We start from the raw sequence: 135312 nt of genomic DNA on the forward strand, positions 1-135312 counted from the left end.
ACCACAACTTGCCTTAATATCACACGCATCCATGATCTTTTGTGTGACTTGTCCGATTGAAATCCGCAATCTAATTTGTTAGGACTAAAATGGCAAAACGTCCTATTGGAACTCGCATGACAAGGGGATCCTCATTGCTTCTATGATTTCATATGGTTACAACGATAGACAATGTCACTTGCAGCCGGCCATTTGACTTTGAAAAGACAAGACAGAAAGCCATAAATGTAGTCCGGCTTGAAATCATTTAGGATAAATGGCTAAAATAACCTTTTAACTTTGACCCAATATATAGTATTGTACTTGAATTTTTAATTTATTTAGTGTGGTAATTGAATTTTAGCCCGACGTGCAATGTCGTCCTTAAACTTTTAATATATTCAATGTTGTCATTGGACTTTTGGTACATGTAAAATTTAATCTATGAACGTATTCAATGTTGTTCCCAAACTTTTGGTGCATTTAAATGAAGAATGTACAACAATTTTTTGAACGTTGATATTCACGGAAAAATTACTTTTTTGCGCTTTTAAAAGATATTAACATAGTTCAACAAAACCGTTTACGCATTTCAATAAATACAATAGATAGAGATAGGCAGGAAATCAATGCTTTGAAATTCCACCATCAAATGCATGCCAAAATGTGGCAAAAGTACACTTTTAGTGCCAAAAATTGTGTATGAAGATTATTTTGGTGCCAAAAAGTTTCATTCGGATCACTTAAGTGTCAAATTTTTTAAAAAGCGATCATTCCAATTTGGTCCTTTGGAATTACGAGGTGGCATTATTTTATAAATATTTGACCCTAAGTTGGCTCCCGCGAGGTCCAATCAGCAATTAAAAAGGTAAAAATTTAAAATACAAATACTAATACTAACTTAATTAGTTAAAAAAATAAATGAAATATAAAATTTGGAAAAAAAATATAAATTTGATCTAAAATAAACTAAAAATTCAGTTAAAAATTAACAAAATAAAGTAAAAACTAAAAAAAAAGAAGGTCTCAAAACTAGAGAGGGTCGGCCGCCAATGGTGGCCCTCGGCTCACCTGCGGCTGGTGGGGTTCGCCGGCCCCTACCTGGGGCTCGGGGACCCCCACCGGCCATGCCCCACCGCCGCTGGCCATTGTTAGTGCTGTGGGGGCAGCGGTGGCGAGGGCTTGTGAAAGCCCTCGCCGCATGGTAAACTATAAACTTCTTCTTTTTTATTTAATTTAATTTTTTTCGTTAAATCTTAAACTGTTTTTAATTTTATTTTAAATAAAATCTGTATTTTAAAAGAATTTATTTTTAGCTAATTTTTAAATTTGAATTTAATGTTTTAAATTTATTTTAAAGTGTAAAAGTCCATGTGGCAGCCCACGTGGACTTCTTCTTTTTTTTAAATGTCATTTTTCATTAAAAAATAATTATTAATGACACGTGCCAATTTTGACCAGAAATTATCATCGGAGGCATCAAAGTGATCCTTTTTGTTTTCGACTTGGCACTAAAATGATCTAATTGAAATTTTTGGCACCAAAGTGATCTCCGTACACAACTTTTGGCACTAAAAGTGTACTTTTGCCTCTAAACTTATTCTAGAGGTGGATTCGCAAGCTGCTATTTCATTGCTCCGGAAATCTACACCATCTCTCAACTTTGGTGACACGCTCATTGCTCATATTCAAAAGCTTTTATTATATTTCTAGCAAATTTTTGCATAATTTTATGAAAGGAAACTCATGTGCTGATTGGTTAGCAAATTGGATCATTCACTCTTGTGATGTGAATGACATCTTAGTTTGAAATAGGCCACCGAGAGATTTGATTTCTTCATTGTTACGAGATCGGGTTGGATCAAGTTTCGTTAGCCGAGTTCTGGCATAACTTTTGAATTTCGCCCCTTTCATTATCAAGAAAAAAAAAAGAAAACGAACCAGAGTCGTGCGTCGTCAAATGGAATGATTTAGAAAGAAAACGAAGTGCCACCCGAACCACTTGTGGTGACTAATGGAGGAGTTTCCACCGCTTACCTCTTTCAACGCATTATAATTTGCACAAGCATTCAAATTGAACAAGCATGGTGCCCTGCCCATGGTCTGTGCCAGTGTTGTTATCCATTCCGAAAAATGAATTAGGTATTTTGCGATGTTGAACTTTGAGAAAGGCTAAAGGTTGGGGCAATCGCGGGATGACCGCTTTCGAATCGCGATGGTCGCCTATTTGTTGTTCGATCATATGTAGAACCGTAACTGTTGATGGTTCGTTCCTAAAACAAATAAGGTGATGCCTTCTTTCTTGTTCCACTTAGGAAAGACGGGAGAGCGGAGCTTAATATATTAGTGAAAGACTTTTCTAGCCTTTCAAACGAATTCTTCCCATTCTATCATTAAATTTCTCGGTGGCAACTCGTATTGATATCACACGCATCAATGACCTTTCACGTAACTTGGCCGATAAAAATGTGATATCGAAATTCGAACTCGCTCAAACAAAAATGGCAAGACGTCGAATTCAAACTCCCACCGATAAAGAGGATCGCGGTATCTTACCCTAAGTTCATACACGCTATCTCATCTTCAAAAAGACTTGTCAACATCAATATAGATTCGGAGCATCTAAGTGATTACAATCTCTCTCTCCATAGATATGACAAGATTGAATTGAATTGCACCTACCATAATTGGAAGAGCTCGAGTCTCTCTCGCAGTTTATAAGTGAAATCACGCCCATCTCCAATAATTTCATCGTGTCTTGATCGAGTTGCTTGCGTTAATAAGGTGGTCACTACAATCACTGCTTGCATCGAAAGAAGAAAGAAAGAAAAAGATGGCGTGATCGTGCTTGCCCACAACGAAGAAGGTAGACAAATAAAATCCTGTGATCACGACTTTCTTCGCGGACAATAAACGATTTGGACATTTTTCTAAAAATAATGACTTGTGTCGCTTATAAAAATAAATTAATAAAAATATATTGTCATTCTCGAAAATGTTTAAACATAAATTCTTTTTGCTAATGAAAATATTTTTAATTGACTAATTAAAATTCAAGGAGAAAATAAAAAAAAAAATTCTAAACTTATTGTGTCAACTAAGTCCCGAACATTTTGCATTTGTATCAATTTGGTCCATTCGATAAATTTTGACTCGAAATTGCTGACGTGGATGCCGACCTATGTGGTATCATCGGTAGCGACGTAGATAATTTTTGTGTTTCTTTTTTGCTTTGTTGTATTTTTCTTTCTCTCTCTCTTTTTTTTTCCCTTCTTCCTCCCTAGTTGTCGGCCTCCTTGATGGTCGGCAGCCTACATTAGGGAAGGCCCGGCGAGGGTCGACCTTGCTGACTTGGCCTGGCTAAAAGACCCCGAAGCAAGTCGGGCACTCATACCTGTTGTTCTTCTTTGTACTTGGTTTTTTCTCCCTTCGAGTTTCGGTTTCCACCGATGCCAAACTTCGTGGTCTTTCAATCGAGCCAAGCCGGCAAGGTGCGACCTTGCCGGATCTTTGTTGCCGATCGCCGGCCATCGAGGAGGCCGATGATCAAGGAGGAAGAAGGACAAAAAAAATAGAGAAAGAAAAAAAAAGTAAAAATGTGCTTAAAAAATTTAAAAAAGTCGTCAATGTATATAAATTTACGCCAGCGATGATGATGCCATGTAGGCCGGTCGGCGTCCAAGTCGTCTATTTTTTTTGTCAAAATTGGCCGAAATGATTGGATTTGCACAAATGCAAAATGTTTAGGACTGAATTGGCACAATTGTAATATGTTTAGAACTTTTTTGGTAATTTTTTCAAAATTCAAGTGATATAAGTAATACTTTTAGGAAAAGAATTTTTTGAATGATTCATTTTCCACGAAACATATGGAGCCTAAATATTGCAAAAGGAATATTAATACTATCGAGATGTTGAGTTGTAAAAGGAAAGCGTGATAAGCGATTTAATTAATTAAGGTATAATATACTCTCGTGTCAAGAAATTAGAAGAAGTACAGGTCATAAACTCTTGTTTTATAATGAATTGGATCGCTTGTCAATCGCACGAGATCCACAAGGACTTATTACCATTTATCGTGAATATAGCTGTACGCTTTGATCGCTAAATCTGAATTTTCTCGATGAATGAATTTCTCGCTGTGATTTCTCATAATGACTAGTGTATTTTTCCGAAAATCCCCATGTGGGAAGCACACCGATCATAATAAGCCCTTCAATAACCACTTAAAAATAGATCGCGAGATTAATTAGAGATGGCAATCTCTAATTTCATTACATTACATTTTCGTGAACAGAATACTTGGCCTAATGTGTGAAGAAACATCCTCCCACTTACGTAGGAGAAGTCGAAAAATCCCTCGAAATTATTAAATTCTGAATGCATATTGTTCGAGGATACTTCTCCTATCGAGATGTGGAATGGACAAGTTCAAGGTAAAATCTAATATGATTTACACACTCGCAAAATATCAAATATATATATGGCAACATCCTAGAAAGTTCCGAACTTTTTTTTTTTTTTATCAAGTGGTTCCGAACCTTGAGCATCACACATATTCGCCATTTATTCACCACAAAGCACCCACTATCACTTGCCACTACAGCGCGTGCATTCCAAATTGGACCATCACTTATGATTCCCACCATTTTATTTCCCACTCCGATTACCACGCACCGCAGGCCACGTTAAAGATTGCAAACCCCGATTGACCGTTCCACTTAGGTAACTAATTTTTTTGTGTCCCCATAAGGCGGGACCACCTTCTATTTCGTTCGATGTGATCTCTCTCTCTCATTTTACTCTCGAGAGAAATTAGGTTCCCGACTCGTCCAGCTTCCCTCCCATCTCAATGCCATTAGGTAGGGGCGAGTGAAAAATGGGTTGCATCGCTATATCGAGCCATTTTTGGCAATTTGGTCCAGTTCATAGAGTGCTTTTCAGCGACGATGATGCTACGTTGGTCGGTCGGCGTCCAAATCGTTTATTTTCAGTCAAAATTGGCCGGAATAATTGAATGTGCACAAATACAAAAGGTTTAGGACTAAATTGGCACAATTGCAGTATATTTATGGCTTTTTTGGTAATTTTTCCAAAATTCAAGTGATATAACTAATATTGTTAGGAAAGAAATTTTTTGAATGATTCATTTTCCGCAAAACATACGGAACCTAAATATCGCAAAAGGAATATTACTAGTATTGAGATGTTGAGTTGTAAAAAGAAAGCGTGATAAGTGAGTTAATTAGTTAAGGTGTAATATACTCTCGTGTCAAGAAATTAGAAGAAGTACAGGTCATAAACCCTTGTTTTATAATGAAATGGATCGCTTCTCAATCCCATGAGATCCATGAGGACTTATTGCCATTTATCGTGAATATCGATGTACGCTTCGAGATGCACTGTGATCGCTAAATCTGAATTTTCTCGATGAATGAAGTTCTCGCTATGATTTCTCCTAATGACTAGTGTATTTTTCTTAAAATCGCCGTGTGGGAAGCATGTTGATCATAATAAGCCCTTCGGTAACCACTTAAAAATAGATCATGAGATTAATTAGAGATGGCAATCTCTAATTTCATTACATTACATTTTTGTGAACAGAATAATTGGCCTAATGTGTGAAGAAACATCCTCCGACTTACGTAGGAGAAGCCGAAAAATCCCTCGAAATTAAAAATTCTGAATGCATATTGTTCATGGATAATTCTCCTATCGAGATGTGGAATGGACAAGTACGAGGTAAAATCTAATATGATTTACACACTTGCAAAAATATATATATATATATATATATATATATATATATATATATTTATAGGGAACATCCTAGAAAGTCCCGAACCTTTTTTTTTTTTTTTTTTTGGTCGAAGGAAGTCCCGAATTTTTTTTTTAATCGAGTAGTTCCGAACCTCGTGCATCACACATATTCGTCATTTATTCACCACAAACCACCCACTATCACTTGCCACTACAGCGCGTGCAATCCAAATTGGACCACCACTTATGATTCCCACCATTTTATTTCCCACTCCGATTACCACGCACCGCAGGCCACAATAAAGATTGCGACCCCGATTGAATGTTCCACTTAGGTAACTAATTTTTTGTGTCCCCATAGGGCGGGACCATGTTCGATTTCGTTTGATGCGATCTCTCTCTCTCTCCTTTTACTCTCGAGGGAAGTTGGGTTCTCGACTCGTCCAGTGTCCCGCCCATCTCAATGCCGCCAGGTAGGGGGCGAGTGAAAAACGGGTTGCATCCCTATATCAAGTTGTTTTTGGCAGTCTGATCCGGTTTAAAGAGTGCTTTTCGTAAGGGGAAAAACATGGTTGACACAAGGAACAAATCCAACGAAAAGAATCGTGAATCTTATACTATAACCTATTAAATTTATTTTATTTGAATTTAACATTTCATATGTGGAGCGGCCTAATTCTCTTTAAATGTCATTAGGTTTGATTTTTATTTTGCGTAAATTAATGAATTGTTGTGAGAATAGCCTTTGGTTCTTTACGTGTGGGATAAGGACACTACGAGTGGCATAACTTTCTTGCGGCGCTTACTTGAGTGCCATGATTTTTTTTCGATCACTTGAGTGCATAATTTACGTAAGGTGTTCACTTAAATGTAATAACTTTCTTTTTCTCACTTAAGTGCCATATAACTTTTCAATCTATCACTTGAGTGCCATAAAATTTTAAAAATGTTCACCACGAGTACTATGCCACGTTGGATTTATGACACTTGGGTGAATATTTTTTTTAAAAGTATCAGCACTTAAGTGATTGACTAAAAATTGTGACACTCGAGTGAATACTTTTTTCGGAGTTATGATACTTAAGTGGTTAGAAAAATATTATGGCACTCAAGTGAACATCGTACGAAAGTTATGACACTTATATTGTATTTATCTCTTTATGTGTTATATTTTGGCGGTTTGCCCATAATGGTGTGTGTTTGGGAGACCAAGAGGTGCATATAAATGTACCGTCTTCTTATAAATAGAGGGCGTAATTAATTTCATGATAACTATTCATTCATGAGAAAAATGAACATATAGAAAGAGCATACATTCTCCTCTCCTTCGTAAAAATACACAGAAGGTTTTCATCTTTACTTTGAGAAAGTAATCGGCATTTACGCTATGGAACGATAATACTTTTCTTGGGATTGTATATGGACCGTTGTGGATATGAGATTCGCCCTTTGCTCGTCAGTGAATCAACGACAACTCTCTTGTCTGCATCAAAAGGTTAGTCAATTTCTCGATGAACTCTTCCAAAATTGCGATTTTCCTAAATACCTGCTAATTTCGCATTGGAATCGGCTAAAATTCTTTCCAAGTTAGAATATACAATTGGGGTACTTTCTAAGCTAAAACAAAAACTAGAGGATAATAATCTCACAAAGCCTTACAAAGGGTTGAAAAGAATGTTTATAAATTAGAAATTCATATCTAAAGTATGATACGCAATCATAAACCAATCCCTAAAGACCAACAAGCATATTTTGGGTTTGTAAGGAAATGAGATCCCCAGTATTAAGATACAAGAGATTCATATGAGAAAATATAAGTAAATGAGCCTCCGCTTAAGCCTCCAAAGATAAAGGTACACAAATAGCCATCTGATCCCCATCAAAGTTTGCATTGAATCCCTCATGAACTAATGGATGTAAACAAATATCATGCCCTTCCACTAAAATGGATTGAAATACACACTGAAAAGGTCAATTATCTTTAACTTCTCAGCTAAATAAAAAGGAAAAGATTATTCTTATTCCGAAAGACATGCTTCCATTTAGACGGTTTCGGACCTTTAGGGCTATATTTAGGATGGGTTTCGTTCAACATTTGAAATGGGCTTTGGGGAAATGCAAATGCCTTCAACCTAAAAGGGTTTGAGAAAATGATAATTGTGTTTTGTGAAAACTCATTTGCAAATGGGCTTTGGGTTAAATGGTATTTCGTAAAAATAATTTTGCAAAAGGGCTTTGAATGTAATCTTCTATTTTTTATTCAAAGAATTTAAACCCTTTGCTAGACCGGTGAAGATTTCGGGCCGTCGGCAAGTCAAATTTGGTGCCGGCGGGTGTTGCTTGACGTCGCCCAACCTTAGGCCGCCCCCGCCGAGGGTCACGTGACCCAAGCGAGGGTCGCTCGAGGTCGGGCGACCTCAAGCAACGCCCGGGTTCGCGCGAACCAGGAGCCGTCACTTGGGTTCGTTCGGCCTTGGGCGGTCGGCCCTCGCCTAGGTGACCGATCCCTTGCCGTTCCTCGGCCGGCCCTCACCTAGAACACTAGATCTGTCCTCCTCAACGAAGAAGATGAACAGTAACATACATGAACAAAGTCGAAAAAATAGGAAATTAGTGAGGATAGTTTTGGAACGATTTTTTTTTTTTTATAGCATTTGACCAAATGTTGCCCTAAGGTTGAACCAAACGCTTCAACATCTCTCAAGGAGCTTTGAGAGCTGAAAGCTTCTTGAAAAAGCTGGACCAAGCCCACCCTTACTCCTAACATTCCGAGACAAAATGGTTTTCTTGTACTTCAGGGGTGTCGTGGATTTGGATTATGATATTTTGCTTTGTATTATTGTCAACGTTGTTCAAGCTTTCATCGCGCCAAATTGTTTGGACCTTGGTTCAAGAAATCAAGCGTCCCATTGTCCCCCCCAAAAAAAAAAAAAATCATATACCACTTTGTAATTTGAATATTTTGATGAAACACTTCGATAACAGGTCGATGCGAAAGAGATTCACCTAAAGTATTCGTACCTAACCCTATTGCGATGTGTTAGAGGGTCGAATTTCTGCACGCACAGGTATGAAATAGCTGGTTGCTACTTGCTAGTGATTTTGGTTCACCTGTCATCTTAATTTGTGGGGGTACTATCTAAACTACACGCGAGAATGGAATACAAGAAGAAGCTACTTGCATGCCAAGCTCCGAATATATGGCACAGAACCAAGCTTTTGCATAGAGGTCAACATAAGGCCCAATAATATAAATGTCCCCTCCCTTTTCTCGGTGAAAAATGCGAATTATCTTGCATGTAATTTATTGTAGAAGTCTAGCTCCGAATTACATTTACACATTTAATATAGAAACTGTTGCGATCTTTAAAAGATTGTGAAAGATTTTCCTATGACCATAATTGAAATAACTAAAGTATTGGGTTTAATTCCAATTATTTTCCAATCTTCTTCTAAGTCCGAATCAAACCTTTCGTTGTTTCAACAAGACAACGAGAAAAGAAAAAAAGAAAATTAAACCTTCCGTCGTCACCCAAGAAGAAAAGAATGTCTGAAATACATTATTTACCGTGTCGTTTTATTTATCTTCCCACATTTTTATATTTAGGTCAATATAAATACGTCACGACATTTTAATAATTGATCGCGATGAAGTACGGTAACATTATTAGGTCACGACGTCTCGCAAAAGTGGAATCTGTTTTTTTTCATACCCTTCCCGTTATTTTTGTTTTGTTCTTCCTCAGCTCGTGAATTTCAGTTTTGCTGGGCTCTACGCGAGGTACCAATCCGGTGCGTTTTTGCTACGGACGGCGACGTTTTGTCTTCCTTCGTATCGCGCAAAATTTGATTGGAGCAGGGCCCTACAGGTATGTCTCGACCGGTGGACTGTGTACTTCCAGACGTCGAAAGGGGCAAACCTCACACTGGCTCCCTTTCTTGGAGTGGGACCCAGTCTTCCAAAGGAAGGGAGGGGCCTCGGGATCCTGACACGTGGCCCGACAACAGAGACCGCGAGAGAGAGCGCGCCTCGTATCGCACGACCGTTCGGACACTCCCTCCCACTCCCCCCGGTTAGCTCAGCGGTCACGGCCGCAACCGACAACCTGACGGAGGCTAACGGCGATTGGCCAGTTGTCCTCCCTTTTTTTTGTCTCGTCTCGTCTCGCCAATCCGATAATTCGTCCCCTCGAGATCGAGCCCCGTCTCGCTCGTGGCTGGACTTGGCATCGCATCGCTACATTCTGCACTTGCACAGTTGCACTGGCCTTCGCCTGCAGAAGATGCGCGGGTTTTAACCTTACCTCGTAATTATTATTTTTTTACTTTCTTCCCCAAATCAAGAAGCTACGTATTTATATAAATTTTACATATTTAAATCAAAATGTCATTTCATCTCTATTCTTGTATGTGTTAATAATGCCCCTAGCCCTTTCTCACAACAGTAGAAGTTTAGAGACGTTATTATCAATTTTACATCCCTACTTTTAATAATTGTCAATTTTCGTGTAATTTCCATTTCCGTCTACACGTGACGATTCTCCATCATATCACTGCGGCAATTATAATAAATAAGCAAAATAAATGAGATCATAATTTTCTCCCAGGATGTCTTGCGGTTATACTATTCATCTCGAAGAATCAAAACTCACGTCATTGATATATAACAACAATAACTTTTGTTGTTTTCATTTAAGTTGTATGGCCATTATCTTTGATTTAGGATCCTTCTTTCGGTCGTTTTTTTCCTTTTCTTTTAGTAGTAATACTGGTTAATTAACTAAAGCAAATCAATTATGCAGTACTTAGATATGGTTAAAGTCCTTCACTTAGGGTGTGTTTGTTTCAGTAAAAGTGTTTTATGGACTTTCACCAGTTTGGTTTTTCTAAAATGACTTAGTCAATAGAAAACACTTTCTGATTTATGGAAAATTTATGCATAAAATTAGAAAACCGAATTCCTAAATCTAAAAGATGAAAACACTTTCTAAATCTGTCCATCTAAATTTTTTAAAATATTTTAGTATTATTTATTTTAACTTTATATTTTACGTTGTTTTTTTCTTCTTCCTCCTTTGGTTGCGGGGCCTCTATGATGGCTGGTGGTTGGCTACAGACATGGGTCGGTGAGCTCGAAGCTCGTTTGATCCCGACAAGCTTGAGCTCCCCCGTGGCCTCGCCGGCGTATCGCAATGGAGGGAGAAAGAAAAAGAAAAAAGAAAAGAAAATTTAAAATTTGATTTTTTTAGCACCATGTAAAGTTATGAGATTGAAATCATTTTTTAAATGAGATCCAAACACAAGAAAATTTTTTTGATTACATGTAGCAAAATATAGGAAAACTGACTATTTTACTAAAAAATAATTTTACTAAAAAATAATTTTCCCTTTTTTCATAGAGCTTTTTCTTGATCAAACGCGCCTTTAAAGTAGCATTTTTGCGCAAAACTTTGCCATACATATCACGATCCGAACGCAATATAACATACTATCAATATTTACCAATCCAATCAAGCTTTCGCATGTTAAACAATGCATCGCATTACATTCACACAGTTTCGTCCCCAATGAATCAATGGAATCTCAACTTTTTGTTACTACAGTTTCACGTAAATCAACCGTTTTGAAATTTTCATGTCTTATATTTACCGATCCAATTAAAGGCAATTTTCCCTTGTAAATTTCCGTCCTTTTTTCATAAACCGGTGAACAATCCTGAAAGTATCGCGATATATTGTCGGCGCATCTCCAACTACTCCCAAATGCCCGAGATCTAACGACGAGTACCCCCACTCGTACGGGAACTCCTGCGCTCAACCACCGCGATCTCTCCACGTTTCCCCCCTCGACGTCCCGATCACCGCCACGTGGACCGCGGTTAACTCTTCCGGGACCCACCCACACCCCCCCGTTTAGATTTGCTCGCATTTATTGGCCATATCCCACACCCACACATTAAAGTGCTAACCACACCAGCAGAGAAAACTAACCGCGGTCAAAAGGACCGCCAACCATGGTTCGCGAGCACTCGAGATTGTACGGCCTCTCTCTCTCTCTCTTCTCTCTCTCTCTCTCCTCTTTTTCTCTGTGTTCACGCGTTTTAGTTCACACAGAACATCCTCTCACTCTCTTGCTATATATAAATCCGACGCTTTCACGTGCTCGTATTCGCACTTTGGCGCATTCGCCGGCGATCATCTCCGGCGACACGTGACGGCGGAATTCTCTGGGAATTCGATCTGTCCGTGTTCGCGGAGGCGAGAGAGATCGCGTGACTTGTTGCGGTTTCGAGGCTCCGGCGGATGGGGAACAGGCTTCCCCAGTTCGGCAGATTTTTTATTTTTCGGGCAATGTGATTAGAGCCTTGCCTTGTCTACGAAATACCATGGAGGAATCGTTTGATTTGGGGCGAGGTTCGAGCCCTTTATGGTAAAATTCGTTCGTTTTTTTGGTACAATTGGAGCGGATTTTGTTTTTCAGTTTGTTTCGTTGGAAGTTTTGGATCTCGGATGATCGTGAGGGGATCAGCGGCAAGTGTCCAAATCGAGCAAGTCATTGAGTGGAATGCGTTGTTGCACTTAGTGGATCAGCAATTAGGCAGGCTTTGTTGCCGTTTCTGGATCCTACATTGAGGTATATCGAGCAAGCGGAGCGTTTTCGTCAGCTACGAGCTGTTTGGAGAGGGAGAGAGATTTGAGACGCCGGCGATTTGCGCGCGTGAAACAGAAGGTTGAATGTTGATCCGATATGTGCAGAGTGGATAGGAGCGACGTCAAGAGCAATCTGAGAGAGCCGAATAAGAGAGGGAGCCTGGAGATGGGGTTGAAGGCCTTCGGGGAGAGCAAGGTGGAGAAGCTGAGGAACACTATGTTGCCGCACTCTTCCCGGTCGCGGATGAAGGTGTGGATGATACGCGCCACCACCACGGTATTGTTGTGGACGTGCGTGGTGCAATTGACGGCCTTGGGAGAGACATGGGGGCCTAGGGTGTTGTTGGGCTTACCTTCTTGCCTGTCTCAAGAATCTGCGGTTCTAGATGATAAGGTTTCTGCGGTTCCTGCCAGGGTATTGCCGCCCAAGCGTGAGTTTTTCTCTGCCTTGCTTTAATAATTGCGCTGGAAATTTGTTCTTGAGTTGAACGATTTGATTAATGGATAAGCGCTTTCAGAGCCTCTTTGGCATCTCCAACTAGGCTCGGCACAATTCAGTTGAAAATTGTCAAGCAGTCCTCGTCCCTTCTAGTGATGCGGTCGTTTAGATGTCTGGAATTTCTTTCCTGCAGACATAATTTAATGCTAGCCTGTAGATTGCTTGATCGGCTTCAACTCTCATATTTTATCATAGAAGGAGTAAACTGTGCAGACTTTCTCTCTATTGGACCTTATTGCCATCTCATCTTATTTATACGTTTATTGCAGATCGTAACTCTTGTTTTGATAGTTCTTCCAGATAAATTCTGGTCAGTTGGAATTTGACCAGCTTATCAGAAAAAATTGGGTTTTTCTTCAGTTTCGTCGCAAGTTTTCTGTTACTGAATTTTCGATTTTCCGTCATTATCAATTGCAAAGCAGTTTTAAATTGTTCAATCATTGATTAAATGGTGGTTCTGAATGGGATTTTGATTATTCTTTTCTTTCAGGGGTTTACAAGAATAATGGTTACCTAATGATATCATGCAACGGAGGACTTAATCAAATGAGAGCAGCGGTAAGTTGTGTTGGCTTTGTCCTATGCATCTGCTTGGAGGAGAGATGGAGGCTCCCTGTCTCTTATTTTGGTGGTGAACTGAGGAGGTTTATGTAGGAACCTTATGGTCTGCTAATTCAGTTTCTCTCACAATATGGCTTTCAGATTTGTGACATGGTCGCCATTGCAAGGCATTTGAATGTTACACTTATAGTGCCTGAGCTGGATAAGACATCTTTCTGGGCTGATCCCAGGTACGGCGACCGAGTTTTTTTCTCACGGCGATACTTTGCAATCTCTATAGATGTACCTATTTTCATTAATCCTGAATTTGTGTTGACAGTGACTTCCATGACATATTTGATGTCGATCATTTTATTACTTCTTTGAGAGATGAGGTTCGGATTTTGAAAGAGTTGCCTCCCAGGCTCAAGATGAGAGTGGATCAAGGGTTGACCTTTCAAATGCCACCAATTAGTTGGTCAGATATTTCCTACTATCAGCACCAGGTTAGTATAGTATTGTTGAAATCACTGTTGTGGATAGGAAATTCAATTCTTCAACCAGTGGTCTCATTTGCTTTTCAGAGAGATTATTAATCACGTGCATGCATCTATAATGTCCTCCTTCGGATCCCTTGACAGCTTTCTTCGTGGTCGGTGCATGCAGGTTCTTCCATTGATACAGAAATACAAAGTTGTTAAGTTGAACAGAACTGATGCTCGACTTGCTAACAACGGCCAGCCGTTAGACCTTCAGAAGCTACGATGCAGAGTGAATTTCAGTGCCCTCAGATTCACCTCTCAGATTGAAGAGTTGGGGAGAAGGGTTATCCAACTTCTTAGGAAAAATGGTCCTTTCCTAGTACTGCATCTCAGATATGAGATGGACATGTTGGCATTTTCGGGCTGTACGCAAGGTTGCAGTGATGCGGAAACAGACGAACTGGCAAGGATGAGGTGTGATGTTGTATTGTCTCTGAGATTTTTTTACCCTCGTGTGGTATATTTTAGTCTATTCTCTACGTTTGACCTTCCTCAAATTTATTTTCTTTGGCAGATATGCTTATCCCTGGTGGAAAGAAAAAATAATAGATTCTGTCCAGAAAAGGAAAGATGGTTTATGTCCATTAACTCCTGAAGAAACGGCTCTCACTTTGAGGGCCCTGGGAATTGACCGCAATATCCAAATCTATATCGCAGCTGGTGAAATATATGGTGGCGAAAGAAGAATGGCAAGTCTCACTGAGGCTTACCCTAGATTGGTCGGTAATCTGAGCAGAAGATCATTTTGGGCCTTAGAAGTTAGTTATAGTTTGCTTTTCTTGCCTAATATGTTGCTGTTCGGCGTCTTGAAACAGGTCAGAAAAGAGACACTGCTGGAACCCTCGGATTTAAGATTTTTTCAAAATCATTCTTCTCAAATGGCCGCCCTAGATTATTTGGTCTCATTGGAGAGTGATATTTTTGTTCCTACCTATGACGGAAACATGGCTAAGGTTGTAGAAGGACATCGCAGGTAGTGTTTTGTTCTGAAGCTATATCTTTGATGTCTATTCAAAGTTGGATTTCTGGCATTTTCCCACTGAGAATTCTTATCTTGGCGTGTACTACCACCAAATGCCGCGCTCTTTTGTCCTAAAGAGGTATCTTAAGGAGCGGTTCTTCTGCTCGGTAAACCAACTTTGTGCTTGAAAACAGTCGAATGCCCTCCCCGAGAGATTGCTTCACCCTGTCTGTGGAAAGACAACGATGCCTTTTAATTAGAATTTCTTAGTATCCATTGTTTATATTCCTGCCGTCACTTCAATCTTAAAAGTCGTTTCTGCAAGGCTAATTTTCTTTGCGGTCATAATTTATATGTTATACATATCTTGACCTCTGTATATGTCAAAGTATGTTAGCTGATTGATGTGTTCTGTTTCAGATATGTTGGGTTCAAGAAGACAATTCTGTTGGACAGAAGGCTTTTGGTGGAGTTGATAGACCAGTATAACACTGGGGCACTGAGCTGGGATGAGTTTTCATCTACAGTTAAGGAAGTTCATGCAAATCGAATGGGGAATCCGTTGAAGCGGTTGGTCATTCCAGACAGGCCGAAGGAAGAGGATTATTTCTATTCAAACCCTTACGAATGTTTGCAGCCATCAGACGATCCCTTGAGCAGCACGTGAGCGGTTAGCAACTGCGATGCTGCCTATTCCTTATCGTGCTTCTGCGATGCTGTCAATTCTTGGACATATCTTGGATAGTGCCACGGTGCTTGCGAAGCGTGCCACTCTGAGGAGATGTTGTAAAGATCTAGATAGGGTCTGGAGTTCGAAAGAGGCCTGAGATGTTTTTGTGGAAGCAGCTGGAGGACGATTCCATCCTTTATAAGCGAAATAATTCAGATGTATAGAAGCTGCCCCATGATCACGGGGTGAAATTGCGTACGACCGGTCCCTTGTACAAGGAAGTTGCAAATATAGATTTGTCGGGAGTGAAGGGAAAAAAAAAAAAAAAACTGAAAGGTAAATCACACGTCCTCTCCTCCTGCTCTGTACTGTCTTCTTTAGTTCTTTTGTCCCAGCTTGGGGATCCTCTACATATAAAATACTTTCAAAAGTTGATTCATTCATATACTCCATTTGTAGCTTCTGTGATTCCTCTTTTTGCCCTCCCAAAATGATGTGTAACTAATGTAGTGAGGACAAGGAATGGTGGGTGGAATTTGCATGCTTGCTTAGAAGCTAAATAATGGTCAACAAGTAGAGTCCAAGCGATTGGCCTCTCATTTTCTAAACGACAAAAACCGGGTCGAAGCCGAAAGCCGAATTCATTGGTCGGTTTGGTCTTTTGGAGTAAAAGTGACGTGGTGATGAGGACGCTCTAACCGACCCTAGTCCCAGTCAACAAAGCAAAGGTGGCTTAGCGAAAGCTTCTGATTTGGATGGGAGCGACACGGATCCTTTTGTCCGACGCCATTCGGGGAATAAGAATCGAAGCCCGACCCAGTTGGACTCGGTCTCGCTTAATCATTTCCTTGGAATGATTGGGGGTCCTCCTAATACGTCTTAAAACCTTTCACGTGGGCTTTGCCAATAATGATGCAGGCTGCTTTCTTTGATTTGGAATGATGTTGGGATCGGGATGATTCGATTATTTTGTATTCGGCGCTCTCCGGCGGATTAGCTGGCGCGTAAGAGCGAGATAGCGAATGCCCAACATTTAATCTGATTGATTGGGAGCTCAAGGGACAGCGACAGGGCGTTTAGGACCAGTAGATCCAGGTGAAGCGGTTTCGGGATTGTCAAAACGTAGCGGAATATATGTATAAATCGAAATCCTAGATAGGATCCGTGCATATATTGAAATCAATAGGATTTCAAGACATACCTTTTGCGGATCAAAGATAAATTGACAATCGGTTGTTTTTGGATTAGCGCCCCAAGTGTTGCGCCTCTACCGGTGTCCACACACACGCATCGAAATCTCCAACGCTCTAAGTGCTAACTTATAGATCTTGGAGCTCCTCTTGCTTGATTGCTTTTGATCTTTGAGGCTCTCTCAAAGATCTAAGACCACATAACGACTCTCTGTCTTTTTTCTCCTTCGAAATATGACCCTTGGAATACTACGAGGCGTCTCTAGGGGTTTTTTTTTCTTTTTCACTGTCTCAAGGGGCTATAATTGGCTATATTTAGCCTCAATATTTACGCATAATAAAAGAAGAGGGGCCAAGTGATTCGGGCCTTCCAAATCGTCTATTCCAATCGTGCGTTTAATCATTCTCTCATAACATGCACAATCGCATAAATATTTAGAACATGAGAACAAATTAAAATCTACTTCTTTAGTAGATCAAGGCGCAAAGAAAATATGAACTCAATTCGCTATTGTGTGCGATCCCGTAGGTTCACTAAATATTAGCGGTGTATTCAAAACTCTTTTTAGTCCATAAATCATAAGCGGTCTCTAGCAACATATTATGACTACTTAAGTATAGTGAATGTCGTTTTTCGACACAACCTAATTCACAACTAATATTAGGGTATCAATCTTGATTAGTTTCTAGGGTAGACTACTAATACTAGTGGCTCTCCACGGGGCTTAATTTAACAGAAGATGCGAGTGATGAACGACATGAACTTAACGTAACCACTTGTCTTTTGTCTTAAGAAGGTAATGTCTTGGTTCTTTTTCGGAGCTGCGCAGGAATTAAAAACCGTAGAAAGTCTTGTCTCCATCGATTGGCCCATTTGGCGTAGTGTCTTTTAATGCGCTTCGGTGTGTTTAGTGCCCGAACTTGACTGAAAGTCAACGGGCTCTTTGATGTGTTCATAACTTCTTTCTCCCTTGAAGGACGACCTCTTGACCCAAAATCACACTCATGAGAAATAAAAATTGGAAAAAAGTTGTGGAAACTGTAATGCGCTCATTATACATAATCGATGCTTTTACAATCGAAAACTTTTTTTCTTGTTAAACACCCTTAATTGAAGTCCCGTGGTGGACCCTCGTTACAAGGTTTATTCAAAGGGAAAATTATCAAAAAGTCCTAAATTTGCTACATTTTTGCTAATTCAGTCATAAACATTTTAATTTTACTAATTCAACCCTAAATCTTTTGCATTTATGCTAATTTAATCCTAAACCTTTTGAATTTGTGTCAATTTAATCCATTTGACCGATCGACACCGACATGGAATTGGCAGACACCGATGAGACAATTTTTATTAATATTCTACTATTTTTTTAAAATTTTTTTCCTTTTGTTTCTTTTTCTTTTCTTTTTTCCTTCATCTTCTTCCTCTAGCCAATTATCCGATCCGCATTCGGTTGGAGGCAAGGGCCGGTGAGGCTCGACTTTCTGGGCCACTAGGGTTGCCGCCACTAAGCGAGGTTGGGGGCTGTCGCCGGACAAGGTTAGCCTCACCGGATTTGGGCGAGGCCAACCATGGCATTCTTTGGCGCGGGTGAGCTCGATCTCGCCAGATCTTGTGTCCGTGCTCTATAGGATCACATGTTTAGAGGAGTCACCGGCGATCCTGGGTTGTCTCTCTGCGGAAGCGAGGTTTTCGTGAGCCACTTATGGAGAGGCTTGACCTCGCCTAAGGAGAGACCAGAGAGGGGTGGATGGTGGGTCAACTTCTGGAGCACCCATTCCTTGAGAATCACAAATTGGGCTCAAGCCGATCTGAAAAAATCTAAACGAAGTCTCTGACGAGTGTTCTTGATCAAGAATTATGGAACGCGATGGACCAGACGAAGTCAGAAGCTGGCACGACAGGAGATGGGGTCGATTTGGCCCTCCGTAAGGTGAGGACGTTGTTGTTTCCGGAGGGACAGCCCAATTGGCCGTGCTGAGAATGCGACGAGGGGTTGGATCGTCGTCAGATTGGGGGGAGAGAGAAAGGTGAGATCGTGGAGGAATTCGGGAAGTTGGTGGGTCGGACATGGATTGTTCTTCTTCATCTTCTGGGTATCCTTCTCCATGGGTCGGCGACGAGATGGACGCCCCCATGGCTGCGCAAGGCCGAGTGACGGCGGCACCGAACCTCGCCCGGTGGAGGTGGCACCTCTCTTCTCTAGCCGGTCACCGATCCGGCAACCAATTGGAGGACGAAGATGAATTAAAAATAAATAAAAAAAAGTTAAAAAAAAACTATACTATTAAAAATTGCCCCTTCAAAAGTGGCTGGCTCCACGTCGGCGTCTACCTGCCAAAGTTGGTTGGATGGACCGAATTAGCATAAATACAAAAAGTTTAGGGCTAATTGGGCAAAATTAAAAGGTTTATGACTGAATTGGCATAAACGTAAAAGTTTTAGGATTGAATTGGCAAAAATACAATAGGTTTATGATTTTTTTTTGACAATTTTCCCTTTATTCAAAAGATGGTCGATGGAGAGAAGATTGCATGGTTCATATAGTCAATGTGTATCGAACAAAATTGTAAATAATCCCCTATAAATCTGTAAATGTAATACGAGTTAGCCTAATAAAAATTTTCGCTTCATAATACCTTCGAGCGGGTTTACGCCCAATATGGTACCAATTCGATATGTCATGGAGACAATGCCTCTTCAAATACGTATTGTATAGAGAAAGAAGGAAACGCATAATAAAGGGAAAAAATCACTAAAAACCTTGAATTATGTCAACTGTGATACATTTACCCCAAACTTTTTCTTGTAACATCGAAAACCCTAAACTTATACATGTTGACATATTTACCCCAATTTTTTTTTGTGATATAAAAAATCTTAAACTTATATCCGTGTTACACATTTACCTCAAAATTTAGGATAAATGTGTCATATGCCTATAAGTTTAGAGTTTTTAGTGTCACAACAAAAAATTTGGGGTAAATGTGTCATACGAGCAGGAGTTTGAGATAAATGTGTCACATGCGTATATGTTTAGGGGTTTTTGTGTCACAAAAAAAGGTTTGAGATAAATATGTCTCAGAAGGCATAGTTTAGGATTTTTGGTGGCTTTTTCCTAATAATAATAAAATAAAGTTCGATTGTTTTCCTAGAATACGGAGTAAGGTGCAACACAATCAGAAAGGCGTAATTACGGTTATATCCTTCTTTGTGCTCTTTTATTTCAAATTTTTTGCGCCTTGGCTATTTGACTTGGACAGGGTCATTTACGTCCTCCAAATATGGGCCCCTCCAACGACTGTTACCCGCGAAACCCAAAACTCCTCAATTTTCCCGCCATATTTCCCCCTAAAAATTTTCAGATCTAAGCCCTCCCATTTCGCCGAAGCCCTCAGAACCTCATACCAGAGAATCGAAACACACGAAGACAATCAAGCAACTCTTCACGAATCCGCCATGAAAATCCGTTCGCTGAAGCTCAGGGAAGCCCACAAGCCCGCCGGCGTCGACCGCCCGTCCTGCTGCTCCGTGCTGTGGGACCAACGGGCTCACCACCTCGTCACCGCCTCTTCCTCGGACCCCGCTATCTCGATTCACGATGCCCTGCTTCCTTCGAGCCCTCCGAGGATCCTTCGCCACCACAGGGACGGCGTCACGGCCTTGGCGATTAGCCCCAACTCCACTTGCCTCGCGTCCGGATCGATTGATCACTCGGTCAAGCTGTACAAATTTCCAGGTGAAAAGCATTGGCTTGGCTTTTCCGTTTTCGCCTCTTATTTTCTCTTCTTTTGAAGAGCGCATTGATTTGCTATCAAATTTGATCTTTAAAGTGATGTGAAGCTTTTCGCCGAGTTTCCATCTGTAAAATTCTTATTTTTTCGGTGGTTATTCAGGTCTTTTTCTTTCTTGCTAACGTGTAAGTGTGGGTATGCTGCGTCTTACTTTTGGCGTTAGGGCTACATTGGGTTGGTTAGTCTTTGCAGTGTATGGACAGGTGGGTAAATTTTTGGAATAATTCGATAATATACGCGCTTCAGTTTGATGTTTATGGAACCAGGATTTTTCATTAGAACATTGTTCTCTTTTACAGTTGAAGTGTTTGTGATGTTGGTAGCATGAGCCGCTTGTCTGCAAGACTTTGTAATGGGGGATGATGTAAAGTTTCGTGACATAGGAAGTTCATGACATTTTTACAAGATCGGAGTACTTATTGCCCGGTCAACCGATATGCCACTTATTACCATACGATTCGATCCTTTCCTAACTCTCAAAACCCATGTAAGTCTGAAGCAAAAAGGTCACATTAGAAACCGCAAAACAAGAGCTTCAAGATCATAATCTTTGATGCCTTCAACTAGAATTTCCAGTCTCATCAGCATACACAACAAAAGCAGATAGATAAGAAAAAGGATGGAGGAATTTACAAATGTGTACTCTAATCTGCTTATGTAACTACAATTTTCAATGAAGAGTAGCCAGGTGATACGTGAATCCTGAAAAGTTCACAACAGTTAGATGGGCACGGGGTCTGCTTATCATGCTTCAAGAACTAAATAGAAACCATTATAAAAATGATGCAAACAGCCTTATTGTTAGCTCATGGACATTTCTGCATAGAACTCTTCACTACATCAGGTTATTGTTCATACTGGGAAGCCTTTCTTCTCACTAGGAATAGTTCTAGCATCGATCAGCCACTTTAGAACATTTTGCCATGTATTTCTCTGCCAAAACTTTACCTTCAGTTTTCTTCCTAGACCTACCTTTTTAAGCTTATCGTCTTATTTGTATCTTTCAGGTGGTGATTTTCAAACCAATGTTACTAGATTTACTCTACCAATTCGTGCCCTTGCATTCAACAAGTCAGGGAGCATGTTGGCCGCAGCTGGTGATGATGAGGGACTCAAACTAATTAACACAATTGATGGTTCTATAGCCAGGGTTCTGAAAGGACATAAAGGGTCGGTTACTGGTTTGGCTTTTGATCCCAACGGTGAATACTTGGCATCTATGGACTCGATGGGGACAGTCATATACTGGGAACTTCATTCTGGAGCCACTTTGCATACGCTTAAAGGCATTGCTCCTAACTGTGGTTCAGACTTTTCTGTCATCAATGTGCTTAGCTGGAGTCCAGATGGAGAAACTTTAGCCGTCCCTGGTCTGAAGAATGACGTGGTAATGTACGACAGAGACACAGCAGAAAAACTGTTTTCTTTGAGAGGCGATCATTTGCAATCTGTATGTTACTTGTCATGGTCACCTAATGGTAAATACATGGCAACATCTGGGTTGGACAGGCAGGTTTTAATTTGGGATGTTGATAAGAAGCAGGACATTGACAGGCAGAAATTTGACGAGAGGATATGTTGCATGTCGTGGAAGCCAATTGGCAATGCCTTGGCTGTCATTGATACAGCAGGCAAATATGGGGTGTGGGAATCTGTTATTCCTTCATCAATGAAATCACCAGCTGAAGGAATTCCAAATTCACGATCAAACAACAGTAACGGGTTGCTTTTGTTTGATGAGGAGGAGGAGGAGTACGAAGAACCTAGTGCTGCTGGCAGTATAAGTGATCCTGGTGAAGATAGTTTTGGTGAATCTGGACCACCTTGCAGAAAGAGGTTAAGAAAGCAGTCCACATATGATGAACTGTGGGAGGAAGACGACAATGACAAATTAAGCTCCCCACCAAAGCCCAAATCTCGAAAAGAATGTCACGATAAAAAGAAGGCATCAGACAATGTTCATGACGGTCTAGGAAGCATAATGTTACCTGCTAGATCGAAAATGCAGGATGCTTTCCAGCCTGGTAGCACTCCTGCGCAGCCAGGGAAAAGGCGGTTCTTATGCTATAATATGATAGGAAGTATAACTACAATCGAGCAAGAGGGCTACTCCCACATAGAGGTGATGCTCCCCTTACTTAATGTGCACTCTTATTTCTCCCCATGATGGATGTGTAATTATAAATACATCTGGGATATTTCATGTTGCACTGACATTTTAACCTGTTTTGGCTGCAGATAGATTTTCATGACACTGGAAAAGGTCCACGAGTTCCATCGATGACAGATCACTTTGGTTTCACTATGGCATCAATAAACGAGAATGGGAGTGTCTTTGCGAATCCCTGTAAAGGCGAGAAAAACTTGAGCACCCTCATGTATCGCCCGTTCTGTAGCTGGGCAAGTAACAGCGAGGTCTGAAAATTTTCACTCTTATGCACTAACATCATGATATTGAAACCTCTAAATTCGTCTAAGCAAGGTAATACTGCCATCTGCACTGTGTACTTGTCTATATGCTGATACGTACTCATATCAATATTTCAGTGGTCTATGCGATTTGAGGGAGAAGAAGTGAAGGCAGTGGCGCTTGGCACTGGTTGGGTGGCTGCAATTACGAGTCTCAATTTGCTCCGCATATTCACTGAGGGTGGCTTGCAGGTTTGTCACACAGAGATAGAGATGAAAATTCTGCATTCTGCCATGGGAACAGTCATCCTATATGATTCATAGCAGCTTTCTCTTAGTACTATCCATGCTTATCTTTGACTCTTATGTCAACTTATGCTCATCAACACGAACATAGAAGTATTTCTCTTTTCCATTTTATGGGTCGTAATGTCTTCTGTTTCACCATAATGAGTGGGGCCACTCAATAATGAAGAAATATTGAAATAGGAAGTCACATATCTAGTTACTGGGGAAGGGTTAGCAGTGGTAGATAGATGTATTCAGTAACAGAACGTGCAGAAGGTGCAGTAAGAGCAATTCTTTCTTCCATTTTCCTATGTGCATGTTCATGGTAGTCGAGCCAATCCATTCAATATTTGCACTCATCTCTGGCTTTGTGCCCTGTACTGTAGAAACATGTGGTGTCACTTGAGGGACCTGTTGTCACTGCATCAGGCTTCAAGGATGAGCTCGCAGTTGTCACACATTCTTCTGATTGTCTTTCTTCTGGTGATCAGGTACTGAACTCTCCTGTTTGTGCCTCAGTGAATTCACCCTTTCTTTGTTTATTTGACTCAATGGTGCTTTGATCACTGATTATTCACGACCAAGTTTTAAACTGTTTCAATTCTCAGCGAGTTGTGGAAAGCAGCTAGAAATAAAAACTGACTTTTCACCCTGTTATACTCGGGATTTCCTTAAATTGGGCAGGTGGTTGAGTTTACAGTATTCAACATCTCCAAAAGCACAAAGGCAATGCAAGGACGTTTGCCACTGACTCCTGGATCACAGTTAATGTGGTTTGGCTTCAGCGAAGAAGGCCTGTTGAGTTCCTATGACTCAAAGGTATAGTCTGAAGTCTTTAGCCATGTTTTCGTTGTTTTTCCTGCTTCTGCAAACTAGGAAAAAAAATGAGTGAAGTTGACTGAAAGTTGAGTGCTTTTCTAGATTAGTGAAAGAGCATAAAAACTTGGTTTAAAAAATAAAAGGTGAGGTTACCATTTTCCCCATTTTTCTTGTTTCTTTGTTGGATGTTTGTCTGCTTCTACAAATTTGATCTTCAGCTGAAACTCAAGTATGTTGCAGGGTCTTCTGAAAATATTTGCAAGCCAATATGGTGGCAGTTGGGTGCCGCTTTTCAGGTTTTGACCGTCTTTCTTTAAAATGTGGATGATCCTCTCTCTGTTGTTTTTTTAATATAAGTTTGAAATGCAAATGATCTTTTATGTAGTGCCAGCAAAGTAAAAAGATCGGATGAAAGCTACTGGGTAGTTGGATTGAACATGACCAATTTATTTTGCGTCATTTGCAAAAGTCCAGATTTGTTCCCACAGGTAGGATACATACTCTGCCGTTATTGTTTTTGATTATTTGTAAAAGTTTCCTCAGACGATTGCCTTTCTTGTGGTACAGGTTGCACCTAAACCAGTTCTGTCCCTTGTAAACTTTTCGATTCCTCTTGCATCCTCTGATATTGGAGCAGAAACACTTGAAAATGAGTTTATCTTGAACTACACGCATCTCTCACAGGTTTGTCAAATGTTTGATTAACTTATGTTGATGCCTCCAAATTTAATTCTTGAGAAAGTAGTAACGGGCAAAGTGATGCTATGTAACATGTTGACAGTATTTAAATGCTTGTCACACTTCAGAGCTACGTTTGTGGATAGTTTGGTTTACTGATTGCCAAGAAATGTGTCTTCTTGTGCTGTTTACTTGCTGCAGATTCACCACAAAATCGAAGCAGCTGCTCAAGCTGGAATGGATGTGAGCTCACTTGAAGATGACGTTTTCAATGTAGAAGCAGCTCAAGATAAATGCATTTTAAGGCTAATTGCATCCTGCTGCAACAGTAAGCATCTGTTTTGAACTTTTTTCTAGCTCCAGTCGAGCAGTGCAGCTGGAAGTGATTCATCATAGCATGCAACATCATGTAGAATGTTGATCTTAGGAAGAGTACCATGACTGCTATATCTTTTAGCTATTGCTTTCATCAATGTCTGTGAAATAGAGTAAGCATGCTTATGGTGCTTATTCAGGTGACAAGCTTGCAAGGGCAACTGAACTTGTGAAACTTTTGTCACTCGAGAAATCTGTGAGAGGCGCAATCAAACTGGTCACTGCTCTAAAGCTTCCAAATCTGGCAGAGCGTTTCAACAGCATATTGGAAGTAAGTCTCGGTTCTTGGATATCTGTAAGCAATTAGATCCTGAATATGTAACCTCATGCAAGATAATGTGTTTTTATAGGTGAGGTTGCTTGCTGAGAAAGGACCTAAAGATGCGTCAGCTTTGAATGTACAAGACAGTGCCTCTACTAGTATTACGGCAGCTGCCGTGTCTGAAAAGAAAACTGATGCCATTATGACATTAACCACACCAAAGTTATCTGCTCCTTTGTTTATAAAGAAAGTGAAATCACAGGAAGGAACTAGGGTTGGCGGTAGCGACCAAATCGATCAGGATGTAAATCCATCTATTCCGAATGATGGGGCAACAAAGTTCAAGGATCAGAAGATTGCCCTGCAGACTAATGTTGGTGGGGAGATAAAGAAGCCGGGAAATGTGCATGAGTTGCAGTCTGAACGCCCTAGTTCTGGCTTTCCAAAGTCCACAGACAATTTGGAGAAGATCAAGAATGCAGGGCAAGCGCATCGCCAACCGCCTCAACGCCCATCCAACCCGTTTTTGAAGTCAGCCGTTAAGTGACAACGTCTCCTTCCGAGAAGGGAATAGCTAGGATTTTAAACTGACTCAACAGACAGAAAGTGCACCATCTGGAAATTTGGACTCTGATCCAGATGCTTCAGGCAGAAATGGCAGTACTCATTGTGTTAGGATGAATTGGAATTCACAGCAGATCACTGAGGTTCGGCCGGGGGTTGAGGGGGGGGAGGTGGTGTTGCAGGGATGATCCGGGTTGATCACATATTTATCAGAATTCTTTCTGTATGTACCAGTCCTATCCATCTGCTTCTAGTAAAGCAAGCAGACAATGAAATAGAATCGGGGCGTGACGTGAATACTACCGAGTTTCTTGAAGTGCACGACCATCAAGTAATCAGCACTCCGTCCGGCGTCCATCGTCTTCCTTGAGAGGGCCGCTTGTTTCTCTTCATTCATGTCCGGGCCACCCCTATCGATTTTTGACACATTGCCTTCGTAATTGGAGACCACTCCTTACAAATTTTAGACTATGAACTACCATGAATCGATTCAGACTTCTACTGGTAACTATACTGAGACTTCTACTGGTAACCTATATTGATGACATGGAATCTTGGATACTATTGGTTTTGTTTAGTTTGTTTTGCGAAAATTAACTTTCAGAAAAATATTTGTCAATGTTTGGTTTAGAGAAAATAAGCTAGTTAAGAAAAACATTTTTCACTCATGAAAAAATAATTGCAAAAGTGAAAAAAATAAAAAAAAAAACATTTTTCCCCATCTTTCTTCGCTTCACTTTTTCATAATTATTTTCTTTTTAACTATTTTTAGAAAAAGTCCGAAATCCGAAATTTTCTAATAGTTTTTCTTTTTATTCCTTCTACTTTTGGCGGTCGCAAGGCTCCGTGGCCAATCTGGCCGGAAAAAAAAAATAGAAAAATAGAGAATAAAAAATGTAAAAAGAATTACAAAATTCAAAAAATAAAAAATTACTAAAACATTTGGATTTTTTTAAATAACAAAATTTATTCATGTTACTGCTAACCGTGTCATGCAAAACTTTTCGATCAAATCAAGATGTAGAAAATGAAATCAGATTTTCCCATATCAAACGGCTCATTTTTCTGAAAAACAATTCTCTAAAATATATTTTTTAAAAACGCCGAACTTTTTGCAAAATAAACAGGGGCTAAATATGGAAATGTGATTTGATTTGGTAACAATGTGAATCGATTAATACTCGGTCCCGTCTCTTTCTTTTCTTTTCTGTTTTTTTCCCAGCTGCGACGGATTCATACGCAATATCAAAATATCAAAAACTTGCTTTTTAAGATTTCGAGTCCCACAAATTACGTGTTCCGAAACGCGGAGGCGGTAAAGGAAAACAAATAAATAAAAGAAAACAAAAGGTCAGCCAAACCGACGATCTGTAGAGGGAAGAGCCAAAAAGAGTCTTCGCAGAAATGGCGGCGGACGCCTCCATCCCCTTCTCCCACCACCTCCTCCAACCCCGCCGACGGCGGAGCGCCCATCCCTCCCCAACCCTAGATTACGACGATGATTTCCCCTTCTGGTCCTCCCACCACCACCGCCAATATCACGACGCTCCGTTTGATGTCTACTCTTCCGATCCCTTCCCTCTCCACCCCCACGGTCCGATCGCCGCCGTCCGATCCCATTCCTCCGTCGACGGCGTTCTGTACGATGCCGATTCCCCGGATCTCTTCCACGGCCCCGAGAACCAGGCCAATTTCGTCATGGACCTGTTTCACCAGCGCGTGGAGCAGTCCCAGATAGTGGACGGCGACGGCTCCGATTTAGTCTCAGGTTCGTTGAATGGGTCCAATTTTGCGGTTATTGAGGGAGATGGCGATTTGAGCGTCGATAATTCGGAGGTAGGTTTAGGTTTAGGATTCGGGTTTGAATTGGAGAGGAACGGAAACGGGTCTTTCGTTGTCGAGCATTGTTACGGGGAGCATGATGATGGCGATGACGTCTTCTTTGTGGAGAGGCGGTTTTCTGGCGGAGCTCAGTCCACTGGTGGTGTGGCGGAGCCCTATGGTGATGGGAGATCTGAGTCCGATTCAGAATCGGGGAACGATGGAAGGGCCCGTTTGTGTTTTGACGATGAGTTTGGGTTTGATTGCGACAATAATGAGAATGATGATCTTGGGAGCAACCTTCTTATTTGGGATTCTCTAAACCTGGAGGACAATGAGGAGGTTCATGATCATTTCGACTGGGAGGAAGTGGATGGTCGCACCAACGAGAGAGAGACTTCGAGCTTGTTTGTTCACGCTGATGGCAGTGTTAGGTCCAATTCAACCTCGACGCCCATAGTTGCTGCTGAGGATGGTGATGGAGTGAGGGTGGAAAGAGTTGGAGGTCTGGGGAACGTGGAGTGGGAGGTTCTGTTGAATGCTAATAACTTGCTTTTGGATCCAGATTTGGAAAATGAGGAACCTTTATTCACCGATGGGGCAGACGGTGAGATTTTGGTTGGGCAAGTTATGGAGAGTGAGAGTTCTTCTGGGGGTAGGCCTCCAGCTTCTGCATCAGTAATTGAGAATCTTCCTACTGTAGTTTTAGGTCGAGGGGATGTGGAGAAAAATAAGGGGCCTTGTCCTGTATGCAAAGATGAGTTTGATGTGGGGGAAAAGGTGATTGATCTGCCTTGCAGTCATAGATACCACTCAGACTGCATCCTACCCTGGCTGCGCGTGAGAAATACTTGCCCTGTTTGTCGTTTTGAATTACCCACTAACGAATCTGATTATGAGGGTAGAAGGTTCTTGCAGAGACTATGACTATCTTTGGTCATGGACTGAGGTCAGGTATACTTTTTAAAATCTTGTGAAGTATCAAGTTTTTGGTGAAATTGGACAGCATCATGCATCCTCATCTGCTTCATTAGGATGACATGCTCAATGACACTATCTTAATTGTTTTGTTGGGAAAGGATGTTATTCCTGCAATGTGCTTGGCCTTTTTCCTTTTTATTATATCGTAGTGAGAAAAAGGGGGTGGAACTAGAACTTCTGGTGTTATATCCTACATGGTTGATCTTTTGCCATTTCACCTAATGAGAAGGGACTATTTATAGGTTCATGATCGTGCCCCGCACGTTTCTTGTATGTGCCTTCTTTTAGGAATGTGTTATCTTTTCAGTACTGCCGTAAATAAATAACTTGATTTTGCGTGTAGAAATACCTCTTTCTCATTCTTTCCTCTTCATGTTTACTTTTGCGTACGAAAATCAGCAATTTTGCAGCCATGACATGGTATCTCTTTAATTACTGGGTCGCGAATGTTGCAATCCTGTTTATTCAGTAATTGTGGAGGATTCTATTTTCTCAAATATATTCTGCAAGAATTTATGATTGGAGGAATTGATTAGATACTGATTCCATTAGAAGATCTTTTAGGTAGTTGTACATGAGAATTTTATTGAGTTCTACTGTTTCTCTTTTATGTCCATAGGGAGAGATGCTTGTGTTAGAAAAGTGTTACTTATGTGAACTTATCGCTAATCACATTTGCTTCTTTCATTATGTAGCTGTAAATGGTAGATAGCTTCAATACTAGTGCTCTCCTAAGGTTTTTGTTGATTCTTTGAGGACTAGAACCAGGACAATAATGTAAACGGCCATATGGAATAATTAGATTATAGAGGTAAAATGGGGTGAGTTACAACCCTAATTTTGCTGGCATTATCATGTATATAGTCAACTAATGAGCTGCCTACAAGGATTTCGTGTTCTCCTTGTAGGGAATTAAGCATTTGCCATTCAAAATTTTTGCAGGAATTTGGTCAAGATCATTTGACAATTTTTTTACCTTTATTGCCTAGAGAAAACCGTCTGGATTCCCTTCCCTCCCTCCCCCCTCCTCCTCCTCCTCTTCTCTTCTCTCTCCGAGTACTCTGTTAGATGAGCTTCTTAATATTTACTGCGTTGGGGATTCAGGATTTTGTTTCAGGATAATGTCGTTTCTAGCCTAGGATGAAGTTTTAAATTATTTGGACTAGTATATTCTCCAGGACAGGTTTGAATGAAGGAGATATTAACTAACTGAAGGAATAAGATTAAACGGATGCATGAGCATTTGCATACCTAATGGATGTGTTAACCTTCCATATGTGCCTGAATACATGCATGAAATAATACATTTGTATCTGTTGCATGTGTGAACGTGAGAATTTTGTCAGATCATAGCATATTGAAGTACTTCTAGTTTTTTGTTTTTTCATTTTATTTTGAGATATTGGTTATGCTAACAATTTGCGGTAAAAGTCGTACTTACCTGTTGCATATGCAATCTCACTCACATTTGACTTTGCTGTTGAGGGCTTACATGTGTGAAAATCAGAGAGGTGGGGAAGGATCTATTGTGGAAATTGGGTAACTTTGTCCCTTCACGTGGGGTTAGGGATCGGAAGGAAAAGGGGGAGAGCTGAAAACTTTTGATTTCCCTTTCAACAAGAGCTCTGGTTTTTGCTCAGGAAATTCATTCTAAGATATGCCGCAACATGGTTCAACTTCATACTATTGATGTAGTTATTGCTTAGTTGTTTTATGGGCAAAAAGTGAGATGCTAGCTGCTGTTCTTTGGTCGTGCTTTAAATGGGTTAATTGTCTCTAGCTATTATCTTGTGGAACCCCATAGTAGGCAAGTCTTAGAATTGTTTTATGTTGATGATTTCTTTTTCATGCCAATTCCAGATTCCAGCCCGTTGCGTGCAAGTTTGCATCACCGACCATCCATGTTTCAAGAACTGGGCTTGGAGTGGTTGAGAGTATTGTCAGCCACGAGAGAGAGGGAAGCAATTACTGAGGCAGATATGATATACTTTTGGTCAAAGATTTTGAGAAGTACTCCTCGTCATTATGACGACCATCCCGATTTAGACTATGCAAGGAGGAAGTCGTAGGTTCAAGATTTCGATTTAATCAAGTTTTTAGTAGTTGCTTGGCTTTTCGACATCAAGAAAAGGTGTCCTTTCAATCGACGAAACAACGTACTTTTTGCCTGTGTTTATGGTATATGCATCTTTTTGACAAAGGCTTTTTTCGTCTCTTTTCTTCGCTTATCGATACTCCAATGCTTTTCTGATTAAGGAGCTAAAACCGTGTTAACCCCATAAGTAAAATCAAGTCGACCTCATTTAAGATACACTGAACTCTCATTCTTATGATATATTTATTTTTTCCCTTTCCATTTTATTCTATTATTGGGTTTGGCACTAAGGTCTTGGGTTCAAGTACCAATATCGCCCCCATTCCTCCTGCGGTAACGATCCTTACTGTCGCATTATCAATTCTGGATACTCTTTGTCAATAGGCATGCGATCTTGTTGGTAAAAAATTGAAGAGTGGAGGCGCTAGTATAACAAGTGAGGGGTTCGATTCCCTGATCAAAAGCTAGAAAGAGAATAGTTAGAGATAGGATAAAAAAAAAAATCTAAAAACTCTTTTAAAATCTCTATGTCGTCTTGCCAATGTTATCTAATAGTGGCACTTTTTTTTTTCTTTCTAAACGAAGGTGATTTTCGGTATCAAAATATCAACCCCAATGGATGCCCGTCTTTTGATTCTTCGAATTACAGCACCGGTAGCTATTGACATATTATGTCGGTCCCCCCTTGGCCATTGGGCATTTCCTTCACAAGAAGGAATTACTTAACAGCAACATACGTACCACAGGGACAATATCCAGTAACGCACAGGATTTGCTGGGAACTGCCTGCTTCATAGTCCATACCATTTTCGTCGTACATTGATTTCCCAGAGAGCCACCATGCCAATCCAAACGAGACACGCGTCGTTTGATTTTTCTCGCGGAATTATTCCGTTTGATTCATTTAGGTCGTATGGTCATTGTCAAGCATCTTCCTTCTTGCCGAGTCGAGATGGGTAATAATTCCGGATCTCTTTTCACCGAATTTTACGCCGCGGCCACTTTTTCAAATGCGTAAAGCACATGGACTTCATGAAATGCCCCCATCTTTCTCGAGGCTTTGAGTTTCGCTTTTGCTTGTAATATTCGTAAGACGAGTAGAGCTAATCGCGATTGTGGAGAGCGTCCTCCAGCTATTAATTACTTGCCTTGTTGTTTTCATTACGAAGTTACATCTGGCTTTGATCTCATTACATTGTCTTTACCACTTTTGTCGACGAGACGTAAATGGAGGTAGCTACGTACCCTGAGATCGTAGCGATATGGCAATTTATGCATTAAGTATAGTTGGTTTGGTGCGCATTACGCATTTTGGACTATCGTCATAAAAGCTCCAACCTACTGCTTGATTAAAAAGACCTGGACTTAGTTTCCTCAGTCGATTAGTCTGAGAGATTGAACACAACAAAGTAATGTATGCATTCCTTTTCATCGAGTGATGCGGTAGACTGGACCGATTCCAAGTTTGCGAAACGGTGTTTTGTTGAATAAAATCAACGAGGCGTATGCCTTTTGCGAGCGCCTTGGTAGGTCATGTAGTTGTCTCTGGTATATGGTTTATTTTGCCCGGTAATAAAATGGACTAGCCATATACGATCACGCCTCAATTAGTTAAAGAAGGACGCTGGTTGCTCCTTCGATAATCGATACTTGTCTTGATAGTATTTGTCGAGCACCTTCGACAATCCACAAGTACGCCCCAGAATTCAACCGGACGGAATGGACTGGTGCGACAAGTGGTTAAGGGCTTAATGAAGACAGCTCGATCAAAATGACTAACAACTTGATCTGAACTTCTACCCAAATTCACTTGGTAACGAATACGAGGACTTGTACAGACTGCGTCGAGGGAAACTTGCTGTAAGCAGATCGTCTCTCGTGCGAACTTTCCTTGTGATCGGAAAACATGAGATACCGTAACAATATATATACTCGAATCTCTTTCGTTGCTTACATGATGCTCACGTTATTGCTAAAAACTCTCCTATGTTGCATTGTCGTCTTGAGACGCTTGCCTATAAAAACCCTCTTGCCCTTTCCAATCCTCTTCCTCTCTCGTCCTCTCTGTAGTGAATTTGAAGTTTTGAATCCCAACAATGGAGCTGGAGCTGACTCAGTTGAGTGAAGTGAAAACCTCCAGCCTCACTCATCCAAACGCTGCTCAAACTCTCCACCATTTCCCTGTCCAACAAAAACCACCAAACCCTGATTTCATCGCCCTCCATGCAAACCCTAAAATCTCACCCCCTGACTTCACCAGATCTTCGTCGATCCCCTTTGTCGGGTTTGTTCCGATTTCCCACCTGAATGGCGAGCTCTCTCCAAACCCATCTCTCTGCAACAGCGCTGCCGCCGCTGCCTTTGATGACGCCAACAGAGATCACATCAACCCCCGTCATCACTCTGACCATGTCAGTAGCGTCATCCATGAGAAGAGGCTGAGAAGGATGATATCGAACAGGGAGTCGGCGCGGAGGTCGAGGCTGAGGAAGAAGAAGCAGGTCGAAGAGCTCCAAATGCAAGTGGACCAGCTCCGAGGTGCCAACACTGCTCTCTCCGAGAAACTCATTAGCCTTCTGGAGAGCAATCACCAGATCCTCCAAGAGAATGCTCAGCTCAAAGAGAAGGTCTCTTCGCTCCAGGTCATCATGACGGACCTGTTGAACCCCTTCAGGAACGTGGAAGAAGTTGCCTGCATTCTCAAGTCCGAAGCATTGAACCGATCCGTGGGTTGACGCCATGGACAAGCAACAAGAATGGCTCTTCAATCTCAAATAGTACTTTCTGTTGGGTATTATCGTCTGCACGGCTGGCATGATGTGCTGCACTTCCTTGAATGAACATATCGAAAATACTACGTTTACGGTTTGCCGATACGTTTTCTTCTCTTCAGTGTCTGCTCTCATTGATCTAGGTTTGATTTCTCCCTCTCTCTCACACTCGGAGATCATTCTTACACCAATTAGTGTGAATTTGATCTTCTTAATAACCGGATTTGATTCAAGCATCACCATCTCATAATGTCCTCCCAAACTCGTGTAACCGAGAAGAAAGATAGCTCGTGGCTCATTTGTTCGTGCTGTTCTTATTCCGGTCTTGTCAATGTGAAACCAAAAGTAATTTCCACAAGAAACTACTGATAGACTTTCTTCTTAGTTTGGTCTGCATGTAGGGGACGTCTGGAGATCTGGTAGAATCGCCAGATTCCCACATGAAAATCTGGGATATGCTCTTCTCCATAAGGAGTCCTAGATTCTGTATAATTAGCAAAAATAAAAACCTTTTTTCCCACGTAAAGATGTAAGCTTGATCGACACGGCAAATGTTAAGTTATGGGTTTCACCGCATCGAACAGCTAACTTTGATCAAATCCTGCAAGAGCTTTTAAGTTAAGCAGAGAGGAAAGTTCCTCCTCGAGCGTTGATGGAGTTTTAGCATTTATGGGACACAGAAGAATTTCCGGATGCAGTAACTGTATGAGTTGGCACTCAACCTAGAAAGATATGCTCGTGAGATGTCCACACTCATGCTTCCTTTTGAGGAGAGATCTCAAATAAGTTTCACACGCATAAGAAATTTAAAAAAATTTCAAATAAAAGCATGTAATTGACTTTATTTTAAATAAGTATCTCAAATACTCTCATTATTTAAAAGAACGACTTGACCAATAGCATTATAGTCATTTACATCTTTGTTTTTTTTTTTCCCTTTTTTCCTTTTTTTCCCTCTTCCCTCCCCGAGCCACCGGCGAAGGTTGCCAGACTCAAGAGAGAGCTGCCCTTGCCGGCGTCGAGCTTTATGAGACCCTCCCCCAACTCCGGAGAGGGTGGCCCGACACCCGAGGCCGACGATTGCCGAGGGAGGGGCGAAAAAGGAAAAAGGAAAAAGGAAAAAGGGAAAAGGAAAAAGGAAAAAGGAAAAAAAAATTCAAAAGAATAAAGGACTAAAATACCCTTTGGCCAAGCCCTTCCTTAAAACAATGAAAACATTTCAGGCTAAGTAGTATCGACATTGACACGCGACACAAAGTCATTTCTTAAAAAAATAGAGAATTCCGATACGTTGGGATACATTACATATTAAATGTATAATTTTATATGTACACGATATGATAAATTATTATTTACATGTAAAAATATCAATCATGATTAATTTTTTTTTAATTTTTTGCTTATTGGGATATTAATTTTGGAGTTGCTGGATATATGACTTAAGCATATATATTTTTGATAAATCTATATTTTGATCCATAATTTATTAAAAATACTTAAAATTGAACCCCATACGTGTCGAAATGGAGTGTCGGAATGCTAGACCCACGTGTTGCCGCTGTGCCTGGAGCGTTGACCATATGCCGATCGCATATTGAAGAGTGTCGGAGTGTCAAAGAGTGTCGGACATGACATGAAAGCCCCCAAAAAGTGTCGGTGCTTCCTAGACTTCGTGCCTTTATTCAAAACAAAGCTCACTATATGCCATTATTTGAAACAAGGTCTATTTCGTACTCTTATTTGAAAATTTTCCTAAGAAATTTCATACAACTAGATTCTGAATCTGTTCGGCCCAAACGTTTTGGCCCAAATTCACCACTACGGTCTACAGAGTCCACAACTCAACTCTAGTTGCAAAATTGTTTGAGTGATTATGGGCCCGCATGGTAACAATTCTAGTTCTTTGATTCTGTTCCCTAGAATAAAAAAAAATATGAGAATCATATTTCGTAATGTAAATGATTCTGATTTTGTTCTGGGGAACAGTTTTGGTGCAAAAACATGAACAAAAAAAAAAGTTGGTTCTTAAAAAATAATCACTTTTGAGAATTACAAAACAGAATGAAGTCCCATATATTTCACTTTTCCCTTTCAATTCTCTAATCACTTTTCACTCGGCTTAAAACATAAAAAGGTCTCATTTAAATAAATAAATAAATATATAAAATATACTAAAAAAGATAAAACAAAAATAAAAAAATTCTAAAAAATTCTAATAAATCAGAAAATTTTAGAAAATCCCTAAAAATAGAAGAAGCTTAGATTATGCTAGTTTTACCTCATTTTCATAACTTTGGGCCTAAATTCCCTAGATTTAATAGATTTTATTCTTTTTTAGGAAAATCATAAACACCTTTAAAATTAAACCGGAATCACATTTCTTTAAACCCTTATGGCTTCATTAGAGCTTTATGATGCAATTTATCAATGTCGTGATTCCTTAATTGCACAGTTAATTTCATTGGTTATAATTTGTGCAGCTGTAAGTAGTTTAGACTTAATCTAGTTTTATAAAATTTGGAAAAAAGACAAAAACAACCTGTGTGAATACATAGCATTGGCTTTCCTCATAATTTTAAAAATGAATTAAGAATTTGCACAAAACACGTTTAGAAAACACTCAACTTCGGTCCGAAAGGGCGTCGATCAAAATACCGACGAAACCAAGTCCTCGAACCATAAATTTTTTTCATTGCATAGAATCGAACGGTTTCTCCAGACTGTTCAATAAAATTCCCAATATACCTTCTTCAAAGACTAGTGGCGATTGCATTTACATGTACACATACATGTGCTATCGATCACATTAAGATCGAATTTCAAATTCGTTATGCAATTTGTTATAGGCTTGCGAGGGCTACGTGCTAATCTAAAATCACATACTAACCCAACATGATCTATCCTTTTTTAAGCTTAAACTAACTCGTTATGACACGACAATTAGACAAAAAAGCACAAAAAAATATTATATGCAATATATTATATAGGAGAATCAATATGAGTTAATTTTCAACCAATTCGAAATGTAGAATGAAATTTCACAAAATAATTACGTAATTATTTGACTTAAATGACAAAAATTAAGAGAAGAAATTATTTTCGAAAACAAAAAATTTATGCAGTTACCAAATGCATTTCTGTTCGAGAAATAGAAATTTTGTACAATTACCAAACACATTCTAATTCTCCAAAACTCATATGGGAAACAGAATCAGAAAAAACAATTCTAATCAAAATCACTTTTTCGAATTAGAATCGTTGCCATGCAAGCCCTATATATCTACAAATAACCATGCACATCGAAAAAATTGCATCTCCTCAAGGTCTAGATATTGACTTGCAGTACTTTACAACAAGCAGGGTATTGACTTGCTCTATAATGAGTTCAATTCTCAGGGCCAATCAGCAAAATGAAGAGTCATCATGAAATATACAAAAGAGGGCATCGTCTAATTCCTATAGAAATTCGGATTCCCACTAGTTGGTCAGTAGACTGTATAGCCTTCCATTCTTTTGCCTAGTGAGTATTATGGAAGAGTGGACGTCGGTAGCGAGAAAAAAGTATGCTTCCTTAGCTTTAACATTCTCTGACATCAATATCTCCCTGAACTATGAAATGATTCAACCGAAGTACAAGAACGAGAACATCAGGGTCAGCCACTCTTCTTCAGTGGATGCTTCCCATTTGAGATGGTCATAGCTGTTTCAGCTGCCGAAGCTGAGTCACTCCAGCTCTGGTCCTCAAAACTGTTTACAGTGTCTGCATATGATCGGGTATAAGGCCACCTAAACAGAAATAACCCATTTTAGCCTATGATGCAGATAATAAATGCAAATTGACTAAGTCATAGAATTTCAGCAGACCTGCTGGACTTTATGACCTCACCATCTATTGTCAATTTCTCATCAAATATGTCACCTGCAATTTGAGACTTGATTCAGGGTAAAACTCATTGATCCTCACAACCAACATGAAGTATATAAAACTTGCCCATTGTGCTAGATAAAAGGTAAAGAACGCATATGTTCCATATCCACATACAGAAACTAGTGCAATATTGATCCTGAATGTCAGTCACTCCATATCTTCGTCCTTGATTAAGCGGCCAGTATCTAGACTAGCAGTTAGAGACGCAATCATTGTAACCTTTATGCTTCTAATATTCATCCTTTCGTTACCTAGGTAGCATAAAGGCCAAAAAGCTTGACTAGAAAACAACTAACCTCCGTATATAGTCTTTTTTGAGAAGTACTTTGCCATCAGTCGCTGAGTATAGTCTGCTTCATATTTTCTGTACTTCTCAATGTCCCCGGCATCATTGGAGTCCCTGTCCAATATCGAGACCATCGTTAATATCACCTTGCCACTGACAATTGTGAATGTCACATGTCATTTCCACCGTTGTGCAACAATGACGGTTTACTTCTCAATATCTGCGGCATTATTCAATTACTCTTAATTTACCACAGCAAGTGAAGCCAGGAGGAAACTCGGCATGAGCTAGAAAGAGAGAGGACCGTCCAATGGTCTCATATATAACATATACAGCCCAAATGCAAAACCACAGTGGCACAGTGGACTTGGTAATTCACCAACATCTTTACCAGAGAGGTCATAAACACGATCAGAGTAATCTGGGGTCCAGCATGCTCCAAAGAGTAGTCCAACTTATAACTCAAAAGTGGCAGAAGTGAAAAATTGATTCTATCACAGAGGCGAGCCTGCCATTACAGTAATAACGGCATTCTCCCCTTATGGGGGTATACTCGATAATACATAAAAACATTATACCGATCAGAAAAGCACTTTGTGGGCAACATGTCATTCCAATCATTCAATATCAGCCAAAAAGTACTCCAAAACTGAGTGCCCATGAATCTGTCGAAGGTTGTTTCTTACCAGTCACATTATCCGACGCTCAATAGTTTGACGGAAGCCATGCCTGTTCAGCTTATAGTACTTTCCCGTAAAAATTTCCCTAAGACACTCAAACGAAAGATTCGAACTTTTCAAGAAAGAAACATCAACCATCCCCGATTTCGCCTCTAGCTGGAATGATTCTCCACACACACACAACGAATTTCAGGTCGGCCGTTTCAAAATCCATCTCAAACAAAGAAATTCAGGAGAACTCGGACCTTTCCGATTGCTTGTCCGTGACGAGTCCCAAACCAACTATCGCTAAGTTCTAAGTTTTAATAAGCCCTAACACAGCGATTGCATGGGAGATTTAGGAAGAGAAACTCACGGGGAGAGCTCGGTTGAATCAGGCTTTCTGTCCTCCGCATCTCCCGCACTGTCGCCGACATCGGCATCGACCTTCAGATGACAGCCGAATCAAAGCACTAGTCGAAGAGTCGCGTGTGCGTGTGCGTGAGAGAGAGAAGGAGAGAGGGAGAGAGAACCTGGGGATTGGGCGGGGCGGACGGAGGATTGGAAGGTGAGGGAGGACCCATTGAGTCGGGGAGCGGAACGGCTCGCTCAGTCCGCCATTGAAGTAGAACTGCGTGCGGAGTTTTGGGTTCACTGATGTTGGCAGAGTGATTGTTATTTTCGCCAGACCGCCGAAGCTTATGTTATTATACATTCAGGTTAATTCTCGGCACCGGACTTTTTAATTTACCCGACAGGACCACATGACACGTAATTAAATAGATTCGTGCTAAATAACATGTTTTAACACATAATTTACCCGTTAGTTTTCGTTAAATTTAACCATCAAATTATTGAGTTAGATTACATAAGACTATTTATAAGTATACCACTTTAGGATTTTTACCCTCTATTTATCACATGTGTATCAATTTAGGATTTTTCGTGATATTAACTCAATTTAACGAATGGTAAATTTGTCATACGTTATATCAGTTTTGGGGTTTTTTGTGGTAAAAAAAATTAGTTTGGAGTAAATTTGTTACATGTATACCAATTTCGGGTTTTTGATGGTTAAAAAAATATTTTAGGGTAAATTTATCGCAAGTGTAATACTTTGAGATTTTTCCTGATAAAAAAATAGTTAATTTATTATAAATATATCATTTTGTGATTTTTCGTCTTATCAACCCAAAATTGAAATAGAGCTTTTGGGCAGTCATATTGGCGGACATATTACGTGGGACTTGGATGTACTTATCTGTGGAGCCGATAGTATATTGAAGCCCTTCTCGATGCTGAAAGTGGCCTATATAAGTAGAGAAGCTAATAGAGTAGCTGATTGGATTGTGAAAGCCCAAAGAAAAAAGTATTTGCCAAGTAATTGGGTCCTCTATCCTCCTTCCGACCTTTGGAATTTACTTTGCTTCGAATCTTAGGGATTGTGCTACGAATTTGATCCTAGTAAATGAATATTTATTTTTTTTTGACTGAAAAAAAAATATTGGCAGACATAAAAAAAGAGACTCAAAAGCAAGAGCATCCCATGACAAAATATACTTCAATTGAAGTAGCTTGGCCAACCTGATGACAGGACTTCTTAGAAATTGAATCCTTCTCAGACCAACTGTTCAAACTGCGAAAAACATTCTCGGCAAATGCACGCGACTTTTGGGCTGGTGATGGCATCCTTTCCCCTTGAATCATAAAGGGGATTAAGTACACAGATTTTCCTCCTTTGGGCAAAATGTGCTAGACATTTCAGCGGTTTTTACGTTATTGATGCAATCAATCTATAACGGTCTTAATTATAATTTGATCCAGTCAATGCAATCAATATGTGAGATTGATTTCTTTTTAACTTCATTTCTTATTTATTTATAAAATGATCTTCTCTTACAATAAAATCATACCGAAAACAAGAGATCTTCTGTTATCTTCTTTCTCTTTATTAGTTGGGGTTTATATTAATGTTGTTCTTATTCACTATGTTATTATGTGCATTGTATCCTGGAAGGATAGTCACTAGAGCCTTACCCACCGAGTTACATAGGGCGGCATGCCTAAAATATTCTTCCTTGATACGAGCCTTTCTACAACAATCTTACGGATAATTTCCTTATGGATTTCCAAATTGGAACCGTTTCTGCTAAAATCGTTGTTAGAATTGAACGAGGACTCGAGAAGATCACAAGGAGGATCGTGAGGGGCCGAATCGCCAAGCTGGATCTAGGTTAGGACTTTCTTCATGTGGTGGTCGATCACCGGGATTAAGTTGAGTGGTGAGAACTTGGTCTTCGAGGTCGGTGGGTCGGTACCAAGTATCCCCCAATAATTTCGACGATGCTCCTGCTTGCAAAGGAGAAAAGCGAGCTTCTTCTTGAGGTTAGAGTCTCGATTCTTGTTTCTAATCTAACAATTTTTGTGGATTGATGATGCACTACTTCGTTTGTTGGTTCAATTGGATGGATTAGAGCAGAGATTGTTCATTGCGATGCTAATTATGACCTTGTTGTGCTCTAGTTTGGCTCGAGTTTTGGTCGGTCCATTATTAGGTTCATGGCCGCATACTATCTTGTTTTTGCTCGATTGTGAATATGATGTTTCATTGCCGAGCCAATAGGAAGGTGCTTTGGTCTGGATAGAGGTGATGACGATGTTAGTCGATGAGATGCGGCAGAAGTCTCGGGTTTGGTATCCCGATTTCGATGTGTTGACCAAGGCCTTTAGCCTGGGCGTGCGATTTGATGGATTGAATTAAGCACATTTCTTGAATTTGTGGTTTTATACTCTTTATGGAGAATGCTTACAAACTTTTCGAATACCCATTTTAAGAAATCATTAAATCCGTGTTGTGATTCTGTGTGGCTAGCTAAAAAGAGAAATAAAACGAAAACTAGGCATGAATTAGCTTACTGAAGAGAATACATTAAATAAGTCCCACAGATTACTTTTCCGATATGTGTGCTATGTTCTGAATTATTGGTCGTTGAATTGAAGAGATGGCAAACCATGATCGATCAATCTTTTGTTTCTTACCCATTGGTAATTAGTCAATAAAGTCGGTGTAGATTGTTTTTGCTTGTGATGTGTCCATACTAGATGTTAGAACAAAACCAGAATTTCCATCAAATTGGATCTCAAATCTTTCAACTCTCATATGGCTACACTGAACTGTCGCCTCTCTCAAACCTTTTAGCAAAGATTCAACTTTTATCCTTCACGCTCAAAACCTCTCTTCAAAATTTTACTCTCTCTCTCTGTCTCTCTCAAACCCTCATCTACGATTCAACTCAGTTAGAACCCAAAATCTCTCAAGCCTTGTTCCATTACTTCAATGGCACCCAAGAACTCTTCAACTGCGAAGAAGCCTGTAACTGGTACTCATCGCTCGGGTAGATTGGATTTCCAAGGACCACGGCTCCAATCGATGCTCCAACGCAATACAATCTCACTGGATTGACAGATGAAGGTCAGGAAGGGCAAAGACTTGAGGATTCAAGCAACGCACCTCAAACAGAGACTCCTGCTGAGGTTAAGGCTCGTAAGAAGCAAGAGTTGATTCACCGTCTTGCAAGTAAGGTTCCTACGCCTACTGAACATGCTGCTCTTCCTTTAAATGGAAGAATTAAGTTGGCTAGGAGAATCACAAAAACAATTCATAGTATAAGAATGCAAGGTACTAGTGAAGAAACTATTAATTTCTTGGTGAAACAAAATGGATGTCGGGATGAAGGAGAGTTACAAGGCTTTGACTCCATGTTGACTGAGGAGAAAATTAGGGAAGCTACAGAAATGGCTGATAAAGCTGAGACAGAGATGTCAAGATCATCTGAACCATTTAGGAAAGGAAAGGAGAAAGTTGGGGAATCCTCTAGGACTGAGGAGGCTCCAAATGTCAAGACAGAAGAAAGATCTGGAGGAGAAAAAGTTGTCTCTCAGTCTGAAAATGTGAGAGAAGCAGATGACGAGAAGCTCGATGCTCAGTTTAAAGGAATGGAGATGAAGTTTGTTGCAGGTAAGTTTCCTACACTTACTGACCATGCTGCTCTTCCTTTAAATAGAAGAATTAAGTTGGCTGGGAGAATCACAAAAACAATTTGTAGCATGAGAATGCAAGGTTGTAGTGAAGGAACTATTAATTACTTGATGAAACAAAATGAATTTCGGGATGAAGAAGAGGTATGAGGCTTTGACTTTATGTTGATTAAGAAGAAAATTAGGGAAGCCACAGAAATGGTTGATAAAGCTGAGACAAAGATGGCAAGATCATCTAAACCATTTAGGAAAGGAAAAGGAGAAAGTTGGGGAACCCTCTAGGGCTGAGGTGGCTCCAGATGTAGTGACAGAAGAAAGATCTGGAGAAGAAAAAGTTGTCTCTTAGACTGAAAATGTGAGAAAAGATGATGACGGGAAGCTCTATGCTCAGTTTAAAGAATGGAGATGAAGTTTGTTGCTAAACAAGGACAGAAGGATAGGTTGTTCAGATCGAACGATCATCTGGAGTACTTTATTTTGGCTAAAACTTCCATGAACTTTAGACCTATTGACTTTGAGTACTTTGAGAAGCCTGGTCTGCAGATTTTATCCTTGCTTTCTAATATGCATTTGCAAAACCTTTGCACTCTAAATGCTCCTTGTTGTCCTGAACTTACTCCATATTTCTACTCAAACTTTTCCATGCCTAGTCCAGATGCTATTAAGTTCCTTTCTTTAATCAAGATTTCATTCTGAGTGTCTCAGAACTTGCAGAGATTCTAAGTTCTGAGCAGTATACTTTCACTCCTATTGCTATCTTAGATGATATCTATAAAGTTCTGTCTAGAAATCCGCATCTTACCAGAGTGAACAAGCCTCAAATTGAGTACAATCATTTCCCTCTAAGATGTATGTTTGCATAAGGTAATCATAAACTGCCTCAGACCCAAGGGCTCTTCCAAAACAGATGTTTCTCGTTATCATCTGGGCCATTTTGAATGGCAAGCCCCTTCCTCTACCTCACATTGCATTCCTACATAGGTTCAGAACTGTTAAGAAGAATAAGGGACAACTGTCTTATGATTCCTTGATCACCAGAATCTTCAAATACTCGAAGATAGACAAGGCTCAGATCTTTGCAACTTCCTCAAGGTATCACTGGGGAGACAATGATGAACAAGATGGTTATAAAGTCTCAGACGGATAGTGGAAATACAGAAAGAACATTGTGGTGTTAGTTGATCTTCACATGGCAGAGACAGCAACAACAACACAAACTGCAGAACCATCACCTACAGAAGCTGAATAGTCTGCTGATCCTTCACCTGCACAATCATCTGAGTCCACTTGAAAAATGAGGCTGAAAATATTAGCTCACAAGTCCACTAGACCTGGACAAAAGAGGAGGAAACTTGCTCAAAAGTTACTTGACAGGATCCTAAATGAATCTGAAATGAATACTTCTGAAGGATCTTTAGCAAGTGATTCAAATAATGAGCAAAATAGCTATGATGAGTTCAGCTGAAAATATCACAAACCAAAGCTAGTTACGGCAAGTGCTGAGCTAGAAAGGATGTTGATGGAAGACAAAGAAATAGAGCTAGACATTCAGAAACTTGTAAGAAGAGTTGTTGAAGATGCTGTTGCAGCTCAGATTGAGCAAGGAGAGAAAGAAAAGGAAGCGAAAGAAAGAGAAGAGAAGGAGAAGGAAGAAGAAGAGAATCCACAAGATGTGGAAGATGATGATAATGAAGAGCATCGAGCTATCCTAGATGAGGACAAGAAAGATGGCACGAGTGAGCAAACTGTTATTCCAGAACTTATTCTGGAATAGGGAGCTCAAATGGAAGCAGACAAGGAAGCTCAGTTTGAGGGGGAGCATACTGAACAGATGGACATGGATACTGGTAACCTAGAGGATACCCCACTCAAAACTACCTCAGATCCAAATCTGCATGACACTCCAATCTCTTTGATCCAAAAGCAATCTCAGACTTAGGGGGGAGCAATCACTTGCTGCTGGAACTGAAGATGGACAAAGATCTACTTAGAGATATCCCGCATAGACAAGATGAATTAAAGGAGCTGATTAAAGATATGTGGAGCTCAGTTCATGTGGAAAAAGATGAGGAGAGATATGTCATCTAATGCAAGTTTTGCCACTTTGGAAGTGGAATGTATGGGAAAGAAGATGGATAATATAAGAGATGCAATCGATATGAAGCTGAAACAGTTCTCAAAATTTGCTCTTGTCCAACTTCCTTCAGACTTTACACCATCCACATCTAATCAAGCTCTATCCACATCTACTCCAGCCCTAAATTCTCCCAAATAGAACTCATTTTCATTTTTTGCCTTTGTAAAGCTCATATGAAGTTTTCTCAATCAATGATCTCAAGAAAACTCGATTTATGATATAGCAAGCAGTTGAAATAGCTTCTACCCAAAAATAAGGTGAGAGTTTGTTTTCAATCAAAAGGGTTCAAGCCATTTCTTGTAAAGAACAGTTTTTCCTTTCAACTATTCCATTTTGTTCGAGAGTATAAGGCGAAGAAAAATCATGTGAAAAACAATTTTGATCACAGAAATTTGCAAATATTTGATTTTCAAATCCTCTCCCATGATCTGTTGTGATGCTTGAAATAGAATAACCTTTTTCATTTTGAACTTTCTTTGTAAAACTTTCAAAGTATGAGAATGCATCATTCTTATGAGCTATAAAGAAAACTCAAGTAAATCTTGTATAATTATCCACTATTACCGGGCAATATCTTTTACCTCCAAGGGTTTAACTTCAAGTATGTCCAAAGACATCCATATGTAGAAGCTGCAAAGTACGATTGGTGGAAACTTGATTTATAGATTTGAAAGAATTTCTTACTTATTTTCCAAGAGTGCAAACGCAACACAAGTCTGTTTTCTCGAATTTAACATCTGGGAGTTCTCTCACAAGCCTTTTAGAAGAGAGCTTTGAGATTTGCTTGTAAATTATGTGTCCCAACTTTTTTGTGCCAAAGTTCTTACTCATATTTGATGGATACTAAATATTGAAGATCCTCAGATGATGTGTCCAAAAGGTACTTGTTTCCATGTCTACGCCTTGTGAAAGATTGCTTGTTATCATGGCTAGTTCCTGAATATTTATCTTCCACAAAACATATTTTAAATCCCATGTCACACGATTGGCTTATATTAAGAAGATTGTAGTTTAAACCCTTAACCAAAGACGTGTCATTGATGAAGAGATTACCAATCTTCACGATTCCATTGCCAATGATTTTTCCTTTATTATTTCCGCCAAAGGAAACACTTCCACCATCAAATTTTGTAAGATTGATAAATCTTTTTGAGTCCCCAGTCATCTTGTCTCGAGCATCCACTATCAAGATACCATTTGTCTCTTCTTCTTATTAGTACCTGCAAATATCAAAAGCAATCAAGCTTTCTTTGGTACCCATATCTATTTGGGTCCTCTTGAGTTAGAAGATTTTGTCAATCTCAAAATATTTTGAGTGGATCTCCACACTTTAGGACAATAATTTCTAGATTGATCTTGATCACCACAATTTGAAAATTTAGAGAAACTTTGCTCCTCGGATCTTATGAACTGCTTATAAAAATGATTTCTATATGCACGTTTTGAAGGTCTTCTTCTAAGTCTTTCTTTTACTTTAGGAAAATCATTTTTTAAATCGCTTTCCCTTTGAAGACTAAGTCCAGAGTTATTATTGCATGTATCTTGTATAGAAAGAAAATGCTCTAGGATTTTTGAACTAGAGGAAAACTTTTTATTAATATTTGAAATTTCCTTTTTCAAAGATGCGTTTTCCTTTTTCAAAGAATCATTCTCAATTTGTAAAATTTCATTTTTCTTTGAAATCAAATCAGATTTATCCGTAATTTGAGAAGATTTGCTTTGCAAGAAATTTATCTTATCCTTTTACGAGACATCACTTTGCTTCAAATGTGCAATTTTCATTTTCAATTCTAAAACCTTTTTAAGGAAAGATTTATAGTTTGAGCATAATTTGTCGATATCTTCGGATACCTCAAAAGGAATACTAGAATGAATTACCTCAAATTCTTCCTTAGAGTTTGAGGTAGTCATTAGACAGATGTTGGCATATTCCTCATCGCTTTCACATTCTGTGTCATTTTAGGTTTCTGCTTTTAGAACTTTCTTGGACTTTTCATCCCTTTGTTTCTTCTTTATAAGAGGGTAGTTAGGTTTGATGTGCACTTTCTTTTTGCACTCGAAACAGATTATGTATTTGCTCTCTTCTTTGCTACTAGATGATATTCTTTGATCATGTTGCTTGAAATCTCTTTGTCCTTTGAAATTTCTTCCTTTCTTTGCCATTCTTATGAACCTCTTAACCATGAGTGCTAATTCCTCATTGTCTTCATCTTCAGAATTCGAGACATTAGAATCGGCATTAAATTTTAAAGTAATGGATTTCTTACCTTTTGAATGTGCTTTTTCATTGATCCTTTCATTCTCATAGGATTGAAGAGCTCCAATGAGTTTTTTTGATAACCGAGTTGTCCGAATCGGCTTGCATGAACCTCAACTATTCTTCGGGGGAGACTAGCATAGCAACCCACCGCCATAGCTCCCCACTTAAATCACAAATGCTCAGTAGGAGAATCGAACTTGGGACCAGTGCGCCTAACCACACAATTCCAAGAGCTCCAATGAGTTCGTTCATGGATAAAGGACTAATCCTCCGAGTCTCTCGAATAGATATTTTGATAGTTTTCCATTACTTTGTGAGTCCTCTTAGAAGCTTGTTAACTCTCATCGAGCCAAACACTGGTTGTCCATGATAAGTAAGGCCATTCACTATTTCGGTGAATTTATCAAATATCTCTTTCACTATTTCATTGGACTCCATTCTAAATGCTTCGTACCGGCCGAGGAGAATATTGATTTTGGTCTCCTTGACCCTATCCGTTCCTTCATAGGTCACATGAAGTTTGTCCCAAATCACTTTTAAAGAAGTTCAATCTATAATACACTTATATTCTATGGGAGATAATGCACTATAAAGCAAGTAAACAGCTTTAGCATCTAGTGCATAACTTTTCGTCAATTCCATTGCAGATAGAGTTACAATGGGAACGGGGTTGTTGGAGGTGTCGTCCCCCGCGTTTGAATTTGCATCGCTTGTTGTATTTGCGGTGGGATCCACGCCTCTTTGTACAACATCCCATATTTGCGGATCTTGGCATCTAAGGAATGCCTTGAATTGTTTTGCCGGTCGTTGTGCTCCTTTCCATTGAAGTAAGGTGGCTTGTTGTTGCTTCATCCTTCAATCAAAGTTGGAACAAAATTGCTAGCCATAGAGATCATTAGCTCAGAAATAATAACACTTCAAAAAATAAGAGCATCAAGCTCTGATACCAATTGTTGGTGCTAGATCACCTAGAAGAGGTGAATAAGTGATTTCAATAAACTTTAGAAATCAATGTGGAATTTACACGGTTAATCTCAGATCTTATTTCAAACGATGATCACTAACAAGATTTGAGGTGTCCTTAGATTCAGCGGCGTGCACAATTCAACCATCACAAAATAATAATAAGAAGTTTAAGGGATAGAGAATTTGCACAAAGAATCTATAGTAGTTAGGCTTTGTTCAAGCATATATCCACTTCTTCATATTGGCAGCCAATCGTCCGAATATCACTAATGAATATCTAAGAATTTATAATACGATGAACGATTCTTGAGTCAAAAGATTTTCCGCTTAACACTCACACAGAGATATTTGTATACTCCTTATGCTCCTCATATTGCCTTATACAAAGGGGCGAGACAATAACTTGAGATATTTATATACTCCTTATATTGCCTTATACAAAGGGGAGAGATAAAAGGAGAACTTAAGGCTTTAGAGAACATATATGAGAGTGCAGAATCTTAAACTCCTAGATCAAGAGAGTTTCACATCCTTCATATATTCTTGAACCAAACATTGTAATACTTAGAGGAGTTCATGCAAATGTGTGAGCATTAGGCAGAAAATCTTTCGACTCAAGAACCATCATTGTGTGGTAATCTACGAGATATTCACTAGTGGAATCCAGCCGATTAGCTGCCTGCATGAAGAAGTGAACGTATGCTATTAAATCTCTGTGCAAATTCTCTATCCCTTAAGCTCCTTATTATTATATTGTGATAGCTGAATTGTGCATGCCGCTGAATCCGAGGGTACCTCGGATCTTGTTAGTAATTATCGTCTGAACAAAGCTCTGAGTTTATCCGTATAAATTACGCATTGATTTTTAAAGTTATCGAAATCACCTATTTACCCCCTCTCTAGGTGATAACACTAACACCAACATATGGGTGTTCCTGGGCAAATTTCCTTTGGAAATAATATGTAAGTTATCCTTCTTACTTCTTAACTCTTTGCCTTCCTTTTAGTTGACAGAGCAAGAGCTGAAATGGCCATTTTCAAAGAAGAATGCTTCAACTTCTGAAGAATATGATACAGCAAGTAGCAACCGCCGCACAAAATCGCGGGCATGGATGGTCGTGGTCTGAGGTTTCTGCTTTTCATCGGTGATTGAAATGGCTCTTCTGGGTCTCTCGGTCCAAACCAATGACTTCCCTCCAACCCTGTGCTTGTTTTCTTGGGCAGTCAAGTTGGCTTTGACTAGCCTATTTATCAGTAGATTCATCAGCCATAAGTTTCCTGTGACGTCCCACATTCTTGAACTGATTGGGGTCTTCTTCGGAGCAACCTCCTTTTCATATGGCCTTCACGACTTCGCTTCCTCAGCCGCCTGAGCGCCTTGCTTGGGCTGCCTATTCTTTTATTATTGTTATTCATAGTACTATGCAATTGGCTTTGATCCACTTGCTGAAGGCATAACAGTTGATCATATCCTGTTCACTAAGTTTTTGCATGATATTTCTCGGTAATGTCAAACACATATGTTACATCATGGATTATGAGTAAGCATTCGGCATATAATCACAAGCTGTAGCAGCATGAAGGAAAGTAAAAGTTCTAGGAACTCTGCAAGTGCATATCAGGAAGTGTGGGTTCGCTCTCTTGCCTCTTCAATCATATACACCATTTAAATTGAGACTGATGAAATGCAAATGCAACTCTTCAATTATATACATTAGTTTAAAGGCAAAAAGAACCCAACATTCCTAAACTTTTCGTATACCTAGAATGCTAAACGAACATAGGAATATAAGTGAGTCGCGCTGAGTTTTAATTAATCATGTAAATCTCCCTTCCTTCCGTGACCTTTCTGTCTGTGTAAATTTCAAACTATTGACGCGTTTCATTGGTGCTGGCCGCATTCTCTGGCCAGCTACAAGTACAACCACTCCACTATAATCACCTTCATCACCACACCTTTTGTTCAGTTATATATGCTTGCATCTTCTTCAATAATGGAACTCAAACCTGCTCGTATCTGTTTTCAGAATCATAATCAAACACACTCGAACATGTCTGATTGGGATTATCTTCCTAGTAAGCTTCCTCCTTAGCTGCTTATTTACATTGCAGTTAAGTGGTACTTCATTTCATCTGTTTTCTTTCTTTTGCCCCTTTGTTGATCATGATACTTTTGTTCTCCTGATAATATGTCCAGAACACACTTCGGTGCCTGCAAATTCTTGCACGGGTCCACCAGCAGTTCCTGTGAATACCATGTCCATGGAAGATGCTCAAGGTCAAGGAGGCCTCAGAGGTGTTGCTCATCCTGAAGATCAAACTATGTCCAAAGGAGACGGGTTTTGCAGAGGATTGTATGAATTTCTCCCCCCCCCTTCCCCCCCTCCCTTTCCCTCCCTCTCTCCCCTTCCCTCTCTCTCTCTCTCTCTCTCTCTGTCAATATCACTAACGTTATGTGCCTTCTTCTGTGCAGTTGTGCTGGTTTGTGTTGCTACTGTTGCTTGGACATGTGCTTTTAGCTCGGAGATGAGGAAGAGAAGATTCATTTGGTTTTTGCATCATAGAATGTGAAAGTTCTTCAGTTTCTTGCTGTGACCTGTAAATGTAATGTGGAATAATGACACTTCTGTTTTCCATGCATAAGAATTTATGTCTTTGATAATAAGCATTGGTGAGCGCCTCAAAACAATTGGTAGGATAATGACCGGGTAACTTGTTAGCAACCATCTGACAAGAAAAACAAAAACAAACTTGTTAGCAACTTTCTGACCAAAAAAAAAAAAAAACACTTGTTAGCAACTTAACTAATACTTTTCCGGAATTACTTTTTGTTTTTTTGAGGTTGTAAATTAGCAATTTTTGCATAAGTCATTAACTTTTGTTGTTGAATAGATCAACGCTTTAAATTTAGTAACTTTTATATAAAATTATCAATCTAAATTAGAGTGACTTATCGATATTTGTCGGATTAACTTACCAACTAGTTTTTTGTTACCAATTCCCATTCGAATTACTTGCCAATCTTTCAAATTTTTTTAATCTATCAACTTTCTTATTGAATTGTGAAAGGTTATATGCTTCATTAACAACATGTAAAATACAACTGACTAGTTGTAGAGATTACCGACCTAAATTTAGCACTACTCACCAATTTTTTGCGTAGCAACTAAGTTATATCTATGGATGTTTATTTGTTTTTACGTAAGTTGCCGGTTTTTTCTTATTGTTCGTGAGCTTTTGCTCTTCTTTTTTCCTTTTTTTTACTCGTTAATTATGCCTTAAATTTAGCATCTTTATTATTTTGACACTTACCAACTCTCTAAAAAAGTCTACTACTCTTTTCTAAAGAATGTGGGTTTTGTCAATGATTCCAAGTAAGCCGAGGTCGAAGCTGTCATTATGATTGAAATAAAATTCCAGTATCTGAAAATTCTGCAATTACATTTACTAGCATCTAGCAGACGACATGGATTTGTCCCATAAACATCGCCTTAAATCCAATTAAATCGCTTGGGCTATGTCCTTAACTTTAACAATTTCTGTTTCCATCAGTTTTGCGTAATGAACGATTTTTGGCCGACATCTAGCTGGAAAACTGAATTTACATACAAATTACATTGTCATCCGGGAACCCCGGAACTAGTAACCTGGCTGATGCCGCCGATGGATGTCACACGTCCACACTGACCGGTTGACGGGACGGAATAGGTTTTGCCAGGTGAGTGGGGTTCTGACCACCGGCCATGATCACAACTACCTCCACCGCAGGGCAGCTGCTGCCGCCGCCACTTCCGCCACCGTCGCCGCCTTGTTCGGCCTTCTGGGCATCGCTGGCCGCACTGATATCATCGTGCTTGAACCAGTCGAAAGAAAGCTTTAGCACAGCCACCGTCACTATCCCGAGAAGCAGGCCCAGGCCGCCGCAGATGAAGATGGAAGCAGTATTCCAGTTGGGCAGTGCATCATTGCCTCTTGGAGCCGAATGGTCCATCCTGATTATGTAGCTGGTTCTGAGTGCAGATGGATCATCTCCGATCGCTTCTTATATTGGGAAGATGGAGTCGACGAGTCAAGTGCAGATGAAGGTATCTTTAAGGATTGGTGGGACATTCCATAATTCGTTCTCGTTCACGATTCCGAGTATTGGCTTATTCTAATCACCAGAATCGATTCTTCTGCTTTGTCATGTTGCTCGGGAGTTCTTGCAAACTCGGTTAGTTGCATCGCACGGAATACCAATCCAAATTCGCTAGTTCATGCGGCTTCCTTGAATACTTTGGAAACAAGATCATGCTGTCATTTTTCCATGAAGTACCTCTCGGAAGTAGGAGGGGTGAGCAAGGGAGGAGGTCAGGTCCTCGGTTCCATGGTGGATGGGATAAGACTGGACTTCCTAGCATAAATATAATTAGAAAAAAATTAAATTTTTTTGAAGAACTAATTAATCTAATTTCCCCATCTTCTACTCGATACGCACTCCTCTCGTTTCGCTCGATGCTCACGTCTTGCCTTCGCAATGCAGCTTTGCTCGGCGCTGGCTCATCTCGCGTTCCCGCCTCTCGCTCGTCGGCATCGTTGCTCTTCTCACGTCTCATTATTTTAGGATTATAAGTACTCATGTGATGGTTGTACAATGGTGATGTGTATGTTTTATTAGGTCGGATGGTTGATATTAGAAGTTGTTACTTTAGGTCTAAGGGTTAGATTTCTATAAGCAGTTGATATTAGCGGTCCCGGTCCGATCCTCGGTCCCAAAAATTTGGAGACCGGGACTACCGGTCTTGTTCTCGGCTCCATACTAGGACCGGATTGGCTCGGACCATGCACACCCCTACTCAGAAGAATGGAAACAAAGAAAAAATTGTGAAATTATGAGACCTTTGTTGAGAATTACCGAGTTACGTGAATTTGCCAAAGTGTCGGTCAATTGAAGGTAGCATTGTGACATTACGCAAATAATGTGGCGATTCTTCGGCAAAAAAGATGATGTGCGCGTGGCAACTTAACTAATGACTTCGGACAGATATTTCGATGGATTCGATACTCAAAACTCCAAGCTTTCCCAAGACAGTTCCACAGGATCCTTCCTGCCCGTGTCCATATGAATTAGTAGTAGCTTCCAAGAAAGAAGGCCGACCCGACCACGTGCCCATTAGTTTCCGTTCCGGGTCGGTTCGGGTCGGGTCGGTCCGGTTAAATGAAGCTTCCGAGAAGGCCCGTAACACTAGTCAAAGTCAATCTCTTCGCCTGCCGTTGACAGTTGCTTGCACCGGTCAAACCGAGTGCCTCAAACTTTCCAACACACGTTTGCCACACCATGATTCATGATCAAGAAAAAGGAGAAGAAACCCATCTCTCTACTCTCTCTGTATCTCTATCTCAGAGGTGCTAAATGGGGTTGTGGGTCGATTGGAGTGCGGAGTCATACCCATCGAACAGAGACTTTGCAGTGGTTCCCTTCTTCGCTCTCTTCTTCCCAGCTCTCCGCCTCTTTCTTGATGCTTTCATCTTTGAGGTAACTCTTCAACTGACTTCATCAGCAGAAACTTGAAGTTTCTTGATCTTGTGATTCTCTTCGGGCATCTTTTGATCTTCATGGATGTCAGTCTCTCTCTTAAATGAATACGGTGTGTAAATTCAATTGCTGATAGAACTCAGCGGTTTTGATCAATTGCCAAACAAGGAAAAAAGCTTCCTTTCTTTTATTTGAGGTAGGTATGTGTGTGCTAGAGTGTATCATCTATCACTGTTCACTTGGAGTTCTTGCTGAACCAAAAAATTTGTGGGTTGCTTGGAACTAACATTTTGGAAAAGGCAAATTTGATGATTGCGTAGGTCGGCATCTCGTGCCTCTCGTCGTGCAGTAGCATTACATCTGTATCTCAACTTAAAATGCGTCACTGGTAATGTTCCCCGCATTATATAAATGACCACAAGAATTGCCATAAGAAAGGCAGCTTCAAATTAGTTGAAGTACTGCCTCAATTTGGTATGAAGTGTTTCTCATCATGAAAATGGGCAAGTCCAGAACTTGTACAAGAATTGCAGTGAGTCGAGTTATAAGGAGCACATATCATAGCAATCTGGTTGTGGACTTAAATTGCTACGGGAATAAGATTAGCTAGTTATCGAAAAACTAGTTCCTGCTATCTAAAATGATCTTTGACATTATTAGGTCATCTCATCAATTCACGCTAATATGTCTAGAAGAAACAAGACTAGACTTCCTACCTGACATGGCCAACCTCTAATCCTAAGCAGCTTCTATGCGTCTTGAGTTCATAATGATCTTGTGGTTGTGGCAGAAACTAGCGAGACGGCTGATTTTTGGAGAGGGACATGCCAAGCTGGATCTTGAGGCACATCATAGGAAGAAAAAGATTAAAAAATTCAAAGAGGCGGCGTGGAAATGTGTGTACTTCCTTTCTGCAGAGATTTTGGCTCTTTCAGTCTCCTATGACGAGCCTTGGTTCACTAGTACCAAGTTCTTCTGGGTTGGCCCTGGGAATCAAGTTTGGCCAGATCAGAAGATCAAGTAAGCCTCATTATTAAGACCGGTAGCAAAATATCACTGGACATGCTTTCCTCTTAATGTTTTTTTCTCAAACTCTGGTTCATTTTTTTTATCTACTTAATCATTTTGCGTGTTTTTTGCCAGGTTGAAATTAAAGGGATTGTACATGTATGCCTCTGGATTCTATACATACTCCCTGGTTGCCTTGTTTTTCTGGGAAACAAGGAGATCAGACTTTTTGGTCTCAATGGGACATCATGTGGCATCTATCCTCCTCCTTGTCTTATCATATATGTTCAGGTGCACTCCTCAAGTTTTTGTATTTACCCATGTTGTCCTAATGTATTGAGGTAAATGTGGAGAGCAAATTGGCAAGAACTTTGTGCCACGTGATGATAAATAGATCCTTCCTATTTCAAAAAAAGATTACAAATGCCCTTAGCTTTGTAGTGGGATCTCTTGGCAAAATTTAAAGAGATGGTACCAGTCTTCTCTACCTCAATCAGATCTTCCTGCATTTTGCAGGTTTGCTCGTGTTGGTTCGATTATCTTGGCACTCCATGACGCGAGCGATGTCTTCATGGAAGTGGCAAAAATGTCGAAGTACAGTGGCTATGAAAGGATTGCTAGCTGTTTTTTTCTTCTTTTTGCACTTGCTTTTACAGCCTTCCGCATCATCTACTTTCCATTTTGGATCCTTAGGAGCACTAGGTAAGTGCACCATGCCACGTAAAAGCTCTTTAGTATGTCCAGACTCTTTTGACACTTACAAGTTAACCAAATTAGCACATGTTTATTTCAATTTATCAATAGCACATACTGTCAAGTCCAACTTGGCTTAGATACCTCCTTTGCAATTTATTTCTTTTCCCCATCGTAATAAGGCCAGAACAAATCGTGCTATTAGGTCTTTGCATTGTGCTTCTTGAGCTTTCTGATCAGTTTTTGGAAAACCTATAAGTATTATTCTTTCTCTATATTAATCCGATGTGAAAGGGCTTTACACATAGTGGAAGGGTGAAGTCAATCGATGAACACAGTTCCTTGCAAATTTCTGTCTATGAAGAAAAACTCTTATGTCTCGTGGAATTTTGAAGAGCATTAATCAAATTCTATGGTAGATCTTGTTTGTACAATGACGACATCACTTAATTTAGCATATTGTGCTAACGTACGTGCCATTCGTAGAGAAAAAGGGACTTCTGTAACAAAAAACAAAAAATAGTCGCAGGAATACACTTCACTTCTGCAAGGAAAGATTTTGTTGCTAGAACATCTCATTTACAGATTCAATCTGTTGAATCTTATAATCTCAAATACTGATCTTTAACGAGAAATTTTCAACTATTGAGATGTGACAGGTCTTTTCAATTAAACATTCTATGCTCATTTTCTTTACTGGAGTACGGTATTATTTTTTTTTTCTGGAATAAGATTAACATATGCACCAATGCAATGCTTATTTTAAATTACAATCATTAAAAAAAAAATCCAAATAGTTTAGATATGTGCTCAGTTTTGGAACTTCAGATTGGTTCTGCTACTTCCTCAATTGAAGATTTAGAGATAATTATTTTAATGACTGCCAGAGGAGACAGAGCATCAAGTTTCTGCTGATGAGATGGAGACTCGATAGTCTCAATTTCTCAAATATCCAGATGCCATTAGCTGAATTACTTTAAGAGGGGATGCTTTCTTATTAACTCCTTCTCCGTTTCCTTCGACTTCTGCATGCCTTCCTTCGAAACACGATACTCTTTGTTCTGTTTCTTCAATAAATTGGGGAATGATATAAGTTATCTTGAATCTTATTCTGGCAGTTATGAAGTTCTTCTGACTTTGGGCAAGGACCTGCAAATGGCTGTTGGACCTCTGTGCTACTATGTGTTCAATACTCTTCTGTTCTGCTTGCTTGTTATTAATTTATATTGGTGGTTGTTGTTGTGTGGGATGCTGGCGAGACAGGTTCGTGATAGAGGCCAGATAAGTGATGATGTTCGTTCTGGTAAGGGACATTACAGCAATAACATTTTCTTCGTAGGTTTCATAAGTACCACTGAAAGATGTGCATAGATACAAACACTTGGACATCAATTTTAGGACGAAGGAAAGATAAAGGTGTCCGTCGAAATAAATTAGAGCGTTAATTGAACCATGTGCAGAATCCTCATTCAAGTTTGGCCCAAAAAGTATCTCCATCTCCACAAAAGATGAACTTAAATAAAACCAGGAATGTGACTAGCCTTTTGGTGACAAGGAAGAGAGTGTAAATCCGAGCAAGTCACGCTTTACCTGCTTCGATTACATTAATGCAGGATTAGCTGCAGGCATCCAGTGAACTTGTTTGAATAGAATTTATAGACCAGAAAGGCGCATGCTTGTCAATGTTAAAGACACTTATGTTAATACTCCCTAGTCCCTGTCCTAAATTTTATAGCTGTTAATAATAGTTATAGATGTTGACAGAAGGAAGAATAAGCTGTAAAGCCTCTTTCAGAAACTGGGCTTCAACCCAAACTCTACTTCCTTCATTTTGTACAAGCAAGTGTACAGTAAAGTGGGCTTCATCATTATTTAAGACAAGTTTTGGTTCTTGGTTGTTCTTGTTCTGAATATATGATCATCAACAATGATTTCCAGCCGACTCATGTTATTTCTTTCCTTAATCCAGATTCAGAAGGGGATGATGATGACCACAGAGATTGATGAAGAATCAGAGTTACATGTAGTAGGTGCTTGGAACTCATGATTTTTGGCATTCTTCCATGCTTGAATAGAAATAACTCTATTTTGCTGGGGTATTGTCTTTGTTTAGAAAGCCTTAACCAAGACACGTCAAGATCTCACTATCTATCGGTCTCATTCCTTTCGCTAATTTGTTTCGTGGGTAGGAGTTGCTTAAAGTACGTGCCATGATACTCAGATGCCAAGTTGGGGAGACCCTGTGACCTCCATGAAATAAGTTAACAAGGCCACCATGGACATGATTGATTCACGAGTTCGAGAATAAACATGTCCTCGCAACACTTCCTGTCAGCACACACATCAATTCTCTTACCAAAACAATTACGGACACAAATTCATTACAAGTGTGACATGGAACTTTTGTTGTTGTTGAGATCATTGATAGTTTGAATTCTCCTGATGCTAACATAGGATGTTTTCAGTCCTTTCCTTTCACCCCCTTTTACTGCCAAAAGTTCTTCTATCCCGATTAGTAATGATTGACATCCATGTTTTTCCCCTTCTAGATTTTGCAAGCAAGACATCCTTTGTGCTAGTCAAGATATAAGCTTCAAGCACTGACTAAGAAATGAATTCGTTGTGGCTATCTAGATTCAAACTCATCTAAACCTGAACGACTGTGCGTGCAGGTCCATCAGACTTAGTATCTTTGCTTGATTGACCGTCACCGTCAGTATTTTTCCCCTTTATTCCTCCCCTGCTTTCCATTACACTACCAGCCAAATTGTGGCCAAGCATATATTGCCGTGTGACAGATTGAGCAAGAGAGTAGAGAGATCATGACATCAGAATTCCTCCATAGAGAATATGTTTTGTCCGGGTTTCAGATTTCTTGTTGACATCTCGATATTGGTGCACTTCATCCGTTGATTCTGGTGGCTCGAGTTGCAACGGGGGTGACAAATAAGCAAACAACGAGCTTAGTGCTTTTTGAGAGTCGGAGAAAAACGACAGCACCCCAGCCAATAGCGAGGCCGGAACAGATACTTAAAGCGAAAGGAGGAGGGCCTAAGTATCAACTCCAAACAGCCAAAAGCCACAAAAATACTCACCTCCTTCCTACTTTCCTCCTTGTGGTTCAGGTTAGCTTCAGTACATGGGTGAATATCTTTTCTGCTAAAAAAGTGAAATAAAGTGCATTCATCTTTCCAAAGTTCACTGGTGAGAATAGCCCTGGAACTCATATAGGTCATTGTAAGAGATTTATTCTTTTCTTATCCATCCAAATATCAGATCCTTTGTAGATATCACTTTAGGTATGGAAGCCAAATAGTACATGCATGAGTGACATCTTGTGTTTCACACAGGAAACCAGTTTTTTTCCATAAGAGTTCACAAAATATCTATTTCTGCAGGAAGAGCTTTGAATCAAGATGAGATTATTCATGTTTCCAGCAGAATAAATAGCCTAGGAATATCAAAAACTGCAATACATTAAACCTAAAGAAACTAGCCTTGTGCTTATTGGCTTGCCAAAGCTTTTAAAGGGTGAATGTTTCTCCAAGCGCCCTCATATGAGCCAAATGGAACAGTAGCATCATGTTCAAGATTCTCACAGAAAGAAAAAAAATCCTTAGCCTATACCTTGCTAAGAGTTATTCAATGCAAAATAGCCTGCGAACAAACCAATAGCAACTGAGATACGGATGCCTCCCGCACATTGAGCGCGGCCAAGGACTATCGAGTACTCTTGCAAGAAAACTTAAGGCACATCCCAGATGCTCGACCATTTTTTACGCAGCATCCGAGGGGCTTGGTGTTGGAGCTTTCCCTGCATCTCTTTCCATCTAGGAAATATTTGTTTCTCCTTTAATATCTTGTGGTGTAAAAATTACTGTTGAAGTATTATCCCACATTGCTTGACAACGGGTCCTAAATGCTCTTCATATTCATGTAGTCTTTTTCCACCTATTAGCTTAAGCTTTTGGGTTGGACTTTCTAATATGATATCAGAGAAAGTGCTAACCCTTTCACGAATGCGCGTGGTAAAATTCCACGTGAATGTGCGTAGTAAAAAATTTCACTTGCTGCTCATAATTTTGTCCTTGCTCTTTATATTCATGTAGTTTCCCTCCACCTATTAGCCTATGCTTTTGAATTGGGCTTTTTAACAATTACTCTTTTGATTAGTAATGCTTCATTGCTCTAGTCAGAACAGCATTAAGTTAGAATACCAAAAGATTTAGCAAGGACCCAGAAAGTTGTAAGACTGACCTTCTTTGTTTTGGTTATGATCGCGAAAAAGAAGCTGAAAACAAATGTGAAATAGCTAAATGATTATGCAAATCTGAAACTTATACATGATTTACATCAATCCAAGTAGTTCGCATGCGATGATTGCAATATCACCAGGAGATGGTGCAGACAATAATTGTTTCTCTTACTAGCTCAAGCAGATCTCTATCTCTTTAACAAAACTTAATACGTGAAATGAAGCCATAATTATAGTCTTCCATTGAGAACATCTGATCTACTTCTAGATCCGTGGCTGATCTCCTAGCAAACCTGCCTTTGACTCGAGGACGACTGTCCGCGTAGGTCTTCCTCAAGGCGTATCTTATTTTCTTATCGAACTTCCTCGCCTTCCTTTTCTCTTTGTATCTCAAAACCTTGGCCTCCCTATTTACAGTAGGATTCTGAAATGGCCTTAAGAGTGGAGGGTTCAAGAACATTTCCGGCGTCCCAATTGGAAGCCTGGGATATGAATTTGAGATCTCACTAATTGTTTGTGGCCTTGACATGCTGGCATGGAAAAGTGAACGAGAAACCTGATCACAAAGTAAAAGAACAGGTGTTATGACAGATGACAGTTGATTGATCACAGGACTCAATCTAGTCAAAGGGTATGTTGAGGCTAGTCTTTACAAACGGTAAAGGATGAAAGGACAAATGCCAAAAGATTCTGCTGATTTATGCAATAATTTTGAGAATGAGCTACCGAAAGAAGTGTTTCGAGCATTTCTTATCCGGATATTAAGGTTTTTGTAGGATGCAAGAAGATGCATGAATGCAAACTAATCAAAGAAAAATGAATGGTGAAAGGAGAAGATGGTCTCCATTCCTTGCAGGTGAAGCTGCAACCAAGGTTATGGTAGCATTTTAATCCTCTGTTCTCCGGTGTTCCGTGTTCATTCATGTACATGATGGCTTTTGTCTTGGCTTTTTCAAAGGGCAAATAAAAATTTTGGCCAAAAAAAGGTCAAATTGGACTCACAATTTTCCTACCATGGCTGGACATAGTAGCTAGACAACAAGATAAGGATTCAATGCAAAATAACGAAAAAGAAAGATGTATAAAGAAAACTTTCTGCTTGCTTGCTGCTGCTGCTTAAGTCTTGATTTATATATAAAAGGGTTTTTACAAGGGAAGGAGATACTACCTGGATATACAGTACAGAAGTAACTCCAAAGGAGGAAAATCTGACTTCCAGATTCATTATATCAAGAAAACTATGTTGAAACAATTACACTAGAGAATTGGAAAGGCCTCTGAACTGGCAAGTTAGTGTGAATATCCACAAATTCCATCAACAGTTTGCATTGTATATTTAAAAAGACTCAACAGATCTTACATTATCTTTGCTTGAAGGGTTGCTGATGAAAGCATCTTTTCCTATTCCATCCTTCTTGTCCCAGCAGACATTCTGTTGGGCTGTGGAATCCATCAACTGAACTGGCACGACACCATCACCGTTGCTTTGCCTCTGATCAACGTTAGTTTCCAATGGATTGCACTCATCCTGGGGCTTGATGCTCGGGGCATGAGCTATACTCTATAAGATCCAAATACTCATCAACCTCCCCACCCCAGGGTAACTCATCCCTAGTTTGGTTGCCATTACTACTAGGTGAGTCAAGCAACAACCAGGAATCGATTTCATCTTCTTCAATGCACTCATGAGCCTTTTGTCCTTCGGACTCAGTGCTTTGATCCAGGGTGGAGCTGGGAGGTCCATAGAGGGAGCCCAACAACGGAGTCATTGGGACTCGCACGTGCCGATGAGCTAACATATTGGCTGAGTGTATCTCGATGTCACAGTTGGCACACAAAACAGCTGCATCAGCCTCACAGGCGAAGCTAGCTGGGGCGTTTTCACAAGCGTTGCAAATCCAAATGCGCTCATGTTGAGCATCACTAGTGTTTCCTTCATGGGCTAACTGATTGCACGCAGCACAAAGAAAAGCCAAGTGTCTCTGGCAGAAGAAAACACAGGAGGCCGCCTTGCACAGGTTGCAGAGTCGCGGGTAACCGTCTGTGCTGGGAATGGCATTCATCACTTCTTTGCACAAGAAGGTACCCCCCATAAAGAGGGAATTGTGAAGTAAGGATGGATGTGGGTACTGAGAGGTCGGGGGAGCGTGTGATCTTTTGGTGGCTGAGATTCTGTAATGGACATGCTTTCTAGCCTTTTTGGAATGTTTCAGTAAGAGAAAGGAAAAGGAGCTATAGTGTTTATCACCAATCTGTGCTGAACCTTAAAGCATAATGATAACCTGTCATTAGATTGCCTGATTCAAGTCAGTGTTCACTGATTGAAAAGTGAAAAAGGGAAGTTGACCCAGAGCTACTGATTGAAAAGTTGGACAAGAACTAAGAGAGAGATTGTGAAGCGGTAAAGTACAGACATGTCCCTAAACGTTCACCTCCTAAGCTCTCTTTTTGGAGACTTGATCCAACTAGATTTAGATTCGAGGCTTGACAGATGATGTAGACGTTTGCACTAATTGGAGGTGCGGAAACTAAGTGCAACACAAAACAAAGTGCGATGACATGATAGTCGACCTCTCGAATCCATGTGAGATAAAGTGCTGCATCGTGGCCGCTGAGTTTTGGCCTGCATTTATTCGAGTGAGATCATAAACATTATGAATGTAGCTGGAAAGGCCCTTGGCCTTTGTCAGCTGAGTTGAGGCATACTTCATAGATTCTTCTCGTTACCTTTCTGGGGTTGTTGGTCCCTCATCTCCCCAGGCAGTAAGCATGAATATGCAAGGAATCAACTATTCTGGGCCATACATTGGACACTGCTCATGCACAGCACATTTTTTTTCCAACTTGGCAACTCTACATTCCCTCTAGAGAACGTGGTGTCCGTCGCAGTTTATCACCTGATGAAACCAAAAGCTGACATTTCGATCTCAATTATCTGAACTTTCCAACTTTGCTTTTGCAGGGAGGTTCTAATCATATGAAGCAACTTTTGCTTAAGAAGCATGAGAATGCTGACAGTTATTGTTGTGTTGTGCAGACCATTTGGTTGTACTTTTCTTCTCCAGCTGTAACTCTGGTTCATAAAATATAAAATTTTCCACTACACTATTGCTGCTAGGGCGCTAATCGGGAATTTCAGAGCCGTTTTGCTGAGAAAAAAGTACCTGAAAATCATTCCCCCGTTTAGATTGCTCAACTACGCGCAATTAAGGTTCCATCTGAAATATCCAATTCCAACAATCAGGTAATGATCTCATTCCAAAAACCTCCCCAAGTTGAGCACCAGGCTTCCGGTGCAAAAATGACGACAAAGAGAGATTTCCAAATATCAAAAAGTAAAGCAGAAAGTCAGCACCATCAGAAGTACATAACACAGAGGCAGTTCAAACCGAACCCCCTGCATTTTAATTGCAGAAAACCTACATTTGAACAGTCTTCCATCCTTATCACCAGTCTAAACGGAAAAATGGTTGTCATAATGACCTATATAGCACCACCATTACAGGCAGTAGAAATACAAGCAATTGACCATACTCCGTTTACATCCATCTTGCCACTGTGTGGCTGCATTACAACACCACTGTTTACATCCAACCAAAGAGTATGAACTCAAAAAGAACGGCAGCAGAGTTGTTTCTGCATTTCTTCTCGACGTTCAGAACAAGGAGGAAGTCAGCTCGGAAATATCATTGACAACTTGATCATAGTCTGCTTTCAGTTTGTCCTGTTTCTCGGCGCTTAATTCACCCTTTGTTGGCTTTGTTTGCACCAAAACACAGCATGTAGGCCTCTTGGTGGCTCCTGCATTAGCTAGATCCTGAAGAACATAGATAAATGTGTAATTTTCGTTAGCAGATGAAGAACATGGACATAGTGAAGAGAGAGAGAGAGAGAGAGAGAGAGAGAGATTTTGTTTTCACTCCAGCACAACATGGACTAAAACAGAAGGCAATCAGCTTACTTCTTTTGATGGAACATAGACATAGGGAATGTCGGACTCTTCACATAAAATAGGGACATGAGTGATGACATCGATCGGAGATATGTTCCCAGCAATGACGCATAATCTGCACAGAGAGAAATACGTGAAAAATCAACCGATTTCAAATATATGGGCTCAACGAAAATCCGACATTCACCAGCCAACGCCATGCAGAAGAAACAATGGGGCTCCAAGCAACTACAGAGATTTAATTCAACATTGCATCGACCAGCATTTGTGCTCAAATTAGAAAAAGGTTAAATTTGTACCCTTTGTGACCACGTCTTATGCTTTTGACAACCTCCTTCACGCCTCTTTTCAAGCATTTGTCTTCGGCGGCTGCCAATTAAGAACCACAACAAGGACATGCCAATAGTCAGCCACAAGAAACTTAGTCGAACCAAAAACAAGGAGCGCACCAATTTAAGCCCACCCCCTTGCGCAACGCCATTCACAATGAACGGCCGGCTCATCTACAGAGAGAACTGGTCCAACAATGCAGAACACCGCCGCTCTCTCCATACAGGGCATTTTAACACACTTAGTTCCAGCTAATGTGTCGTCGAATATCCCATAAAGAGCCGACACCGTCAGTTACTGTAAATCCGAGGAATCACGTACCCAAAACTTCATATGGCACCAATAAAGGGAACAAGAAAACAAAAGGCTACCGTGAAAACGAGACTGATAATGTCAATTCCCCCGAGAGTTTCAGGAATGGGCTCGTGACTGAGCCGCATAAACACGAGAAAGGGGTGGCGCGTGCATAACATAGAGCTGCAAGACGAGAGGTTTGGTAGGTATTAATTACCTCTGCGGACGAGCTTGAGCGTGCGCTTGCCGAGCTTCTTGCCGGCGAGGGGCTTAGCAATGGGGGCGAGCGCCAGCATCTTCTTCTTCTCCTTCTCCTTCTGCGATCTCTCAGCTTCACTGTCGCTTCCCATCTCTCTCTCTCTCGCGACAACACCTCGCACAAATGGTCGGCCGGTTAGCAGGGGCGGCTCTGCTCCTTCCGGTTAAGTTCGCTTGCTATTTTAGGGTTTTTAGACTCCTTTTGTTTTCTTCCCCCCTCTATTTTCCTTGGATTAGGGCTTTAGCCGGGACTCTAGCCAAATCATCCCTACCGATCTAAACGATTCGAAATGATTTACCTTTTAAAGTGATACGAAAGATTCGACCCAAAATAAAAATAAATAAATAAAACAAAAAAGTGATTCGAAAGACAAAATTTTTATTAGCCGCTTTTTTAGAGTATTCTTTGAATTTACAAAGTCAATTTCAAGAGAATTTATATTGGGTTATAATGTTTCATCAGTACGGTTTTTTTAGGCGATGGTCTAGTCTCTCTCTCTTTTTTTCCACTTCATTATTTGAAATAGCTGTCGAAGGGTAGGGGTACGTGTGTGAATACGTCGTATTAACATATGAAATATTGGGGGATTTCTTTTTTGTCAAGAATATTTGTTGAAAAGAGAAAATATTTGGAGATTCGACATTTTTTTGGAAAGCTATAGTATGATAAAAAGTAGATGTGAACAACTCTCCGATCCAATCTGGTTCCCCTTAAGAGTTGGAAATCGGATTGGTGGTCCCGGATTCCAATATTTAGAATCGGGTACCGGATCACTGGTGAGATCCGGCTCCCGAATGGTCCGATGAAATCGGTAAGATGCACCAAGCCCAACTTCAAAGGCCCTTTCAAAGTTACATGGAGAGAGAATCATCCCTCATGAGAAGCATCATGAGACATTGAGACCAGCAGTAAGCCAAGAAATGCCTAGGAGCTTGCTCTCCACATGCACCAACAGCACACCAGCACGAGTACATGCGTTTGTGCGGGCACGGACAAATTCACAAGTATAGACACTCTGATTTATGTTCTGTTTTTGCATTCAGATTTTGCAAAATACACCCATCGAACGAAACTGATCATGACAAGCAGCAAAATTGCAACAGAACATGCAAAAACACGAAACAAGGATGAAAAAGAGGGCGAGACGTGAAACGCGAGAGAGGGAAAAAGGGCAAGGCGTGAGAGTCTGAGAGAGGCGAAGAAGAGGTCTAGGAAAGAAGGGAAATATTATGGTTACATTTAAAAAACTAAAAAAAAAAAAAATTAAAATCTACCGGTCCAGTCCTATAACCGTGAAACCGAAACCGGGACCACAACCATATAGAACCGAAAACCGGACCACGGGTTCAAACAGTTCCCGATTCAATTAGTCCAACTTGCTCACCCTCAATAGAAGTATTCAAATTTTATTTTTTAACACATGAGATAAAATAATATTATGTAATCATGCATTTGTCTATGCATTATAAGAATATGTAATTCAGAATATTTGAAGAAAAAAATGATTGAAATCCTCCAATATATCAATTTAAAAAGTAAGTTGAAATAACTGCATGTTAAATTATTGTGAACCATAAACAAATCATGGCGGTTATTGCAAGATAATGCACGAACATCATCCGAGGACATATCGTGCTGGTTTCCGCACGAGAAAACCTATCAATCCCATGCGGTCTGCTTGCTATGACAAATTGCTTTCCTATCGTCGAGTTTTTTTTTTTTATTTTTTGGTAGGAGCGAAGCATGTACAAAGATATATAGATACAGATACTATACGCACACATCTGTACACATGAACGTTCAGCCAGAAGCCGACATTGACGACGTGGGACAGCGTCTGGGGGTGGTGAAATCATCGACTCCGCTGTCAACCAGAAAGGAGGGGGGCAACCACCGCCTATGGCAGGCCACCCTAGACGCTCTCCGGAGGTAAAGCCTCCTTCACACTAGTCAGAGAAAGCCTAAGAAGACCGCCCTTGTTTTTAGACAAAACCCTGGTCGATATAGTTTGTTTTCAGACACACGAGCCATTCTGCAATTATAAGAACTTATAAACTGCAAAGATCATCAAAATTCACATTTTCTTCAAATCGGTCAAAAAATGTTGAAGATCTTCCAGCTTTGCACTGCAGAGGCCTGCAAGGCAACGGTCACCGCCATTATAACACCAACCATTTTCAGTTATAAAACATTAATATGCCAACTATAGCCAATGAGTGTATATATATATATCTCTTTAAAAGTGTGGAATTAGCAAAGCGTCATTACCAGTACTACGATCTACCATAGAGAGATTGTTCTTTTGATGGTCTAATCTCATTTTCTTGAAGTGCTCTGTCTCGTCCATCCTTCTGGTCTTGAACTTTGCTATTTTACACCGCAGTTCATCTGCAGTTCTCATCATATCTACAAAACAATTGGTCAGCAGACCATTGTCAGAAAAACTTGATTAAATTCATCATTCATTGAGACCCATGTCTATGAACTTGAATACTATCTCCTCTGTTCAGTTACGCCGAATCATTGTCAAAGTGAAACTTTTGTCAATAGTATAACAAGCCAAGAAATACAAAAACAAACTAAACTGACACTGTCACAAAGGCAACGACCAAATGGAACTAAAGTTAGAAATGAGCTTCATTTTCCCTTATAAAACGAGTTGTAAGTGGCTGCTAAACAGCACAGAAGCAAGCACTCAAATGTCACGCTAATTTATCACTAACTAGTGGAAAAAAAATCGAGCATCAAAGAAACTTCAACAATTCCAGCGTCCACCCCCCTTTCAGGGGATGCAGATCAGCACAGGTGAAAAACTGAAGTAAGTATTGGCACATCCTAAGATGGTGATTGGCTTCCATTTGAATATAAGATCAAGTACCAGGATGAGCTAAAAATAGTTGAAATGTACACACAAAAGTCTAGTGATGCCATGCTTATCCAAAAGAAAATGTCAACAGCTGCTATGTGAATGGAGCAGTTTAATTGTCAACGTGTTAAAAGAAAGATGAGAGAATTAAACCCACCCACACGCTAGATATCAAACCCCAGAACTCCAATATAAAGGTGAAGACAAGTGTTGACCACGGATATTACCTTGGAATGTGTCGCGCAGAGAGCTTTGACTGGTGGATTCCAGTGCTTCAGTAACAACCTTAGAAAACTGGTCGGTTGAGACAGTCTGCCTTTCGAGTACTTGTAGTTCTTGATTCAGCTCAGCAGACTCCTTTATAACCTGTGTAATCTACCTCAGTAAATAAACTCAGAAATCCAATGGAAGGCATTCAATCATGGCAATAATAAAGTTACCGCAACTAGTCTGTTTCTCAATGAGTCCAACTGCTCTTGAAGCTTGAGATCAACAATTGGATCGTGAGACGAAGGAATGTCAGCAGCAGAGGTGTTCTAGACAAATGATAAAAGGAAAAAAGATTACCACACTATGATAAGCCTGATAACAGAAAAGTATTCCCCCGTTCCATGAATGGAAGGTGCAAGAATCATCAATAAAACCTTTCATCAGAGTCCAATAAATAAAGACTGTTCATCCACTGCCAGGTCTTTTGATGTCACAATTACTCGCCTCATCCAATTACACTTTTCAGCAGATAAAATTTGAAGATGGCCATGCAATAATGAGATTATGGCATTCAAACTTCTCCAAATCTGACAGAACAAATTGCAATCCAAAGGCAGTCTAGCAACATATAAGAGGGGCACTATTAGCCCTTTCTTTTGGTACATGAAGCCTGGGTCCTATCAAACAATATCGAAATATCCAATCATTTCACTATTAAATACTGACAAGAAAAGTAGAGTCGGGCAAATCATTATTCCAAAAAAGTCACAAGTGGTAAAATCATTCTTTTACAACAACTACTAAGTAACAATTTGCAGGTTTACATAGCATAAATGTCTTAAGAGAAAACGTACATCTTTGGGAAAAGATAATCCTTGGGGAATGCTAAAACAGTGGCGGAGGCAATACTTCTCCCACATACCAAGATGCTTATCCAGAACTGATTGAATCATATTGTGTAAGTAGGCAACACCCTGCATAGAAAGACAGTGTACTAGCAAATATAAGCAGTTAAGACATACCTAGAAGAATTGTCATCACACAACAAAAAGGAGCATTGTCGATTCTAAATTTAAATGCAGAAATTTAACACCATGGCCCGCAACATCTAATAAGGGCAACAGTAAAAAACAATAATGGTCAAACAAGAAGCGTTTAACCATTTTCTCAAATGGTCATATCAGAAAACGTATCTAAAACAGTCCAGCCAGTGTCCAAGATGGAAACTAAGAAAATTCATGCCCGCAACGTAATAAAAGGATTGGAATGAGGTCTACCCAGGAGATCTTTGACCTCCCCAAAGTTCGCAAGTTTCATGGTTCAAAGGAAAAAATGATCATGACATAGAAAAATGAATCATTTAACTAAACGCATGTTTGCTCTTTGTTTCCTCCTTTACTCCTGACTCGCCATAGAGAACTGAGGCTTACAACTAGATGGAAGGAGGAAAGGATACATCCGGTCAAGCTTAGACTCACAATCGCGCAGCTTGCATCAGCAGCATACATAATTTAACGTGTTCTGCTCAGCTAAGAAATCTAGATTTTTGTGAGCTATCCAGGTAGGTAGCTAGTTGAGTTCTGATAAACAGATACTTGAGTCGCTAATCTGAGGACAGAACCTAAGACGTGTCTCTTCCTCCTGAATGAGAAAACTAAGTTTCTCCAGGCCTTCTCCAAATTCTATATTTGATTTTCGCAGCCTATCACAAATATGCCAAGAAATACAATAACCCCTCCGTCGCCCCACTTTCACTCCTCTAAAGACAAACCAAACAAATCAAGCACCATGTAAAGCAACAAATAAGAGTCGCACATCCAGCAAAATCGAGCCAAATACGAAACCGATTGAACGGAACATCAAAAGAGTTACACCTTGCCCAGATCTTGGGCCCTGTCCGAGCCCTCGGTTCTCAAAAGATTTGATGCTTGTCTGCGGAACAACGAGCACAGCATTAATAGAACACACAAAAAATTAGATGCCATATTTCAGTGTAGATTCGTCATGTATGCGCGTATGTCTGCAGTGTAGACACAGAGAGAGAGAGAGAGAGAGAGCAATGATTACTGGTGATAAAAGAGGAGAGCTTCGTCGAGCAAATCGTCGACGCTGTTGAGGACTTCATTGATGAAAAGCTGGGGCTTGAGATTCAGCGATTCGAACATCGTCTCGCTCTCGCTTCCTTCCATTTCGCACGAAACCCTAAATTTGAACCACCACAACTCTACAGAGAGAGAGAGAGAGAGAGAGAGAGAGAGAGAGAGAGTAGGTCTTTGAAAATTTTCCCGCCTAGAAGGTCGAAGAAGGGGCTCTTCGGAGAGGGAGGGAGATGGTGGATCGGGTTCTTCTTTTGACGGGGCCGTCTGATCGGGTCGGATCATGAAAGAGGAATGTAAAGCAACGTGGGCTTTTTAGCTTTGAACATGTTGGGCCCACCCCACGGCCCACGTTGGATTATGAAGTTTCTTTTTCTCTTTCGTAATTTCGTGAATTTTGAAATCTCCAACCTCTCCTCTCTTTTCTTCATAAATTTAAACGGCACTAATCATAAGATAGATAAATAGATAAATAAACGATGGGGAGGGGCTAAGGTTCGTGGCAACCCTTTTTAGAACGTTACTATTAGAATTTCTCACCCGTTAAAAAATGTTCGAAGTATGAACCGTAATTAATCTGGACAAAGTCTTAACTTTAGAGAGATCTTGAAAATCGAGACTTCGAAAAGGGCGAGCTCATCAATATAACATCTCGGATCACACAAGAGTCAAGTTCACGATCCTATTATACTTTGAAACCCATGGCCTCAACGAGAGATGATTAGGTGTCTCGTCTCTTTAGCTCTTGCGCGAGTATCCGATCAAATGTTTTTTTTTTTTTTTTGTTCGAAAAAGGAAAAACTACACAAAACTAATAATATAGATACAAGACGAATGACAATAAGTGCAGACCTCATTTTGCTCCTAAACCCCATCCAAGGGAAAGAAAATCATGTGGCATGCAATGGATTGGCTATGACAACCTTGTAATCATTTATAAAATTGCATCATTGTTCCTAAATTTGCGACGGAGGTTTAAACCATTCAATTGATCCAACCAACTCATGAATCTCTACTAGAAAATATAACGGAATTGAAAACATATATTAAAAACTACAATCCAAAGCCAAATTTCAATACTGTTTTAAGACAAATTTCAATACTGTGTTATCACATGAATTTGTTTTTTTTTTTTTTTTTGTGTTGGAAGGAAAGTTTTCATTTCAATTAAAACAAAAGTACACAACTTCAATGCAAATAAAAAAAAAACAACTAAATCTGAAAGATAAATCGACACCCCGTGAGGCTGTTTTCCAAAGCGCATCAAAATAATTGAAAGATCAAACTATCAACATCATTGATGAGGACACGCTAAGTTTTCCCTCTTTTGCCATGTGAACTTGTTTGCATATTCCAAAAAAAGGGAGAACTAACCATATCAATCCAAAGAATTAAAATTTGATTGCATGCTCTACGTACGATTTAGTATTGCCATGTTGTCTTTTCCTAAGTGATATTTTAAAAATTGGTATTCTTTCGCAACATTTCTTATATCACTATCGAAAACTCATCAAATCATGCCACGTGGAATCAAAATGAACATGCGCACAACATATTTAGGGGTTTCCCCGAACGGGAAGGTGGGAAAAACCAACGACATCTTTCTAGGAGCGCACAAAAATGTACAATAGCGGTTACGAATCCAGAAGTGAAAACAATCTCTTCGTAGCTGTCTCTTTCCATTCTCTCTTCCCCCCTAGAAAGAAACCAACGTTAAAGTTTAAACCATCCTCCGTTTCACAAACCCTCAAATCCCGCCTCGAATTCTTGCATTGGAAACACAAAGAGACACCCACACCCCTACGCCCAGGAAAAAAAAAAGAAAGGAAGAAGCTCTCGCCTGATTCGGCCCCGAACACGACATGGCTCGCATCAGCAACACCATCGTCACGATATTAAACGTTCTGTCCGCCGTCCTGGCGCTCGTCGCCGTCGGCACGTCGGCCAGGTTGATGGTGCACAGCAGCACGGAATGCCAGAAGTCCCTGCAGGGCCCTCTCCTGATATCGGGCGTCGTCCTGCTGGTCATCTCCTTGATCGGACTCATCGGGTCGTGCGGGCGAAACAATTTCTTCCTGTACACTTACTTGACCCTGTTGTTCCTGTCCATCCTCGCGCTCATCGCCTTCACGGTGTTCGCGTTCCTCGTGACAAACGAGAGCGCAGGGAAGGCGGTCTCGGGGCAAGGGTTCAAGGAGTACCGGCTGGGGGACTACTCGCATTGGATGCAGGATCATCTGGTGAATGGGGAGAAATGGAACGAGATTCGAAGCTGCTTGGTCGATTCCAACCTTTGTGGGAGGCTCGGCGAAGACGTTCATCAGACAGAGGCGGATTTTTATAAGCAGAAGTTGTCAGCCATACAGGTACTCCCGATTGTGAAATTATTCTTTTGTTGCTAAACTTGAAGTGTAATTTGAATGCATGCATGTATCTGTACATGCGCAAGGGCAAATGAATTTCACATTAATTTAGGTTTCGCTTGTTTTCAGTCTGGTTGCTGCAAGCCACCAAGTTATTGTGGTTTCGAATTCAAGAATGCGACCTATTGGACGGTTCCGAAGTCAGGCCCGGCAGCGCCCGATACCGATTGTCTAGCATGGAGCAACCACCAGGAAACCTTGTGCTACGACTGCAAATCATGCAAAGGAGGATTCCTAGCCAATGGCAAGAAGGAATGGAGAAATTTGCTGATATGCAATGTTCTTCTCGTCGTCATTTACATGGTAGTCTACAGCATCGGATGCTGCGCTTCCAGGAACAATCGCGAGGATCGCAAATATGCCAAGTACAAAGGCTACCCTTGAATTTCACGATGCTTTGAGTCGTCCTGCTTGCTTAGATGATGATCTTCCCTGAGTCAACCTTGTAACTCTTTTGGTTGATTGGTTTTAGATTGTGGAGTTGACGAAGCTTTACATAGACATTATTCACTTATCGCAATGTTTTCTTAAGTATTAGAGTTGCATATTCATGGCAATGTAAAGAGTCCAGGAAGCCTGCAACATATGCTGCAAGTTATTCAATTTGTCTTCCCTCATCCACTACCTTTTCTCATAAGAGGACTCAAAATCAACCAACATTTGTTTTGCCGTTGCCTGTCCAAAGCATGTTCTAATACGAGGACATGGCAATAAAGAAGCTTCTGCTTTCACCATGGCCAACGAATGCAATTAGGACATAGTTTTGCATATTAGCTATATCTGTGGATAGACCACCTGCGACAAACTGAGGAGACCATCATCTGCCAGAAATCAGTATTGTCAATGCTATTCTCTGACAAACAAGGAGATTGTACATGGATGGACATGAAATGGAAGTCCAACATTTTCAAACATTTGAATTTGCAATACATATTAGTCTCTTGATAAATTCTGGATGCAACAAAATTCCAGTGCCCCTATAGTTAAGACCATCATCACTTGAGAAAGGTGCAGGCAAGAAATAAGAAAACGTATGCCACTAGCGATGTTAAGAGTTCAAGCGTCCAGGTTGGTTGTATTAGAAATGTCGGAATCATCGGCACAAGGACAGAACCACAAACCCAGCCAGTTGCAAGTCCTCCCAGTCTGCAAGCAGCAAAAGCTAAAAAAGGTAAATGACCACAATACAAGTGAAAGATAGGAAGGGCAATGCATTGCATTGTCATACTTACCCAATAGCAAAAGCTCTACCTAAGCTTTTTGTCTTCTCATTCAAGAAATATATGCAAGCTGCCAAAGAGACTGCCACCTGCAAAAATTAAATTCCACTTACAAATTTGACGCATTTGAACTCTGAACCAAGATCTATAGCCAACTTGATGTGGTATCTTCGGTAAAGTAAGAAAGCAAACAAAAGCCTCATAATATTAAATGACGGGTGTTCGATTATCCTTCCTCTCTCCTTCGTGTGGGATGAGTCGCATATGAACTCTACTCAGACTCGTGAAACATAGTAAGAAACAAAGGAAAGCTACCCAAATGGAGAACATGAAATGCAACCAAAAGCTTTATAAGGTAATTATGCCGTTCACCATACACAAGCATCAGAGTGCTCGCCAAGTAATTGATGCCGACGTTCCCACAGTGGACAAGACATGCCAGGTCCAATAGCTAAGTTTCATTATTAGGAGCTCCTTCTTTGCAAGATCTATTTATCTTTGTAAGCAGCATATCAAAGTTGAGAAAGAGAAGGAAAAAAAAAAAGGGACTGACTAACGCAACCTCTTCTTAGGAAAAGAATGGTGTAGGGCCTGTTATCACAGATCTAAGGTTGGCTCCCCACAGCATTATTGTCTTTGAATCTATCTAACTATAATCATCATGCTAAAATTGGACTCTCTACATGCCGCTATTCTATGGGTTAAGCTCGTCCATGCACTGTCTTGATTCCAAGCAGCACCCCAAGTCCCCAATTACTTATATATTCCTCTTCCAGTCAAGCTAAATGATTCCAATGAGGAAGAATGCACCGAACACATAAGGAAGCAATTTACACAATCATCCTTGCAATGACCAGAATAAGAAACAAGACAAACCTGAAATGCTGGTCCACCTTCAGCAGAGTTCATGATGCTCCACCCACCCATAAATGCGAAGAGAAATAATCTTCTAAATATAACATCAGTTGGAGGAAGTTCAACAAAATTGAGTAGATTCTGAACCCAAGGTGGTGACTCCTCAACCTTCTTCTTTAATCTGCTTTTTAAATTGATTTTTGTTTTCTTTCTGTGCTGAAAGCTTGCCATCAGTAATTTCTCAAAAGCAGCTTCTATTGACTCTTCACTACACTCATGTCCAGAATACTGCTGTAGGAGGAAATTCCGTGAACCCCAGATTTCTTCCTCAGAAGCATCTCGGCTGATACCAAGGCGCTTATAAGGATCCCAAACATTGAGTCGAGGAAATGTTGGAGCACTACCTAAAACAAAGCGAAAACAACAATCATCTCGAAGTAAAGCTCAAGACATCAACACGCCCACAGCCACGCACAAAACCAGAATAACATTTCGCAGTTCGCACAACTCCTCCAAGATGAAATCTGGGTATCATCACTAAGTCAACTATAGGAAACTCTAAAATTTCTAATTTCCTCCAAAGCAGTCACCAAAAACACAGATAAGAAACAGACAGCCAGCCCTCTGAAGTCTGAACTTGAACTATGAAATGACGTCATGATTATGAACTTGTAACAGCACATTTCCTTTCATAGTTGGCCATTTTAATAAGCACTCAAATGGGTTTTTGTATACATAATTCAGCCTGCCAAAACACCTCCCGTGTTGGAACATGGCTCCGGAAAAAAAATTCCATGCAAGACAAAAAGTGTTGCCAAAGGAGAGTTTTCTTGCATCACTAAATGAAAATGCAACGACCAGTGAAAACAAAATAAGATGAATATAATACATAAGGCTGTTAGCATCACAGGTGATCTTCGTATTTTACATAAAGCATGATTTTAGCCGCTCCATTCATGCCAAGTGGATGGCAATGTGCATCCACCCTCTAAAAATTGCATGTGCCTCAATTAATTAAAAAAAAATCCTCTTAAAAAGTGACACGACCCTTGAATTGCCACCAGGTTAAATAGTGTTTGGGCATGAGATAGTGCTGGGGCACAATTGGAGGAAAAAAATCACGTTTGTATCTGGGAATAGAACAACTCCCTACTAGAAAAAATAACCAAAGTCATGTTTTCCTGGGACTAGAGAACTCCCTAGTTGAACTTTTATAAGCTATTTGGCGGTTTGGGCTTTTTAAGTCCAGAATTAAACTAAAAGTTGTCCAAATGAAAGGGTTTTCTGCCGAAAACGTTCACCAATAGCCATGCTCATCTATCAATCTCAAAACACAGAGGATTAAATATCTTCCAATTTCATAACCAAAGAATCTCTCTTGGCCTAGTGATAGAAAGGATGTTCATCTATTGCTGAAAACCTAATGTTCACCTCAAGGATCTCTTTGTTGCTAGGAAGAATCTGAATATGGAGAAGCTGAAGGAATTACAGAATTTTAAATTTTATTGTTAGCTGATCATACCATATCTCTAGGCAAAACAAATAACTTATGCTGCCATTATTTTCAAGCCACTGTCTCGGAATACCAAGGGCACCAATCTCTTAGGTTTAGCCAAAAGAGTTAAACAACTCATCTGGTTTATCTAAATGCTAATTGCAGGGTGCAATGCTGCATACAATAGTAGATAACAACTGATTATCTCACTTGTTAATATGATCTAACCAGTCCGCAAGATCTTAAAAAAGCTGATGTTTTGTTTCACAATTCCGTTTTAGGATAATCTGGAGGATACTGAGCTAAGCTTCAGACTTTAGTCAGAAATGATGTGATGTATGCCGTTTCGAACTAAAATAAAATCCTCCTACATCTATAACTATCCGTTGTAGTACCCCTGTGCAGCCCAAACAATGCTCTAAATCCACAGGCGCCCATCCTCATTATTCATCTCCTATATGCTCTAATAAAACTTCCAACAGTTCCTCACAAGTGCAGGGGTGTCTTTCCTGTATCACAGTTTGCATCTCCATCAAAGCTAAGTGCAATAAATAGGCGTGGAACACTACATCATTTTATTATCCCATTACATTCATCATGGTCATGGAAACACTCAATTGCTTCATGCACCAACTAAAACCAAAAACAAACTTTTCTAAGCCTCTGGTAAAACGGAAATGATGGATAAACACAGATAAGGCACACACATATGCATCCATCGGGCTAGAAAGCTCCAAGAAAAGAAATAACAAAATAAAAGGGTTAAACATGCATACCACATAGGAACATTACCTTCAAGGGCACATCTTGGTGTCCTGACGATGGCACCAGAAGACGACGCCGGCTTCTCTAAAGTTCCACTGCACGAACTATACATACACCAAGAAGACAAAAGTTACCACCTAAACAGAAAAACGAGCTAAACGCGTGACAATTCAAGAGAAGCAAAATCAACTAGTCCAATTCTAGCTCCAATGGGAATCTCTATCGACAGCAGAAGAGCAATCAGCAAAAAACTATTCAACGCCCTCCCACATGAACAACAACACGCGTGAAGATAAGTTCACATTCCTTCAATCCAGAGAGAGAGAGAGAGAGAGAGGGGTTACAGTTTGTGGCCGAGGAAAGGCGTTGCGAAGCTGGGGTTTGACAGGGAAAGAACGCCCATCCTTTCGATGATGACGATGCGAGGGAATCGGGACGAAGAGAAACCCTAAGCCGAGCGGAGCTGGAGTTCCATGAAAGCGAAGCAGGGATTGAAGACGAAGCTGGGAGGCTCAACTCCAACTACGATAGGCACACGCCTATCGGGCAGCTGGAGAGAGGAAGAGAGGGGGTAGAAGAAGAACTGCCGTTGAGGATTCGGCGTCGTTTTATATGAAGGCCGCGACGAGTGGCGTCGGCGTTTACGACATGGTGACCGAGCCCACTGCATTGGTAAAATTTTCCCGTTTCAGAAAATTTTTTTAGCTATGTTTTTGAGATTTCGTTTTCTTCGAATTTAGTTAGCATACAAGTCTAATTTTAAAGGAGATCGGAGAAACTTCGTGGATGTTTCACTTTTTATTCAACTTTTTTATTTTGTATGGCAATGATATTAGAAACGCTAAACTTAAGCGCTCATCGTCGAAAGACAAAACCATAGCAACGGATAAAGATCTCGATGTGTTCTCATTACTAAATATGAATTTAACAATCAATTATCGATTTTGATTTGAAGAAGACATAGATTTGTGTTTTAAGTGTGTCCCATATCTTTATTTTAATGATTTATCTTGTTATTTGGAGCTTATCATGTTTTGAAGTTGTAGCAATTCGGATTGCAATGTTTGAGTTGTTTTTTTTTTCTTTTCAATTAGTGAAATATTATTTTGACAAAAAAAAATGATTTGATCGATTTTGAGCTATTCCTAATTCACAAAATTTGGAATCAACAAGAACATGTCCGATTCTCATATCCTAGAGCGGAACCAGTCTAAACCGGATTGGTGAAACAAATATAAACTCTGGTTTGATTTTTCTCACTGGTTCAGATTTATCCAAATTTCTTTCTGGTGGATTCTAAGTTTGCTCAAGTTGAATTCATTGTCAAGGTCAAGAGGTGCAGTTTACACGAGTTATGCTGGAGAATTGGCTTAATGTTTGCCAAGCTCCTTCAATTGACTGAAGGATAAGTTCTTGCTGGCTGCACATGTACTTGCCTTGCCGACCGACCGACAAAAAGGACTCTGTTTGATAACCTCTAATAACTTACGGCAATGTATGACCGCTCATATTGTAATATAACAATAATATTGTTATGTATTAGACTAAAAAAAAAAAGGAAGTTACAGCCAGTCCTGATCCAACCCGGGAATCGGATCACTACTAATCGGACCAGTCAAGTTCTTGGGTGGATAGAGTCGGCTCCCATTTTCACGAGCCGACTCTATCCACCCCTAGAAAAAGAGGCAAACGTGCACATTGTTCATTAATCGGCCATCGACTGTGAGAGAAATGTATTGTTTCCGAACTAAAATCCGCCCCTAGGAAAAGGGGCGAACAGGCAAATTGTTCATTGATTGGCCATCGACGGTGAGCTCAGGGGTTACTAGATCCGAGTGATCAAGCTTATGGGCGATTTTGGAACAAAATTAAGCCGTGAGGAACTTTGAGAAACAAACGCTACTTCAAAGGATTATTAAGTCAAAGTGATCGAGTCTAGGGACACTTTGGAACAAAGTTAAGTTTCTTAATGAACTTTGAGAAACGGACCCACCATAGGGCGACTTTTGCAAAATTTTTCCCGGGAAAATAAAATTCTATCGATGCTCTATGAAGATTCGAAGGAATATGGCATCGAAACATAAGCCAAACACTTGTTGTTACTTCGGCTAGAGCTAATCAACAATGGCTCATTATACTAAGCCCACTTGTATAAAAGAAGAAAGACCTTGTGGCGTGTGGCGGATGCATTAACAACGGGTAATGTTTATGGTTCTAAATTGACAACTGGGCGGTAGTTGCAATGTTTTCTAGGAGAAAAGAAATGCTCTTGTACTGGTGGAGGTTCAGTAAGTCTTCGTCTTGTTCCTGAGGCACTTGCCAGCGGAATTCGTTTCCTCTCCAAGAGAGAAATGGCCGGCACAGCCTCCCGCCCGCCGAAATCCATAGCCTCTGCTCCTAGTTGGGAACATATTTGTCAAAACAGCAAAGGGAGCATCCATCAGAGCTGTCTTGAGGATGGGGCGTCTAGATGGGATCTAATAGACCTTGGATTATGTTAGAAAGAATATGAGGGTGATAATGGTTTGATGTAAGTAAGATAAGTTAAAAGGCTGGTTGTGTTTTAAGTATTCTAATTCGTGAATTATCATCGGGGCTCGCTTTGCTCGGCATCTTAAAAACTCACCCGGCAAGGAGTTGCCGGGACTTACCTTTATGTCTGAGTTGGCTCGAAGTCTTCCAGTCATGTGATTTGCATTCAAGGCTGAGCCTAGGAGGGTATTCAATGTTAAACTACTCAGGCTGATCTTGATTTGTAATCCTCTAAGGTGAGCTGGCGAGTTTTGACATCTTAATAATAGAGCGAAGGATGTTTAGTTAACATAACATGCCATGGGATCGGCCGTTGACGGGTCTAGAACAAACCATCGAGGAGTGCTGGTATAAGCCAGTTTACCGGGCACAGAGAACTCAACAGGAAGTCTTGCTATGCGATGCTTGCACCTCCTGGAAAAGGAGCACGAGTCGGGGGTGATCGGATCAGTCGATGAGCACCAGGAAGAGGTGATGGAAAGACTTGGAACACACCAGGACTGTAAAACCTCTGTCGTCCACGGATTCATTGGCCACAACTTCTCCATCTGCGTGCATCTCTCGGCCTTGGATCAGCTTCACCTCCTCCGTTCCTTTGCAATCATCCAGGTAGCTACTGTCATAAACTCACCCAATTAGTACTATTACTATACGTGTTTATACGTCTCTCTTCCCCTAGTTCAGTCCACTTTTTGCCATTAGAAAGATGTCTTTTAACACTTCGACGATTCTCAAGTAATTTATTACGTCCAAACACTGTTCGTCTAGAAAATGTTCATTCGAATGAATAAACCCAAACCTTTCAACATATCCTTTCGAAGATACATAAAACCCTAAAACGACGTATGTCTTTTAACTGAACTTCAGTTAAGCTATTGTTAAATATCGAAGTTACTAAATTGTTACATTAGTTCCGTCGGAAATAGTTTGGCGAACGCTGAGGTCGTCACTTTTTTTCCCATCCCCTGCCCCAGGCCTCACCTCTCCGTGTTCGCATTTTCCCAAGTTTGGATTATCTTACTTCAAGAAAAAAGTAGACTCCATTTCCTGCAAAGGGAGGAATTGGAGACGCCCAGACATTAGCAATTATAGTGCTGTCTTCAGCAACTTTTCTAACAAGCAATAGGTTTTCATTTCTCTCGAGAAATGAAAACTTAAAAACCTTTCAAAGGTTTAAATAATACTCTGGTAAATAATGGAATTAGCAAAGTAAAACTCGAGCCGGGCACGTATATCAACACTTTTTGACTCCTCTGCTAAAATGATAATGGGTGGAGATTAACCAAGCATTCCAAGAACAAACAGTACACATACCAGAAAAATATGCTGCACAGTCCAAGAGAACTTGAGAACAAGATATAACTCGAACTATGAAGGTTGGAAGGATTGATGACTTCACAGTCCAAGGGAAGAGGACTCTATTCTTGCATGATGTGATCCCAGTACTAATGGGTATTTCTGCTTTCCTCATTTTTATTCACCTCTCAGACAAATATTGGCATTCAGCCTTATCAATCGTCACAAGTCCACCCATCTTGTATCCCATCTATCTATTTTACCATAGATCTTTGTTCCCGACACCAGATTACAGTACTTGGACTCCCAGTCGATACAAGCTTCTGTGTCACATAATTCAGAGGGTAAAATCTTGGTTTAGTGAAAATTGATGCCACGGATCATATAACATGGCCAAAGAGGGATTCCCTGTGAACTGCTGCTAGCTGCAAGGACGTCAAAAGGATAATCAAACGGTTGACCAACATAATCTCCAAATCAGCAATAATAACAGAACTGCAAATCAAAGAATTTTCGTTCACCTGCAGAAGCATTTGCCTCCATTTTCATTATCATATGTCTCGGTACTGCTAGCGTATACCAAACGACCATGGGCACATACCTTTCGTAGAATGATGTGGCTTGGACATTTTCGTCCTTCATAGCTTAGGCTTTTTGTCAAGTTGCACCAACTGCTGCCGCAAAACCCTTCTCATAACCTTGTTTGTAGCTGTCCTTGGAAGAGATGAGACGGGCACAACGCGAGAAACCTACATAAAACAAAACTAGTTTGTTCATAAATAACACAACTGGTGTTAGCACAAGAGGTTGAGGGCATGGCTATGTAACGCAGAAATTGGTACCCTGAACAAAGGATTTAGTCTCTTCTGCACAGCTGAATTGAAAGCCGTCCTTAGTTTATCTGTATCAGGCACTTGTTTATCTAAATCCTTCAGCACTGCAGCTATTATCAATTGCTCAGGTCCACCTTCAGCAGGGGGCACCCCAATCGCAGCAGTTTCAAGGACATTTTCGTCAACAGAATTGCAAATTCGCTCAATCTCGATGGAGCTCACCTGCTTAAACCAAAACACCAAGCCAGTCAAAAGTTCACATTTTCTTCACTCGATGAAGTCATTGGTCTTTGACGCCAAAATAAAAAAAAAGTCATGGTCGCCCACTATTACTAAGGAACACCTTGTAAACTTTGCCAGCTTATACAGTGATGACGGACAATCATAAATTTAGAAAACATGAGTACTGCAGACAGATGAACATCTATTTTTCCTCTGAAGAGATGTATAAAACTCCATATTTCATGACAACGTATCTCAAGTTCCTCTACATGAACAACTCACTCTAACTCTATAATAACGGCAATATCCTTGCATGCATGAGTAATATTAACCAAGTAGCAAGCGCCTGCCTAAAGCCTAAGCTCAAAATTCTACATAGTCCCCTTCCAATATACATGTTCTCACTTAGTTTTGGCATCTATACTTCGTAAAAGGATGTCATACAAAATGCAAATTGGTGCTTAAGAAATTCAGCATTAACATTCTATTGGAGGAGTCATAACACTGAATTGATCATCACCCCACCCTACCCAAAACCCCAAAAAAAAATTCTAGGAGCCCATCCTCCTCCACCCAGAGACCCAAGTCTTTAATCCCCCAACTCCATGCAATCCTCTTCCTCCAGCTGGGATCTTCAAAAGGCCCCTCTTTGTATTCCTGCTGCTCAGATTATACAACTAACCAGGTTTGTACTAGTATCAGCCACAGCTCTGGAGGCAGTTGAATCATCCTCAACAAAGGCCCCTCCGTTAAGGTTCACAATATAATGCAAAAATTCTGGGCACTTGGAATGTGCCCGGCATCAGCATTTTATGTACAATGTTCTTCAGATAAACAATCACAAAAAAGGCCAAGCCTACATGGAGTCATTAGCTGACTCCCACTGTACTTCTTCAATTTACCCTAGTAAAAGGACCCAACAACAGAGTAAGAGTTCACATAATTATTAAGTACAAAATTTAGTTATAATGACAAAATCTGAGACCAAATAAAAGGGAAAGTATCTTAATATTGAAGTCATCTTCCATGCCATGACATTTCTCATTTCCTATTTCCGCCACCTCATGTCAGAATAGAGGAATATGTCATCAGAAAACAGAAGTATTTAAAAGATACACTGATCTAACCCTGTAGTCCATGCTAAGATCCCCCATATTATCCTCATTTTAGTCATGAAAGGTTCAACAACATGCACCTTATAAAGCTGAAGAAATTAACGAGAACTAGAAGATATCACTGTCATGCCATTTTGCTGCAAAAATATTATCCACCAAAATTCAGGTGGAAAACATATTCCCTGAGGACCTTAAACTTCCAGTATGACATCAAGTTGACTCATAAATTGATAATCCCGTATGTAAACGGCAGTTATGGGTACTCAATTTAGCCTGGGGTGTTGAATAATATCCAGGCAAAGAACATACCTTGATACCTCCAAGATTCATAGTATCATCTGCACGACCATGTGCATGATAGTATCCTTTAGAAGTACGCTCAAATACATCACCATGCCTCCGCAAAACCTGTGTAGAGAAAAGATTGACATGCCTTGAATAACATATAATCGTGTAATTCAAAAGGTTTGACAATATATGAGCTCACTTTTCCTTTCCAAAGGGGCATTCCTTTAAAGTAGACATCGTAATGGTTCGCATTAAGCAGTGTACTTGAAGATCCAAACATGACCGCTCCAAGTGCCAATTCCCCCATTCCTGGAACATCTTGTGGCTGTAATTGAGCACCAGCAAAACCCGATTAATTCAGTTGTCATCGAAGTTGTAAGTATTGTAGGATTTTTAAGAGAGGGGGAGAGAGAAAATACTCAAAGGCTACATCTTTACTAAATGACTTGACAGAAGAGTACATAGAAATATATTCATAGAGCGTGAGAGACACCAAAATCCCTAATTACCTTATATATGGCCACTTACTAACTACTGACTAATATTTCAAAATATACTTCAACACACTCCTCAAGCTGAACCATCCAACTGGTCCAATAGGTGCAACTTTCTTCTGCAGTTTGTAACTGAAGTGTCGTGCAAGCTGCACTAGATGCTGGATTTGGATACATCAAACTGGATTTCAGAGGACAATTGTGCAATGGAAGATGAGTCTCACAACAATTGAACCTCCATAGTAGGCTCATTGAGATTTAAGAGGACCAAAAATTAGGGAAGTTTCTGAAGATGAGGTGCTGCTGATTGAGCACTAACAGGCCCCTTGAAAGTCCTTTTTTGTGTTTTTCGTCTTTGGGGATTGAAAATGACATCAAACAAAGAAATTAAAATAAAAACTAAGACTACAGCCAGCAGACTAAATAGGACAGTAGCTTGATTTTGGAGGAGAAGCTGAAAAATGATCACGATCAAGAAAGGTGCACAGTAGAATGAAGCTAGAGTGCATGAAGGCTCGATATGTGGCAGACTTCACCAGCACAAGGATGCCAGCAACAAGATTGATGAGGCCATAGGGAACAATGACAACTCCCCCCAATGACGACGGAAAGACAAGTGGAAAGTTAAAGAAGGCCAGATCAATCTTTCGATCTATGGGCATTTCTCTTTTCAATAGTAAGAACTATTTATGATTTATCTAACTGACTGAAACCTTATTTTCGCTGCGGTCGGGTGGGACCTAGATCGCTGGTGGATCAAGGTCAACTTCAATCCTTCAGAGGGTAAAGAGGCTTGTCACAGCCTCTCTCTGGATCGGAAGAATCGAAAGACATTGAAATATGAGGTTCAAGTACTGCCATCCTTTGTTGGTCGAGTTCGCTGTGTAATTTCAACAATGCCTTTCAAAGCCCAAAAGGCTGTAACTGCATCTTTCGACAAGCTAAATAGTAGGTGTCGCCCATGATTAGGAGAAGGTATCTTGTTTAGAGCAGTGGGTATCCTTCTGGTCTTTGAGCCTGTCTATCTATATGTAGAAAGGGATCAGTCTCTATCCATCTGGACACTCACAAGCAAAGAACGATGATGCTGCTTGTGGAGATGACCAATTGTGGCTGCTCTCAAGGATGAAGTCCACTGGACGAAAAACAAAGGACTTGGAACGGCAGTGGTCTCAGTGTTAAGAGTAGAAATGATGATGGGAGAAACGAGGGTTCTTTCCTTCTCCTTTTTTTAATGGATGGAAAGAGGGGGAAAAATTTAGGCTTTTCATTTGGGTCCTCTCTAATTGCCTCTGATACCACATAAACACCCTAGGATCTTCAAGAGAGGGGGAGAGAAAATACTCAAAGGCAACATCTCTACTAAATGAGTTGATAAAAGAGTAAATAGAGCATGAGAGATACTCAAAAGCCCTAATTACTTATCTATGACCACCTATCAACTACCGACTAATTTTCATAATTGTACTTCAACAAAAGTAAAGCTCTGGGGAAGTTTGTGCATTCAAGCATAAAACTGGGAAAAAACATGCAACAAGAGGTTGAATGGGAGAGTTGAACGTATCCAATATCATAATATAGTCAAGGTGTCTGACTCCAAAATTCACCAAGCAATTTGAAAGCAAACCTGGAAATATTTTCACAGGCACTACAATAGCTAGCATGTCATGAATCTGAAAAAACTGGCCAATCTAAGGTAGTGATCTGCGTGTTGTGAATCTCTAAAGCCTAGCGGTTTCCCAGTCAAGACATTCTTAAAAGCAAAGGGCATGCATGTCTTCTTAAGATTGAATTTAGATGCAGTACTTACAATTGGAAGGCCATCATCCCCAAGGATAAACAAACTACAACCCATTACTGGTGTACTGAAAGCAGCCAGTGACTGTGCCTGCAATAGCGAGCCTGAAACAAATGCGCCCCCAATCTCTGTACCGCCACAATATTCAATAACAGGTTTATATTTAGCTCTGCCCATCAACCATAGGTACTCGTCTGCATTAGATGCTTCCCCAGTAGAGCTAAAGCAACTGCCACATCCAATACAAAAAACTGCTTGCAAATTAACAGAAATAAATGCAGAGTTCATACCTAACATAAAACCCAAACATGAAATGTAAACAAACTTGAAGAACAAACAACTTAGTAGACAACATGAAACGACTTACCGTATAGCTGACCAATCATAGCCAGATGTGGACTTTGAATTCTTCCACGTTCGCACGAGACTTGGAATGACACCCAGCATTGTTACTTTAGCATCCTAGGAAAGATTCAACCACATCTTAGGAGAACAAATTCAATGAGGACTCACAGCACAAAAACCAGATAATATGTAATGCCAATCATAAGATTGGCATCTCTCAGCTCATTCAGATCTCGTTTTACAAGAATCCTGAATGAGCTGTGACAATCAGTCATAAAGAAATGCATAAAAGTCTCAGATATTTACTTTAGTATGGACATAATTGCATGATCTATATTATGGAAAGTGATCTCTCTTAAGGGTGTAACACCCTCAGGGAGGACAGGGGGAGCTGTAAAATCACTAGAAGAAAATAAGAGACAATATCTTCAAACACAACTTCCAACTCAGCCACTGGTAAAACGTTCATGCATCAATGTGCCATTCCATACTTTTCCTTAAAGCTAAAAGTGCTACTTTCCTCAATCCCTTTCATCTACGAGTCCATAAGTATGATATGAACTTTACAGCATTTATCCCTAGAAAAGCATACAGTTTATGTAAACGGTTTCTTGAGCATAAATGTACATTCAACAAGGGGTGTTAATTGTAGACTCAGTATAACACAGTGCTAGCCTCTCTTAGCTATGCAAATCATTTCAATGACTCTTCACTGATCATCAATGTCTTTTCTATGTTTTGGACAAATATGCCCTCAGAAAGGAAAATTAAATAATTTACCTGATGAAAGGTGATTTTACTCTATCTATTGCCCAACAAAATGAACGATTGTTAAATATAGCTTCTCTGGTGCCTTTTTGAACAATTTTTTCCTTTGACCATAAAAGAGCTGCAAAAAGTGCCCCTTTTATTTATTCTGCTCTATCGACAACTATCTTTATGCGACTTTTCCTCAACTGATAGATAGCCACCAACTTTTAGATCTGATATTCCCTAAATGACAGTACTCCTAGAATTTTTAGTTCTCACTTCTACTTATTTATCGGTAACAATTAATTAGTAGTTCAACAATTTGGCAGTAATTTGGCTAGACATCGTAGTCATTCAACAACAATAGAAATTAGTGGGGATAACAACCTGGACGAACTTTGCAAAGCCAGAACCTAGTGGGGATCCATTATATAGGGCCATGGCAGCGCCATTCAAAAGGGAAGCATAAACTAGCCAGGGACCCATCATCCACCCTAGGTTAGTGGGCCAGGCAACAACATCACCTTTATGAATATCCATGTGGCACCAAGCATCTGCAGCAGCCTTAAAAGGAGTCGCATGTGTCCATGGAATTGCCTTTGGCTCCCCTGTAGCATGAAATAAGTATATATAAGCCTAAAACAGCAGTTTCATTTTTGGTACTAAACGTATTCAACAAGCATATCATAGATGGAACATAGATGCCCTGACCATCTTGAGAAATTGATTTATTCAGAGAAAAAATAACACTCGTCCACACACACAGAGACAGAAAAATATGACCTGTAGTTCCAGAAGAAAAAAGGATGTTTGTAAAAGCCTCCACCGGTTGTTCTGCAGCAGCAAATTCCTCCCTGCAGTTAAATTATAAATCAAGAAAGAATCAGGGAAAAGCAGGCAGCAACGTTTCACTGATCATGAAGCCAGCATCAATACATGGTAAAACAAACATAATCTATTAGTAAGAAATCAAGCCATTTGTTGAACATAAAATTAAGTGTGTAAAGCATTCCATTCACAGTGTATGGCCGCAAGAGGATCCTGGCCAGATCATTAAGTTTTAAGGTAACACATTCATATGCAGGGGCTTCTTTTAAGCAAGATCTACCTATGAATGTGAAAAAGAACAAAACTGTGCTTAACCACATCCCGCATGTGATGGTGCATTCATGTGTTGCCATGACCACAATGACATCCAGAATAAACTTGTAGCGGGCCAGAGAGAGATAGAGACCCACATGCTGAACCTAGATGAAGGAAGCTTATGACTTCAGATAGTGTTCGAAGAAGATAAGAGAGATATTCAACAGAGTTGTAAATATCTATCATATAATAGTGCAGTAATTAAGATAGAATCATTCATTATCACATACATTTATAAAAATGATAAAAACAAACAGATAAAAAGGACATAAGTCGATTTTAACCCGATAAGACGAAAATCACACTGAGGCGCAAGATAGCATACTTGAGATGCTCGACTCTTCGTCGAAAATCATGCCAAGAAATGTCACCATCACGCAATTCCATAGTGGAACCTTTTGCAGGAATGACTATTGCCATTGGTGATTGGGCATCCACAACTCTACTGCAGAGATGATGCTCTACCGTCAGCAATGTTGTCAACCTCCATGAAGTAAAAAGTAGAATATTCACAACCATGTATTGTGAACATGGAGAAGTCACCTGTACAGAGGTATACTTTTTTCTCCACGAATGATTACATCCTGAAAAAACAAACTTGAAGAAATATTATTAGTAAGGGAACTTACCTTTTACTCAGCTAGAATCAGAATAAAATAAAGGAAACGTGGTAAGAAATACGAAAATACCGACACAATTGAAAAGAAAATAGCAACAATAGCAAACAACAACAACGTAGGAAAGCCTTTCAAAGGGTTTTTATTGACAAGAACCATATCTCATGATACTAGTTGAAAAAGAAAAAAGGAGCCAAGAATCTTAACAGCTTGCCTTCATATTATCACTGCTTGCGTCAATTTTTGCCTTTTAAGGTCAACCATGTAGTAAAAGCCGGTGGACACATGAAAGGATAGTACGGGGAAGCTATGTTGTCTATGCTTTGATTGGGTAGCAACAGAATAATGTCTGCTCCCAGATAACTTTCTATTTCTACAATTTCACCATCCAAAGAATCACAAGCAGATCAAATGCAGCTTCAGCATTATTACCTCGATATCAGTCCAAGTTATCAAAAGGACGTGTGAACTTTTACCAGTGTTTATACCTTGTAATCATCAAGATAAGATGAACAAGGAAAAGCCTCCATAGATTTTAAAATAACGTGGTAGTGAAAGCTGCTTCAACAACAATAACATCAAGAAGCCAATGTCTTTAATCAATTAACCTCTTCCTGCAACCTAACCATGTCTTTTTATTTGTTACTTTCTTAGCTTGACTGAATGACGAGCCAACTATTTAGTCAGTAACTTTTTCTCAAACCCAGAGATGGCAAGTACACAACACTGACAACGGAGATAGCAAGAAAGCTGATATAGGTACATAGCTCAGCTATGAAGCAGAGAAACATACAAAGAATCCTACATGAGGAACAGGACAGAACCTGAGTAAAAATTGCCTTGGCTCCGGATATTTTAAGTCTCGTTGATATTTCAAGTGGAGCAAAGCTGTCAGCAATTGATACAACTACATATCCTGCTAGAACGATAGCTAGGTAAATAACCACAGATTGAACATTCATTGGCATGTCAATTGCAATTGCAGATCCTTTCTCCAAACCAAGTCTGTGGAGGGCATGTGCAACCAACCTGTGAATAATGAAAGAAGCATATCGGAGTTCATAACAAGTTTGGCATGAGAGAATTGAGATAACATACTTTCATCCCAACACCGAGTTCTGTTCTCCCATCACAAATAAAAACAACTCGTATGATATACCAAAATTCCACTAGATGCTCATAAAAGACGAAAGAAAGTTGTTTGACAATAAATGAAACAGAAAGTCATGATGAGGCTCCACAAATCCAAATAAATTAGGTTTTACAAATAAATACCAGGAGTCCATATATGTACTAGACAACACACACTCTAAATCACTTTATGCAATGTTAGAACCTTGGCAAGCTACCCAAAACAAGCATTTATAATGATTGCTTTAACTCATATACAGAGTCTGAATAGGTCCACATTGTCGACTCACATTCAACCAATTCAGTAATAAATCGCTATATTTAGGTACATGCATGGTAAAAGCCATTAACTTCTTTTCAACAGAGATTTTAGGGTAAGTGGCATACCAGACGTCTTCTCGTAGCTCCTTTACAGACACTCGTTTCACAGGAAGATCATCATGTCCTTCATCACGCCATATAATTGCTGTATCATTCAGGGCCCTCTTATTGTTCAAAGATAGGCAATTCGCTGCTGGGTTCAAATATGCTCCAGGAAGCCATTGACCCCCTGGATGGCTTTTGTCAGATGGATCCTCAAGTAAGATACATTTAGGAGGTTCCGAAAATAATATGCTTAGTTCCTCAAGTACAGTTGCCCAATAAACCTACCAAACAAATACCAAACAAATGATGTAAGAAAGTCGCAGGCATAAGTACGACGTGTTATAACAATAACAAGAATTGCACCTCAGGGCTTGATAAGGAAAATTTCTGAAAATCAGAGAAGCTTGAAATGGGATCCTTGTATTTCCCACCCAAAAACTCTTTCCCCCTTCTTTCAAGTAATTGGCCAACATTTGTTTCCTGAGCAGCCTTCCTATCATCCAACGATAAGAAAAGAAGTTGCAAGATGCCACAGTGTTTGTAATGTCTCTTATTGCACAATAATAAACTGCAAAGATGCAGATCTCAAAAAGAATACTACTGGTAAAAGAGACTTATACATCCAAGAGTTCGACATCTTATAGAGTGAGCAAAGAAATAAGAACCATTTGGCAGATGACTAGTACTAGACTCCCGGTCAAAAACAAACAGGATTTTCTGGAAAAGAAAATTGCGACGTGAGGAAAGTAAGTCGGCTAAGGATATATAATACGGTCACTCAAATTTTTCCAGCAACTCACCTATGATCTGTCCCATAAAGTGCATTTTCCCACAAAAGAATGCTCGAAAACTCGCCGTAGCAAAGGTCATATAGTTCCACCAAATAAACTCCTTTAATTTACATCGCTTTGATGGAGTTTTTTCTTAATTGATAGAATTTAAGCAGCACAGAGTTTGCTCTGCTGCAAGAAAGTGGTAACTGAGAAGAGAACGGACGCATACGAGCCCCAACTATTTAACGATTAATTATCCTAATCGAGAAAAATCGAGCAAAGCTTCGAATATCCTGATCAACCCTATTACATACCGAACCGAGTGACATAAACTTTTGCCAAAGTACCAGTCGCCGCACCAAATTATAAATTAGATTGCCGACAACCTCGCCCGAGCGACCACGAGACAACAAATGAGAACGAGGTTCAAGTTTGGGTCGGAAGAGAGAGAGAGGGAGTACGGGTCGGGAAACCAGGCGGGCGGGTTGGGTCCGAAGTCCTCGTAGCAGCCGTAGTACATCAACTGGTGGAACGAGAACGGTAGATCGGGCTCGAGGAGGCCCGCGGAGATGGCCCGCCACGTGGCAGGAGGCGAGGCGCCGTGAGCACGGAGGATCCGCGCGAGCTCCGCGCTCAGCTTCTCCGCGACAGGAGGCGAGATTCCGTGGGCTTCGATGTCGGACCTGGTGATGGAGTCCAGGGATTTGTACGCCATACCCATTCCCTCGACTGCTCAGATTCGACGAAGAAGAAGAAGATCGAAGAGAGAGAGAGAGAGAGAGAGCGCGCGAAGTGGTGGTTGTCATGACAGTCACACGGTGGTTATCGACTTCTCCGACGCCAGAAGGCACTGCCACGTCAGCTACTTAAGAAGCAACCAAATCTGATTTTCTTAGTTAGGTGCGCATGATAACTTCTGGATGTGAAGAGCTTCTTTTAGAGTAGGAATTCATTTGATAACGTAATTTCTAAAATAAAAATTTATTAGATAAAAATTTTAGTTATGAAAGAAATTTTAACTTTTGAAGTGAATTTTCAATACTAAAGTTATTTTTTTCTCAATTTGATAAGTTAAAAAAATTAAATTCTCCAATTCAAAAAGTATTTCTTACTTCACGCTTTTTTTTTATTATGCCATCACCCTCTTTTTGATTATACTCACCCACCTCCATCGCGGCCACCCACGACCACCGCCAAATCATCCGCCCTCTCCAATCGTAGATCTGCGCATAGCCACCATTCGGCCGCCCCTAGTAGCCAACCATCGCCAACTTCCTCTGGTTGCCACCCACCACCACCAACCTCCTCGACCAACACGTCCCTGCGGCGCTCGCCACCTCGCCGCGCGCCAACCGTCGAGTCATTGTCTTCGATTGTAGAGTAAAAAATAAATAATATATTTTTTATTTTTAATTAATAATAAAAATCATTTTAAAAAAATTTCAAAAATTAAATAGAAATTTTTCGGCCACCGATAATAATTTTTTATAAAATATTTTGTCTTAATAATATTTTAGAAGTAGAAATTTTCAACCATTACCAAACGAATTTCTCTTATCAAAATAACTTTTTGAGTAAAAATGAAAAAATCAACTTCGCTTCTAAAAAGAAGTAAAAAAATCAACTTTCGATCGAAAGTTGATTTTTGAAGCAGAACTATTACCATGTGCGACCTCTTGATAAATGGAAACATGTGCCAAAACACTTTTGATAACCGACGTGATTTTCTATCCCTAGTATAATTTGAAGAGACGATTGTTTTGTACTTGATGACGTGGCTTCTCGAGCCTTGCGTGCTTTACTTCCAAACGTTTCGACTGTTAAGGTGGTCGGGACTCGGGGATTAGTAGTTGGAATTTCGCTACCGTTGAGTAAAGGTGCGTCGTAAATGACTTTTTCCTTCGATGTTTGGCCAATTTTGAAAAAAAAAAAAATTTCCCTTCTCCACCTTAATCCTTTTTTAACCCCCCCCCCCCCCCCCCCCCCCCTTTATCCCCCCCCCCCCCCCCCCCCCCCCCCCCCCCCCCCCCCCCCCCCCCCCCCCCCCCCCCCCCCCCCCCCCCCCCCCCCCCCCCCCCCCCCCCCCCCCCCCCCCCCCCCCCCCCCCCCCCCCCCCCCCCCCCCCCCCCCCCCCCCCCCCCCCCCCCCCCCCCCCCCCCCAAAAAAATTTTTTTTTTTTTTTTTTTTATAAAATAAAAAAAATAAAAAAATTTAAAAAAAATTTAAAAAAACAATCCAAAAATATTTAATTATTTTTTTTTTTTTTTTTTTCGTTTGGTTGGGATTCTTAGGGTAGTGGAAAGAAAACACCTTGATCACGTGGGACCCTCTACAAGGAATACTGTCCACCATCATTAAGTAGGATTAGGATAAATTCGTTTCAAAGCAGTAAACGTGATTTTTCCATAGAAAGTGAACTCTTTTGTTAATTTTGGTCGAAAACCTGCCGATCTTTAATAAGTCAAAGTAATTTCTCAACAGACCCAAAAAAAAAAAAAAAATTCTCAAAAATCTCCTGGTAAACATGAAATCATTGAAGAGGGGAAAAAAAAATTAGAAGGGATCAAGCTAGCCGAACGTCTCTAGCTAAACGTTGTGTTGTAAGGAGTTTGAGATGATAAAACCTTGAATGTATCAATAGTTATCATTTATGATATCCTTTCCATATTTTCTTGATTCAATTTTTTATAGAAAAAGTAAATTAAAAAAAAGGAATTAGCCGAGCAATAATTGCATGCGTTGTTAGATAAAACAAACACTTTAGTATTTAAAACTTTGATGAGGATGTCCTCAAAACAACTAGTTAATAACATCATACGAGATTCATGTTCCATTTAATTCACGAAAAATAAATATTCCCTTGTATTGTATATAGAAATGTATGAGCGTGAAATATTTTCATTATCCACAAAAATGTTCAGACATAGATTATTGTAGATGAAAAATATACTTTTCGTTAATGAATTATTTCAATTGATATTTTTCGCTAGGACAATGCATTTGTAACCCAATTTTTTTTTAAACATTTTAGTCAAAGCAGCCGAAAGAGACACTAACTTATAAACATCAGGTGGTGATGGGATTGGGAATTTGGAGAGGAATCAACTAATTGACATAAATCAAAGAATTGCACCAGACACAGATGGTTTGAGGACACTACACTACACTACACTGAACTGAGACTTCACAGGTTGGGCATTCTCTGGCAAAATGGGGGGAGGACAAAGGAGAGGAGCTATTTAGAACCGGGAAGTAACTTTCCACTTGAAGAGCCAAACTGTCTCACAGAGGCCGGGATAACCCGTGTCGGCGAAAGAACCTCAGCGAATGAGAAGTTATATGAATCTGTCCCTAACCGACTCTGTAACCATCCGTTTCTTCCTGAGAAGCCATCTGCTACAATCCAGCAGTTCTTGAAGCCAAGACTCGTGAGCGTTCTGGCAACTATTTTCGCCGAATCCGAGTACCTGAATGCATTTGAATATGCCAGCAGAAGAGACTCAGAGAAGCAGAAGCCAACGTCACTGAATAATGTGTTGCGGCACCGAGGAAAAAACTAAAAGAAGAAATTCTGGGAAGCAGAACTCACGAGTCCAAGATCACAATGTTGGAGCCTTTGTTGATCTTCTTGAGGTATGAAATTTTCAGTGCTGCAATTTCAGCTTCCACTTTCTTCACGTTTCTGACTAGGCCTCTCAATTTGTTGGGCAGTTCTTCCAAGCTGATATTTCCCAGGCACAGTGGATCATTCTGATGCTCGCACATCCAAGTCAAATAAAGAAAAAGAACATGCAATTTGACCATCTCTCTGGACTAAGGAAATGCCAAGCAAGAACATGTAATTGACTTTTTAAGTTATTCTTCCTATAACATGCAGACTGCATGCTCAGACAGAACATATAGTGCGGGGAACATTTGCTACCGATAGACAAGTTGTGTAACTCATCTTGTCTCCATGCGACACAATGTATTTTACTCGCTATCATAACACAATCACTATGCTAAGATAGCTATTTAATCTGCCTCTTGTAGCAATCTAACAGAGTATAAAATCAAAGGCAACAGTGAAGGAAACAGCAAAGCGCTTCACAGACAGATTGCTTACGGTATTGCGATCATCCTGTTTTTAGCACTCGAGGGAAGACGAGGAACACCAGCCCTATCCTTGTCCTTCTCTGACCGAATATCAATCAAGATATGACTCTTCGTGGAAATTAAGTCAAGAGTTTGAGCAGAAGTCAGTTTACCTGAAAGAGGAAGAAATTTGGAAAGCATGACATATTTAGACCGAGTGAGCCGCCATCCAGGTCAAGTGGGCCACCCCCCTGATGTTCGATTAACAAAACCATAATAAAAATAAAAGAAGAATTCTACCCTGTTTTCCCTCTTAACGTTCTTTAACTTAATCAACTCCTTTTATCACATAGACAGAATTAGGCCAAATCACAACAGAAAGTTACCTTGATAACCACGGAAGCTAAAAGAGAGGGCGGACCAAATTGGAGGGACAATAAGATACGCGACAAATAAAGCTCCCGCTGTCCCAACGATCACGGTAGGGTCAGCAGATGAGATAGTCTCGACAGCCGATGAAGCAATAGGCTTAGCCTCCTCAATTACCTTCGTGGTCTTTTGTGCAGCATCAGCCACTGTCTGCAGCCAAAGGTGCATATCATATTCAAAAGTTCAAGAACTGTCCAGTTTACTGTAAAGCACACTCATCTAATGTAGTCTTAAACCATTACAACAATGAGCTGTGCGAGCGCACTACGAAGATATTTTGGTGAAAGAGCCAGATGAAGCATTTTGAACATAAAAGTGGGGTGAAATACTGGGAATTTCATGGTCACTATGTGGGGTCTAGAAAAGCCCCAGAAAAACTTAATAGAATCGCCTCTAGATGCTCTCTTAGATAGTGTGGTACAGAAACTCATTAGCCTATATTTCAATGGAAGCATGTCCAAAGCTCTGCATATGTTTCAACGAACTCATTGTGTATCAGAAGGAAAACAGAGTTCCCTCCCCGTGACATTAATCCCCAGCTCACTATAAGACCAGCAAAGAGGTTGCCCCACAAAGCTACACACATAAGTAACTAGATTGATCAAGCTCATCCCTCCTAACTTTTAAGAGTTTCATTAACAAGGTCAGTCTACGTTCTTCAACGGGACATTCCTACTTATACATGATTAGGATCTGCAAGGTATAAAGAATGCCAAAGTCAGCACCATGCAAAATTTCAGTCTTACGTCGTAATCAAGAGTAGATACTCATTACTTATATCACCAATTTAAGAGCATATTACATCCTAGGGAGTTGACAAGTAGGCTGCATCCCATTGACCTTCTAAACCCAACACATCATGTGAGGCCCCATCATAGGTCAATGTGGCCTTGCGTTGAAAAAACAACGTGCTGACCTCGCCAGTACCAAATGGTATACTCAGACCACTGAATTAAACCCTAGGATGGCATCAAGAACCCATCTCCAAATAACAATGGCTTTAGAAAGAATGAGCAGTTCATTTTCAGCCTATTATAGCATATCATAAGAGTCTACTGGGGGTCTGCTGAAACTGTAATTTCACATTTGTTGATAATAACTGGGGTTGGGACAAAGCATACAAACTGTGAAAGTCATGCTAGGAAGAAACCTTTGCAGCACTCATGACAGGCTGTGCATCAATGCCTGAGCTCTGCATTGCTTCTTGGGCTTTCTTTGAAGCCTCGGAAAGAGCTGGGGAAGCAATCTTGACCGCCTGCTCTCCAGCTTTCTGCAACAACGGAGCCGCGGACATCTACTCCCGGTTTCAGAGCATCTGCAACAATTTGGAAAATATTCTGTGCAGTGTCCAAAAATCCCGAGCTCGCTTCCTGAACCCGGTCAATTGTCTTCTCAACCTGCCAACTCAAATTTCAGAAGCAACTTAAAGAAACCAATAACATGGTCTAAACCCCTCCCTTCCCCCACCCCCAAAAGAAAAGGAACAAGAAAAGATCAACATAGCCAACAAAATACAGAGATTATGAAAGAACACTCCTTCCAACATATTTGACCAGTCACAGTCGAATCGATTAACCATTTTGAATACTGTGAGATGGCCTCTGGTTACAATTTCCCATTTTTAAGTGGTTCTTAAGAGTTATTACTTACTATCCTTGGAACGCAACTAGCTCAATTTCTCTCCCAAATATGAGAAAGCCATATAAACAACAAGTTCATGGACAGAACATCTGCGATTCGGATGAAAGGTTCTCGCAATGGAAGCTCCGTAGGATTTAACCTACGACATCGGGTTTTGGAGACCCACAGCCGATGAAGCCCGCTGGTTGGTAGTGAGAGAACGCCAAAAACAAAACAAAAGGAAGCAGGCACGCTTTTGCCGTTGAAAGAATCTTTGCAACTCTCCAGTTAGAGAAGAAAATAAAAAAAGCGGGAACTTTTACCTCCGTGATAGAAGAGACAATCTGGTCTTTGGGGAGGCTGACAGCTCTGGCTTCACGGGGAGGCGAGAAGAGGGCGAACAGAGAGAGTGTGGTCGAGGTTGGCAACGACACCGCGATGGGTCTCAACAGCTGTGGCCTCTGAGAGGGTGGTTTAGAGAGAGAGCAAGAGACTCTGGAAGTAGAAGCAGCAGCAGAGGAAGCTCTCATGGCCATCTCCGACCGATTGCCCAACTCTGTGTGGCCACACCTCTGAGTGGCTCCTGGGCTCAATTCCTTTCGTGGGTCGATCGGTCTGGTCGATTGGGGGTTCTCAAAAAACTTTGTGTGATGAGAATTGAGAAACGGGCAAATTTCGATTTCGTTTGACATATGTGGAAAGACCCTTGTTTCATTGGTCTGCGAGGGTCCACTGATCCTATTTGGCGCTTCTGAGTCCCATTTTGAGCCACCCACTTGATCCCTGTTTCACTTGCAGTCATTTCTTCCCCAGACCAGAAGGTCGCTGTGCAGAGTCTCTCTCTCTCTCTCTCTCTCTCTCCTCTCCGTACGTGACTGTGTGTGTGTAAATGCAGTTCATGGCGTTGATAGTGATTCTACAGTAATCGAATCCTGAATTATCCTATAAAATTTGCCCTTTGGGAGATGCCAAAGCTAAAATTACACGATTGACCACTCATCTTCAAAGGGAGACTCTTAGTTCTTCGGTTGGAATAGAAAAGCTCATCATGACCCATTTAGGAATCATCCTCGCAAGTTACATAGATAAGTCTAATCACTAGTTACAATCACATTGTGAAGACAACATGTTTCGTTTCTTTCATCTTGGTGGCTTAGATAATGTTGAGTTCAAACCAGAGAGACAGATAAGATTAGGGGTGTCAACGGGATCGGGTTGGGTCGGGTTTGGATCGGGCTCGAGCCAAGCCGAAAATTGACAGTACAAAGTTTGGCCCGGCTTGAGCTTGAATTATATATGCCCCAACTCTTCGGGTCGGGTCGGATTTTTTTTTTAAATCAAAATCACTTCACAAACTCATCGAATGAAAGAATATAAAAAATAAAAAATTAAATTAAATTAAATTAAATTAAATTAAATAAAAGAAAACATGGGTGTTAAAAAAAGCTAGAGTCGCTTGGCCCTAATCGGTCCGACCCGAAAAGGCCGGAAAATTAGGTGAACTTTTGGGCTAGGGTTAGGTCGGCGTGGGTTTTTTGACACCCCTAGATCATAAGATATACTCTTTGTACTAAATTTGCTGAAGTGAAAGACAAACCTGTGTTGTATTTAGTAATATCACCTAAAGGGGGGTGAATAGGTAATTTTGAACGATTTTGAAACTTAATGCGGAATTAAAACAGTTTCAAAACACAATCGAATAGAATCGGTAAGAGAATATGCGGATGAACTAAACACAATAATAAGAATTTAAGGAAGAGAAAACTGCACCCAATGTTTATAGTGGTTTCGCTTAGCAAACCTACATCCACTCCCTTACGATGACAATAACAATAATAAGAATTTAAGGAAGAGAAAACTGCACCCAATGTTTATAGTGGTTTCGCTTAGCAAACCTACATCCACTCCCTTACGATGACAGTCAATTGGTTGGTTGGATTCCACTATATGAATCAATGGAGATTATAAGAGATATCACTTTCAATCACGCTTGCGGAACCTCTCAAAAATAGAACGTTTAGCTCTCTAGAATAAGTATGTGAATCTGAATAACTTAAGCACTTTGAAATTGTATGTTCTGATCTCCCTCTACTTGTCACCATGGATCTTCCTTTTATACTCCTTCACCTCCAAATTAGCAATTGGAAAGGTATTCAAAGGATCGCTCTTCAATCATTGATTGGACGACATCAATCATGATTGAACGAGACCGTATCTGAAAAAAAATGATAACCGTTGGAGTTCAAACTGAACTTTTCAGATTCGATCGCCCATACAACTAAATCTTCAACTTCCAAAAATAGAGTTAATTCAAATATTCAACAAACCTTATTCCTGGAAGGTAATAACCAATCATAGATATTCTCCCGATCTGATTGGAAAATAATATTATCAATCAAAAATTACAAACTTCCAAAAAAGATACCGCCAATATCGGAAATCTGCCGAACAAAATGTGATATTGGAGAATTTGTCAGAAAGATATTGAAGAATCTGAACATTATTCAAAAGCAATCTTTTGAAATAGGACTCTACGAATCTAAACATACTTTGAACAGTGACTACGAGCTTCAACAAAGTCATTGCTGACGCGTAACATAAAGTTTCAAAAGAGCAAGTCTTAAGAGGCAATAACCTTCTCCATCCGAACGACTTCCGAAGCAAATATATGATGATTACCACTCGAGGTCCGATTGTCGGGTTTGAATCAATATAAACTATTGTTCACATGGTCACCTTACAATAAAACATTCATGAACATTAAACAGATTCTTTATAAGAAACGATAGTTTTGTCGAATCAAAATATTCAGAAGGAAGGTTTTCTCAACAACCCGAAGAGGAGAAACTACGCATTAAGTCGAATGTTGTCCTTCTATATGGTGGAATCCATGTGGGATCCACGCCAAGGCTCGCTAAGGCAAGCATACTTTGTTTCCAAGAACTCCTAAGGTAGCCCGAGCACAGCTTAACATCCGTTTGTTCTCTCAGCCTAGGCTCTCTGCCCGAGTTTCTCTTGCTATTACCCTCGCGAACTGGTCTTGAAAGAAAACCAGCCCGCGGTCACGATATTCAAGGCCTTTTCGTTGGTCTTTCTTTTATGAAATTGGCATAATTGGGCCACATCTGTGACTGCGGATGGTGGGTCAATGGGCGGACCTGGTCGAAACAGCTCGAACCTCATGGGTCAATTACCATCATCGCCGGACCAATTGCTGACTCTAGGCACTGTTGCCACAGCCATCTATCAACCGGTCATCACCAGCACCATGAACCACCAGCACAATTTATCAGTTAACCAATATCATGTAAGGTCGTCTTATATGAGGTTTTATAGAGAAGCTTCAACAATTTTTTGTTTATTTGAAACAAATTCAATCTAATTATTATTTTACGATCACCAAATGGTTGAAATGAAGGGACGTTGATTAGAACTTATAATCATTATCAACTTTTTCCCGTCTTCACATTTTGTTAAGTCATAGCCAATTCACCGGGCACCAAAATCGAAACCAAAATGAAGTCTTTCCTCGTTGTCTTCTCTGCTAAGTGAAGTCAGTATACATCATGTTCAAAAAAAAACAGTATACATCCATTTTTGCCAAAAAAAGGAAAAGAAAGCATGTCAAACGCACTCTTAGCGTTTAAGTTTCTGCGATCCATTCCGCAATGTTAAGTTTCTTCTCCATGGCAGACGACATACATCAAATCATCAGCAGAAAGTTAAGGAAGAGGCCAAAGGAAGAATGAAAAAGTGAGAGACAGAAGATGATCATTTCATTAAGAAAACCTCACTTTAAAGGAGGAATCTCTCTGCTATCTTTTACGGCGCCTATCTCCGTTAGGATAACGCAATACATGCAACGCATGTGGTCTCTCTTTAGGACAAAAGAAGTTGGACGACCTCAGAGCTTTCTGGCCTTTCCATGTGAGCTTCCACTCATTCTTCTTAACAAAATCAACCTTCAGTTGAAGGCACTGCCAACTACCTCTGCACTCATGGGGAAGTACCTTTTTATCTTTCTCAATTTGGGGTTGATCCGGGACTTTCCTATCTCACAGAGTATTCTTGATTCACAAAGAAATCGAGGGTTGTCGCAAATGCGGATGATAGATCTCGAGGGATTTTAGAAGCTCGAAGCCGCTTATGCAAAAGCAGTGTGGAACGCTCTAGAGGACGAAATTAAGGCACTTCTATAAGTGAAAGATTAAGTTATGGAGCAGCATGATCATCCTTTCGAGGAGGACAATCTAATGATCTAGATGGTTTCGGACGCTTCGGAATATTGAAAAGGAGGAAAGGAAAACATGGGTTATCGTACATTTTAATAAAGAAGGATATAAGTTATCTCAACTAGACATCTCTTTAATGAAATGACAACAGACATTAATGCCACAAAACAAATCAGATTCTTAATAAATATTCTACGAGATTTCAAATTATGATACCGAAATGTCTCAATTCTTTAGATATTACGTGTCTCAAAAGGACACAATAGAGAGAAAAAGTAACAATTTATTTTCAGAGTTACACATGGAGACAAATCAAATTCATATTTCCCCACATGAAAAGTTGAAAAATTTCGAAAAATTCATCAAGATGTAGGAGTCTTAATAAAAGCGACACTTTTTGTGACTTTTATGATCCGTGCAAGTGCCATCTCAACGTGTATAAATAAGAGCTGCGCAAGCATTTCTTCTTACTACACGCACATTTTTTTTGCGATGGCAACAATATTTCCCTCAGCACCACCTTTTCCGGGGCAGCAACAACCAGCAGGAGAAGCTGCAGTCGCCAACCCTGAAGCTGTGGCATCCTCATCAACATCGTCCAGCGGTTGGCATTCTTCGGGGTCCATTGTCCCGTTCTTCGTGGTGATCTCCATGCTCGCCGTTCTTGCGATCATCTCGTGCATGGTCGGCCGGATCTACAGCCGGAGAGTCGCAGCGAAGACGCCGTTGGACAGCATCAAGCAGAGAAGCTGTTTGGGGTGGGTTAAGAGGCAGTTTGGCCGGTGTACTGATTGTATCCCCGCGAACGTCGTTGGGGAAGAAAGGTGATGATGATTTGGAGGAAAGATGGCGCAAATGATGATGCTGCCGGACACCCCCAAGCTTGATTGTTTTTTAAATTGCCATGGATTGGAGTTCTTTGGTAAAAGTAGGCAAATAAAGACGGCAATCTTTTCTACTGTGATTGATCCATCAAAAGGTCCTATTTCGATTTTACGGTCCTAGTGAGATATCTTCCTCTGATTCAATCTCTCTCTCTCTCTCTCTCTCTCTCTCTCTGCCATCATTCTTCCTTTTATGGTAGAAGTCTAGCGGTTAAATCTAAAACTGGAATTGGAATATAAATAGGAGGACACACTCGAATTCGGATTTTCCCTCAATCCTCTCTCTATCAACAAGCTCGGTCCATCAGAAAACTCATGAATTTCCTCACAAGACCATCAGATCCCTCCCCTCTAAAACAGATCGTCAGGAGGACATCTAGCACGACCATCAGGGAGATTATAACATGACTAGCTACTTTTGTCTAGGAGATTCAATCTCAAGAGCAAGAGCAATGGCAGACAACGTTGCATTAGGAACCCTCGCTAAAACAGAAGAAGAGAAAAACAGGAGAAAGGAATAATAAAAAGATGGTAAGGCCAACATGGTAACTAATGAGGATACGGTGGTGATGAGTAGATACAAATACTGACTTCAACATTGCCATGGACGACAAACGAGGGTCCCATCATGATTAAGCTTATAATAAAACTTAAAAGCTCTATAGTTTCATCTGATGTCATTTTGTACAGAGTACAATTCATCGACGTTCCATGCTCAATCGGTCTCTTCTGAATTCTGTCAAGGCAATTGAGGGAACAAGACTAGATGCGGATGCTTCACATCAAGGGGCAGCAGACATGATTCTTCTGAAAAAGACCTGGACTATGGACCGCGTGAAATTCTAAGTGTACCTTCTCTCTGAACTCAGGCTCAGCATTTGCTTCCCCAACGCCAAAGTCACACAATATCAGAAAATGCAAATCTTCCATGAACCTTTTTAGTCATTGTATTGTTCCGGATACAACCGGGTGGAATCTGATTTTTTTCTTTTCATCTCACTCTCTTTCTCTCTTGACATCTGCGCGATCCTTTCCACTCCTATGACGAGAAGATTTCTCAGGAGAGTCTCTACTTCCATGCCTGCGGTGCTTTGAGTGTTTCCTTCTGCTGCGCCTCTTTTCTCGACGGGATTCTCTCTTTTTCTCTTTAGACCTGGAGTAATATCGATCACGGTGATCACTTGATAAATCACTGTCAGAGTCGCTGCTATAGTGGCTTCGCCTAGAGCTTTTTCTAATTTTTTCATCCTCAGAGGACGAATGGCTTCGGTTTTCCCCGCTTTTTCTAATTTTTTCATCTTGAGGCAAGTTATCCACATGAAGTTTTGCTGATCTTTCAAATAACTTGACATTGCCATGTCTGCCATCTTCCCTTGGTCCTCCGGAAACAATTTTGTTCTCTCTAGGTTGTAGGCCTTCCCGAGCAGATTCTATGTCCTGCGGCAACTCGTAGTTCTGGGAAATCCTCTGAGGAACAGCAGATGACCTGTCATGGACTGGGAGAATATTAATGTCTCCATTGCTAGCATGGGCAATTTCTTTCTCACTGGGATTCATGTCTTGGTTTGACGAGATAGGTCGATCAGCAGGGACCTCTAGACCCAGTTCTTTGCCCAAAGACTCCAAAAAGTCACCAGCTATGAGACGGTTCAGTGTTGTATTTGCTGCCTGAACCTTCTTGTCTGGATTTTCAACATTTTTCACAATGGAAGTTTCCTTTTCCTCATCCGAGTCATCGGAGAAAATGGCCTGGGGAGCATGAAAATTATCACAAGACGAGATGAAGCAAGAAATAAGTTACAGTGACAGGTTACCACCCATAAGAAGATAAACAAGTGCAAACAAATAAAACAGGGAAAAAAAGAACGCAAGCAAAGCAACTTCCAATAGATACGTGCATCTATGTTTGACCGCATTTTCAAGCTTCAGCTCGTCATTTTATCCATACAAAAGAGGCTCATGTTCCCATCAAGAATGAAGCCATATCGTGGCTTAAAGCATGCAAAGAACACTGGAACTTGACAGTGAAAAAAGTACCTTGTATAGGTCAACCGGCCTCCCGACAACTTCAACTTCCACCTTATCCTCAGACGTCTTTTCATCTATGCAATTACTTTGTTGGTTATCCAGAGGCAAAGACAACGTATCACAGCTTGTAATAGCTGATTCTTCCACTTTTGTCAGTTTGATAGTATCTGGAATGAAAAAAAGAGAGTCCATCTTGCTCCTTGCCCGCGGAGCTGGTGGTGGCTGCCAATTGTTCAAGATTAATTTAATAGATACTAAGAATCAAGGTGCAATAATTATACAATTCACAAAATCAACGTGAATCCAGCATTCATCAATCAACCTCAATAACCATTTGCATGACCAGTAAAGCCAAATGAGGATAAATCTAGGTTAATGCAATCATAGAACCAAGATATTTGACCAGGGAAGGAGGCAAAGCAGAACAATAAACATGGAGGAGTATGTTATGGATTATAAAGTTTGTTTCCTTCTCCGTGTTGTTCCAATTCCTTTTACATTTGAAAAGGGGATTATATACTTGAACTTTTTTAATGCAAAAACTAAGCTGCACCTATTTGCCCGACCATGTTTGTCACCACACAGATAAATGAGACTGCCAGATGACCCAATTATTACCTTCCCCATGTACGGATCAATGAGATCAAAGCGCTTGCATAAGATCGGTGAAGGCCGCCACTGGAATTCTTCCCTTTTGGGGTATAGCGCCTTTGTCATCAAGTCTTCATCTTTGGAGCTTTTAACTTGCTGCATCCAAAAGCATTCACAAACAACATGAATGAAAGCTTTAAAGATAAAAACCAAACTGCTGCACCGAAAGACGCACCTCTATCCCTCCAGAAGTAAACTGCATGCCACCAGTTGATGAGGGCTCCATGCAGCCCTCAGTGAACTCTTTTCTCCAATGGCCCTTCTCTATTGCCTCAGCTGCAGCCTCAAAATCTAATCTCTCACGAGCACGAGCACCTTCTGACATATTACTTGCTCCACCTGAATCAGTGCAACGGAGTCCCCCATGATATTTTTCCTTGAGAAACTGCTCAAATCTGTCTTGCTTTGCAGGATCATCTCTATACGGCTTTGAAACTTCATCAGTGCCACTCTGGAACAAGGAACAGATATAAATAAATTTTCAAGAATCCTAGCAATGAACCGAGGATGAAGAAACAGTTAAAAAATTAATGTACTAACAGGAACTGAAGCTTTTGTGAATGTTTCAGACAGATCACTCTGAAATTTCACATCTGCAGGCATGACAGATGAGGTGGGAGTTGTCGCGCTTCTTTCCAGAGGCCTTTCACCTAGGATTTTGCCTCGGCTCTCTGCTGTCATCTTTGGAACATCAACAGAAAACTTTCCTTCCATATGCGGCTTACTTTGATTGCGTTTCTGCTTTTCCTCCCAAAGCCTCCTTTCATAATATCCAAAGAAATCTCCTCCAAAAAGAAAGCTAAATAATGGATTTGATTGATTCTTTTCCCGAGAGAGATCCTCAAACAACTTTCCACATCGAGCCACTAAAGATGCAACCCCCTCAATTAAGAGCTTCAGATTACTATCCTCAGGAGGTGGAGACTCTGGTGGGGGAGGGTCATAAAGAGAGCGATCAGCCTCAAGAGGCCCAGCAAATCTATGGTGAGGTTCAAAATCCTTTGGAATTACAGGAGGATCAAATCTGGAGTGGACACCATGCTTCATGTCAGCTATGAGGACATTGTATCAAAGTTTTCACAGAAGCTAAGAATTAATAATCAGCAGTTCAAGAAGTTAAAATGATAGTTAACCTTAATGGCAAAACAGACACACTGGTTGCAAAAAAATAAAATAAAAATAAGCCTCCATTTGTTTTTAGGAAAATGAATGATTTAAAAAATATTTTCCTAAAATTGATAGCATGTATCCCTTACAAAAATGAATAAACGATAAATATTCTCATTTTCCTCGAAATTGTTTAGACATAAATTATTATTGATATTTTATCAAAATATCTTTTATTGACTAATTATTTCAAGCGGTAAAAATGTTTTCCAAATCATTCATTGTCCGTGAAACAAACAGAGCCTAAATACAGATCAAAGGCAGCAATTTCAAATCACCTCTGAAATTGATGATCAGAATTTGAAGAAAGTCTAAAGCCAGGCAGAATCCCATTTTCCTTTCCAGTCAATCTTGGCCTGTCCTGAAAATCCAAACTAGGTCTTGACGGCTCTTCCACTTCTTCAACAAAAGTTCCGAAGTCATAACCTGAGCAAAATGTACATTATGTGAGACATTAGAACCCTTGAAGAGAATTTTCTCAAATAACTAACAAAGCAATAATTGGAAGTCACAGAGAAGCAGTGAAGTATTCAATTATAATATTTGCATCATAGAAAAGATCAACGTCTGCACAGCATATATCTCTTGCTTTTGGGAAGTCAGATCATATAAAAGTAAATTTTCCCAAAACAGGAAAGGCCATCAACCGAGATTTTGGCCATCCTAACCTGACAGTGTATCGAGATAACAAAATAGCATGCAAGTTTACTAGAAGAAAATAGTATCTTCTGCATTTACATTAAAGAGACATCAACAGAATGTTCCAGTCCATTAACAAGTACTACGCGAAAGATCAACTCCATCAGCAGCGGCAAGTAAATGCTCCAATGCTGATGTGCCCTAATAAAATTACTCACCGGATGCATAGACATCCTCATCTTCAGCATCAAGTTCTTCAAGTGCACCAATACCGAAACCAGGAGCAATATTTCTTGCTGAGAAGACCCAAACCAATGACAGTAGTCAACCCAATGACATTATTTAACCCAAAACACTGACATAAGATGGCCCTCGCTAAGCAAATGACAAAACAACTCATCCGGAGCTCTCCTGAAAGGGAAAGGTGAAAGAAATGCACATATGGAACCAAAAACGAATTCTCACTTTGGGACCCTGTAAATAATATAGCTTACACTTGGAAAAATTATCTTTTGTAACGCTGCTGTACGCATGCTCTCTTCCTCCAGATGTGCGCAACCGTTTACTTTCTGAAAGTTACAAGGAGGCTAGTCAGCACAAGCCGTTGCAGAGAGAAGGCTTGACAAGTTATCCTTATAATTAGTTACCCCTGAATTCTGGAGCGGAAAGAAGGATTGACAAATTAGTCTTATAAGTACTTACCCCTAAACTCCGGAGCATGCTTGTAGGGATCATAACCTAACCCATGCAAGTCTTGCTTTGGGTTCAGAACGTATACCTACAGCAAAAAACATAAGAGATGCAATTGCCAGCTTCAAAATCTTGCATCTATATGGGATAGAGACAGCCTAAGTACAAAACAAATACATAAGGAATCATGAATCCTCAAATAAATCAGCAAGATAACCTTCTTACAGGAGTGCTTTTAGATGGTTTGGAACCAGTATCTGCGGGAAGCTCCAGAAGATCTTCAAAATCACCATTGATAGGCTCAGATTCAACCTGTGCATTTGTTTCATCAGATGTAAATGCCAGGAAAGCTTTCCTAGCTTCCCTACGTGCATCTACAATCATGTAAACCATTAGACGGGGTAAAATCCAGGCAAACTCAAAAGGCAAGGTAATTTGCAAATAGAGCTGTTAGTGGTAAAAAATTAGAGTTTCCACACCAGATTAAAAGACTAGAAATGTAAATAATGAACAATGGAAGGTGTCGTCCTCTCTAGACTAAATAAGGACACAAAATATGCTCTTCCAATTCCGTCTCTTATAAAGGCCATTTCACTTGGCTAACGACTAGAAATGTAAAAATAAACGATGGAAGGAGTCCTCATCTCTAGATTAAATGAGGGCACAGAATATGCTCTTCCAATTCCGCCTCTTATAAAGGCCATTTTACTTGGCTAAACAATACCTGAACATACAATAGGAACCTATGAACTACCGTGGTAATCATGAATTAACCACAAGACCCGCCATCCTATGGTCTTATATATGGATTCATAGTCCTGTATAATAGAGTTCCAGGTAGGATAAAACCACTGAAGCATGTCCTATCTGGCCATACAACTGAAGCTGTATAAGCTAGTGGCACCTTGACCCTTTTCAAGACTAAAACAGCAGATGATGTAAACTCCACATGAATCAATGACACAGTTCTCACAAGGATCTAGTCAAGTACATCAATACTCTAAAATTAACTGTCGTTGGTTAACAAAAGAAACACACCATACAGCGACTTAGTTTGCATATCCTTGATGGAATGACCATGACGCCATCCCATCTTCTTGAGCAATTTCACACCTAAATGAGAAAATAAAGGAAATCAATGCAGCATAAGCATATTGCCAGCAATGGAAAAAAAATAACATAATTTCAAAGTAATTTATAAGTATCTATAACGAACCAATAGATTCTGTCACTGGAAGAATGAGTTCATCGGGAACTGGTCCAGGAATGGCTGACTGCCTGAAAAAGAGAAGACACATTATAAGCAGACAAAAAATTGATGTCCACTAAAGATGGAAAAATATCTAGCGAAACACAAAAACCAATCGCATTCAATTTAAGCATAAAGAAATCTCAAGGAACTTGGATGGGCATAAATTAAGATATGTGGCTTTGTGGGCTGCTAGGTTCAATTGAACATCCATGCTAAAAAAACGCCATAAATTTTGATTTCCAAATGGTAGATTCTCTAGCTGTCACGTTATAATGAAAATTATAAAGTTCCAGACAGTTTCGACGTCATCACAACATAACCAGGAACCAACTATTACCAAAGACTCCCATTGTATTGCAATCTGATCAACAGGTGACAGTAAGATATTAGAAAATTTTGGGAAGAACTTTTTTTTTTTTTATAAAATAACCAGGAACCAACTATTACCAAAGACTCCCATTGTATTGCAATCTGATCAACAGGTGACAGTAAGATATTAGAAAATTATGACATGAACCTGTGTTGTTGCTCCTTTTCTGCCTGCTTGCGAGCAAGTTCTGCAGCTGTAAATCCAAACGTATCAAATTGGGATGACGTCGCCAAAGAACGACCCTCCAGCTCCTGAATGAAAAAAAATGACAAATAAATATAAAAACATGTCCCAGCAATACTTAATTAAATTGAGCATTGTTATGGCTGTCTACAGAGCACAATATAAGAGCCTGCTATTCTTTCATCAAAATTATTACTGAGAGAGGGAGGGACTGGTCATAGACTGCTGCAAACTCAGCCAAACTTATCAGTGTAACAATGATAACAACCCAAGCGAAAAACACTAAACCAAAGCCGAAATCAGCTAATTTATTGTATTGCTCTAAGCCCCTTCCACTTCAGCGGCTGGTTATCGCACTTAATAAACCCAAAAGACATGGAAAGCTGACTTTGCAAGTTGTTGTAAGCAGCGAGCCTACTATTATCACAGATGTTGGCATGTAATCTATTGAGCAAGGCCTTCCAACCCAATCAAGCCGACCTTGCCCTCTCCAGACAGATAATTCTGAAAGGATAGATGCCAAATCAAACAGCACTCCAATGAAAATAAGTTCAACACTTTCATATAGCACTAGCACTTTATCAAAGCCAGGTGCAGCATATTTTTTGTCTAAACTCAACTTTCTTTTATAAGTGAAAGGGTGGTGAGGGTTCTAAACTCTACTATTTGGTATGCACTAAACACTTAAAAGTATGGGTTCATAGATAGACTGGTCCTCCTAAAAATCCTAAACCCCAAACACCACAGAAGTCCAGCAGTAGATATATGTTGAGATAATAGATGCAATCATATAAATCTGATAGAGAATTCAAATGAGATAACAAATCGCCATATTTACAATTGTAAAAGCTAGTTCTTATGCAAACACGCAAGCACATATATACATATACGACAATTCTAGTAGAACTTACAGCTTTCTCGTCATCATCTAAGAAGTTCAAAATGTTCTGCTGTTTCGCTTCAGCTCTGTTCTTCCTGGATGACGTGAATGACTGCGGAGCCCACCCTGAAATTTTTGTAAGAGAAATTGAAAATAAAGGTTTATCTGGTAAACATGTGAGCATCCTAGTAAAAAAAAAAAAAAAATGAGACATACCCTCTTTGGTACCCACTGTATTGTAATATCCAGCAGAAAAACCTCCAGTAAATGCACCATGGAATCTTCTCCGTCCTTCTTCGTCTCTGACCTGGAGAATTGTAGAGTATAAACTAATGTCTGTGCACTCAGCTTCAATGAAGAAAGTGTCTCTTATATATGACAATTCAACTTCAGTTTGTGCAGACCGAAAACTTGCAATCTAACTGCATATAAGTCCATTCCCAGAACTGGCATTGAACACGAGAGCTAAGCATTTTTCAAAAAGTACAAAGGAGGAAAGTCCCCTGCAATTCTTAAGAACCTTTTCGGTTATTTGCTGTCAATAATTGAAAATCCACAGAATTCGCCGATGAAAGAATGCCAGGAAACAGTCAATTATATTGTTCCTCTGTTTGTAACCCAAAACAACATCAAGTTTAAGTATCAAAATGCAGATTTACGCCAGTCTTAATACTCTAATCTTCTCCGCGGCCCAACATGCCATAGCTTTCCATTGAGAAACTAATCAACCAGGCTACACAGGTCACTCATCTAAACGACCTTCCACCGCTATCACCATTGCCGCAAGGAAAAACCTACAGCTGATGAACGTAATTCCAGCTAACTTCTCTGATATGAAAACCTGGTAAAGCACAGAGACTTCGCAGGGACACGGGAACTTCAAATGCGGAACACATGTTTCCACATATTTCGAATATTCTGACAGAGCAACGTGAAAAAAAAAATGCTCAAAAGGAGGAGAGTTACCTCCTGCTTCCACGCGGGCAAGGATCGCAAATTACCGGAGGCTTCAGCGAGGGCCTTCTTCTTGCGGCTCGACACCCCCTCCTCGCGCTCAATCGGCGTGCCGAAGAACACGAAATCCTCTTCGTCCGAATCCATTACCATATCCCTCGGATTGAATCAATTAGCAGCGATGCAATGAAACCCAGGACAAGGATTGAAGGATCGAGCGGAAGAAACGGTGAATTTCTAGGGTATAATCAAGAAGAGGCGAGAGAGAGCAATCGAACGCACGGCACGGACCTCGCGAGTCGCGAGTGTCGAAGGCCACGGAGGCTAGAGAGACGAAGAGAGCAAAGACGACGACGTGATTCTGGAGAGTGATAGTCCCCACAGTCGGTAGACGGAAGAATGCCAAAATTTTTTTTTTTTTTTTTTTTTTGGGGGTGTCGAAACATTGAATAATTTAGAAAAATATTTTTAATTTAAATAAAATTTATTTTTTCTTGAATTTTAAAAAATTATTGATTAATTACTTCAAGCGACGTAAGCAATCATTTTCATAAAAAATATTTTTTAAAATCGTTCATTTTTATTTCTAATTCTATCCGTTAGTTTTTGTAATGCAATCTGGTAAAAAAAAAGAAGATAAATAACATGTTTAAATTTCAGTTGATTGAACTTCAATTTTTAATCTTAGGAAAAATTTCAAATAAAGACATGAAGTGCCATCGTTTTTTCAAATAAGGACTTAAAGTGTATCTTGTTTCAAATAAGTACCTGAAATACCCTCTATATTTCAAATAAAAGCCTGAACAAAGGATATTCGTCATTTGCTTTTTTTTTTCATTTTTCAGAAAATGAAGGGAAAAAACAAAAGAAAAAAAAAATGACAAAAATATCTTTGATCTTGGTAATTAGACCCTTATTTGAAATTTTCCTTTTTTCTTACATTGACCATTGTATTAGCTTATTAGCTTTATAAGAAACAAGTAACTTTTTGACCTTTTAGGCAGCCACGTGTATGTCAATGGAGTAATTCAAATCACTCTATTACAAGTGCATTCAGTTTTTATACAAGCTTTTGCTCGGTTATTCTTCCCGGTTCAATCAATTTTTTTGTCCAATTCAATCGAATCTTCAATTGCCGCGCTAAATCGCAACTTCGAGACGACTTGTCTATCCTATTGCTTGGAGATTGATGGTAAAAATAATATGTTTAGGTAATTAAGCATTTCCTAGGATTTATGCGAGTGAAAGAAAGGAAAACTTTTAATTTTTCCACGCCCTTCCTGTTTTCTCTCCGTCCCCTCATTTCCCCACACGTTATCGCGAATTGATAAGGATTTAGAATCTCAAAACGTGGCAACCTATGATGAATGCATGCATTTAGACCCAAGCCAACCATACACATACCAATGAATATAAGTTTTTCGCCGAAATTTCAAAATCGACCCTGTGCCATTAGCCAAATTCAATTTTGGTTCATGTATCGTGTTTCATTATAGTTTATCATTCGAGGACAAACTTTAATTTACCGTCGAAATAATGATGGGACATGTTAAGTTTGGCAAATCGACATATGGCACCTACGTGTGCAAGTTTTAATAAGATAAAATTACCAACAAAATTTTAAACATACTTCAATTGTGTCAATTCAGTTCTAAGCCTTTTTTTTTTTGCCAATTGAGCCCTAAATATTTTGTATTTGTGCTAATTCAGTCAATTCAAATGACCGGCATCGACGTTGATATTTTTAATAATTTTTTAAATTTTATTTATATTTTTAATAAAAAAAATTTGTGAGGGCTAACAAGAGGCTACCGACCACTGGGTGAGGGCTCGCCACCCTTGCCCAATGGTCGACGAGGGCTTGCAAGCCCTTGCCCGATGGTCGACAACCTCCCTGCCAACCTTAAAAAAAAGGGAAAAAAAAAGATGACAAGAAAAAAAGTTATTAAAAAAAGTAAAAAATTTCAAATAACCAATAATTATTATAAATTGTCATCATCAATGCCGCTGGTCAAATAGACTGAATTAACACAAATGCAAAAAGTTTAAGACTCAATTGGCAAAAAAAAAGAATAAGGTTTATGATTGAATTGGTTCAATTATAATAGTCTTAGGACTTTTTTGGTAATTTCCCCATTTTTATAAAATTACATTTTTGGTCCACGTGCTTTTAGGACTGTTCGCTTTTAATCCGACAAAACTAGTCCTCATGTAATTTTTCAACAAAAATCAATTTCTTTCATCGCATCTTAGTCCAAAGTTGTATGGGAAGCTTGAATAAAAACCAAGTATCAAATGGTAATCCATATATTTTTACAAGTCTGCCCAATCTAATAGAAGGTCCTATTAAGATAAATGCCAACGTGCGCAGGTTTTTATGATAAATATGGTGTTGATACAACCATTTGAAGGTTTATTATAAACTCTCAATATTATTTTAGCCATAAATAGCGAGCTAAATGTGATTAAATTATTTTTAAAACGAACCTTGTTTTTCCTAGAAGCAATCCTAGATGCTTTCTATATAGATCTATATGGAAAATATGAATGTCAATCTCACTGCCTATGATGAAATTCATCTTAACGATCGCAACCAATCAAACTGCAGCCCTTGTGAACGCGGGAATCACCAATCAATGGTTCGTTTCAAATCGACATGTTCATAAATTTACCGATAAAAGCAAGATAAAAGAAATCGAGTTTTTATTTAATAATATTTCAAGGACTAAGTTTAAAAATAAAAAGCACAAGGCCTAAAACGGTTCATTATTAAAAGCATCGGGACCAAAAATATAATTTTTTGGAAACTCGAGACAATCAGCACCACGCGTCGATTGCAAGTGCCGACTCAACGTATTCCGTCCACGTGTAGTAAAAAAGTTGAATTTCGTCCTTGAATTGTTACCAGAGATAAGTCGAAAGACTAAATGTGCTTGAAATATAGTATAATGAGGACCAAAAACTGAATTCATACAATAGGAAAGAGGACAAGTTTTATAATTTCCTGAATATTTTTTCCTTGCCGATATGCTAATCATGGGATTGGGCCATGGAATACGTCCTTATTGGGCCTCATGGATTGGCAGGCTCCATCGTTGGCAGGCACCTTTCGAATTGAGATAAACCCAGCGATGACCAATCGTGCATCTTGACAATTTCTTTGTAACGACGCTCGACGAACATCTGAATACTACATGGCTCTTAATAGAAGTTGTTCACTTCAGAACACCGCGTAAACATATAAGACACGCTTTTCCGTGGTGTTTTAATCGAAACGGATCAAATCGCTGCTACGAGAAAAGATCGAAGCACTTAACAATGAAACGCTAAGTGAAAACCGCAAAGCAAGTTCTGATCGACTCTATACTAGCAAACTCGATTTTAAAAATAGAGACGACTCGCGCAGAAACCCTGTGAATCTCTATCGATATTCTCGGGTGCAAGAACAGACCTTCCGGAGGAGGCAGCGCCATGATTTCCAATTTCTTATCTGTAGTCCCGCATGATTAGAGAGGATCGGTCATTTTCAAAGTTCGAATTTCGTCCGCATAAGGACAGCATGGACGGACGCAAGGACGGGGGGATGCTGATCAAGTCCGATGTTGGGGGCGTGCCGAGACGATATCGTTGGCGGTGGGGGACATTGGGGCCCACGGGCTTCGCCGAGGTGTCTATGTCGGACTTGTCCCATTCGGATGAGAGAATTTTGGAACCGGGGGGGCCCAGCCAAGGGACGGACCACCGCAGCGGGGAGATGTCAGGACTGGGGCATGCGGCAGTGTAAGCCCTTCACTTCACCCAACAAACACATGAGAGGCCGAGAGAGTCCTGTGATCAATTGTTCGAAACCCCAAAGACACCGAATTGACTCTTATTTTTGCTCTTTCACTTATCCTATGTTTCACATCTCCCGTGTTTTGATTCATTTTTAAAATTTGACACCCCCTCAAAACATTCCGTATCATTTGAATGTCGACATGTAAAATACACCTCTAATCTCCTAAAAAAAAAAGTTGAATACTACTTTGAATCGTGATGAAAAAGTGAATAAAAAGCACATTTCGATTTTATTTACGCCCAAGCAAATAGGTCATTTGCTCTCTGAAATGAAAAAAAAAAAAAAAAGAACGCATCTCTAAGGGCGCGCATGATAACACTTCTACTTCAAAAAATCAATTTCTTGTCGGAAATTGATTTTTTTGCTTCTACTAAGAAGCAAAAGTTGATTTTTTCTACTTACGCTCCATAAGTTGATTTCTGATCATAGAAATTCGTTTAGTAATGATTGAAAATTTCTAGTTCTAAAACATTATTAACAGAAAATCTTTTATGAAGAATTATTGTCGGTAGCCTAAAAATTTCTACTTCATTTTAAATTTTTTAAATTTCTTTAAAAAATAATTTTTATTTTTAAAAATATTATTTAATTTTTTTAAAATAAAAGGATATTATTGATATTTTACTTCAAATGGTTGCGGCGGTCGGTGGGCGATGGTCGGCGGTCATGGTCAGCGGAGGGCGGAGGTCACGGCCCGCGGCAGAAGGCAACGGGCGATGGTTTGTGGTTGGCGGTGGTCGCGCGGTAGGCGGCAATGGTTGGCGATGGTGATGGCCGGTGGTTGTCAATGGCGGTTAGCGGTTATCGCTAATGGTCGGCGATGGGCGGCGACGGAAGTTGGAAGAGGCATGCCCGATCGAAAAGAGAGTGAGGGTTTAATGAAAAGAATGTGAGGTAAGAAGTACTTTGTGAGCTTTTTTTTTTTTTTTTTTTTGGTTCAAGAAATACTTCTTAAGTTGAGAAGTTACTTTTTTTAACTTTTCAAATTGAGGAAAAACTTCGGATGTGAAGAATCACTTCAAAACTAGAAATTTCTTTCGTAAATAAAAGTCTTTACCAAACGAATTTTTGCTTTAAAAGTTACATTATCAAACGAATTTTTTCTCCGGAAGAACTTATGAAGTAGTAGAAATCTACTTTCATAAATGTTACCATGAGCAACCTAAGCTACTACTACAAGATAGGGGGCTCTTCTCCGGCCACCGTGTCGGTGTGGACTGTGATGATATCAATTTCAAGACTGGAGGGGATAACGATAAGCGTTCTCGTCTTGGCAAATGCTAATTATGAGGAAACTGTGCTAAATGGGCGTCGTTCTTTCATGCGTGGCAGAATCTGGTTTAGTATAACAGAAGCGGTGTGGACAGGAGCAACTGTTCGTGTCTTGATCCTAGAGCAAAATAGCAAACTTGCTGCTGCTTTTTGGCATTCAAAGTCAAAAAAAGAAGTCAGTCAGTCAAGCAAGATCTCTCCCTCCTTCCCATCCCAATCCCAAACACTCGAAAGCGAAATTACACACCCCATTGTCCCCCGCTTTGATTCCTTTCCCTTTCCCTTTTGTGTTTTTTCCCCCATCTCTCTGTGAATATGTTGGTGGGGTCAGGAGTGTGTCTCTTTTGTCAGGATTCTCTTGTACCCCTACTACACCAAGCGAAGGACTAGAAGCACAAAGGTTTTAATGAGCCAGCCCCCACCAAAGTTCGAGTTTCATTAAAGAGAACGAAACCAAGAAGAATCCTCTCATTTACTTCGCCGACGACGACGACGACGACGACATGAAGCCGCTCATGGCGAGAAACTCCCAGGACTTCTCCTCCAAGCGACACTTCCACTGGACCAAGAAGGTCGGAGCCGATGAGGACAACGACCAAGAGCAAGAAGGAGAACGAGACCGTGCTGCTCATGTTGTCCACGCTCTTCTCGGCGAACATGAAAGGAAGAGCAGCGAGCCGCAGGACAAGAAGGGCAAGCTGCGACCTGACCGAAGCAGCGAGGAAGTCGTCGTCGCCCATGACTCGGTCTCTCCATCCCCAACCGCCAAGAAGAAGCTCCAGGCCATTGCCGTCTCCAAGCTCCGGTCCGTCCTCGTCCAATTCGCCAAGAACGTCCGGTCTCATTCTCCGGGCGGCGGCGGCGGCGGCCTCGGGTCGAGAGTCGTGGGCACCATCTTCGGCCGACGCCGAGGCCACGTCCTGTTCTCGCTGCAGAAAGACGCGAGCTCTCAGCCCGCCTTCCTGGTCGAGCTCGCGACCCCCATCAGCGGGCTGGTCAGGGAGATGGCCTCTGGCCTGGTCCGTATCGCGCTCGAGTGCGACAAACCGGCCCAGAACAACGGCGGCAACAGCAACAGCAGCAGCAGCAGCAGCAACAGCAACACCAAGAGGTTATTGGAAGAACCCGTGTGGAGGACTTACTGCAATGGGAAGAAGTGTGGGTTTGCAGCAAGGAGAGACTGTGGGCCTAAGGAGTGGAAGGTCCTGAAGGCAGTGGAGCCCATTTCGATGGGTGCTGGCGTCTTGCCCCTGGACGTTGAAGAAGAAAAAGGAGGAGGAGGAGGAGGAGGCCATGAGAGCGGTGGTCCAAGCGGCGGCGAGGGCGAGATGATGTACATGAGGGCCAAGTTTGAGAGGATCGTGGGGTCAAGAGACTGCGAGGCCTTCTACATGATGAATCCAGATTGCAATGGAGCTCCTGAGCTCAGTGTCTATCTGCTCAGGGTCTGAAGCAAAACGAATGCCATGGAAGCTGCTCTCTCTGTCTCTCTCCGAGCAGAGTCCTCCGAGAACCTTTTTTGTGTTTTGGGCCTTTCGGGTTCCGGTGCAAGAAGCATGCTAATGGTGACCTTGTTTAGCTGAACTTCGAATCCGAGGCCTAGTTTAGTTTCTTTCCTTCCTCTGTTTCTTCTTGTTGTCTCTGTTTCTTTTCCTCTGAGTCAGTTTGCTTGTTATGTTCTTTGCTTTCTTTGGAGGTAGGGAAATGGTATACGTGGGGGGGTATAATGCCGGCAGTGGGGATCAGATGAAGTTGTATATGTATAGTTTCTAATGAGTAATCATTAATGAGGAGGAGGAGGAGGAGGGTTTATGCAGTCAATGATTGCTGTCCGCCTTGTTCATTAATGCCATGCCATTCATTTGCCTTGCCTGAATTTTTAACTCTCGGCTAGATTCTTGTCTCCACTTGACATGTTATCTGCTCTTTTCTTCAACCCTCCCCCCCTGAATACACTCATGCTCTGTCCGGTCATCATCTTCACCGCCGAGGGAAAAAAAAATTTCATGTACTAAACCATCTGCATACTGTCACATTAGTCGAGCTTATGCCGACCGGCGACCGCTTTCATCTAGAGAACTGAATGACCAGTTTCGAGTCCCCGGTCTCGCTCTTGCTCGAGCCGGAAAGACGGGACGCGAGAAGTCCCCCCTTCCCAATCTTGCTGTTGGCATAATCAAGATTGGATCCTTCAGCTTGACATGTTGATCCATGAACTGAACTTAAGCTTTGAGCACTCGGTCTTAAAGTGGGAAGATGTTCCAATCATGACATTAGTGTTGTGTGATTTTGAGTGGACTGATCCCAAGGCATATTTATTGGAATTCAATCATAGAACTCATCAAAAGCAGGCTCGGCAAAAAAAAGAAAAAAAAAGAGAAAGGAAAAATCGCAATCACTGGCAAGATTGTGCAGTCGAAATTTTGGCTTTTGTTTTCTAACCTTTATCTCGTTTGACTACTTTCCACCCTGGCAATCCTTTTCCTTTTCCCAACTTTGGAACTCCATGTCTGCTCATTCTAGTGGCTGCACTATTGCCATTCAAAGTAAAAGCTCGCCACTTTGCGAATTTATGTGCAAGTAATTTAGAGGCCAAAGCATATATCTCTCACACCATAAAAGAGCATTAGAAAAATGATTAATATCACGAAAAATTCTAAACTTATACAATTATGACAAATATATTCTAAACTAATTTTTTTACCTCGAAAATCTCCAAATTCATGTATCCGTGACAAATTTACCCTCAATTGATTAGTTTCCGTTAAATTAGATTAATGCTGCAAGAATCTCTAAATTGGTACACCTATGATAAATGAACGGTATAATCCAAAAGTGGTACATTGCCAACCTCAACGTGCCATCTTCGACCGAAAAAAGAAAAGAAAAAAACCTCAACGTGCCATTCAACTCAATAATTTGACGGTAAAATTTAAGGAAAATTAATAGAGCGTAAATTTTTCACATGTCTATTAGTTTTGAATTTTTTTTATGGCAAAAAAAATTAATTTTGGATAAATTTATCGCAGTTATGCCAGTTTGGAGTTTACCGCGGTGAAATGATAAGCCTAACAAGAAGATGGGCATCAGTCACAAGCCTCCAAATCTGATGTCCTCTGCTTTGGGTGTCTCCTGCTTTCGTGAACATAAATTGCTCAGAAGACGTCCCTGTTTTTTTTCTAAATCGCGGAACAGTTGTGAAAAGAATCGCAACCCTCTTTCGTTTTTTGTTTGCCGTTTCTTTCTTGATTCTTTGTCGGTTAGACCCTCCTCGTCCCATGCAAGAGGCAATGCGGTCGATTTGGGGAGTAGTTTCAGTTTGTGCCATTGCAGCTGGTGCGGATTTGTCTACCCCATTTCGAGCTCTCTCTCTCTCTGCCTCCATCTCCTGGGGGGGACTCTGTCTCTGCGGGCGACCTGAAAAGGAGAAGGGGGCGAGTTCAGGGGGTGTGGGTTACAGCTGGGACAGAAGAGATCCGTTGAGATCGATGACCGCCCCTCCTCTTCGTTCTTCAAAACCGAGGCGAGGCAGGCCCTTTGAGGGTTTTTCATAATCTGCTCATCATTCTTCAAAAGATTCCTAAAGCTAGATCGCTGTTGGCTAAAAAGCAAAAGCCCCCCGCCCCCATTTTAAACGGAAAGAGAACAGAACCCCACTGTCCGTCGGGAGACCCGGTTCGGTTTCATTTCACCACTTTTCGTTCTGATCTGATAGGGGTGTGTGAGCTATGGCTATGGCCACTGTTCTTTAAGGTGCGTGTGATTTGTTAAGGCGACTGAACATTGCAGGCATGGTTTGATTTGCCATGTCATAGGGCTTTCGACTTGCGAGGAAGAAGGCTTCCTCTTTTTCCGAGCAGTCGTTCAGATTCATCGTCATAACATTCTTTTGGTTTCGGCCGGAGAGGACAATGACGGGACTTGGAGCCGAGCCAAACCCATGCTGCGAGCGATTCGATCGCCTGACGTCGGGGAAAAAGCGTAGGCTTGCGATGCAATGAATTTTTCGAGTTTGATCGAGTGGCGAAACAACTTGTGTCTTGCTCCCATAAAGTCATTAGATGACTTCTCGACGAGTATTAGACAACACTATGGTGGTTGGCCAACTATTGTAAGGTTTGTTCTCGTGTAATTTTGTATTTTGTGGCCTCTGGCTGGCCACCAATTCAAATCTCGCTTTTCTTTTTTTTTGCCCTTTTTATTGGAGCGATAACAGAATGACGCTAACGTAGCTCGATCAAATGAACAACAGCAGCGATACAATTCGAGCATTCCATTATGGATGAGAGACTTAATATGAAATGGCGAGCCACCGTCAACGTTGCTCGGTCCGCATCCCTTTTTTTTTTGAAGCTAACAACAAGTGTTTGAAGTACCTTACCAAAAAAAAAACAACAAGGGTTAGAAATCTAATCTACTGGTGAAAAATACGATCGCCATTTCATGGTACTGGAGACACTATTGGCGATGGGACTTAAAGTTGGCCAAAATGGCACTCGGGAAGCCCACCAAGAACGGCTGATTGTCTGCGGCCGTCTAAGGAAAAATCGGTCCACTTTGGTACAAATCGTTCTCGTTTTTAGGCGCAGTCCGCGAATGTGAGTTGGGTTCCAATGCTTTTCTCGAGAAAAGAAGCATAATCCTGCCTAAGTTAGTGAAGCGTTGAGGCCGGTTTTGTTCTCTCGTCGAGCCTACCATATTTGAAAAAAGAGGGTAAATGCTAAAGGTTGCCTACCAAACTCGATATGATTACGAGCTGCGTGGTTCCCCCCACCTAGCTAGCTTTGGGTGGGTCTTGACCTTTGGTTTTTAACTTAATATGGTGTGGTGATTGCACCTTTAATGGAAAGGAAAAGGATCGGTAGGCCTCGGGAATGTTCATGCTATATGCAACTAGAACGATTAATTAAGCTGAAATCTCGTATTGGAATAAATTAATGAGAAATACCTCTAGCGGCTGCTTCAGAACCGAGGTGGAGTGGTGCTTTTTTCAACGGCGGATGTGACAGAATGTGAAGGCATGGTTTCTTGATCTGAAGCCGCCTTCGGATTTGGCCATGACTGGCCCCGTTCATGGCCGTGACGGGCAAGGTCCAGATCCCGATGGCCATGGACGGAGTTCAAATATTAAGAACGAAGATTAGAGGAAGTAGAGGTCATGCTCGCGAAGACAAAGCCGACCATAAAGACGACGGAGAAGACGCACGAACGCTTTCAAACATGGACGAGCGTCGACGATTTCGGCCATGGAGGGCTAGATCTCGAGAGCTGAAGAGCGGTGAGACGGAGAAAATAGAGGAAGCCGGCCATGCTTGGCTTAAACGCAGCAATGGCAGGCACGGTTACATTGCCAGGGACTCTATCCGTGGCGATCGGCTTGGGAGGACCGGAGGTTGAGTATCTATGGGCGAAGGAGGAAGAGAGAGCTCAAAAAGGTGAAGAGAAAAAAAATCGTTACTTAAATTTCACCTTAGTTGCTGACATGAATCGATGAACACACGTCGATATGTTACTGGATATGATTGAACAAATATACGCCACATATGATGTTGACGTGGTGATATCAACGCACCGAATATATATTTTCTCCAAGAGAAGAGAGGTGAGAGCATTTTCGTCTAATTTTTGTGGTCGCGTTCTAGCCTATTCCAAATTTAGAGAAGGAGATTCGATGTCTTTTGTGTTCTTAGCATCTTCGATTCGATTCAATTCAGCTCGAGACTTGATACTCGAACTAGTCTTCCTCTGTCCAGAACAACAGAGGAAAAAAAAAAAAAAGGCGTACAGTGTATATGATCCTTAACTGAGATTATTTGCTTTTGAATAGGCCAAGTCAGTTTACGAATTCCAGATTTTGCATTAGCTACTTAGAAGAATCTGGTACTTGAAGCCTCTTAGGCCGGCGATGGGCAGGAGAGGGGGAAAGAAAAAAAAAACGAAAATGAAAACAGAAAAAAAAAAAAAAAGGGAAAAAATTTAAAACGGTAAAAGACAAAAATATTTTTTTGTCATGCCCTTCTTTGAAACAAAAAAGATGCTTCAAACCCTTTTTTAAAACAAAGTCCGTTTCAGGTCTTTATATTAGAAAATGAGAGCATCTCGCCTCTTTATTTGGAACTTTTCTTTTATGTACGATGATGAGAGAGACTTGCAGTGTGGCTCTGATATTCTTGGATATTTACCAGGTGGCCACCGTTACAAAGAAGGAAAGGTAAAACAAAGTTAATAACCTTCGTTGAACAGGAATTTGCGATGCACCTCATCCAATTCTCATCGAGTTTGTGCACAGCTTAAATTCGAAACCTAATTTAACAACACATGTTTGAACTTGTGTTAGGTGCACAAAATGTTATCATAACCAGCAAAACTGATGGGGATGACAAAATTAAAGTGTTCGTTTCTTCGATACTTAACGTTATCTATGACCGACGATGTTAGAGAGGCGTGATGAAGAATTTGTGGTGAAGGGACAATCAAAGTAAAATTCATGATATAGTATGTGAAAGTGGGCTTGCTCTCCAAGAAGGGCAAGTTCATTTTTGAGCCCTGATAGTCAATTGATGATTGCACGGTATAACGCTATAGTATTTGGGCTTTTGTAGCCTTTGCATGTTGGGGTGGGTGGAATCAGATAGGCCTCGAGGCACACTCAATTTCTGTCCAAAGTTAAATTCTAAGTTAACCATGCTAACGAAGAGCAGCCTAGGTTTTAACCCCACTTTGAGCATGGTGAGTTTTAACCAACAAATCAAGAGCAACGTGACATGTTACCTTCCATACAAACTCGTTTTCTAACAGCTGAATTGATATTTATATTAGATTTCGTATTCACGAAGATGAAAAGGTTCCAAACGGAGGATAAGACGTTACCACTCGTTTGGTTATTGAGAATGGAGTCCTGAAATTAGAACAGGGGCCTTGTCCCCTAACTAATCCCCGTTTGGCTAGTTAGAATGAGGCCGCATGAAAGTGCAAAATCGAGAAATGAAAGTGGCCTTTGCTACAAATTTTGTATTAGCAAGCATAAAGTGGGAACTACTTATGAACGATAAATGAGAAGAACTAAACAAAAACAATGGGTAGCGTAGCTGGATTACTAATGAAGCCTTACATTTCGTACGACAAGAGCACGGGTCTAATTTGTCGGTACTTATAGAAATTTATAAAATTTAATTCGAATCATCCGAAGATGCATTCAAATTTCGACGTGCCACTAATGACCATATTCAGCGAACTAGTTTATATTCTTATCCTCATAATTCATTCTCGTCGGTCTTATTTTATTTCGATTCGCGTCATTTCGGTATTCCTTACGGGGTTTAAAAGATTTTTAAGGAGATTTCCTATTTTATTGAGTTCCGTGCAAGTCGAAGTTATTTATTGATGACCGATTGTAGAATGCATGCGAAAACTTTTCCGCGAGCAAATAATATGCAATGGAGTCTTGAGAAATTTATATTTGGAGAACTTTTTGACCACCTTAGATTTTATTTGTCCTGTCATATTTGGTGGTCTATCTGAACTAACTTTTATGTTTGATTTTTCTTTGTTCTTTTAAACAAATTTTACAGCATACGCGCCATAAAAATTTCTAACGCAAAGCCTTTGAAATCCATAGAAACCTTTGAAAGTAGCTTTATACCTAGCTTCCTCACAACTTTTTTGAAATTTAGACAAAATTTTAAATTCGGGTAGGAAGGCTCGCTTATGGGCCCAAAGCCCAACAATCATAAAAGCCCAACAATTGTACCTTATGGGCCCAAAGCCCAACAATCATATCCATAAGCTTGTCTCGGTTAGGGCAATGCAAAACAAGGGCAAGATCAAGAGCCTAAGGAGCCACTTCCGCTACTCGAACAAAAAGTCCCTCTCTCTTCTGCAGTTTTTCAAAACCCCGAAATTCTTGGTTAGCAGCGCAACGCTGAGCCGCCATGGCCGAACCAGAGAATCCTTCAAACGTGGAGGCGAAGAAGAAGAACCGCAAGAGGAAGAGAAACAAGAAGGTCGCGCAAGCTAGCCCCGGCCAAGCCGAGGAAGCCGTGGGAACGGAAGAGAGGAGCGGGAACGAAGGAGACCTTCACGAGTCGAAGGATGCTAGCCTCAAGAAAAAGAAGAAGAAGAAGGAGAGTAAAGCGCTGAGGAGACAGCAGGAGGAGGAGGAGGAGGAGAGCGAATTAAATGAAGATGAGGATGGCAACGACGGGCGCGACGAGGAGGATGGTGGCGGCGAGGAAGAAGGGGAAGGTGAAGGAGGAGGGAGAGAGGAAGGGAAGCCACGGGAGGGGAAGAGCGTCGGGAGCGGGATTATGAGTGCAGTGTCCTTCGATGAGCTGGGGTTGTCTGAGCACACCGCCAATGCAATTAAGGACATGGGGTTCCAGTACATGACTCAGGTAAATTTGCCTCTTCTGATTTAGTTAACCTGGTTTTTAAGTTACTTGGAATTGCATATGGTGGTCTACCGTGGTCAAGTCATACAGGTTGGTCCATATAGACATGGTTTGGTAAAATAGTATGTTCATGAGTTTGAGACGAGATACTGGCAATAAAATTGGATTTTGGGACTGGGAATGCTTACTGGGGTGTTAGGTTGATCCAAATATCCGAAGCTGTTGTGAAGAGGAGGTGGTAGGTGATGGCATTAGTGAGGCTATGCGTAGCTCCGTCAAGTACCGGAACTATGCGAGTCCTCTTAGCTGTTTACCGGTGATTTTTGCTAGTTTCAAATGTGAGAGGGTATTTTGAGTTCCCTGGGACTGCGGTGGATACCTTGGTGGGGTTAAGTCTGCCGAAACAATTGCCTAGTATAAAAGCCCACTAATTTCAAGTAAAGAATTATTTCAGTTCATTTTCCCCGTTCCATATGGTGATTTAGGAGAATTTCTGCAGACAATCCTCTTTGTCACTATCTCTTTCTCAAGGTTTATGTCGGAATGTGATTGCAAATGCAGATCCAAGCCCGAGCTATTCCTCCACTTATGGAGGGTAAAGATGTCCTTGGTGCTGCAAGGACTGGTTCCGGAAAAACCTTGGCCTTTCTGGTACCAGCTGTGGAGTTGTTACATAACATCCATTTTACTCCTCGTAATGGAACGGGTGTTGTTGTAATTTGCCCAACAAGGGAGCTTGCAATTCAGGTGAGAGATGTTTATAACTAAAGTTAGTTCCTACCATTGAACAATTTATTCGAGCCGGTTTACTAAGTTGTTGGAAAGTAAAAGAAAATTGTTTTTGATTCTTTTGTATCTACTGCAAATTAACTCTCATATGAATTTAGCTGGCTAAAGTCATCTGTTAAGACGATAGATGCGTTGACTAACATAAGTCAGGACATGCTTCTTTCCTCTCAAGACACCATTATATTGAGCTTTCAATCTAAACGTTTATCTTTTGACTTCTTTGTTTTTATTAAGGCTTTCAAGCAGTAAACTTTTGAATTTACTCTCTGATGCCTTCATTATGTTTTACCAGCCTCTGGATTGACCACTGCTGGATAAAACGTCTTTTTGGGCGAATATAAGTCCTTACTTGGATTTTTGTTCTCCTAATCCCACCTTCAACCTTCCCCCTCCCCCAAAAAAAAAAAAAGTTGAATATACAAAACCCTATCAAATCGTCCTCCACCTTGAATTAGCAATGAACAGCTCTTGCCCTTAATATTTGTCAAAAATTTTCATTAGCAAAGACACTGATGCAATAATTTAAGCAGAGTTCTAAGGTGTTTGTACATAGGAAAAGCGACATCAGACGAACAACAGAAAAATTTGGCCTAACAATACGGGATTGTATTTTCTCATTCCTGTTTATGTCTTTTTTTTTTATTATTATTAATCTGCATCATTTGAATTGTTTAGACTCATGCTGTGGCAAAAGAACTGCTGAAAAATCATTCCCAGACACTTGCCTTGGTTATTGGGGGAGCAGCTAGAAGAACTGAAGCTGAACGTATTGTGAAAGGTGCTAATCTTTTAGTAGCAACCCCTGGCCGGCTTTTAGACCATATTCAGAATACCAAGGGCTTCATATACAAAAATTTGAAGGTAATTGGATTGATTTCGTTAAGGTTTTTTAAAAGTAAGTGCTGGCATCTGCTGTTATCTTGCCGTCTACTTAATTATACTGGTATACTTGTCATGATATATGTAGTATGAATGTGGTCCAAGACGAGGTGCTCCATTGTTAGATAATAGCATTCTAGTTGAATGATCAAAATGGGCAAAAAAGGAAAAAGATCCTGTAGAATTTTTGTCTCCCTTTACTCTCTGAAGTGTTCAATGAAGGATAGTCATCTTGGAGTGTGATTTTCTGGTTGACTTATCGTGATTGTACTGTTGACATGGTTCTCTTTAGATGTTACCATGAAAACTGGTATTAGTAATGTAGAGCATTAGTCATATACACAGATTATTTGAAGAATATGAGCTTTTGCTTACTCCCTCTAAACTTGCAGTGCCTCATGATTGACGAAGCTGACAGAATTTTGGAAGCAAACTTTGAAGAGGAAATGAAGCAAATTATCAAGCTTCTACCGAAGGTAGTTTTTATTTATTGTGGTAGTATCCCTTGTTTACGTATAAAATGAGTATTGTGACATGATTTGAAATATATGCTGTATATATCATTACAGTAATTATAGCTTATAGCACCAGTGGGAAGTAAATTTTACACTAATCCTCATATCAAGGGTTGATGAGGATGATTTTGTAAAATTTATTTTATACTGATGGTATATGCTCTATTTTCCTTATCATTAACTGCTTATAGATAACATGGCCTTTGGTGATTTTACTGGTAGCTGCCCCCCCCAAAAACCAAAAAACCTCAAAAATGGTCGCTCGTGATGAAGGACCGTTTCCCTAATATGTATATTCTTACCTTATGACAGCAAAATACTCTCTCTCTCTCTCTCTCTCTCTCTCTCACACACACACACACACACACAAATGTGCACCCACTGGCATGCGTGGCTGGAAGACTTGACAAATAAAGTTATGATGGCATTATTGTAGATGGTGTCGATCTGTACTGTGGAGTGAACCTTTTCATGACCTTGCAATGAGAAGGAAGATTTATGCTAATCCAACGATCTAAGTGGTTTCACTTGTATGTGGAAGATGGCTTAAACAAGTGCTCATTTACTCGTGTCCTTGTTTAACGTCTAGCAGGCTTTTTAACTTCGGCTTTCTGTTCAGAGGGAAATCATATTCCATCAACACATTGATTACATTCAGACAAGTTCTTTGCTTTGTATAGTTCCGTTTTTGTCAGACAAAAAGAAAAAATGTAGGTCACAAAAAGGTTTCAGTTTGCAGCATATTTGTTTATATTCAGAGACATGTTTTGCCGTTCCCTTTTTAAATTCAGGAAGTGGTGTTTCATTTTCACAGATGTGTTTCTCGAGTTGATTGTGTCAGTTCTAAATGTGCAGAAAAGGCAGACAGCATTGTTCTCAGCCACCCAAACTAAGAAGGTATGTGCGTCCTGTCACACATATTTTAGTTATCAGTCTATTATAGGATGCAGTGTGATGCTATTAGTGTTATTCTCATTTTTGCTCTCTATATGGTCATAAATTAATAACTTAATCGGTAGTATTGCTCCTACCCTCTGCTTATCATGGATTCCCTTGATGTGCCACAGGTTGAAGATCTTGCTCGGTTGTCATTTCAAACAACTCCAATTTACATTGATGTGGATGATGGGAGGACTAAGGTAAATAGTCTGTCTGTATGGGTTCTTTTTGTTTTTTAATACTGTACTGATATAATCTGTTTTATATAGGTTACAAACGAAGGACTGCAACAAGGTTATTGCATTGTGCCCAGTGCAAAAAGATTTATTCTTTTGTACTCCTTCCTTAAGAGAAACCTGTCAAAGAAAGTCATGGTCTTCTTCTCTTCATGCAATTCTGTTAAATACCACTCGGAACTTCTCAAGTATATCCAAGTTGATTGCTTTGACATTCATGGGAAGCAAAAGCAACAGAAACGAACAACTACCTTTTTCGACTTCTGCAAAGCTGAGAAGGGAATCTTGCTGTGTACTGATGTTGCTGCCCGTGGACTTGACATCCCTGCAGTGGTATGGTGCTGTATTTCTTTTATACCTTATCCTTCTCCTCTTCTTGTTGAGTGAGTGCATGCGTGGTTAATTGGAATTGTTTGTGCAACTTGTGTTATCATTCTTTGACTGGTCTTTTCATCGTGCAAACTTTTTTCAGCATCTTTATTGGTTTTCTTTTACTGTCTGTGCGCATTCTTTTTACAACTGTCAACGTTGAGTTTGGGTAAAATCCTCTCTATTTTGGTGATAGACATGGAAATATGCACTGCTATGGTTTATTACAAACTCAGAGGAAGGAGGAACATTAAAAATTGTTTGCGTTAACATTATGAAGCAAAAGTATCAAAATAATTTGTTACTGAGGGGGTGGCTAGTTGTATGTTCTTCCTGTGAAGAATCAATTGCACGGTTGTCTCTACTGCAGATATTTCGTGTACACCGAGTATATTTTGTTCAGATTTGTTAAGGCATTTTTTGGTGACAACTTGTAGTTCTAGTGTTACTTTAAGACTGCTTCTGCAATTTACATACAGACTATTGCGTAAATATTTTCTTATGTTGAAAGAGTTCCAATGATAATTAATTCATTGCTTATGTTTGTTTGGCCATTTTCCATTTCTCCACTTGTAGGATTGGATTGTGCAATTTGATCCTCCTGATGAACCCAAGGTGCGGGATTTCATCTCTTAGAGACATTTATTTCCGGTTATATTCAATTTGGTTGTTTTCCTTTCAATTTGTTTGTCTTATATCATAGTTTCCCTGTTTCAGGAATATATTCATAGGGTTGGTCGAACAGCTCGTGGCGAGGGTGGGAAAGGAAATGCTCTCCTTTTTCTCATCCCTGAAGAACTTCAGTTTCTTCGTTACCTAAAGGTATTAACATGGTGAAATATTATATTGTTGGAGGCTATCGATTCTTGTAGCTCTGATATAAACCCTGTTCAGAAGAGAGAGAGTACTAGTCCCCAAGTTTTCCGCCCTTTTTCATGAGAAAGCACATCTCAAGTGTTGAAGATTAGGTCCTCCAAGAGAATTTTTAGGATCTAAGAATGGGCTCGCTTTCAAGTGTAAAATTTTTTGGATTGGCATTCTGAAATTGTCTGTCCTGTTTGTTAGGCTGCAAAAGTTCCAGTGAAGGAGTATGAATATGATGAAAAGAAGCTGGCAAACGTTCAGTCGCACCTGGTACTTTCTGCTTTTACATGCCTCATAAACTTCTTTGCCCTCATAATTGATTGATGACTTACATTGTGTAAACCTGAATGGTGCAGGAGAAGTTGGTGGCTAACAACTATTACTTGAACAAGTCAGCTAAAGATGCTTATAGATCCTACATCCTAGCATACAATTCACATTCTATGAAAGACATTTTTAATGTTCACCGCCTCGATCTCCAGGTACAAATTTGCTCATTGACAGAAGTTTTGGTGCGTGCATTCATATGTGCACTACATCAGTCCTACATGCAAGCACATGGACTTAGTTTCTCTCACTAAATGTGATATCCAGGAGAAAAGGATGCTAGAAAAGGTCTTTGTAATTATGACAAATTGGAAACACTATATTTAATGACTTCATATTGTTGACTATGAACAGGCAGTTGCGGCCTCATTCTGTTTCTCTTGCCCTCCAAAGGTTAACCTGAATATCGATAGCAATGCATCCAAGTTCAGGAAAAAAGTGCGTAAAGTGGAAGGAAGCCGGCATGGATTCAGTGAGAACAATCCCTATGGGAGGCAGAGAGAAGGTGATACAAGACAGTTTGTAAGATACTAGCAGAAACAAGCCACAAAACGATGGATGTTCCTGCAAGAAATTTTGCATGTAGTTTCCGGATGAATTTAAGAGTCTTCCTTACCAGTTAGTATAATGTAAAATTGCTATGTATTCATTTTGAAACACGAATCTTCTTTAGGACACAGGCAGAAAAGGGAAAGACTAGAGTGCATGTCGACCTGCTTCGGTCTCGGTGATGTTCATATAAACCTCGAATTATTTTGCATGAGAAGTTGATGAATCAAATGATCAATAAAAACTCCTGGTTTATAAGCATGTTCATTTGGATGAAAAAGGTCACATTTTAGCATTTAGCAAGCTATTAAACGTGTATCTAATGACCCATCGAACTACTTGTTTAATCTTTAATCAACATCAGAAGGTGTCAATCTGATGTCGATTAAAGATGGAACTCACATCGTTTGGTTGGAGCCGTTCCAATGCCATGATCGAACATATTGTCGCTGTCGTCTGTATCTTGGCCATCTTGCTAGTGAAATGCAAACAAATAGCAATTACAGAAAAGAAGCGCTAAATGAAGGAGTGGAGCGTTCCTCTTGAATTATTCGAACTCCTAAACTGTCCATGATCAAGTAGATAACTCCTCTCATAACATAAAATCTCCTAACAATTACCAGCCAAACCCAGATCAGCACCAGTCCCTTCCTAGTGCCCCAGAAGGAAAGAAAGATCCGATCTCAACAAGAAAAATTATGCAAGGAATGACACCGCGAAGAGCGCCACGGCACCGGCAACGGAGGATGTGGGACATGGCATCGGAGAAGAATGAGAGGTCTCGGTTGAATTTTCGTTCGCAGATTGAGGCGGCAGGGTTTCTTCTGTTTCCAGCACTTTGATGATCATCCTCTCGCCCCTCTCGCAGTGTCCCGCGACCCCGCTGATGAAGTAGAACAAGCCGGGCCGGTCAAGCGTGAAGACCGTGTCGCCGTTGTTGGAGTAGAACAGGGGGTGCGAGGATCGGCACTTGTCGTACTCCTCGCTCGTCACCACCATCACGGAGTCCTTCTGGTACTGGAAATCTAGAGGCACGCAGGAGAAGATCAAAAAAGCATTTACGACAAGGATCAGATGTCACCGACTACATGACACGAACGCAGGGTCGCTCTTCGACGATCTATTCAAGCAACTTACGTATAGTGTCGTCGACTTTGAAGCGGTTCCTTGACGCCCACTCGTTGTACATGTCTCTGTTCTTGTTCGGCTTCTGGACGCCCCAGCCGCCTTCGCCGCCTACCGTGAACTCGGTGGAAGCGACAAGGAAGACCTGGAGGGAAGAGATGAGAAGGAGAGGAAGCAATAGTTTGCACGAGCCCATGTGAGGAGTTGCCATTGTTGTCAAGTTTTTTCTGCTTCTTGCTTAAGTAGATATGGATGGACTTAAAAAGAGTGATTAGAGTTTGTTTGTTGAGTTGAGAGAGAGAGAGAAGGAGGGAGAAGTGGAGGAAGATCTTTGACTTGGTATAACTGTTCTTCCGGAGAAGATTGGTATGTTGAGTAAATCTAGCTATCTAGCCGTTGATGTTTCAAAGTTTAATTTTTCTGTCGTGCCTCGATTAAAAGATGCTTTGTACGGTGACGTAACCGTGCTGCCACGTTTTTTGAACGGGCGATAGCAATGTTTAAAAGTGTTTATCATTGCAATTAGAGACTGATAATGCCCGAAAATTGACTCTAAATATCACTTGACTGTCTCTATAGACACCGTTTATGTTAAGCTCTATACTAAATAACATAATGAGGTGTTATGGCTCATGACCTAACTTTGGCATGGAAAATCATAGATTCTTGTTCTTGATCGTTAAATTTATTAGTAAAATGGTAGAGCAGGACATCTCTTAATGAACATATGTTTCTATGTATGAGTCGATTTCAAAAGAATGTGAAAGGATAAAATAGTGTTTAGAAGCAAATATCGAGTATCTAAACTTGTTTATGTTAAAAAACACGTGAAGGATCATGATTTATCATTTTTTTTAGCTGTTATTTGGATTCTCTTTCTTTCTTACCCCCTTTTTTTTTTTCGCACGATAATCACGATATTAAATCTATTTTTAAGTTCAATTGAAAACGAGTCATTAATAATGGAAAAGATTTCAAATAAGAGCTTGAAGTGCTTTTTTATTTCAAAAAAGGGCATGATCAAGAGTATTTTAGTCATTTATATTTTCTGAATATTTATCTTTTTTTTTTTCCCTTTTTACCTTTCAAGGAAGGGAACAGCCACTAGCAAAGACTGGGTAACCTCGCTAGATTGGGCGAGGGCGGCCTCTACTATGGTCGGCCCTCACTGCGGCCATCGAGGGCGGCCTCGCCTATGGCCGACTAGGGCAGCCCTTGCCCATGGCTGTTCCCTTCCTTGAAGGGAAAAAAGGAAAAAAAAAAAAGAGGAAAAAAAGTAAAAGTATTCAAAGAATGTAAATGACTAAAATACACTTTATCAAATTCTTCTTTGAAATAAAAATGGCATTTCACGTTCTTATTTAAAGTAAAATTTATTTCAGATCCTTATTTGAGAAAATGACGGGTATTTTGAGGCCTTATTTGAAATTTTGTCATAATAATAGAGAATTCGTAAGGATTTAGTTTTGTATAACTTTGCGCTATGAGAATTTATCCACTTAAAAATAACCTAATGTCATACTTTTTACGGAGTTCTAGCGATTTACGCGTTCAATTAAACTCTACTAAAGGCGTCGTTATTTCCACATCACCCCATCCAAGCCTTCTCCTCTCGTTGCACTTTTCATTTTATGGCCATTTAAACATCCCCCGTTCAACTTTTGACACGGTTTCTCTTTCACACCTTTAATTCTCATTTTCTATTATAAATTGAGAAAATGATTAATACCATGAAAAATCTCAACTTAATATATTTATAAGAAAATTTACCATAAACTGTTTTTTTACCATAAAAACTCTAAACCGGTACATTTGAAACAAATTTACCAAAAACTAATTTTTTGATCACTAAAAACTCCAAACTAATACACCTGTGATAAATTTACCATAAACTAATTTTTTTACCACAAAAAAATCTATAAATTGGTACACTCATGATAAATTTACCTTTGACGAGTTTTCGTTAAGTTGGATTAATATCATGAAAAAATTTAAATTGATACATTTGTGATAAACATAGTGTAAAAATCTAAAACTGGTACATCCATCAATTACCACGTGTCATTCAATTCAATAATTTTATTGTAAAATTTAATGGAAACTAACGAAAGATAAATTTGTCATAGGTGTTCTAGTGCAAGTTACCAATTTGGTGTTTTTCATGGTCAAAAAAATAGTTTGAGCTAAATTTATCACATGTGTATCAATTTGAATTTTTTTATGGTCAAAAAAATAATTTAGGGTAAATTTATCGCAAATGTACAAGTTTGAAGTTTTTTGTGGTATTAACCATTGAGAAAATGATATAAACGATCTTTGAATTTTGACTCAATGTGTAACATGATTTTTAAATTTTTAATTTATTAAATGCGATTGAATTTTAGTCCAATATGTAATGTCGTAATTTTTAATTTGTTCAATATGCTCCTTAATCTTTTGGTATGTACTCGGTTTAATCCCTATACTATATGAAAATATTCAATATTGTAATTGAAGTTAAATTAATGGCAAGATACTATTTGATATTTTCATATCGTATAGGAATTGGATTGAAAAAATCATATTAAATAAATTAAAAGTTCAAGTATCGTATTGTAAATTGGACCAAGGGTGATAAGCATTTATGCAATTATCCCAGGAAATTTGCTTCGGAAACTTGTCACGTGACTTGCACGCGACACATCCCAAGCATTAACCTTCACAGCTGCGGAACCCGCCTCGGCACTTGCTTGGTCTCGTGTCCGAATCTTGTCCCAATCACTCTCTGCAAAGCAGTAGCTCGAGACTTTGAGTTCGTCGAATGGCCCTGCAAACTGTAAGAAGTACGTAGAGCGGGCCGAGTCGAGTCGAGAGAAGAGAAGGCGAGAGAATCGTCGGATGGCGCAAGATTCAGAGAAGAGGTTTCACTCGATCATGGACAAGCTGTTCCACTCTCCTCCGACCACTCCGTCGTCCAGGTTCTTGCCTTGCCTACGACCTCTGTTTGACTTAATTGTCGCCTTCGTTTTCCTTTTTCCGGCCACGGGGCGAGCTTGGAATTTGGTGCATAATCGTGTAGGAGAAAGGAGATATAGCTTTTTGCTGTTCTAGCTTTTGGTTTTTGTCTTCGAAGAAAATGAAGATGGTGAAATCTCGTTCGGATAGGATTTTGCAGATTATCTGGTCCGTCCTTGTAATTTCCCTTTTCCTTTGCTGCATCGAATCGAACACTGGAGGAAGTAGACTTTTATGTGATTCATTATTTGTTGCTGCTGCGGCTGCATAGTTGAATAGCAGACTGCTTGAATCTTGGACGATTTGGTATTGGAATTTTATTATGTAGGGGCCTGCTATTCGTAATTGTTCTTGGAATGTTGGCAATGAGAGAAATACTGTAATTGCTCTGGAAACTGCATTTCTGTTCCCAAGAAGGGAGAGAGAGAGAGAGAGAGATTGCGTCAGTCCTGATTTTGTTTTGGTGATAGTGAGGTCAACAGGATTCTGATTTCTGATTGCCTGATTGCCAGCTTGCCTGGTTCGCAATTGTCAAGGGGAAGGAAGCGCCCAAATCCGGCTTCTGGATTGGCATTAGTTGATGCCATATCGGGAGTCGATGTGGAAAACGAGGTTCAGATTTTACGGCCTCCAGCTGGATCATCCCAAGCTCCAGAATGCAGACCGTGGGATCGTGGCGATCTTATGAGGAGATTATCCACATTCAAGTCTATGACATGGTTCGCCAAACCTAAGGTTCTGAAGTAACATCTTGTTTTCTAGTTGGCTGACAGTTTTGTGTTTTGCATCTGTTGAATCAAGTGTAACTGTTCTTATTGATGTCATGGTCCTGAAGTGCTTGTCCTTTGTGGGTCTTTGTGAGAAGTGCCTTTCTGCTGTTTCTTCTTAGAAACTTTGTACAAGGCGAGAAGATTTGGTGGTTTACTGCTGTTCTTCTAAGAAACTTTGCATAAATAGAGAAAATTTGATAGCTTCCCTTTTACTCTGTTATATTTTCTCCTTTCGCAAAAGTTGACAATGCTTTTGTTTGCATTTTTTTAGGCTGTAAGTGCTTTAAATTGTGCTAGAAGAGGCTGGGTTAATGTTGATATGGATACTATAGCATGTGAAGCATGTGGAGCACGAGTACTTTTTTCAACACCATTATCTTGGTCACGAGAGCAAGGTTTGTTTTTCTTTTTGTTTGCTCTTTAGTTTAGTTGAACCTTTAATCTTTAAAACTCACATGCATTGCGCATGCCAACAGAAAAATCAATGGAGGGCTCAATGCTGTAATAAAATCAACTTTCATGGGAGTATTGTGAAACGGTTGGAAAATACGGGGCAAACCTACACAACTCCAAAAGTTTGGGGGAATTTTGTGTTTTATCACCCAAAAAAAATTCAGGAAAAAATAAAATAAAATCATTTTGTGGCTTTGTATGTTATCTCTCTGTACTTTCATTCATTGCAGTTGAGAAGGCAGCTCTGGTATTCAGCTTAAAGTTGGACAATGGTCATAAATCACTCTGCCCATGGATTGACAATGCCTGTGATGAATCTCTGGCTCAGTTTCCTCCCACACCACCTCCAGTTTTGGTTAATCAATTTAGGCAACGTTATATTTCTCTTTTACAACTATTGGCTCTTCCCGTCATATCGTCCTCAGCTATTCAATCGATGATGAGCCCTCAACTGGATAATTTTCTTCGAGATTTTTCTATCTTGAAGTGTGATAACGTGTCTCCTGGCTTGTCTTTGGTAAAATACACTGGAGATGGATATGATCAGGACTCTTCTATTCTGTATTATCAGGTCAGAATCTTTCCCTTATTTCGTTCTTTCTCTTTTGGGGAAGGAAGAAGGGTGTTTGAGAGTTTTGTTGTATCTAGATTATATTTGGTTCACTCTTTTTGGCTCAGTAACTTTATTGACTAATTCCTTGCTAACTGTTTCTCTCTCTATCTGTGCATGTGTGTACTTCCATAGTAACTACTTTTGCCAAATGACATGCAGGCAATAAAACTCATATGTTTATGTGGCTGGGAGCCTCGCTCATTGCCGTACGTGGTTATCGGCAAGGACACCAATACTGCAGATTCATCATGTGGAATTTCTGATAAAGAGAGCACACTTATCTGTTGTGATTCTACAGGGAACAATAATACTGCAGGGGCAAATGAAAACTATAGGGATTTAAAGGACTCATTATTCGATCCCGCATCTGTGGTTCTGGAATGCAAGCTTTGTGGTGCCAGCGTTGGATTGTGGGCTTTCCCCGCAATACCTCGACCTTTGGAGATATTAAGACTGGTTGGGTTAACGGAACTTG

The 135312-nt window shown here is 40.2% G+C and overlaps 20 protein-coding genes and 2 long non-coding RNA genes across 32 annotated transcripts in view; 12 read left to right on the forward strand and 10 right to left on the reverse strand.

The window, feature by feature from the left end:
* The first annotated feature begins 11764 nt into the window (after positions 1 to 11764).
* On the forward strand, positions 11765 to 16044 carry LOC115734700 (rhamnogalacturonan I rhamnosyltransferase 1-like). Its single transcript, XM_030665600.2, has 8 exons — positions 11765 to 12820; positions 13379 to 13446; positions 13591 to 13679; positions 13769 to 13934; positions 14095 to 14384; positions 14485 to 14689; positions 14786 to 14943; positions 15352 to 16044. Exons 1-8 carry the CDS (start codon positions 12487 to 12489, stop codon positions 15596 to 15598), a joined length of 1557 nt encoding a protein of 518 aa, XP_030521460.2. The 5' UTR covers positions 11765 to 12486; the 3' UTR covers positions 15599 to 16044.
* A 4083-nt stretch (positions 16045 to 20127) lies between these two features.
* On the forward strand, positions 20128 to 26024 carry LOC115734689 (protein ENHANCER OF LHP1 1). Its single transcript, XM_030665583.2, has 12 exons — positions 20128 to 20531; positions 21594 to 22708; positions 22825 to 23001; positions 23134 to 23247; positions 23670 to 23774; positions 23968 to 24102; positions 24343 to 24398; positions 24488 to 24590; positions 24670 to 24786; positions 24982 to 25108; positions 25296 to 25426; positions 25506 to 26024. The coding sequence occupies exons 1-12, from the start codon at positions 20252 to 20254 to the stop codon at positions 25962 to 25964; spliced, it is 2919 nt and encodes a 972-aa protein (XP_030521443.2). The 5' UTR covers positions 20128 to 20251; the 3' UTR covers positions 25965 to 26024.
* A 1315-nt stretch (positions 26025 to 27339) lies between these two features.
* Positions 27340 to 30993, forward strand: LOC115734690. 2 transcript variants are annotated; one of them, XM_030665584.2, is made up of 2 exons: positions 27340 to 28756; positions 30644 to 30993. In XM_030665584.2, the coding sequence occupies exon 1, from the start codon at positions 27386 to 27388 to the stop codon at positions 28727 to 28729; it is 1344 nt and encodes a 447-aa protein (XP_030521444.2). In that variant the 5' UTR covers positions 27340 to 27385; the 3' UTR covers positions 28730 to 28756; positions 30644 to 30993. The 2 variants fall into 2 exon arrangements, with proteins under 2 accessions (XP_030521444.2, XP_030521446.2); XM_030665586.2 differs by having other exon boundaries at positions 27340 to 28751.
* A 1788-nt stretch (positions 30994 to 32781) lies between these two features.
* On the forward strand, positions 32782 to 33743 carry LOC115734733 (basic leucine zipper 43). The gene has a single exon (XM_030665628.2). The coding sequence runs from the start codon at positions 32975 to 32977 to the stop codon at positions 33611 to 33613; it is 639 nt and encodes a 212-aa protein (XP_030521488.2). The 5' UTR covers positions 32782 to 32974; the 3' UTR covers positions 33614 to 33743.
* Positions 33744 to 37026: 3283 nt separating this feature from the next.
* On the reverse strand, positions 37027 to 39232 carry LOC115734980. Its single transcript, XM_030666020.2, has 5 exons — positions 39056 to 39232; positions 38899 to 38969; positions 37874 to 37977; positions 37514 to 37568; positions 37027 to 37435 (listed from the first exon to the last, which is right to left on the reverse strand). Exons 1-5 carry the CDS (start codon positions 39104 to 39106, stop codon positions 37303 to 37305), a joined length of 414 nt encoding a protein of 137 aa, XP_030521880.1. The 5' UTR covers positions 39107 to 39232; the 3' UTR covers positions 37027 to 37302.
* A 10644-nt stretch (positions 39233 to 49876) lies between these two features.
* LOC125316035 lies at positions 49877 to 50599 on the forward strand. The gene is made up of 3 exons (XM_048282833.1): positions 49877 to 49999; positions 50121 to 50277; positions 50397 to 50599. The coding sequence occupies exons 1-3, from the start codon at positions 49897 to 49899 to the stop codon at positions 50440 to 50442; spliced, it is 306 nt and encodes a 101-aa protein (XP_048138790.1). The 5' UTR covers positions 49877 to 49896; the 3' UTR covers positions 50443 to 50599.
* A 2534-nt stretch (positions 50600 to 53133) lies between these two features.
* On the forward strand, positions 53134 to 57432 carry LOC115734965 (ceramide synthase 1 LOH3-like). 3 transcript variants are annotated; one of them, XM_048282921.1, is made up of 7 exons: positions 53134 to 53438; positions 54229 to 54458; positions 54582 to 54737; positions 54963 to 55148; positions 56258 to 56442; positions 57109 to 57192; positions 57329 to 57432. In XM_048282921.1, the coding sequence occupies exons 1-6, from the start codon at positions 53316 to 53318 to the stop codon at positions 57141 to 57143; spliced, it is 915 nt and encodes a 304-aa protein (XP_048138878.1). In that variant the 5' UTR covers positions 53134 to 53315; the 3' UTR covers positions 57144 to 57192; positions 57329 to 57432. The 3 variants fall into 3 exon arrangements, with proteins under 3 accessions (XP_048138878.1, XP_048138879.1, XP_030521865.2); XM_048282922.1 differs by having other exon boundaries at positions 57332 to 57432; XM_030666005.2 differs by having other exon boundaries at positions 53135 to 53438; positions 57109 to 57432.
* On the reverse strand, positions 55089 to 56008 carry LOC125316047. Its single transcript, XR_007199353.1, has 2 exons — positions 55878 to 56008; positions 55089 to 55835 (listed from the first exon to the last, which is right to left on the reverse strand). It is a non-coding gene; the product is annotated as an uncharacterized LOC125316047 (long non-coding RNA).
* Positions 57433 to 57922: 490 nt separating the features above from the next.
* On the forward strand, positions 57923 to 60892 carry LOC125316046. The gene is made up of 4 exons (XR_007199352.1): positions 57923 to 58264; positions 59313 to 59385; positions 59812 to 60267; positions 60772 to 60892. It is a non-coding gene; the product is annotated as an uncharacterized LOC125316046 (long non-coding RNA).
* Positions 59318 to 61931, reverse strand: LOC115734964 (zinc finger protein CONSTANS-LIKE 2-like). Its single transcript, XM_048282920.1, has 3 exons — positions 61031 to 61931; positions 60755 to 60939; positions 59318 to 59950 (listed from the first exon to the last, which is right to left on the reverse strand). The coding sequence occupies exons 1-3, from the start codon at positions 61485 to 61487 to the stop codon at positions 59591 to 59593; spliced, it is 1002 nt and encodes a 333-aa protein (XP_048138877.1). The 5' UTR covers positions 61488 to 61931; the 3' UTR covers positions 59318 to 59590.
* An 827-nt stretch (positions 61932 to 62758) lies between these two features.
* Positions 62759 to 64377, reverse strand: LOC115734971 (H/ACA ribonucleoprotein complex subunit 2-like protein). Its single transcript, XM_030666009.2, has 4 exons — positions 64188 to 64377; positions 63646 to 63715; positions 63356 to 63461; positions 62759 to 63211 (listed from the first exon to the last, which is right to left on the reverse strand). The coding sequence occupies exons 1-4, from the start codon at positions 64318 to 64320 to the stop codon at positions 63050 to 63052; spliced, it is 471 nt and encodes a 156-aa protein (XP_030521869.1). The 5' UTR covers positions 64321 to 64377; the 3' UTR covers positions 62759 to 63049.
* A 1767-nt stretch (positions 64378 to 66144) lies between these two features.
* Positions 66145 to 69634, reverse strand: LOC115734968 (protein MIS12 homolog). The gene is made up of 7 exons (XM_030666008.2): positions 69373 to 69634; positions 69180 to 69237; positions 68160 to 68279; positions 67536 to 67631; positions 67323 to 67461; positions 66498 to 66635; positions 66145 to 66365 (listed from the first exon to the last, which is right to left on the reverse strand). The coding sequence occupies exons 1-7, from the start codon at positions 69492 to 69494 to the stop codon at positions 66304 to 66306; spliced, it is 735 nt and encodes a 244-aa protein (XP_030521868.1). The 5' UTR covers positions 69495 to 69634; the 3' UTR covers positions 66145 to 66303.
* A 1586-nt stretch (positions 69635 to 71220) lies between these two features.
* On the forward strand, positions 71221 to 72261 carry LOC115734966 (tetraspanin-8-like). Its single transcript, XM_030666006.2, has 2 exons — positions 71221 to 71767; positions 71894 to 72261. Exons 1-2 carry the CDS (start codon positions 71264 to 71266, stop codon positions 72206 to 72208), a joined length of 819 nt encoding a protein of 272 aa, XP_030521866.1. The 5' UTR covers positions 71221 to 71263; the 3' UTR covers positions 72209 to 72261.
* Positions 72262 to 72620: 359 nt separating this feature from the next.
* On the reverse strand, positions 72621 to 76752 carry LOC115734967 (protein CHAPERONE-LIKE PROTEIN OF POR1, chloroplastic). Its single transcript, XM_030666007.2, is given in 6 exon segments — positions 72621 to 72902; positions 72904 to 72970; positions 73057 to 73133; positions 73921 to 74303; positions 76187 to 76263; positions 76504 to 76752. Coding segments are annotated over 6 exon segments (693 nt in total). The 5' UTR covers positions 76563 to 76752; the 3' UTR covers positions 72621 to 72872.
* LOC115734963 (probable acyl-activating enzyme 17, peroxisomal) lies at positions 73800 to 90662 on the reverse strand. 3 transcript variants are annotated; one of them, XR_004014717.2, is made up of 15 exons: positions 90324 to 90660; positions 89453 to 89582; positions 89111 to 89370; positions 88417 to 88621; positions 87519 to 87559; positions 87301 to 87420; positions 86616 to 86686; positions 86220 to 86440; positions 85105 to 85199; positions 84750 to 84966; positions 82645 to 82770; positions 82467 to 82565; positions 80830 to 81042; positions 80509 to 80736; positions 79981 to 80412 (listed from the first exon to the last, which is right to left on the reverse strand). XR_004014717.2 is itself a non-coding variant. In XM_030666000.2 (15 exons), exons 1-14 carry the CDS (start codon positions 90581 to 90583, stop codon positions 80626 to 80628), a joined length of 2169 nt encoding a protein of 722 aa, XP_030521860.2. In that variant the 5' UTR covers positions 90584 to 90660; the 3' UTR covers positions 79981 to 80412; positions 80589 to 80625. The 3 variants fall into 3 exon arrangements, 2 of the variants coding, with proteins under 2 accessions (XP_048138876.1, XP_030521860.2); XM_030666000.2 differs by having other exon boundaries at positions 80589 to 80736; XM_048282919.1 differs by lacking the exons at positions 79981 to 80412; positions 80509 to 80736; positions 80830 to 81042 and adding exons at positions 73800 to 73811; positions 80453 to 80457 and having other exon boundaries at positions 82367 to 82565; positions 90324 to 90662.
* Positions 90663 to 92955: 2293 nt separating this feature from the next.
* Positions 92956 to 96623, reverse strand: LOC115734884 (calcium sensing receptor, chloroplastic). Its single transcript, XM_030665858.2, is given in 7 exon segments — positions 92956 to 93329; positions 93452 to 93583; positions 93968 to 94109; positions 94323 to 94515; positions 95516 to 95656; positions 95658 to 95762; positions 96309 to 96623. Coding segments are annotated over 7 exon segments (1158 nt in total). The 5' UTR covers positions 96522 to 96623; the 3' UTR covers positions 92956 to 93097.
* A 4086-nt stretch (positions 96624 to 100709) lies between these two features.
* On the forward strand, positions 100710 to 101045 carry LOC115734768. The gene has a single exon (XM_030665680.2). It carries the CDS (start codon positions 100710 to 100712, stop codon positions 101043 to 101045), a length of 336 nt encoding a protein of 111 aa, XP_030521540.2.
* Positions 101046 to 101619: 574 nt separating this feature from the next.
* On the reverse strand, positions 101620 to 110291 carry LOC115734767 (G patch domain-containing protein TGH). 2 transcript variants are annotated; one of them, XM_030665679.2, is made up of 17 exons: positions 109928 to 110291; positions 109178 to 109268; positions 108993 to 109087; positions 108046 to 108149; positions 107493 to 107554; positions 107315 to 107389; positions 106502 to 106650; positions 106289 to 106364; positions 106081 to 106155; positions 105805 to 105882; positions 105226 to 105373; positions 104321 to 104804; positions 103956 to 104231; positions 103748 to 103876; positions 103139 to 103351; positions 102070 to 102850; positions 101620 to 102030 (listed from the first exon to the last, which is right to left on the reverse strand). In XM_030665679.2, the coding sequence occupies exons 1-16, from the start codon at positions 110066 to 110068 to the stop codon at positions 102098 to 102100; spliced, it is 2949 nt and encodes a 982-aa protein (XP_030521539.2). In that variant the 5' UTR covers positions 110069 to 110291; the 3' UTR covers positions 101620 to 102030; positions 102070 to 102097. The 2 variants fall into 2 exon arrangements, with proteins under 2 accessions (XP_030521539.2, XP_030521538.2); XM_030665678.2 differs by having other exon boundaries at positions 101620 to 102850.
* A 5066-nt stretch (positions 110292 to 115357) lies between these two features.
* Positions 115358 to 116603, forward strand: LOC115734987 (protein MIZU-KUSSEI 1). Of its 3 annotated transcripts, none has more exons than XM_030666029.2 (2): positions 115358 to 116086; positions 116123 to 116603. In XM_030666029.2, exons 1-2 carry the CDS (start codon positions 115529 to 115531, stop codon positions 116474 to 116476), a joined length of 912 nt encoding a protein of 303 aa, XP_030521889.2. In that variant the 5' UTR covers positions 115358 to 115528; the 3' UTR covers positions 116477 to 116603. The 3 variants fall into 3 exon arrangements, with proteins under 3 accessions (XP_030521889.2, XP_030521890.2, XP_030521888.2); XM_030666030.2 differs by having other exon boundaries at positions 115358 to 116082; positions 116119 to 116603; XM_030666028.2 differs by having other exon boundaries at positions 115367 to 116603.
* A 6265-nt stretch (positions 116604 to 122868) lies between these two features.
* On the forward strand, positions 122869 to 129138 carry LOC115734833 (DEAD-box ATP-dependent RNA helicase 51). Its single transcript, XM_030665788.2, has 12 exons — positions 122869 to 123418; positions 123977 to 124162; positions 124880 to 125065; positions 125476 to 125559; positions 126454 to 126495; positions 126666 to 126737; positions 126807 to 127106; positions 127719 to 127757; positions 127860 to 127964; positions 128208 to 128276; positions 128363 to 128488; positions 128688 to 129138. The coding sequence occupies exons 1-12, from the start codon at positions 122957 to 122959 to the stop codon at positions 128865 to 128867; spliced, it is 1851 nt and encodes a 616-aa protein (XP_030521648.2). The 5' UTR covers positions 122869 to 122956; the 3' UTR covers positions 128868 to 129138.
* A 253-nt stretch (positions 129139 to 129391) lies between these two features.
* On the reverse strand, positions 129392 to 130232 carry LOC115734838 (early nodulin-like protein 1). The gene is made up of 2 exons (XM_030665794.2): positions 130020 to 130232; positions 129392 to 129907 (listed from the first exon to the last, which is right to left on the reverse strand). The coding sequence occupies exons 1-2, from the start codon at positions 130216 to 130218 to the stop codon at positions 129579 to 129581; spliced, it is 528 nt and encodes a 175-aa protein (XP_030521654.2). The 5' UTR covers positions 130219 to 130232; the 3' UTR covers positions 129392 to 129578.
* Positions 130233 to 132766: 2534 nt separating this feature from the next.
* LOC115734832 overlaps positions 132767 to 135312 on the forward strand; it is a 6773-nt gene continuing 4227 nt past the window's right edge. The window contains exons 1-6 of one of the 3 annotated variants that reach the window (XM_048281714.1): positions 132767 to 132787; positions 132827 to 132964; positions 133514 to 133736; positions 134043 to 134166; positions 134455 to 134795; positions 134997 to 135312. The exon at positions 134997 to 135312 is cut by the window's right edge and continues 594 nt beyond it. In XM_048281714.1, the coding sequence (XP_048137671.1) occupies positions 132885 to 132964; positions 133514 to 133736; positions 134043 to 134166; positions 134455 to 134795; positions 134997 to 135312 (1084 nt within the window). In that variant the 5' untranslated portion in view covers positions 132767 to 132787; positions 132827 to 132884. Of the gene's footprint in view, positions 132965 to 133509; positions 133737 to 134042; positions 134167 to 134454; positions 134796 to 134996 lie in introns of all 3 variants that reach the window. The other 2 variants (XM_030665786.2, XM_030665787.2) reach the window with 2 other exon arrangements.

The sequence above is a fragment of the Rhodamnia argentea genome, chromosome 7, assembly GCF_020921035.1.
Source record: "Rhodamnia argentea isolate NSW1041297 chromosome 7, ASM2092103v1, whole genome shotgun sequence".
Taxonomy (NCBI): domain Eukaryota; kingdom Viridiplantae; phylum Streptophyta; class Magnoliopsida; order Myrtales; family Myrtaceae; genus Rhodamnia; species Rhodamnia argentea.

Excerpts from the sequence above, each read along its gene's own strand:
- LOC115734700 (XM_030665600.2), top strand. The coding sequence starts at position 12,487 with ATGTGCAGAGTGGATAGGAGCGACGTCAAGAGCAATCTGAGAGAGCCG. Across the intron at positions 12,821-13,378 it reads CAGGGTATTGCCGCCCAAGC|GGGTTTACAAGAATAATGGT; the intron begins GTGAGTTTTTCT and ends CTTTTCTTTCAG. Across the intron at positions 13,935-14,094 it reads TTTCCTACTATCAGCACCAG|GTTCTTCCATTGATACAGAA; the intron begins GTTAGTATAGTA and ends CGGTGCATGCAG.
- LOC115734689 (XM_030665583.2), top strand. The coding sequence starts at position 20,252 with ATGAAAATCCGTTCGCTGAAGCTCAGGGAAGCCCACAAGCCCGCCGGC. Across the intron at positions 23,002-23,133 it reads GCTGGGCAAGTAACAGCGAG|TGGTCTATGCGATTTGAGGG; the intron begins GTCTGAAAATTT and ends TCAATATTTCAG. Across the intron at positions 24,399-24,487 it reads AGTTGGGTGCCGCTTTTCAG|TGCCAGCAAAGTAAAAAGAT; the intron begins GTTTTGACCGTC and ends TCTTTTATGTAG.
- LOC115734690 (XM_030665584.2), top strand. The coding sequence starts at position 27,386 with ATGGCGGCGGACGCCTCCATCCCCTTCTCCCACCACCTCCTCCAACCC.
- LOC115734733 (XM_030665628.2), top strand. The coding sequence starts at position 32,975 with ATGGAGCTGGAGCTGACTCAGTTGAGTGAAGTGAAAACCTCCAGCCTC.
- LOC115734980 (XM_030666020.2), bottom strand. The coding sequence starts at position 39,106 with ATGGGTCCTCCCTCACCTTCCAATCCTCCGTCCGCCCCGCCCAATCCC. Across the intron at positions 38,970-39,055 it reads CCGCCCCGCCCAATCCCCAG|GTCGATGCCGATGTCGGCGA; the intron begins GTTCTCTCTCCC and ends TGTCATCTGAAG. Across the intron at positions 37,978-38,898 it reads GATTCAACCGAGCTCTCCCC|GGACTCCAATGATGCCGGGG; the intron begins GTGAGTTTCTCT and ends GATATTGGACAG.
- LOC125316035 (XM_048282833.1), top strand. The coding sequence starts at position 49,897 with ATGCTTGCATCTTCTTCAATAATGGAACTCAAACCTGCTCGTATCTGT. Across the intron at positions 50,000-50,120 it reads TGATTGGGATTATCTTCCTA|AACACACTTCGGTGCCTGCA; the intron begins GTAAGCTTCCTC and ends TAATATGTCCAG. Across the intron at positions 50,278-50,396 it reads GACGGGTTTTGCAGAGGATT|TTGTGCTGGTTTGTGTTGCT; the intron begins GTATGAATTTCT and ends TCTTCTGTGCAG.
- LOC115734965 (XM_048282921.1), top strand. The coding sequence starts at position 53,316 with ATGGGGTTGTGGGTCGATTGGAGTGCGGAGTCATACCCATCGAACAGA. Across the intron at positions 54,738-54,962 it reads GTCTTATCATATATGTTCAG|GTTTGCTCGTGTTGGTTCGA; the intron begins GTGCACTCCTCA and ends TGCATTTTGCAG. Across the intron at positions 55,149-56,257 it reads TGGATCCTTAGGAGCACTAG|TTATGAAGTTCTTCTGACTT; the intron begins GTAAGTGCACCA and ends TTATTCTGGCAG.
- LOC115734964 (XM_048282920.1), bottom strand. The coding sequence starts at position 61,487 with ATGGGGGGTACCTTCTTGTGCAAAGAAGTGATGAATGCCATTCCCAGC. Across the intron at positions 60,940-61,030 it reads CTGGTTGTTGCTTGACTCAC|CGAGCATCAAGCCCCAGGAT; the intron begins CTAGTAGTAATG and ends TAGCTCATGCCC. Across the intron at positions 59,951-60,754 it reads ACCCTTCAAGCAAAGATAAT|GTTTCTCGTTCACTTTTCCA; the intron begins GTAAGATCTGTT and ends CTTTGTGATCAG.
- LOC115734971 (XM_030666009.2), bottom strand. The coding sequence starts at position 64,320 with ATGGGAAGCGACAGTGAAGCTGAGAGATCGCAGAAGGAGAAGGAGAAG. Across the intron at positions 63,716-64,187 it reads GCTCAAGCTCGTCCGCAGAG|CCGCCGAAGACAAATGCTTG; the intron begins GTAATTAATACC and ends CTTAATTGGCAG. Across the intron at positions 63,462-63,645 it reads ATAAGACGTGGTCACAAAGG|ATTATGCGTCATTGCTGGGA; the intron begins GTACAAATTTAA and ends CTCTCTGTGCAG.
- LOC115734968 (XM_030666008.2), bottom strand. The coding sequence starts at position 69,494 with ATGGAAGGAAGCGAGAGCGAGACGATGTTCGAATCGCTGAATCTCAAG. Across the intron at positions 66,636-67,322 it reads TCTGCGCGACACATTCCAAG|ATATGATGAGAACTGCAGAT; the intron begins GTAATATCCGTG and ends ATTGTTTTGTAG. Across the intron at positions 66,366-66,497 it reads TATGGTAGATCGTAGTACTG|GCCTCTGCAGTGCAAAGCTG; the intron begins GTAATGACGCTT and ends GTTGCCTTGCAG.
- LOC115734966 (XM_030666006.2), top strand. The coding sequence starts at position 71,264 with ATGGCTCGCATCAGCAACACCATCGTCACGATATTAAACGTTCTGTCC. Across the intron at positions 71,768-71,893 it reads AGAAGTTGTCAGCCATACAG|TCTGGTTGCTGCAAGCCACC; the intron begins GTACTCCCGATT and ends GCTTGTTTTCAG.
- LOC115734963 (XM_030666000.2), bottom strand. The coding sequence starts at position 90,583 with ATGGGTATGGCGTACAAATCCCTGGACTCCATCACCAGGTCCGACATC. Across the intron at positions 87,560-88,416 it reads CCAAGGCAATTTTTACTCAG|GATGTAATCATTCGTGGAGA; the intron begins GTTCTGTCCTGT and ends TTGTTTTTTCAG. Across the intron at positions 82,771-84,749 it reads GGGATGATGGCCTTCCAATT|CCACAAGATGTTCCAGGAAT; the intron begins GTAAGTACTGCA and ends GCTCAATTACAG.
- LOC115734768 (XM_030665680.2), top strand. The coding sequence starts at position 100,710 with ATGGCAACAATATTTCCCTCAGCACCACCTTTTCCGGGGCAGCAACAA.
- LOC115734767 (XM_030665679.2), bottom strand. The coding sequence starts at position 110,068 with ATGGTAATGGATTCGGACGAAGAGGATTTCGTGTTCTTCGGCACGCCG. Across the intron at positions 105,883-106,080 it reads AAAAGATAATTTTTCCAAGT|CAAGAAATATTGCTCCTGGT; the intron begins GTAAGCTATATT and ends GGGTCTTCTCAG. Across the intron at positions 104,805-105,225 it reads TCTGATCATCAATTTCAGAG|ATTTGATCCTCCTGTAATTC; the intron begins GTGATTTGAAAT and ends TGTCCACTCCAG.
- LOC115734987 (XM_030666028.2), top strand. The coding sequence starts at position 115,529 with ATGAAGCCGCTCATGGCGAGAAACTCCCAGGACTTCTCCTCCAAGCGA.
- LOC115734833 (XM_030665788.2), top strand. The coding sequence starts at position 122,957 with ATGGCCGAACCAGAGAATCCTTCAAACGTGGAGGCGAAGAAGAAGAAC. Across the intron at positions 125,560-126,453 it reads TTATCAAGCTTCTACCGAAG|AAAAGGCAGACAGCATTGTT; the intron begins GTAGTTTTTATT and ends CTAAATGTGCAG. Across the intron at positions 126,496-126,665 it reads CAGCCACCCAAACTAAGAAG|GTTGAAGATCTTGCTCGGTT; the intron begins GTATGTGCGTCC and ends GATGTGCCACAG.
- LOC115734838 (XM_030665794.2), bottom strand. The coding sequence starts at position 130,218 with ATGGCAACTCCTCACATGGGCTCGTGCAAACTATTGCTTCCTCTCCTT. Across the intron at positions 129,908-130,019 it reads CAAAGTCGACGACACTATAC|ATTTCCAGTACCAGAAGGAC; the intron begins GTAAGTTGCTTG and ends GCGTGCCTCTAG.